The sequence below is a fragment of the Mytilus galloprovincialis genome, chromosome 3 (genome assembly GCF_965363235.1).
Source record: "Mytilus galloprovincialis chromosome 3, xbMytGall1.hap1.1, whole genome shotgun sequence".
NCBI lineage: Eukaryota > Metazoa > Mollusca > Bivalvia > Mytilida > Mytilidae > Mytilus > Mytilus galloprovincialis.
Window position 1 is genome coordinate 46,983,574 of NC_134840.1, and position 144,179 is coordinate 47,127,752.

General features: G+C 31.9%; 1 protein-coding gene and 1 long non-coding RNA gene across 4 annotated transcripts; both read right to left on the reverse strand.

Annotated features, from left to right (window-relative positions):
- Positions 1-1,414: 1,414 nt before the first annotated feature.
- Positions 1,415-83,306, reverse strand: LOC143068144 (poly [ADP-ribose] polymerase tankyrase-like). Of its 3 annotated transcripts, XR_012976119.1 has the most exons (52): positions 83,141-83,306; positions 78,032-78,134; positions 77,433-77,622; positions 76,022-76,354; positions 75,488-75,583; positions 74,763-74,822; positions 74,241-74,370; positions 70,257-70,374; positions 68,331-68,500; positions 65,008-65,095; positions 63,962-64,075; positions 62,884-63,000; positions 62,428-62,508; positions 60,147-60,310; positions 58,027-58,136; positions 57,064-57,176; positions 55,543-55,699; positions 55,037-55,248; positions 54,324-54,423; positions 53,769-53,890; positions 52,998-53,048; positions 52,392-52,523; positions 49,845-49,994; positions 49,118-49,348; positions 48,583-48,748; positions 48,098-48,276; positions 38,913-39,007; positions 38,008-38,117; positions 35,266-35,500; positions 34,517-34,676; positions 34,153-34,229; positions 30,877-31,123; positions 30,091-30,258; positions 29,480-29,600; positions 29,135-29,249; positions 28,182-28,446; positions 27,293-27,494; positions 26,728-26,919; positions 25,729-25,994; positions 22,919-23,091; positions 22,188-22,293; positions 21,697-21,866; positions 20,907-21,045; positions 18,597-18,718; positions 17,678-17,768; positions 13,548-13,725; positions 9,294-9,401; positions 7,026-7,219; positions 6,256-6,348; positions 5,271-5,406; positions 1,748-4,658; positions 1,415-1,677 (listed from the first exon to the last, which is right to left on the reverse strand). XR_012976119.1 is itself a non-coding variant. In XM_076241952.1 (51 exons), exons 2-51 carry the CDS (start codon positions 78,128-78,130, stop codon positions 4,504-4,506), a joined length of 7,377 nt encoding a protein of 2,458 aa, XP_076098067.1. In that variant the 5' UTR covers positions 78,131-78,134; positions 83,141-83,306; the 3' UTR covers positions 1,415-4,503. The 3 variants fall into 3 exon arrangements, 2 of the variants coding, with proteins under 2 accessions (XP_076098067.1, XP_076098065.1); XM_076241952.1 differs by having other exon boundaries at positions 1,415-4,658; positions 75,512-75,583; XM_076241950.1 differs by having other exon boundaries at positions 1,415-4,658.
- A 37,180-nt stretch (positions 83,307-120,486) lies between these two features.
- On the reverse strand, positions 120,487-139,721 carry LOC143068145 (uncharacterized). Its single transcript, XR_012976120.1, has 10 exons — positions 139,220-139,721; positions 138,757-138,824; positions 135,209-135,272; positions 133,440-134,553; positions 132,900-132,967; positions 131,993-132,057; positions 125,451-126,859; positions 124,845-124,914; positions 124,455-124,514; positions 120,487-123,341 (listed from the first exon to the last, which is right to left on the reverse strand). It is a non-coding gene; the product is annotated as an uncharacterized LOC143068145 (long non-coding RNA).
- Positions 139,722-144,179: the final 4,458 nt, after the last annotated feature.

Here is a 144,179-nt window from a genome sequence, read left to right on the forward strand (position 1 = left end):
TAGAAGAAAAAAATCCATAATGAAGAAATATTGTTTGTGTGCCTGTAGTTCAGTGGTTGTCATAATTATTTTCGTAAATTGTTTTGTTAGAAGTTAGGCTGGTAGTTGTCTATTCAATCATTTCATATCTTTTCAAGTCTTTTTATAGCCGACTATACAGTATGGATTTTTCTCATTGTTGGAGTCGGTATACAAGATTTAATTTAATTGTTTACATCTGCTTCATTTGAACTTTGTTAGTTGTCCCATTGGAAATCATACCACATCTCCTTATTTTTATATTGTTCAGGATCCAATGTTGAAGAAGAGTACATACTATATGAACAGCTTCATGCACTTTTCCATAAATACCACAGCTTTTCAAAAATACACATGCTCATAGCTCCATTAATATTTAAGTAAGTTGGCATACATCATCATCTTGGTGTTAATTCAAATTAGATTATCAAGTATTAAGTTTCTTTATGTCTTACCATTTTGATTGATTATTTGGTGTTTAATGTCACTTTCAGCACTATTAGCTATTTGATGGCATACAGTTTTAATTGATAAAGGTAGCCCAAGAGAACCACCAACCTTTGGCAGGAAAAGTGAAAATCCTTGTCAAAAAGGGAGACAACCCACTGCTGCTTTACCAAAACAGAGACAACAATTTTTTCATGCCATCTTCTTCCTATTAACTTGAAATATACTCAAGTTTATTCATAGTGTATGCTTTTGGAATGCAAATCAAATATGAGACGATAGAAACAACTGGTACTTTGGCACATGTCCTGATGACATCTCTGAGCATAAACTTCAAGATAAATCGATGCAACTGCACATAAAAATTGTTGGCCTTAAATTAATCTCTATTACCCCAGGTTATGAGGTGTGATATATGATACCTTTCTTTGAACATGACAAATGCTTGAGAAAAGGGGCTATCTGATATTACCTTCAAGATGAAAAGTTCTTCCTGTCTAAGGAGACACTCTAACATTGAAGACTACCATATAATTCATGACAAAAATCTCCTTTTTGTGGATCTTGTATTGCAGTTTTTTTCCTCTTTAAAAGTACTCTTGATCTTTGTTGTTTTTGCCTAAAGACAAAGTAGGGTATACAAAATTGTCAGTAAAGGGAAATAACTCCTATGATTTTGGCTTATTGTAGATCTTGTCTTGCTGATCATTTTTTATGTGTATAGTTTCTCTCTACATATTAAAATCTTCAAGATAATAGGATTTTTGCTTTAAAATTGGTAAAATTCTGAATTTAAGAGCAATAGTAGTCTCAGAAGATTTTTGTAAAACTTAAAGGGCAATGTCAATAGAGATGAATGAAGAGTGATGAGAAAAGCTCAACAGGGTGGGCTATTTAGGCATATGGGATAAAAGTTACAATTAGGCAAGTCATAAAAAGAGTCAACTCACCTAGTGACATATTTATTTGTACGATATTACAAAATACAATTTTTCTTTACATTAAAATTCATTCTTTATGATTTAATTCTACAATATGTATTATATGGTCATGTGATGGCGAAGTATGACAATAAACAAAACCTCATATTATGCAATGAAATCTGTCATCTGTGATCACCCTATCAGCAACTAGATAGTGACCTGAGACTTTCTTACATGATAGCTAGCCAGATCTCTAATCTGAGATCACCCTATCAGCTACTAGATAGACCTAAGACTATCTTACAAGATAGCTTGCTGAATCTGTCATATCAGATCACCCTATCAGCTACTAGATAGACCTAAGACTATCTTACAAGATAGCTACATGTAGGCTTAAAGACCTGATTTGTTTGTATGAATTATGCCAACTTTTCTTAAAGGTGAACATCTCTAAATATTATGGACATATGACAGATTCAATTGTATGTCTAAAGCTATAAACTATTAAAGAATGATATAAATTAGATATAAAATGTTGTTTGCTGGTAATTATTCTTTTTCACTGGTTATTCTTTGATGAAACTGGAACTTTTCTGAGGGGCTGACCAAGTACCAAAAAAAGCATTTGAAAAGAGTATAACATCTAATAGTAATTAATGTTAATGAAACTTTAAAACCTTAGTGGAATTTATATTAATCAGTTTATCCTAAACAATTTACTATAGAACTCTTTTAAACAACACTTCATTTCAATTTATTCACAAATATGTCTGAAAATAGAGATAACTTATTTAAGACATCATCTCCTATTCTAAAAATATAATTTATATTGATTAAATTAGGCTCTGATTAAAATGTTATTAAAGTACGGGAAAGTATGAAACAAAGAGATTCTACGATTATTCACTACACATAACACAACAAATTATTTATCTTGTCACATCAACGGTCATTTTAGCGTCAACAAATTTACTAAACCCTACACTTCTTCTAAAGCCAGTCAAACTGGATAAGTATCATATAGACTTTATGTGATTTTCTTTGAATATTGGTGTAAATAAAATCGGATATCTGTCATACATAACTTTTGTGTTGTCGTGTAGTATTGGTGTAACAATTGCTCTAGAAGTGTGAATGGTCCATTCAATGGTGATTACTTCTCAAGGTCATGGTACACAATACACAATATTTGTTATATAAGATAGCACTATATTCATTATGAACTATTGAACTTAAAAAATAAGTTTAGTTTCTGGTTTTATTTCATACAGGAGCAAAAGAGATTGGGTAGAGCCAAGTTTTGTCTTAATCCTGATTTTAACATTGATATATAAAAGCAATACAAAACCACAAAGCTTAACAAATTACAAAAAAACACTCAATTTATTTATAAAATAAAAAAACATTTATACCAGATAATGACATCAAGCAAACTTTAAAGATCTTAAAATATGACAACACACCTTGGAGCTATTATTCAGAACTTCTTCAGAAGAAAAGTGACTCAAAAATCTTTCTATAAATCAAGTCATATTATTCTTCTGTCTTACTTCGAAAAAAACAGAGTTTAACACTACTAGATTTAAACAACCTTAAGTAAAAAAATCTTATTAAAAATTAGAATTACAAAAATATATAATACTAGAAAGAGAAATGAAATAAGTACTTTTAAGGAACCTATTTCATATTACATATCAACAATATAAGGATTGCACAAAATATCCCTCAGAATAAAATACAACAAAGATAGCAAAAAGAAAAAACTTTCAAATATTCTAAAATTATAGTCGCTTTTGCAAAATGTATAGAAAAATAAAGTAACAAACGTTCAGTATGAACCTAAAAAATACCAGTTTTTAAGCAAAAAACACTGAACTTATTAATATTTACCAAATCAACCCATCATTATTAAAAATGAACCAAGGAGCTAGACTTGATGAATTGATTTTTTTTTATTGAATGCAGGTATTTCATTACATATCTGATCTATTTGATTTTATAAATTACAAATTTAGATGGTATAAAAATCAACTTGTGAACTTCTCTTTTTCAATATATTAAAATGCATACTATTTTGAATGAAATTTCTATGCAGTATCTGTCTATGATGTAGATCATCAATAATGATTTGCTTTATCAATTGAAACAGGTTTTATGTATCAAACATTGAAGTGATGATTTATGTACAAATTGATGAAATAGCACTAAAAATACAACACTATGATGATATGAACCACGGTAACCAACTTTACCACTCTGAATACCAATAACATTAATATGTATACAAATGTCATATGACAACATAGTATATGGTTTATTGTTGACCATTTCTTTCATCTAGCATATTTAACATCAGGTCTATCAATGTAATAAATGCAAAATAGATTATCAATATTTTGCATGATTTCATAATGAATTTTATTCAAATCTAAATTACATGATCCTAAAAATTGCCTGATGCCAACATTAATAAGCATGTTAATAACCTAATTGAAAGCTTAGTTTGTTTCTTTTAAACATGTCAACTTAATATCATTATATCATTATTTCATAAAGATGTGATAATGACAGGACCATTTTGTGTCAACATATTTTCATGGATGGAAAAAAATGCTTTAAATTTCTAAATACATTTCTCAGAATTTTTTCTTATTTTTGGTTTTATTAATTACTTATCCTAACCTTGTGGACATTGAAATGAAGCTTTATAAATGTTAATCTATTATGCAATTCATACAACAATTTTAATATATGAATAACTATGACCATAAAATCATATCATAATCTAATACTTTATTTACCTCAAAATTCTTTTTTAAAATGAAATTTGTATTTCATCATTAATTTAATATTATTAGAAGGTGAACATAATTTCAGTTTAAAAGATAGTAAATAAGCAAATATCTATGACGTAAATAAACAAAATGATTATGAGGTTATAAAACTAAACCAAATTATATTTTCTGTACAAAATAACAATATCTTAGTAAATATTACGACCATACAATCAACAATGAAAATAGTACTACATCTACTACATCTATCATTCGATGGGCAGACAACTCTTGTCTCAAGAAGGGAGACAACAATGAGTCCAAATGACTTGTGACAATCTCTATTTTCTGGATGTAATTGTGCTGAATTCCACCAGATACCGCAGACAGACCTGAGAGGCATCATTAATAATAAATTCCCTGTAAGGCATTCTAAATGATCTCCAGTTTTCTTTCTTGGGATTATTCTGAAGCTGACCAAGAGGCATGACTGCTCCTGAAAATTTAAAAGTTCATTTATGAATTTATAGATCACTTATTTAGTCTTTAAAACATCATACAAATCCACATATTTAAATGCAAGCAATTCATCTGTTTAGAATAAATTTCAATTGCCCTTATTGACAACTGTATGTATAAAACAAATATTCTTAAAAACAGATTCCTGTTTTAGAGTGACCTTTATAATAATAATAATTCTTTATTCCAAAAGCAAATATGATATATATACATTTTTTGTCAAATTAATTATACATGCACCATATCATATAAACAGACATATAATGAAAGATATGAGAGATTGTAAAAAAAAAATCAGTTAGGGTTTTACTTTTCTCGGAAAAAGTTTGGTTGTTTTTTCAACCAACTATAGAATTAAAACAGGATTTCAAAATACAACATAACTGAATAGTCAACAGGACTTTCTCTCAATATCAAATCAAATAAATATATTTTTAATTTGAAATTAACATTCATCTATGGAACTACAATCTATCCTTAGAGAAAAAGAAAAATATCAACCAGGCTTTTTGAAGTAAGAAGTTTTGAAATCATTCTTTCTGTTATCCTTCTGTGCTCACTTCTAAAGAAAAAACATAGCAATATTTACCATATGGCAAAGTAACATCAAAATCTTTATTGGGAATCTTGCTCCCATCAATACGTTTACATTGATAATCAGAGTCTGTTAAATCTGTTTCCATATCGTCTGCAGTATCCACTTCACATGTCTTACCAAGAGCCACCTGTAATTAGCCAAATGTCTATAGTTCTTACAACCAGAGCAAACAAGATATCAACTAATATATCATATTATTACATTGATTGCAATGCATTATAGTAATTTCTCAGTGAAACAAAAAGTCCAATGACAATGTTATAACAGAATAAATTACTGAAAGAATTTAAATATAAAAAATATTCAACTAATGACTGAACAATCCTGACTATTAACGAGCTTTCCTGAATTAATGTGTTGTTCATGACAATAAATCTGTACAATGTTAAGAAAGGGTGTCATGCAAGAGATGCTTTAACTTGTTTAGATGTTGTTTTTTTGATAGCTAATGAGGGCCCTCATGGGGTTTTTGATTATGTGATTACTTGGCCGTTTTTTTAATGATTATTTGATTATTAAGCCAAATATTTCATGATTATTTGATTACCTAGGACTGTATTTTTAGTTTATGATTATTTGATTACTAAAGATAAGCAAATATTTAATGATTATGTGATTATATTGGCAAAAAAATGGTGATTATGTGATTACTAGGACCCCCCCCATGAGGGGCCTCGCTAATATATCATAATCCTGAAACAAATAACCTGAAGTTCATTCAAAAATTGAAAGCAGCTCGTCTTCATAGTATCAAACAATGTGTAAAAAATATAATAAAAACCAAATAACTCAAATTTAAGTTATCATGAGACCTGTTTAAGACAAAAAACATTGTATCTTTATATCATAAGGGAAACATAAACATTGTATGCATTCTAAATTGAAACTAGCTAACTGCATACTTCAGATCAAATAATATCTAACAAAATCAGAAATATATCTCATGACAAATATCACTGTGGGAAAATAGTCTTACCTGACAGAGTAAAGCCAGTCTGGTATTAGATGATGGGTTGGCATTATATGAATACATCTGACATTTAAAGAAAGCATCTGAGGTGTACAGACCCTGTAGAAAACAAACAAACAGGATTAAATAACATTGTCAAATGTGAATATAATATTTTTATGGAATATTCAAGACTTTATTGATTCGTATGATCAAATAACTGCCATAGACATATAATGTATCTGCCACTTCAGAATGTTTTGGTTTGTCAAAATTTTGTGTGGTTGATTTTTTATTTATTGCATTTAACTTACATGTAACAAAAATATGAAAAGTATGCATTTTGTTTGGTATCAATTTAAATATGTAATACTGATTCTTGAAGAAATTTATAACATAATGTTCCACAAAATATTGTGAAAGTACACAACTACATGAAACTACACGAGTCAAAATATGTGTGAGACACTGTTATTAAAATGGAATTACATTTTAAAACATTCATAAAGGATGAAAATGAAGAAAAGAGACCAAAGTATCCCTAGCAGAGACCACTAATAATCCACTATAGTACTGTAAATTCAGAAATTATTGCAATGTTTTTCTCATTGTGAAAAATGCGACAGGGTTATAATCGCAGTATTTTTAACTATTATTTTGATTTTTTTTTTTATACGAATTAAACAGTATTTTTCTCATTGTCGCAAAAATTAACATCACATTTTAGTATAAAATGACAAAAACACAATGATAAATGCAGGCATTAATTTCTGAATTTAGAGTAAACCATTACTGACCTCTCCAAACAAAGCTCCCGTCATTGGTATTTCAGGTGGTGCTACCAGTAATCCACGGTGTAATATACTGATAAAGTTAGACATACTGCTGCCATGCCACAACAACTTGTGGTTATCCATGTTCAAACTTCTAATTGTGGTATCTTCTCCTGGACGGGACAGTTTATATATTGCATGTACATGATTTTCTTTGCCTGAAAAAAACATCGGTTCTTTATGAGTTAAATAATTGACAAACACTGTACAGTTTCAAAATGGATAATGTCTTATGGAATATTCAAAATGTTTCTTTCAGTATTGGTTTTGTTAGGGATTTCTTTCTGAATTTTGATGTTGAGGTTCATTTGATTATTCATAATTAAAAGTACAGTATCATAATATTTCTTAAAATGTATTTCCTTTCAATAAAGGCAATCATTTTTGGTTTGTAGCAAGTCAGGGAAAACAAGAATGTGTCCATAGTACACAGATGCCCCACTCGCACTATCATTTTCTATGTTTAGTGGACCGTGAAATTGGAGTAAAAACTATAATTTGGCATTCAAATTAGAAAGATCATATCATCGGGAACATGTATACTAAGTTTCAAGTTGATTGGACTTAGACTTCATCAAAAACTACCTTGACCAAAAACTTTAACCTGAAATTTGCACTTTTATTTTCTATGTTCAGTGAACCGTGAAATTGGGGTCAAAACTCTAATTTGGCATTAAAATTAGAAAGATCATATCATAGGGAACATGTGTACTAAGTTTTAAGTTGATTGGACTTCAACTTCATCAAAAACTACATTGACCAAAAACTTAAACCTGAAGCCGGACAGACGGACGAACAGACGAACGGACCCACAGACCAGAAAACATAATGCCAGGGGTGTGGAAATGCTATGCCCGACTCGTACATTTTAACACCCAGACAAGTAATTATTTTTGTGTTGGTTGCCCGTTGACAAGTAAAATAATATACAAGACAAAGTTCAAATTCAGCAAAAATATAGAATTAATTTCAAAACGTATAAAGATGTTTAATTTATGTAAAAGAAACCAATAATCAGCGAGTAAAAACATATATTTAAGTATAAACATCAATGTTCATGACGATAAATATTACATAACTCTAGAAATAGATCGATTACCAAAATGAGTAAAAATAAGTATGCAAACCCGAGTCGCGTAATATTGCATTGGCTTTGTCCATTGACCCGGGATCGTCGATGATGTTTTATCCACTATACACCGGAAGTGTCATTTCTTAAGATTTTGAATCGAGATTCAGATTGATGAATACTTTTAAAATAAAATATCGGGCAAGCAAGACAAAAAGAATGATGAGTCAAGTCGAAAGCATGAAACGCAAATGGAGATGGTCAAGGTGTATATAAAAAAAAATACGGAAGCGAGAATATCAGACATCGTGAATATCAGATTACCCCTTGGAAAGAAATTTAGATAATAAGTTTTGTTTTTGTCTTATTTATAGATCAAAGGCAACCTTATGTGTTGTCTAAGTGGTAAATAGAAGTGTTCAACTACCAAGAAAAAACCAAGTGTGTCAGTTGATAGAAATAATTAGTTAATCTATTATTTAGTTTCCATTTCTTCACTCACTGTCCTCTAAATTTAGTATATGTAGTGTACCTACTGGCTACAATTTTTATTAAAAAAAATGCTGCAAACTTGTCCTTGACATGTCATTTCATTGATTTGCTTTTGAGTTTCTGTCCCATTGATGTAATAAACCCATTTCCAACATTCCTAAATTTTTACACATATAAACCAATTGATTTCACTGATTTGTTTGGGATGCAAAACAGTGCTAAGAATCATATATTAGCTAACAATAAAATACTACAATATTTATTGGGACCATCAGGGCAAGTAACTTTTTTTCCGGACAAGTAAAATTTACAGTTTTACTTGCCCAGGGACAAGTGCTCACAACAAATATTTCCACACCCCTGAATGCCCTTCTACTGTCGTAGGTGGGGCATAAAAAATATATATTAAAAACTGTGCAAATTACATAATATTTTCTTCATGGTGTAATAAAGGCATAATGATGTGAAATGTGATGATTTTAACCCAAGTTAATGTTCCCTTAGATTGATTGATTGACTGTTTGTTGCTTGCATCCAGTGGCAAATATTTCATGCGTGGTGTTCAGGTCGAGTTCCCTAAGTAAAAGTGAGTTTTACAACTTTAGTCTTTATTATGTTAGCATTATTTTATACAACACCACCTTTTGCATATGTTTGTATTGACAACTTACAAGATGCGTGTATGTATTTGAGTATATACTGAGATTCAGCACAATCTTCTGTGAGTAGTTGTATCTTACATCCAACAGCTTGGTAAATATAGTCAAGTGGATTCATACCTGTAATTCAAACATATATACATATCATTGTGAAGAAAAACACAACTATGATACAAAAAAAAAAAATATATATATATATATATATATATATAAAAACACAACTATGATACAAAAAAAAAAATATATAAAGTCTATAAGAATCTACCAACCAGTAAACTTAATAGGTATTGGATCATCAAAATTGACAATACTACACAAACAGGAAAAATTATACGAGTCTAAAAGATTGTGTAACAATACCGATAAATAGATGTTGAATATCATTGCACAAAGATGGAAAAACTGAACAGATGATATAAATTATACAATAATTGCAAATATTTCGGCTCAACAAATGGCCTTCTTCGGTGACAAACGTTTTAACAATAATGATATATAATGTATAAGGTGTAAACATAGATCACTAATAATACAGGTAAGTTTTGGTCAATTGATTTTAATCCAAAATCCTGAATATAATAATATAAACACTAGACTGTAAATTTAATTATTTCTTTCTATTGATTCCATCTGGATGGAGGACACCCAGTGTTTTTATCCAAAACTTCTCCCTATTTTCTCTTTGCCTATTTTGCCATGTACAATCCTGTTCGATCACAAGGATCTTCATGTGATCAAAATCTTTCAGATTGTGATCTGGTAACCTGAAATGTTGGCTGACAGGAATATACGTTTTTTTTTGTGAGGTCACTCCTGTGGCCATTGAGGCGTTTGTGAAATGGCTGCATAGATTCACCAACATATTGGAGACCACATCTAGGACACTCAAGAACATAAATCACGTTTGAGCTTTTGCAGTTGACATTGCAGAAGATCTTGTATGTCTTTTCTGTGGTCTTACTGTGAAATGTTGATGAATGCTGCAATTGGTTGCAACATTTACAGCGCTTATCCCCACAAGGCTGGCAATTACCTACAGTATGGTTAGGTTTGGAAAGGTCAGCACGGACAAGTATATTTCTCAGGCAGTTAGGTTGTTTGAAGGCAATCATGGGAGGCTCAGGAAAGATTTTGGATAACTTCGAATGTTTCTCGATTGCTGTCCAATGATCACGAATGGTCTTGAAACTATTTCTCAGGCATGGATGGTAGGTGAGCACACATGGGATTCTTTTACTTTTCTGTTTATCTTTGTAAGTTAGCAGACTGCTTCTGGGGATGGATTCCGCTTTTCGAAAACTATTTTTGATGTTTTTGTGTTTATATCCCCTTCTTTTCAAATGTCCTTTGAGCTGCCCCAGACATTGTTTTGCAGTGTCTTCAGAGGAGCAGATTCGCCTTATTCTGAGAGCTTGGCTGTATGGAATGCTCTTCGTGCAGTGTGGAGGATGGCAACTTTCAGGCGACAAGTATTGATGAGTATCTGTAGGTTTAGAGTATATATCTGTGTTTATTATACCTACAGAGAGGGTGCTAGATGTATCAAGGAAGTTTATGGTGGAATTAGTAGAGTATATATCTGTGTTTATTATACCTACAGAGAGGGTGCTAGATGTATCAAGGAAGTTTATGGTGGAATTAGATGTTTCATGGGTGAATTTGATGGTAGGGTGTTGATTGTTAGCATTTGTTATAAAAGTTTGTAATTTTTGGTCTCCCTCGTCCCATTTCATGTCAACGTCATCAATAAATCGATACCAGGAAAGCGGTTTTTCGATGGAGCACTCCAGCAGTTGCTTTTCAAATTTACCCATGAATATATTGGCATAAGATGGAGCCATTTTTGTACCCATAGCAGTGCCATTTGTCTGTAAATAGTGTTCTCCTTGGAATGTGAAGTTGTTCTTTTTCAAGACTGGGGCAGCTCAAAGGACATTTGAAAAGAAGGGGATATAAACACAAAAACATCAAAAATAGTTTTCGAAAAGCGGAATCCATCCCCAGAAGCAGTCTGCTAACTTACAAAGATAAACAGAAAAGTAAAAGAATCCCATGTGTGCTCACCTACCATCCATGCCTGAGAAATAGTTTCAAGACCATTCGTGATCATTGGACAGCAATCGAGAAACATTCAAAGTTATCCAAAATCTTTCCTGAGCCTCCCATGATTGCCTTCAAACAACCTAACAGCCTGAGAAATATACTTGTCCGTGCTGACCTTTCCAAACCTAACCATACTGTAGGTAATTGCCAGCCTTGTGGGGATAAGCGCTGCAAATGTTGCAACCAATTGCAGCATTCATCAACATTTCACAGTAAGACCACAGAAAAGACATACAAAATCTTCTGCAATGTCAACTGCAAAAGCTCAAACGTGATTTACGTTCTTGAGTGTCCTAGATGTGGTCTCCAATATGTTGGTGAATGTATGCAGACATTTCACAAACGCCTCAATGGCCACAGGAGTGACCTCACAAAAAAAAACGTATATTCCTGTCAGCCAACATTTCAGGTTACCAGATCACAATCTGAAAGATTTTGATCACATGAAGATCCTTGTGATCGAACAGGATTGTACATGGCAAAATAGGCAAAGAGAAAATCGGGAGAAGTTTTGGATAAAAACACTGGGTGTCCTCCATCCAGATGGAATCAATAGAAAGAAATAATTAAATTTACAGTCTAGTGTTTATATTATTATATTCAGGATTTTGGATTAAAATCAATCGACCAAAACTTACCTGTATTATTAGTGATCTATGTTTACACCTTATACATTATATATCATTATTGTTAAAACGTTTGTCACCGAAGAAGGCCGAAATATTTGCAATTATTGTATAATTTATATCATCTGTTCAGTTTTTCCATCTTTGTGCAATGATATTCAAACACTTTTTAGTGTTTTGTTTTCCATCTATTTATCGGTATTGTTACACAATCTTTTAGACTTTTATATATACATGTATAAATAAAATTAAATTTCAAAATGCTCTTAAAGTCCTTTTATTCTCTACATTTTTCTCCAACCGGTTTCACATCTTTGTGATAAAAGGACTTTAAGAGCATTTTGAAATTTAATTTTATTTATATTTCTACTAGTGTGGACACAGAATTCAATTTTTAGTATATATATATATATATATATATATATATATACATTTTCTATAAAATTAATAATATTATGTTTTAAAAACATGTTCGTGATTTATTATTTAGTCTAGGTATGAATTATGTATGGAATGATCAAGAGAACACTAATGTTACATTTGAATATATAAAATGTGGTATAAATGATCAATACTACCAGAACTGGTTTACTACTTTGAACGGTTGTGAAAAATTGTGTTTATATAGAAAATTGAAAAATGAGTTTTGTTTAGAAGATTACTTAAAGTATGATTTTAATAGTAATATACTGACTAGACTGCGTAGTGGAACATTAAAACTAAATATTGAAGTTGGTCGTTTTGACAATATTGTAAGAGAAAATCGTATATGTATATGCTGTCATATGAATTGTATTGAAAACGAGTACCATTTTGTTCTTGTATGTCCTGCCTTTAGATCATTGAGACTACAGTTTTTACCAAAATATTATTGTTCATGGCCAACTATTAGAAAGCTGTTATTTCTTTTACAGGCTAGCTCAAAGAGTCTAACTAAACAATTGTGTAAATTTCTTAATGCGGCATGGAAGTTAAGATCACAAATAATCATTGCATAGCAGTTGTAATTATTTGCTTATTATGACCATATTGTGTTGTTCTCTGTTTGTTTACTGTCATTATTGTAATTGTATATTATGTTATTTTGCTATAGCATTATGTTTGCTTCTGCAATAAAATATATTCATTCATTCATTCAAAAACTTCAGCATATCAATTAACTTCATGTTGTAGGTGATGATGATCTCAATCAAGCACTAATTATTTTTTTCTATATTTCTCAGATTGAACTAAACACACATGTTATAGCAATCAACTTGTGTGATCTATTGTTCAAATACAGCTTCAAATTATTATCAGCTTGGACTCTAGGGTTTTGTTTAAAAAAAAACTTTTTGACCTATTGTAAATATAATAATTTAATTAAACAAATACTTTTGATTTATATCTTTCATATCTTTCAAAGTAAAATAGTAATTAATCTTGAAGAAACATATATTTGAATAACTGCACATTATGTGAAAAAATAAATAACAAATTATGACAAATATTTTCTTAAAATAGGAGGCATGATGCATATTTCCAACTGTTAACTTACTAGACATCTTTGACTGGGCTCCAATAACAATTTTCTCTGCACATTCAATATCTAACAAATTTGATAGATGCTTCAGTTGTTTTTTGTATGATTCTTTGTCACATATTGGTTGGATTTTATCAAACACATAATCCTGCTGAGGTATACAGTGATAATAGTTATTGGACAATTTGGCAATCTGAAAAGAACAAAACGTTTTATTATTATTTATTTACTATCAATCACTCTAAATAAATACACATATACAATTCACTTCTCACTTAATCTCATGTTTAAAGACGGTAATGGAACCAAAGAAAGAGAGTTCAATGAACAAACTCATGAATGCCAAGCAGATACATCAAAAGATCATATTTGCAGTACAATGTATGCAAGTGCCCTCCCTTGTTTTAGAACAAGATAAGACCCTAAATAAAAACAATCAAAAAAAATAATCCTGCCAAATTAAACAAATGAAATGATTATCACAAATATTCATCAAAATCACTTTTATCAAGTATTTATTTAAAAATATGTTAATGTACTGCCATTCAATAGTTTGTAAAAAAAAATAGTACATCTAAGTGCAATCCTAATACATAATCAACTAGAAACTCATAGTGTTTTCTTCTTCTTTAAGGGAAAAGTAGCAAAATCCTGTATTATTTATTTATTTGGATTCAAACATAAATCATAATAAATTTATACTAAAAAGTCTTCTCACTTTATGTAAGAAATCTTAACTTATGATATCTCTTTTTTGCAATATCTTTGTTATTTCTCAACCAATCATGTGTAATGGGATGTACTTTGTGAGAAGCTACATATAACTATTTACATGTGTTTTAGTACCTTATGGCTGGCAAAAATCTTATATTGTTCATCAATAAATTGTAGAATATGTATTTTTATTCTAAAATCAAATATAGTTATTATACATCTAAAACTATTTTTAAATAATGTTGTTCTTTACACTAAGAATGTTTGATATTCATTTGCAGACATATTATATGGTAAACATTACACATTTTGTCAGAAGTTTGGGCAGGAACGTTAAATCTGATGCCTTATGTAAAGAGAGTGCAACACTCTTTGTATGTTAAGAAACCTTGCAACAACTTTTTGAGGGGTCTGTAGGTGACCTGTTACAAGGCAAAAATTCTGTCCCTAACCAGTTTACCCTCATTTTCCTTTTGGAATCCAAATTTACCCGACTTCATCCCAGATGGCCTCTATACAAGACCTACTTATTGTATTTATTGTTAACTTGTTCTCGTCTTGAACAAGCATAAAATATTTGTAACTGGACGTTAATCAGTGGCAAAATGATAATTGCACCCTGTTAATGCACATTTAGAAAAAATTCTATACTTTCTGTGACAAAAGGACTTTTATGTGATTAATTTGTTCATTTATATGTGATGTATTTTGTTTTGCTGGGTTTTGTCTTTAAATGTCTTTCAATAAAGAATGCATACTTAAGGAAGTTTTAAGTACTTTAATTCATACTATATTTTTATCGCTCATTTAAAAATAAATTTCTGTTAATTTAATGGATGGTAATTTTATCATTTTAAATAATTTGTTCAAGACATCACTTTAATAATGAAATCATGTATATAATGTTGCTTGTTTTCATTTGTATAATTGTTTTTAATAGTATGGTGTTTTATGCTAAGATATAGTGATATATGTTATAGATGTAATATAAATGTATTTTAATCTGTGTTTTTACAGTCTCTCATAACTCTTTTTAGAGTGACTCTAAATAAATAAATTGATCTGTTAGTATTATACTGTGTTTTATATCAAATGTTTTAAAGAGGTGAGACTAATAAATTATTTGTTGATGTATCAAGCCAAGTAAATTCATACAGGAAATTTTCATCAATTTTTATCTATCATTATTAAAGAATTTTATTTGTTAAAATTTAATGGATGGTTCTTTTAACATTTTTAATAAATTCATGGAGATATTCCTTTGATAATAAATACAATGAATCAAGCCAAGCTTAATCTAAAGTTGAGTAATAACAAAGAACCACACATAATGAACCAAAGCTTGTCTATTACAAACTTCTGGTATTCTACACCAAGCTGATAACTTGCTAACAATACATCAAAAGATCAATCACTATTTACTAATTAGTAATCTAAATGTAACTGCAGTTACCCAAGCTGACTCAGAGCTTATTCAATAATTGAACAAAAGATAACCAATCATCTGCCTTGTTAGATTTTAATACTTCTTAACTTTCATTGGTAATATCATATTGGCTAATCATTGACTCTGTTGTCTTAACATTTAGAATCCTTCCAATGATATTTTTGTTTTTCTAAATGTATCCAATCACAAACTAAATTGCTTTTAATCACAAATTTCTACTCTTCCATGGCCAGTTATAAATACAGTGGTTTCTGACCACAGAATCATAGTCATTAAACTTCTCAGAATGTCTTACTACCAGTCAGTACAACCTATTCTACAAGATTATTTGAATTCATTACCAGAGGGGCTGAATGTGAGTCACCAAACTAGAACAGTACCAAGTGGTCACTTCTTCATACTTCACTTAGGTCATGGCATTACTGCCCAACCAAGTAACATTACTGACCAGTCCAGTCATCAGACACAGTCTACTCTCACACATGTGACACAGTCTACTTTTACAAATTCATCAGACTTCATGCTCTCTACAGTTAAGAAGGAGCAAGCTGATCATGTGACTCCATCCAACAGGGAGGTTAAGCCAATAACCAGCTTCAAGGTACAACCACTTGCCACATCAACACCTATAAAGCAGGTACAAACAACATCTAGTCATCAAAATGAAGAACAGCAATCAATTTGTAGCTCAGGAACCAATGACAGTCCATTGCCTGCATTGGGAAGTTACAGAAAGTTTAATCGTGCCAACAGAATCAGACGTAATTTCCGCAAGAAGAATCCTGCATATGACACACAGAAATCCAAGGGAGCAACACAACTTCTGCTTCCTCCTTTGATACAGAGTTCTTCTGTAGACGTCAGACACTGTATTAGTAAACTGATATGTGGTAGTTATCGTAGATAAACTTTTGTGATGCAGTGTGACATTTGTGAATTCAAAACATTAGTGAAGTCAAAATATATTCAAAAAACTGTTATTGTTACTAAACTGTGCTTGTTTTAGTGCTTATCATGTCTGAATGTGTATAATATATTTGAATGTTTGTCATATAATTATAAATAATAAATATTTAATAATCAGAGTTAAGTCTGTTTTTTTTTTTATCAACACCCTAAAAAAATCACAAGGAAATTGACATAAAAAATCCAAACAATAGAAATTGGCATCATTTAATGATCTTAAAAGAAACCAACAACATAACTAAATGTTATCATATGACCTTCAACTAACAGCACAACCTAATCTGTAAAGTAAGCGAGAAAAAGCCAAGAATTGACGAAACACTCAAGATAGAAAACTATCAGCCTAAATTGTATTTCTGTCAATGGCAGAAAAACAACTTTGATATACAGCAACAAACAACAACCAATGAATAAGTTATAAGGACCCATAAACAAGCAAAATTCACTTGTTTCTGGTTTGTTCACACTTAGACATTTATACTGTAAAACCTCACCCAAGGCATACAAATGAACTAGGCCTACTCAATATTTTCTTGGTACATATTTTCATCATGCATTGGTCATAATCAACTTCTTATGCTAAGATTATATACATTAAAATATCTTGCTGCACAACTTATGATTACAAAATCATCTTGAAAATCCATGTGATCAAGTTTTTACCACATATATAATAACTTTGTACTTCATATTATTTCCAATAAAAAGCAAATAAAGGACATTGTTCCAAATTACTTTACCAATACACATATTTAATCTGTTAAAGGACAATTACTCCAAACAAAATGTTTCTGCTTCATTCCATAAACATGAGATTACAGTTAGTCCATCATGAAAATGAGGTCATGATCAATTGACCATTGCCTAACACTTACCATAAATCTATATTCACAGCCAATTATAATGACATTGCTATTCATCCTGGGAAAAGATTACGTAAATATAAAAGTTCCTCCATAAAAGATAGGTGTTACAGTAACATAAATGTCAATGACGGCTTATTCTGACAATACGTTACCTTTTCTCCAAGTTCCTGCATTTGAACATTCTTCTCTGTATGTGTCATAGAGTAGTCATTGTTTATCTTCTCTAGTTTCTTTACATGCCCACTGCAATCACAGAAAGATACAACAATCAATCCTCGATCTTAACCTGATCATTCAATGTTTGGTATTAATAGGATAGATTAAACATATTTCTAAACACTCATACTGCAGTGATTTAGTTTGATAAAACTTAGTATCATGTAGTGCAAGTTTGATATAAATAGATTTGTTAACTATGATGAGAGAAAAACATTAAGAGTTATTATCCTAATGCATGTAGGTATAAAGTTTGGTAGGCCTGCTTGCTTTGTTTGTAAAAACATTTGTTCAAACATCCAATAACATTATACAAGCTGAAACTTTGTGTATCTATTGATGGCAGAGGTCAATCTTAACTACAATGCTTGAGTAAACATTTATACAAACAAAGTAAGCAAGCCAACCAAACCTTAAAACTACATGCATAAGGAAAATAGCTATAAAAAGATCAGAATTTAACGGACTTATCTGTGTTTGACAACATTTATTTACAGAAAACAGTTAATACACTTTTGTTTATGTTTAAAAACTTTTACAATGAAAAATAATGACTGTAAATTTCAAAATTATTACCAAAAATGCGACAGAGTTGTAAACGCAATAATTTAAACTCCCATTTTGAAATATATATGAATTAAACAGGATTTTTCCAAAAATAGTCAAATTTAAAATTGCACTTAAGTCTAAAATAACAAAATCGCAATAATAAATGCACCCAAAAATTTCTGAATTTACAGTACTTAATTTAAAAAAAACCATTAAAATATCTCTTTCAATAATGAATCTAATCTAATATAACTTTAACAAAAATTATCACTTAAATTTTCTTCCACAAAATTATATACAGCTTACCCTATTTCAGCTAATACTTTTCTAGCTTCAATTAATGTTTCTTTTTTCAGCCTCCCAAAAGGCATCAAGTTATAATTAAATCCTTCTTTGTTAATAGCTGCTTCCATCATCTTAATACTGCTCTGTAATCATAAAGGGATATTCATTCAAAATCTCTTAATGCATAAAATATTTCTTACAGAACCACAAATATCATTTTAGGCAGAAAATAAAATAAAATCTCCTAGTTACCTACATACATATACAACTGCCAGCTGTATTATACTGAAAATGTTTGGATAACTGTGCTTGATATGTGACATTGAAAATCAGGGGTCATACACTATTTTGAAATATCTATTCCAAATATCCAATTACATGAAGTAAGAAAAGGGATTAGGTCTGTATTTCTTGATAGTGTTACATTCTCAATCCTTGACTATTGACTCTTAAAATCAATAGGGTTCATCATCTTGAACAATGTGACAAGTGTAACCAAGATTGATCTTGGTGTGTGGTATATATATATACAATAAAACCTACATATACACATCTTCTTTCAACAGAAGTACCTTAACTATATTCTCTTTCTGCAACTTTCAGGCCATAAAGATTAGACAATTTAAAATTGAAAGCTTCTCATGGTAATTCTAATTGGGTGTAAAAGGGCAGAAGCTTTCAATTATAATAATTACATATGTCTGCTTCAACCATGAAATTAAAAGTTATCCCAAATATTATTTTGTTTTCCTATTCATTGTTGTGAAGTTGTCATGAGGTGAGGTCAAATAAAATAATATAGTTATCAAAAGTACCAGGATTATAATTTAGTATGCCAGACGCGCGTTTCGTCTACATAAGACTCATCAGTGACGCTCATATCAAAATAGTTATAAAGCCAAACAATACTAAGTTGAAGAGCATAGAGGATCCAAAATTCCAAAAATATGTGTGTTTCATATTACATCTTTGAAACTAGAGGTTCTAAAGAGCCTGTGTCCCTCACCTTGGTCTATGTAAATATTAAAAAAAGGAAGCAGATGGATTCATGACAAAATAGTGTTTTGTGATTGTGATGTGTTTGTACATCTTACTTTACTAAACAGTCTTGCTGTATATATCTATCTATAATGAATTTGGCCCAGTAGTTTCAGTGGAAAATGTTAATAAAAATTTACAAATATTATGAAAATTGTTAAAAATTGACTATAAAGGACAATAACTCCTTAGGGGTCAATTGACCATTTTGGTCATGTTGACTTATTTGTAAATCTTCCTTTGCTGAACATTATCGCCGTCACTGGACACATTTTTTAAGCTAGATACCCCAAAGATGATTGTGGCCAAGTTTGGATTAATTTGGCCCAGTAGTTTCAGAGGAGAAGATTTTTGTAAAAGATAACTAAGATTTACAAAAAATGGTTAAAAATTGACTATAAAGGGCAATAACTCCTACAGGGGTCAACTGACCATTTCGGTCACGTTGACTTATTTGTAAATCTTACTTTGCTGAACATTATTGCTGTTTACAGTTTATCTCTATCTATAATAATATTCAAGATAATAACCAAAAACAGCAAAAGTTCCTTAAAATTACCAATTCAGGGGCAGCAACCCAACAACAGGTTGTCCGATTCATCTGAAAATTTCAGGACAGATAAATCTTGACCTGATAAACAATTTTACCCCATGTCAGATTTGCTCTAAATGCTTTGGTTTTTGAGTTATAAGCCAAAAACTGCATTTTACCCCTATGTTCTATTTTTAGCCATGGTGGCCATCTTGGTTGGTTGGCCGTGTCACCAGATACATTTTTTAAACTACATACCCCAATGATGATTGTGGCCAAGTTTGGTTTAATTTGGCCCAGTAGTTTCAGAGGAGAAGGTTTTTGTAAAAGTTAACGACGACAGACGACGACAATGACGACGGACACAACGTGATGGGAAAAGCTCACTTGGCCCTTCAGGCCAGGTGAGCTAAAAATGGGGTAGATAGGTAAGTAGGGAATTCTTTTTTTATTCTATATTTTTTGCATTGAGTCTATGGGAGATAAATTCTGACTTTAAGTGCTTATTGAAAAATGACCCCAAAAAACTTTAAGGTAGGCTATTTCTAAGCTTAAAATATAGGGTAGGTAGGGAAATAGAAAACACACATATTTTTTTATTTGGCCTGAGGAGCACATGCCGTGATGAATGCTGATTATTATTGAGAAATACAATCTGATATTGGAATGCCTTGTGATTCGTTTCTAAAGATCAAAAGAACAGATTCTGCTGTCAGAAACATACATGTAAAGTAATTATTGTAAAACCTTTCTAAACTTACCATTTCTTTGACTAAATCCTGCACAAATTTGGGTAATTTGGAAGGAATGTCTGTCTGCAGCTTAAAATCTATTTTAGTTGGTTTGGCATATGATCTGTCTGCTTCCACCAGTCTATATTTCTTTGGTTGCTTTTCAAACCTAAAAGAATTTTAATGAAGCTACCGTCATTACAGAACATTAACTGAATTTAAAGCTACAGTCTTTCAACTTTGACATTTGTAATGTAATTCTAATTATAAAAGAATTCATGATATTTTTAGTTGATGTTAAAGGCATAGAATGCTAGTTTGAGAGTTGACAAGAGATCCTTTCATGCAACATAAGTTGCTAAGAAACAGACCATTTATTGCTAGTTTAATATGACAACTGGGGCATGATAATATACAACTGTACAACCAACAGATTCAATTAAGCACTGTTTTGAAGTACACTTCACAAGAATCACAGTGCACAAAAATGTGGTAAAGGCCACATAACAAATATTCTTGATCCTTTATCTGGAATGATATTACCCTTATCTTAACTTGATCATGAAATTTACTCAAGTGAAATTGACTGATGGCAAAGACTTTTCATTAACTGCATACAAATCTCAGTTAGCCTTAGTTAAAGAGGAGACACATATAGTTATACAAGGTCAGTCCAAAATCTTAAATGCTGTCATTTTCATAACATTGCCATTAAAGCACTGAAGAAACAGTGATTACAGACACAAGGGGTAGTTATATAATTGAGACGATACATTGAAAAATAGTTGGCTTTATTTTTTAATAAAAAAACTTTACTTACAACTTGACATTTGACCAGTAATTTCCTGTTTTTGATCTAAATATTTTTCCAAATTCTGTAATGGCTTCTGACTTCTTCTGGAATGGTGTATGTTGAAATTGTCCACTATCACCAATCCTTCCCCACCGTGTAAATAATATATATAAATCCTGTGCCTTCTGATGCACAACCTGAATACAAATTAAACTTCATAATATAGATATAAGAAGATGTGGTATGAGTGCCAATGAGACAATTCTTCATTCAAGTAACAATTTGTAAAAGTAAACCATTTTTGTTTAAAGTACAGTCTTCAACATGAAGCCTTGGCTAACACTGAACAGCAAGCTAAAAAGGGCCCAAAAAATGATTCATAAGTTTTGTAATTGTAAGCAAGATGATTTCATAGTACTTTTACTTTTATTTTACAGAAGCCTTTTTTATGAATAAAACATAAAATAAATGTATTGTAATAACTTGTAAAAAAAAATTCTATATCAAATTTAACCTACCTGCATTTTATAGAAGTTGTACATTCCCCAAGAACCATGAGAAACATCTACTTTAGACAAGGTAACATCATATGGTATCTTTTGAGAATCATCCATCACAACCTCTCTGAAAATAAATTAGAACTAAAACATTTTTGACTAACCATTTGTCTTTTGTTTCAAATTTTCAGTTATATAATAAGAACAAAGATTAACAGGAACAAAATAAACATCAACCACCACAAACTACTGTAAACATGATAATCGTGCAGGTGCTATCTTTGCTTATAATTATTTAGCAATTAGTAAAATGTGCTAAAACATTAATACTTTGTACTATAAAGCAACTTTACAAACACTTATATTTGATGTACAAATTAAAACCCCAAGGATACCTATGGATTTAAATCGGAAAAAGAATAACTAAAAAAATCCACATTTACAGAATAAGGGACCCTGAATTTTGTCATCTCATCATTTATTTCTCTTATTTCTTAACATTCCTTAATCTATATTTTTCAGTTTCTGTGGATTCATTAATATTTGTTGGATACCATATTCTGTGGGTTTTGTGGTTACAGGTGAAAAATGAATTCAAATGTTCAACGAATTACAAATTTTCTATTTGTTTTGTATGCAGACATTGGCAAAACCAAGAAATTAAATCTCGATGAATTTTTTTTTCTCAATCTACGAAAATTGATTCCCACAAAAATAAATGAATCCACAGTATATTTAAATATTTGACATACCCAACTTTTCTGTATTCACAGTGTCTGTCAACTTCACATTTGGTTTCTTCCTCCACATCCATATCCTTGTCTTGTACGGACTTCAGATATTCTTCTGAGTCAATTTTATAATCTACTGACAATGGCACAGGCAGACTGTCCTTCACTTCTATTGATGGAAATACTGGCTTTTCCTACAATATAGACTGCATATCACCAACAAAGTGTATCATAATATGGAGATCTAGTACATTAATCCAACATAATTATTCTTTATTAGGTCTTTCCACTTTTCGTGGAAACACCTTTTGTTTTTTTTTTTCTTCTGCCGTCTGAGATGCTTTTTTGTCTTACAACATATCGAATGGATTTTTTGGCAAATGATGTTGTACAGTAATGGGGGTTTCAAAACTCACCCTGTGTGACCGAACACTTATTATTATAGGAGTTATCTCCCCGTGTCCCCTTTTTCTTGTTATCGCTATATCTCTAAAACCGTAAAAGATTTAAGCAAACTGTTTTCACCAAATTGTTCGTCTACTCTTGAGAATGATTTGGTTTATTTTGACATGAGTGATCGGAAGACATCTTATGGGAGTTATTTCCCTTTGAAAATTTAAGATAGGCGACTTGTTGGATAAATTCATACATTATAAGTCGTAGAGGCCTACAGTCTTTTGATATAAAGTCCTTGGTCCATTAGAAGGAAATTGAGGTCAAAGGTAAGATCATATTCTAAATTTTGAATTTTGCTTGTTATCGTTATTCCACAGAAACTGTGACAGTAAACGATATGATGTGTTTGCCAAATAACTGTTTACAATAAGGCGCAACTTCAACCTTTTTCAGTCAAAGTGTTTTGTTAACCCTTATAGGAGTTTTCTCCCCTTATGTATTTCAAATCAGTATTTCTCCACAACCATACAAGTGATTGACCTACGGTCTTCCTTTTTGAAATCACTGACCTATGACCTTGAAATTGAGATCAAGGTCGAAGGTCAAGGTCATGTTATAAATTTTTGAATTTTGCTTGTTATCGTTATTCAAAAGAAACTGTTACAGTTAATGATATGATTTGTTTGCCAAATTACTGTTTACAAAAAGGCGCAACTTCAACTTATTTCAGTTGAAGTGTTTTGGTTAACCCTTATAGTTTTCTCCCCTTATGTATTTGAAATCAGTATTTCTCCATAACCATACAAATGATTTACCTGGGGTCTTTTGTTTTGAGATCACTGACCTATGACCTTGAAATTGAGGTCAAGGTCAAAGGTCAATTTGACATTCTAGATTTTGACCTTTGCTAAAAATTATTTTCTGTTCATAATAAAACAATTAAGTCTTCTGCATATACCTATTTATCTTATTTTTTTATCTCAATTTAAAGAACCAAATTACATCAACAAGGAGTGACATTTTCGCAAGATGTCGCTTAGACATATGGTATATGATATCGAACAGTTATTATGCTTTTGAAACTGACACCGCGTCACCAAAATCTTTTCAATGTAAGAGTTATCTCCCCGAACACTGTTTTTTCTTGTTATCGCTTAATATTCGCAACCGTATAAGAAACAGACAAATTTATTTTACCAAATTGCTCGTTATATCCTCAGGATGATTTTTGACTGAAGCTATCCGGAGACTCCATATGAGAGTTATTTCCCCTTTTATATTTGATATAAGTGATATGCATTTTTAACTGGAAAACCATAAGTGTTAGAGGCCTAGGGTCTTTTGATTTGAGGTCCTTGGTCCAAAAAAATGAAAATGAGGTCAAGGTCAAAGGTCAAGGTCATGATTAAAATTTTTTGATTTCGACTTGTTATCTCTTATTTTCAGAAATCATATAAGATATCTACAAAATATTTTCACAAAATTGTTAGTTACAACATTTCGTAACACATAAATCTTAGTCAAAAGGGTACATAGACATTTGGCGCTAGTTTTCCCCCTTTTTATATCTAATATCATACGTATGGCAATATAACTCATTAACAATATAAAGTAGAGGACTAAAGTCTTTTTATTTGAGGTCCTTGGTTTATGACCTTGAAATTGAGCTCAAGGTCATATGCTTATTTAACGCTCTAGATTTTGACCGTTGCTTTTACCTATATGTACACATGATAAAGCCATGGGACTTTTTGCATTAGGTTGTAAGCAATGTGACCTTTAAAAAGACAACCGGAAGTGACATTTTGTCAACCAGAAGTAGCTATTTTTTGTACTAAATCAATGTAAAAGTATATAGAACCATAATTTTTGGAATCAGTGTCAAGTAAACTATCAAACAATACCCGAAGTAAACTTTTTAAACCGGAAGTAAAAGATTATCTCCCTTTTTTATATATTTTTCTATATAGAAACCATATATTTTTGGAATCAGCGTACAATAAGCTGTCATTTGATGCTGAAACTGACATTTAAAATCAAATTTTAATATTTTCATTTTTAAATAGATTCTTACTTGTGGAAAGACCTTCAATTGTTCTCTGAACAATTGGTTTTTAATTTTGTACAGGTATGCTTTTATTAATCAAGCTTTTCAATGGGTAGGAAGGGAATTTCAAAATATCCCTTCAACCAAGAACCATTTATTAGATAATTTTGCATATTGGTAATAGGCACATACTGAAAAAAGACCCATGTTGACCTACATTCAATATCAAATTTCCCTTCCTACACTCCCACATACATTTTAATGAAATAGCCCCAATTTAAATTTTTATGATTTTTTTTTTAACATTTTTAAATATGAAATAAAATAAAGAGAAAACATAAAATAAATGAATACATGATCATGTGATAAAAGTGTAAAATGACAATACCAGTTTGCTATCCTCCACACCAGATAACATCTGTAAACGTCTGGCTAGCTGTGTAGCTCCACGGATTAAAGCATGGTCTAAGGGAGATAATCCTGCATTGTCTTTTGTTTGGATATCTGCCCCAACTTTGGCAAGGACATATAAAATTTCTTCATTATCGAAGGTTCCATAGTCTAGTGGACACACCAAATGATGCACCGCTGTCCATCCCTGAGAATCCATTGCATTCAATTTAACACTACTGGTTTTTTCAACTGTTTCAAATTCTGAAAACAGTTTCTTTTGATTAAATGATTTATAGGATTCAATCTATATTGTGATGAACAATATTCTGAAATAACCAATTTCTATTAAACACAATGGTTGATAATCATATTACTGTCAAGTTATTCACTCTCCATAACAAATATTATGTGTTCAAGCCAATACATAAGTGCAAAAGGTAAAACATGATGATGTTATAATACTATTTTTGGAAATAACTGTAGGAAATATGTTTATATTTTATTCAAAACACCATGTTATTCTATAAATAGAATATGCCAATATAATTTTCTACAACATTACAAGAAATCTCAAAAAATCTTCAGTAACCTTTTTCTTCCCTATTTCACTAAAGACTTGGGTATAGTTATTGCCTTTGAAAGGTTTAACATTTTAAGAAATATATTTAACTTCCCTGTCTGGGTACAATGAATGTGTCAATGAAACAGCTCTGAGACTAAAAAAATGTTTTTGCTTAATTCAAAAGTTTTTTTAGAGGCAATCACATAACACTACCTTTTTAATGCGCAACACATTATACAATTTTTAAACCAATAGTTTTTGAGTTGCCAAGGCTCTGTGTTGAAGATCTTACTTTGACCTATAAATTCTTGTGACTTGGATGGAGAGTTGTCTCATTGGCACGCATACCTAATCTTCTGATATCTATTGAAGGCATTGTGAAGCTTAATAGAGTGGCTGAAATAAACAAAGTTTTTAAAGTATAATGTGTACCTTCATCTGATTTCTTTTCTTCTTGTGACAATGATTTTGATGGTTGACTAGTGAGTGATGGGAAACTCTCAGGAGAGATTTCATTGTCATCCTCATTGTTCTCATCCTCTTCTTCCTCCTCATCTTCATCAACATTATCTGTGTCATGATCATCATCGTCGGCAGCTGTTTCCTCCTCATTGTCTTCATCATCTGATAATAGATAATTATAAATTTGCATTCTACAGATTTCTGAAATTGATCTTGAAAACGATACATTAAAGGGTCTAAACATATCCAAAAGCGATAACCAAAATATAAATAATCGAATTTGATAGATATATCCGTATTTTCAAATATTATTGAATCTAACAAGCATTTTGAGAGAATTGCAAGCCAATACATAAATAAATTCATTGTAACAGAACAACTAACTTGATCATTCACTTCTCATGGTGTTAACAATATAATGATCTTCAAGCATATTTGAACAAGAATATACCAAGGAACTCTACTATTAAGAACAGATTAATAAGTATCATATATTTACAGAAATAAATTTATATGACACCATCAAAATGCCTACCCATGTCTTCTTCATCTTGTTCATCCTGATCCTCCTCCTCCTCCTCCTCATCTTCATCTTCATTGTCTTCATCCTCTTCCTCATCAATGGGTGTGATGGCAAATACATTCCTTGACAATTGTCTGGAAAGTTTGATTTTCTCTGATTTTGTCTCACTTTTGTATGAAGAATTCAGCAATATTTTCACCATAACAAGATCATTCTAAAAACAAAGTTTTAATAATTTATTAATGGAATATAAAAAAATGTTCAATTTTCACTTTATCAAAAAATAAAACATTTTGATATTTATGTCTCGGAAGGGAGACGGCTATTTAAGGTCTTATCATTACTTATGAAATTGAGAGTGGATTCAGTGAAAATGAGGAACTAGTTTGTTTATGATGGTGCCGTCACAACATTATCAAGTCATAGGATAGAGAAATGTGAAAAATAAAGCACATCACAAAAATACTGGTGAGTGATGTGCTAAATTATTCCAAACAGGGGAAAGTTATAATCTTGAAAAACTATGCTAGATGAGGAGGATGATGAAAGAGGATGGCTGTTTATCTTCAAGTGGCAAATAAAATGCATATTCAGGATGAGAATATGATAATGTGATATGAATTAAAACCCTACTTTGATTAGGAATTGAATTTAATATAATGTTGTAGTTCACAAGGTATGCAAATAGACATGTCACCCTACCACAACACATTATTCCTATTCTGTGCTGTTTGGTTTGACCAGGCCATGGTTCTAAACCACAGCTTCCTGTACAGGAAGTGAGCATAATCTCAAAACCTACCTGAGACAGTAAATGAATAAGACAATATATCTTGTGTAGTTCTGATGTAAAAATGACAACAAAATTCACGTTTGACATGCAATTTTCTTTTTGTCTTACCTTTTTTACAGCATGCATGAGTGGGGTTAATCCACGATTGTCTGCAAAATTTGAACTAGCTCCATTTTCCAGAAGAAATCTGAGAATTCCTACTTCACAAAAGTTTATTGCAAAAATCAAGGGAGAAATCCTGTATTCACATGCTGTTGTAAAGTAATTACTGAGAGTGTTCGATAACATATCAAATACAGGCACTTCTGGAAGGGGGAGATCAAACAAAATGTCCAATGAACAACCCTTGGATAAAAATAACTGTAACCATTTTCTGTAAATACAAGGTATTCAGTCAGTAGATTTGACATAAAATTGAGAATACAAATTTTTGAATACATATTAGACTAGTTACATAACACACTAAACATAAAAGTACAGCTCTATCAAGAATATATTATTTTTGAATTCATAGATGTGATAATGAAAATATATGTCAACTCTTTTCAATTCATACTTGTGGAGAGTTGTATTATATGCAATCAAACCATATCTTCTTATTTTTCTACTGACAAATATTTACATTTTTATGCAATAAATCAGAAATCAATGATGCATTTTTTAAATAAATAGATATAAAAAAATAATTCATAAAACCTTTTTTTTGGACAGACATGTACAGAACTACAGTGGGTGTAATAAATATCAGAAAGCAATCTAAAATATGTTGTATCTTCAGCCCTTTTTTCAATCAGCATTTAAATTTATTGCCAAATTTTTGAAATAAACAGGATATGAACTTATCTTTGTTGTTTGTTGCCTGCATGCAAATTGTTGCTGTTTAACTTAAGTTTAGTGTATGTGTGTACTGCTTGTTGTACTCTTCAATTCATGCTTGCACTTCAAAAATAGTTTCTCTTGTTTATGTTACACTCCATATTTTGAAGTGTAAAAGGACATTAAGTTCTAAATAATAGGTTTTCTACAAATATTTGTTTTCTTCTATTCTTCACATAACTTACGTATTGAGTTCTAAATTGGAAAGTTTTGTGACTTTATGATGGTCCCAGAAAAATGCTGCTATAACTGTTCTGTCAAATTTGTCTTTTCTATTCAAATCTAAAGCTGTCTCTTTTTCTGTAAAAAAATAAAGAATTTTCACTATAAGTTCATTAAATTTAAATTATGCAATAGTACATGATACTAAACACAAAATCAGTAAGTTTCATTACAAGGATTTTTTGGATTATCATAACTCCCCTTATGAATATTGTGTATGGTTATTAATAATAATTGGAAAGAAATGGTTGTCTCATCTGACAATAACAACCTCAGAATATTTTTTACATTATTTTGAAATATCTTACCAACAAAAAACTTGGCTAGATCATATTGCTGATGTGTGAGAGCTGCATAATGTAATGGTGTACATCCATTCTCATCAGTCTGATTTAATGAGACACCTTTGTCATACAGCATCTGAGCTACCTAGAAAGAATAAATAATTTTTATTAAAAATTAACCAGTCTTTATCATACCTTTATTTGACAAGAGTAAGAACCTGTGCAGATTTCTGCTATCTTCAGTTATTGCATCACAAGCACAAGTTGAATACAGTTTAGCTGATACAAAATGGAATAATATTAAATTACATTGTCTTTCAAAGTGAGTGTTACCATACCTAGGTTTTCAAGAACAACAAGAATGCAGGCTTTGTTGCACACAAGTTACAACTCATTATATGATCTGCTGACCATAAGTCATTCTGTTGAGTTTCGGAGAAAAAAGTGATGTCACATCTTATGTTCATTTAGGTATAATTTCTGCAAATTATTTTTATTATCTATTAGTTTATTCTGTTCATTTTTGAAATTTATTTCATTATTATCAAAATAAAATGGGGTAAAATTCAAATGAAACTTGTCAGAACACACATATGAAGATCAGTTTTCTGAAACTCCCAAAAAAGACTACCAACCTTTAATTGTAGAGAATCTACTACCCCTGGGGTTCCTGGTTCTGTGTGTAAAGCTAACACATGGAAAAGGTTTTGTTGTTGGTCATTGAGAATCTGTAGTTGAGATCGATCATTGATCTTTCTGAGTAATCGTAATACTACGTTAAACTGGTTCACACGTAGAGCTGCCTATAATAAAGAGCAACAACTATTCAAAATTGGTTTAAACATTATCTACAGAGTTTATGCATTTTTAGATCTGTTTTTTTATTGACAAGATTCCATCTCCATTTCTAAATAAAAGTTATGTGAGCTTTCAAATGAAATATTTTTTTTAAAGGAAGGCTACTCTACAATGCATTTTTTGCTCTTAAATGTACAGATGACTTTCTCTTGTATCATAAGTATTTCTTTATTGACAGGCATTAACACCTTGTTTTCTACTGATAAACAAATCATTAAAAATTCAGTGAAGAAAAATATGTGACAGTTGAGTAAGAAAAATATTCATAGATTACTAAACTTTGAGAGTTTTTAATTGCAGTACAAAGACTAAAACACACTATGGATGACTGAAATCATTTGATTATCATTGACCAGTAACTAGTAAAGTCAATATCAAACAAGACCATCAGCACCAGAAAAGCCTAATGCTATCACATGTCAAGTGTGAGAAAACATTAAAATGCCTAACCAAAAAATGTCACTTTATTTAAGTATATTATTAACATGGTAATATGTGTACTCTTACAGTAATCTGTACATTATTCATAGAAACTAAATTTTTTAACGTTTTTCTGTATGTACCTCTATAACACGACTGTCCAGATTTCCTGAAGCATCAATGACCATATGAGCTACACCCTGTAGTTCTTTTTGTATGGCCTCTTGGAATATGGAGTAGGTTTTCTTTTCTTGAGTTACCTCTGGTAAAACCAGAGGCTTCCATCGCCATAATGGTTTCTTATTTTTGTCAGGTTCTGGCTTGTCTTTGGGAGAAAACACCACATTATTTTTGACATTAGCTCCATTCTGGATCAAGATGATTGCACAACTGAAAATAAGAAGTTTTTTCAAACATAATATGAATCATGTATTAAACTAAAGGCAAAGAACACATACTTGGCTGTATTCCGATTTTAAAGAAATATGTATGCATTTAGTTTTGTTCCAATTGATAATTGTATTTTAAGAGAAGACTTTGGAAAAGTTGATGGGTGATGGTCACTAAGTAATCCCAATACATTTAGCTCAATGGCCAAAAAATATTTTTCTAGGTGTGGTAACCATTCAAAGAATTAAGATTCTTAAAGTGGTACCTAACACTACAGGGAAATAACTCTGTAAAATCAGCTAAACTTTTTAATTACGTTGTGTTTTTATGGTGACTTGAGTAACACCGGTATCACTCAGATTACAATTCTACCTTGACAGGTAAGTTTGTATTTAGCCTATAAAATACTTATTTAGCCTTGAGAATTGAAAGGTCAGTTTATCCCATTCATACAATAGAAGTTTACCTATAAGGGTCAGAATGGGGTTTACAGAATAGAGAATAAATGTAATGGCAACAAAAAATAGAGAATAGAGAAAATGAACAATAAAATAAAGAAAAGAGAATAATGCGGTGCAAAAGTATAAAGAATAAATGTGCAAAATAAAAAGGTAACTTAGGTAACTGTAATGCAATACTGATAATATAATAATCAATGTACATAATTTATAAATAATCTTGTAACAGAAAGGCTATATAGTAAAATCATTTTCATGAGAATTTGCTTTACAGAATGAGAGTTATTTTTAAGGCTATTAAAAGAAAAATGCCCTAAAAATTTAAAGAATACAGATATTAAAAAACCCACGCAGGTCCTCATGTCATTTACATTGTCAAAATATAGGACACATCTAGTCAAACTGGTTTGGTATAACTGACTGTTTCTTGCCCTAGATGTCTATTTCACAGTGACCTTATGTGTTTGTGCTAAGAGTACATTGTACTGTCATATTTATTGATTTTCTGTTGGGACATGACCTACATTGTTAACATGCAAAACAGTGGCTTGAGATTTCAACTGATATTAGTATAATAAATTAAAATTTGGAATTTTATATCCTGGTTGATGATGGTTTTTTGGGATCAAGATGTTTTCTTCATTCTTGTTCACATTATGATTATTTTAACCTTCAACATTGTTCAATGCACATTTAATGATAGAAAAAATTTCAGCTCTCATTTAAAATATTTGCAACTTAATAATAATCTGTCAGATTTGGTGTAAACAAAAAACAAGACAGTGTAATAGATAACCTGCAAGCATAGTCTATTTCTATAACAGTCAAGCAGATAGTTTTTTTTTATATCTGAAAAAAACTACCATGTAAAGAAATATGCAATTAAAAGGCCAAAAATAACCCCTAAAATTCAACATCAACAGATTTTTAACAATTAAATCAAGATGCACAAGTTTTAAGTATTGGTCAGAATATAGGGTTCTTTTGTACTTTAACAATATCACAATAACAATAAAGTGACCTTAATTTTGGACAAGGTAAATGGCATGAAGCCAAATTTATCAACCTCTATTGTATGAATGGGAAACTGACCTTTCAATTCTCAAGGCTAAATAAGTATTTTATAGGCTATAGTGCCTAACAAGATTTTGTGAGGGAATTCGATGTTTGCTATACCACTATTTATTTCAACGCACTTTATGACAATACTTCTGTACCAATCAAAATGAAAATTTTTGCAGTGTTTTGAGAAATTATTTTCCTTTGTAGTAACATATTGTTTTGGAAACATTTTATGTTCTAAAAGGACAAATTTTCTGTATAAAGTCAATAATTATATGGACTTTTGAAGCCCAAACTTTGTATGGCCTTAAATACATAAATGAAAGATCCCAAAATTGTTCCAATACAGAACGACATGTTTATGAAATTATAGCAAAACTTTTGGTTGACAAATTTTTATTCGTTATTGCAAAAAAATAAATTTTAAATATCTTACATTTTCTCCCTACCCAGTTTACCCCTATTACTTATTATAATGTGTACCGGTCATTGTTATTGAATATTCCGCAATTTGATTGGGTTAAGTTACTATTAGTCTACCTTCAAACTGTTTATGCTTTTCATACATGACTATTGATTAAACCAGAAAGTGAATGAATGTGACAGTAGCTAAAATGACCTTCAAACTGGACACTGGATGAGTTCATGTTTTGTTTTATCAATGAAAGTAAAGGTATGAAAGGTAAGAATTGCCAATTCTTCTATTTTCACAAAATTTTCCAAGTACACAGTAGATAGATTATTTTTTAATAGTCAATTGCGGAGAAAAACAGAAAAAGTTTACAAATAAGACGTTTTATTCCAATCAACAACTCATTTTTCGGAGAGAAATGCCGAAATACACTTTACACACGGCACACCAGGTAAAATTATTATTGATCTTACAAAAAAACAACATTTTTCAGTCTCATAGGAACATGCTTATTACAATTAATCCCAAACTAAGGGTCATTAAATAAAGTCAAAATATGTCTGATCTACCTATTTTTGGAGCAAAAAAGTCAATACGATCGTTTTAAGGTCAATTTCGTCTACCTAACAAAATCTTGTTAGGCACTATAAATACAAACTTACCTGTCAAGGTAGAATTGTAATCTGAGTGATACCGGTGTTACTCAAGTCACCATAAGGGAATATTAAGCTTCTCAATGATCAAAGTAAGTGTTTGTCAAACTGCTATATAACCAGTGTAATTTTTCTGATAAAACGGTTGGTCCAAATTTTATGAAAATTAAACGAGCCAAATTAATTTTAGTGAAGGTGTTGGGTACTACCTTAAAGAAATTAATACTGATCAAAGGTACCAGGCTTATAATTTTAATATGCCAAATGCACGTTTTGTCTACATAAGACTCATCAGTGACGCTCAGATTAAAATAGTTAGAAAGTCAAACAAGTACAAAGTTAAGAGCATTGAGGACCCATAATTCCCAAAAGTTGTGCCTGGGATAAGAAAATCCTTAGTATTTCGAAAAGTTCATACTTTTGCAAACAATAAAACTATTATACCTGTCATGCTTATTTGATACTGCAAATGACAATGGTGTATTTCCATCAATATCTTTTTTGTCAACAACTACTTTTCTCTGTAACAAAAGATGTCAAATAATGAAACATATCAACTCACATAGTTTAAAACCTCGATAATGAGGTCTTGCATTATCACTTATTTAATTTTTTGTTACCTTTATTTATTTTCTTTTTTACATCATTCAATTAGAATTGTAAATTTCCATTACTTAATTGTTAAGATAAACCTGAATAAGATATAAAATCGTTTTGCTGTCCTTTTATATGTTACCACATGAATACAAGAACTACATTTATAAAACTAATTATTAACCATCTATTTATGACATGTACCAACATATACCTTTATTAAATGTAGACAACATATGGTTGCCCCTCTATATGCTGCTAGGTGTAGGGGAGTCTGGAGGCTACAGTCTGTGTCATCAATCTGCTGGTCCTTCATGGTCCGAGTTAACAAACTCAGCAAATCAATGGGATCTATAGGGGTCTTTAGTTCAGGTCTATAAAATGTCAAATAATCTTTGTTAATTTAAATTCTAACCTTAAGAACATAGCATTAGCTAAGACTTTTTCTGAAATCACATTATTTAACCTTTCAGTTTTGTCAATTCTTCAAAAATCACAAAAATAAATGAACACAGCAATTTCTGCATTTACAATATATAGAAGTAGAAATACAACTGAACTTTAAAACAAATGTGAACTAAAGTCAGGGAGTTCTAGTCCAGTAGTTTTTGATGATTTCTATTTGCATAAATTATTTTTCTTCAAGTTATAAACTTAAATCGGGATGCATTTCTCTCTTTTTAAATGTTTTTTCCCCCAAGGCCTTTTATAGTATAAGTTTGCTGATGGTTAAAGCCAATAATATTGACCTGTAGGTATTTACATATTTGTATTTGGTACACAGTATACCATACCACATTTCATTATTCTTATATCATATTAATCAATTTCTATAGCACTTATATTGAAGTTGACCACCATTCCTTTGTTATCTAATTACATTGATATCTCATAACCTACAAAGCTTTTCTATCATAATTTAGTCATTTTAACTTAGTTTTTTTAAAGGCTGGGTAAACTTACGACTCAATCTTTTTAAAGACATAATGAATTGGCATTCTATTACTACTACATTTCTGAAAGATATTAGCTCCTTTTTTAATAAGAACTTCTTCATAATCTGTACTGGAATCTGACGATCCAATGTTAGAATTCACAGATAAATGTAGTGCTGAACGCTTTTCTGAATCCACAGCATTAACATCAGCACCAGAATTGAGTAAGCTTGACATTATTTGGACTCCTTTAACTTCATCACCTAAAAAAAGAAAACAATTTATAGGCATAAACATAATCTGCAGACTTTCAAAGTATTCAATTTTGTTATCAATATACCTCAATGACTTCAATTGACAAAATATTCTTACAGTTCTTCATAAATTCATCTAGTAATCTTCTACAGATTGTTATATAAATTTCTCTTTGTAGAACAACTTCTTTAACCTGACTTAGCTATTTTATAAACCAGATGCTCCACAGGGCGCAGCTATATACGACCGCAGAGGTTGAACCCTGAACAGTTGGGGCAAGTATGGACACAACATTTAAGCTGGATTCAGCTCTAAATTTGGATTGTGATTAAATAGTTGACACAGCATAGGTTTCTGACACAGAATGAATGTGGTCTAATGAACTTAAAATATTTTTTTTGCCTTTGAGCAATTCACTATGCTGTTGAATATGAATCCTCTCAAAAAAATGTTTGAAGAAATTTTCTTTTTATTTATGAAATCTGAAATGAGAAAAATTTACCCCCCCCCCCCCCCCCCCCCCATTTTTTTTTCACATCCCCCTTTCCCTTTTTTCCAAAACTGATCTCAATTCAAATTCTTAATGGAGTTTGCAACAATAACTACTCATTTAAATACATCATAAAATATCAAAATGTAAAATAAAGTGCTTGTTATCACTGAATGATAAAGATTGTTTTAATTTATCAGTTGGTAGTAAAAGTGAATATACATTGTATATTGTATAAAACAATGATTTAAGTTGATTCAACTACTATTCTGGACAAAGAAAGTTAACTCCAATTGAAAATTTCTTGCTATTGCACAATATTGTGCAATTAGATATTTCTTGCTATTGCGCAATACTGTGCAATTGAAAATATTTGCTATTGCACAATACTGTGCAATTGAAGATTTCTTGCTATTGCGCAATACTGTGCAATTGAAAATTGCTTGCTATTGCACAATACTGTGCAATTGAAGATTTCTTGCTATTGCTGAATACTGTGCAATTGAAAATTTCATGCTATTGCACAATACTTAATATAATAATTTTGGATCCTGATTTGAACCAACTTGAAAACTGGGCCAATAATCAAAAATCTAAGTATGTGTTTAGATTCAGCAAATCAAAAAAGCCCAAGAATTCAATTTTTGTTAAAATCAAACTTAGTTTAATTTTGGACCCTTTGGACTTTAATGTAGACCAATTTGAAAACGGGACCAAAAATTAAGAATCTACATACACAGTTAGATTTGGCATATCAAAGAACCCCAATTATTCAATTTTTGATGAAATCAAACAAATTTAATTTTGGACCCCGATTTGGACCAACTTGAAAACTGGGCCAATAATCAAAAATCTAAGTACATTTTTAAATTCAGCATATCAAAGAACCCCAAGGATTCAATTTTTGTTAAAATCAAACTAAGTTTAATTTTGGACCCTTTGAACCTTAATCTAGACCAATTTGAAAACAGGACCAAAAATTAAGAATCTACATACACAGTTAGATTTGGCATATCAAAGAACCCCAATTATTCAATTTTTGATGAAATCAAACAAAGTTCAATTTTGGACCCTTTGGGCCCCTTATTCCTAAACTGTTGGGACCAAACCTCCCAAAATCAAACCCAACCTTCCTTTTATGGTCATAAACCTTGTGTTTAAATTTCATAGATTTCTATTTACTAATACTAAAGTTATGGTGCGAAAACCAAGAATAATGCTTATTTGGGCCCCTTTTTGGCCCCTAATTCCTAAACTGTTGGGACCAAAACTCCCAAAATCAATCCCAACCTTCCTTTTGTGTTCATAAACCTTGTGTCAAAATTTCATAGATTTCAATTTACTTAAACTAAAGTTACAGTGCGAAAACCAAGAAAATGCTTATTTGGGCCCCTTTTTGGCCCCTAATTCCTAAAATATTGGGACCAAAACTCCCAAAATCAATCCCAACCTTCCTTTTGTGGTCATAAACCTTGTGTTAAAATTTCATAGATTACTATTCACTTTTACTAAAGTTAGAGTGCGAAAACTAAAAGTATTCGGACGACGATGACGCAAGACGACGACGCCGACGCCGTGATAGCAATATACGACGAAAAATTAAAATTTTTGCGGTCGTATAAAAAGTAAGAAGTCTTATTTTTTTGGAACCCTAGCTGATGTAGATACATTCTCTTTGGTTCGCTATTTCCTCCATCTCAATGTACCCTTGCTGTTAATTCAGATCTAACTCTTTTTAGACACTGGCTGAACATGCTCTCTTTGTACAGCTCCTTTTATAGAAACCTTGTCGTTATACTGTTTTAATCTTCCCTTCATTTCATTATTTCTTCAATCTGATTGCTCTCTGCTGCCAGTACAGACTAATCCCCATTAGACACTGTTTGGGCAGTCATGTTCTCCTTGCTTTATTTTTTTTCTTCCATTTAATTGTGCATCTGTTGCAAACAGAGGCTACCTCTTCTCTGACACTTCTTGTGCACAGATTTTCCTTGTTTTCCTCTATGTTTGTAATATACAACTTACCTCTGTCTGATACAGCCATGTGAAGACATGTTCTCTTTGTTTTACTATTTCTCCCATCTGCTTGTGCTCCTGCGGCCAACAATCTGTCCACTATTTCCGCTGACTTAGATCTACAATGTTTCCAGTACTCATTATTATCAATTGTTGCTGATGTTATGAAATACTCTGTTCATGAGTGGTAAAATATATTTAGTAACATAGGGTTATTGCATAAATATTGGGGATTATTGTCCCCAGTAGAATTTTATATTGCACAAGCTTGCGAGTGAAATATTTGTTCTACGAGGGACAATATTATAAGTTATATGGTTCGCTACTGACCCCTACGGATCCATAGAGGGTTAGTAAAATCTATAAGGCGGATGATGTCATGAATTTTGAAGATTTATTGCACTAGTGCAATATTAGAATTTATTGCACGCTAACTTTTGGTTACTTTCTGTGGGAAATATTATATTGTTATGCAATAAATGACTTTATAATGAGTTAAGGCAATAATATTGGGACAGGGATAGGGTGTCTTCTTATTTTTGACATTGAATTAAAAGCTGCAAACATAAAAACAAGGATTAGATTGAAGCACTAAATTTTGATAGTAGATTTTCCCTTGATGAGGTGTTTTTTTTAACAGATTTTCCCTTGATGAGGTGTTTTTTTAAGAACTAATAATCTAATGTCTATGATCAAGCTTGAATTATAAGTTTTCACTTCTGTAGTATTTTTGAATATAGGAAGGAAATTTGTTTTGAAACTCCAATTTATATTACAGCTTTAATTACAGCATACTTCTCATTAAACTTTTCAGTTAAATGGTTATTTGGAGAAAAAAAACAACAATTGTAACAACATAAAAATTTATGAGAATTCCATGAAGCTTAATTTTTAAGTAAATGATTTGTACTCACTTTGTAGCAGAGTGTAAGACTGGGGCTTCTACTATCTTGTCCTCTGCAACTTTTTCCACAATATACGTCACATTAGGGTTGGCTTTAGCTTGTAACTGTAAAGAGATCATTTTTTTTTAAAACTGAAAGAGCACAATATAAAGATTTCCTTTTTTTAACAAGCTGTTTACATAAAAGAATATTTTGCATGTAGAAGTTGAATGAAATTAAACTTTTAATACACAGATATGTTCTGCAGTAACACATCTATAATATGATAACTTTAAGGTCAAGGATCAGTAAATGAACTAGTCCATAGATTTTTTAGAAATTTAGAACTCAACTAGATATTGAAAATATACATCAGAAAATGTAAAAAAAGTATATGTCACCGACTTCGTTTTCAAGAAAAATCCATTATTAAAATGGTCCGAGAGGGTACTAAATTACATTGAATATATAGGGGAAATCTATATTTTTCTTCTACAATTTTCGGTTTCCGGTATAAATCACATGAACTGCTCCATAGAATTTTTTTTTAAATTAATATTTTCTTCCTTTTTGTCTTACGAATTAGATGATATAAAAAAAAAATATGGTCACCGACTTCGTTTTCCCTGTAGAAGCGACGCAAACCCAACATTTTGGCAAAAAAAAAACCCATCAAAATTCGTGACGGACGTCGTAATTTTTATTACATAACGTCAAGTTATCATGCTAATAATTTCCAACGTTCTTCGTGTCGATTTTGCACGATGATTATGTGTTTCGTATTGATAGATTCTTTTTATCATAACAGTCTGGATAATTATCATTAATTTTTATTAGTATTACCAATATTCTTTATATTTTAGCACCCCATTATACTCTTTTTCTTTTTTTTCTTTTTTGCATTTTATTCTGCAATTTTTGCCCATTATTCTGTATTCCGTAAACCCCAATCAGACCCTCTTTTATGGAACATTTTAAAAAGAAATTATATGTTGTAAAAAATATGATACATGTATGTTCATAATCAATATACATATCTAAAACAATTACTAATGCAGACAAAAATACATTGTAAGTACATGAACGCAAAAATTTAAAAACTTTAAAATAGAAATCATCAGGGTTACTGTCTACAAGTTGACGCAATAAAAGATGTAATTCAAGCTTTACTTTTCTATGCCCCCTCAACTACCCCTGTACGTCTGCCAGCCCGTCATTCCATTTGACCGCCTGTCCTTCCGTCCGTCCGTCCCCCTTTATAGTTATTCTGCAAAGTATCTACAGTTTGAAACCTAGAACGTTTTCACTTTGCTGTCTGTTTGCATGTGGTCAGAGTTTTGATCTTTATTAATATTTGCTCTAATGAGAGATAGTTGAACTTTGTCATTTTTGGGTTACCAATTCATAAATCTCTTAGACTATCCTGTAAGTCATCTGTTTACACTTTTTCTTCGTTCCGATATATGATTTAAAAAAACGGTTTCTTTAGCAGCGGAACATGTAATAGCTCGTGTTTTGGTACTATATCACGACAGAACGTGTTCTGTCCATATACTGCTGCTTAACATGGCATATATAAACAAACATTATATCAATGATCCTACAAATTCTTGAAAGAGTGTCATGTGGTTATTTACACATCTGCAAGTTAACAAGTAAAACACGCAGACAAACTGACATCTTTGTTAATATCTTTTTTGTTTTGTATAAAATTTATTGTATACAAGTCTACAAAAACGTTTTAAAAAGTTTAATAAATGGTTATTGTTCCATAAGTGTACATATGTATGCTCGAAGTATATATAGAATCAGTACATGATACACAACATTCGACAAATAGGGGGGGGGGGGGGGGGGTAGTTATAACAGGAAATTAAATTAAAGTAAGGCTTTGATGGATGTAAACTTCAATAAAACTGGAAGTTACATAAGGGGAACAGGAAAATAAGAATATATTGCATCACTTACAACAACCTTTAAATTGACTAGTGATTTTTTATTCATTACTGACCAGCAACACCGAGATAATCCAACGATTTTTTAAGGGTCCATATTAAGTGTGGACCTAAATGTTCTTTATCTTTAAATATAACGCTTATTCTAAATCAAAGCGCTGTAAGCGCTGAAGGCAGTTAACCAAAAACCAAGGCAACCGTAATTATTAAAACTGTGGCAATGTTGCCTCAACATTAAACATTCATATATAGTACATTCATGTTTATCTAATGATTTATTTATTAAGGCAAATAATTTATATGTTATCAAGGTTTCAAAAGCAATGCATATATCAATGTATATTTTTTATGGTGAGTCTGCAGTGGTACAAGTTCCCAATGATTGCAGTTGTTCTACTTGGTAGTTAACCTTGGTTTTATTTGACTGCTAGAAGTTCAATTTGACTTAGTATGAACATGTAATAGTATGAATGGACTGGTTTCCCTGGAAAGAAAACTGAGTTTGTGTTCTATAGTACAAAAGTTATGAGACACGAATCAGACAAATTTTCACTACAACAGGGATCAAAGGTGAGGTCTGACTGACCTGCCCATAGTGAATGTAAATGATTTGTTATTTTGTCCCATACATATGAATATATATAATTAAGGGGTGGGGATCTCAACCGTTTTCAAGTTCTCAAACAGGTAGGGGTAGGCAGAGGATTTAGGGGGGCAGGGGGCCCGGCCCCCCTTTTTTGGGAAAAAAATTGGTTGCTTATATAGGGAATCACTGAAGCGTGACTGGAGCGGGCCCCTCTTAGGTCAGTCAGTGGGCCACACTTATGAAAATTTCTGGATCCGCCACTGGGGGTAGGGTGATCCTAGGGACTTCCCCTACATTTCATTTTATTTGTTATATTGTCCCATACATGAATATATATGGTTTAGGGTGGGGATCTCATTGGCTTCCAAGTTCTCAAACAGGAGGGGTAGGGTGACCCCAGGGACTCCCCCTATATTTCATTTAATTAGTTATATTGAGCCATACATGAATATATATTGTTTTGGTGTGGGGATCTCGACTGTTTCCAAGTTCTCAAACAAGAGGGTTGGGATGACCACAGGGACTTCCCCTATATTTCATTTGATTTGTTATATTGTCCCATACATGAGTATATATGGTTTAGGGGTAAGGATCTTGACCATTTCCAAGTTCTCAAACAGCAGGGTGAACAGTGACCTATGGGACTCCCCCTATCTTTCATTTGAATTGTTATATTGTCCCGTACATGAATATATATGGTTAAGGGGTGGCGATCTCATTGGGTTTCAAATTCTCAAACAGGAGGGGTGGGGTGACCCAAGGGACTCCCCCTATATTTCATTTTTTATTTGTTATATTGTCCCATACATGAAAATATATGGTTTAGGGGTGGGGATCTCGACCATTTTTAAATTCTAAAACAGGAGGGGTGGGGTGACCCCTAGCGACTCTTCCTATATTTCATTTGATTTTTTATATTGTCAAAAACATGAATATATATGGTTAAGGGGTGTGGATCTCGACCGTTTCCAAGTTCTCAAACAGAAGGGGGTGGGGAAGGGACTCCCCCTATATTTCATTTTTTATTTATTATATTGTCCTATACTTGAAGATATGCAGGGGCGGATTCAGACGGGGGAGGGTTGCGGGCTTGCACCCCCCTTAAATTTGCAAAGCATGGGTTGTTCTCAGCTTAATAAAGAATATTCCGATAATTTTACCTAAATTTTTTTTTAGCCTCGCTCTGCTCGGCGAAAATTTAAGTTTGCGCCCCTACTAACCTAAAATCCTAGATCTGCCCCTCATATGGTTTAGGGGTGGGGAGCTCAACCGTTTCCAAGTTATCAAACAGGAGGGGGTAGAGTGGCCCAAAGAATGCCACCTATATATCATATGATTTACTTACATTAAGGTATATATAATATAGTTGCATTATTTGTGAAAATAAAGAAAGAAACTTTCAGCTACTTTAATTGACCCTTCAAAATTGAGAAAAAACAAATAACCCCTCGAAATTGCAGTAATATGTTTACACTTTAAAAGCATCTCACATGCATTATCATCATTTATCATTTATAAAGAAAATTTAGACTGTGACCATGAACATGTATATTGTTAGATATACTGTTCCCAGCTGTCACGTTGTATTGGATTTTTAAATTAAAATTTGTCAAAAAGTAATTTTGAGTTGCTGAATAAAATATTTTTCTGCTTTTTCTTTATTTTACATATATCTTTTGGTTTACAATACTAGTGTTTATATTCATTTACCATGCATAGATGTATTTTTTCACCTGCTTGGATTTATTTTGTAAATGATCGCCAAACCCGGAATTACCCTTATCCGCTTCCGGAATCAGATCCGATTTTGTAAAATTTTGTCTTCACGGCCGCCATTGTTATGTGTTTACAATGTTGTTTTTGTCAATCAGATACGATTTTACTCGAATTTATACAATATTTGTCGGCGATTTTCTGTATAAAGCTAGCGGTTGAACAAAATTAACATCGCCGTCATGAATAATAATGATAAAAATAAGTTTTTAGCTGGAGACTTTGGTGAACGTGGTGAAAAGGTTTGCAAAGTAATTTCTTATTTTCTTTCAAATGGAAGGTGACTACGTCGGTCGTAGCTAGAAACCAACTATCCTAGTCGAAATTTTTCGCTTGCAAAAGTGGAAGGTCGCGGACCTCGGACCACCGCTAATTTGCACACCTGCCTCCAAATTGAAAAGCGACAAAAATTTCTTTTTCTAATTTGAAATTGCCGCCAACAGCATGAACAGTTGAACTTATTATATAATAGACTACTGACGTAGCTGTAATACGTATTGATGACAAACAATATTCCTACGACTTTTGTCATTTGGGAAATCTAAACTACTTGTCTTTAGAGATTTTCGACGATTAAATATTTCATACAATTGTTCTTTGACATCTTAGCTAAAAGCACAAGTCATAATGAACTACACAAGTATTCTTAATAAGCACTACTTCCTATGTGTAACTTTAAAACTTTTGGATAAATCGACGATCATTTAAGGTTTTTCTGGTCATTTTTTTTGTAATCCAGAATAAAAAGTATTAAAAAAGTGTTCAATTAGTTATATATAATATAGTAGCAAGCTAGATAATAACAATGGCAAGTATTTCAGGATTTATTGGGTAGAACACAAATCTAGGGTGCTCGCATAATGCAGATTAACTGCATAAAAAATCTTCAATTAACGACTTTGTAAAATTCTTCTATCATTACATGATTTCTTAATTCTGTACATGGTCTACACTATTGTATTAAATAATTATTTTATTTTCCGTTGTTATTCTTTATAATTTTGCAAACTTTTTTGTTCAATTTTGACATTCGCCAGTATCCGTTAATCTGCAACTCCCTTTGAGATCTAATTATATGTGACAATAAATTAATGTGCTTCTCTCTCTGAATATTGCTTTCTCTCAAGACATTGCACGGTCTTTGTAGTACAGTGTATTTTCCAGAAAATACATCGTGTAAAAAAATTTCCAAGGAAACCAAACATACGGAGGTTGAGATATGACATAAAAACAGATGTACATACTTATGTTTAATATGCCTACAAAAATACCCCCCCCCCCCCCCCCCCCCCACAAACCGAAAAAAAAAAAACAAGACAAAAACAATCATACACAGGCTGAGAAAATGACTGGAAATATTGAGTTTTGTTATTTACTAGTAGTCCATCTACACAAATGAGGGGGGCCTTTAACGGGACTCCGGGATTGGGTGTTTTTAAGCACGTGATTTCGGGATTGATCCTTTTGGGATCCGGCTATTCTTTTTCGAATTTCGGGATGGCAGGATTTATATTTCAATAAATTCGGGACCTCGGGATTTCATGTTTTAAAGTCCGGGATTTCGGGATCAGGACCCCTTGTAACCCCACCCCCTCCCTTTTTACAAATGTATATCATAAGATGTCTTTTCCTTTTTAATTTTCTTTTGGTCTTGTGTTTTTTTCTGGTTGCTGTCTTATTGAAGTACTAACTACTTACGGGATTTACATTTTACTTTAGGTACTGAAAGTCTGTGACACTGTGCATATTTTTCAGTAGGTATATATAGTAGTAGTATGATATAGAGATGATCGATATAATCTCGTTCTCAACTTTCAAGTTTTATGAGTGAAATAGAGAGAACAGTTCTATTTTATATTTGAGATGCTACTTTCAGCTAGGGTATTTTTTTTTTATTTGGTTAATTTTTACCCATATATATATATATATATAACAATTTCCTTTGAGGAGACAGCCATACGAATCAATACTTTTAGGATACTAAGCCATGTATAAATTTTCAAACCATATACTGTTTATACATGTATCTATTTAAAGATTTGTGTTCTATTTTTAACATCGAAATTGCGGACGTAAAAGAAAACACCATTACAAAAAAAAAACGTTAGAATACAAAATGTAGCGATGGATTAATGATCGTGAAACATCATTTTTGTTTGTTTTTAATTTGTTATAGTCTAAAAACTGTGTATGAATATTAAACTGTTGTTCCAACTGTGAACAAGGTTAATTAATTTAAGTGTATTATAGTTTAGTGCCATCTATGACTGACTGACAGCAGCAGCGAATTTATGACCAGTATTAGTTTATATGTGATTCATTTTCTTTTCTCTTATTTAAAAAAATATTTTTACTTGTTTCGACTGGTGTGATAATTTTTAAAATATGGGATATATAGTCTTACCGTACAATACTAAGTTTTAACTTTAGTATTAATGTCCCAAACTTGCACCCCCTTCTTCTTATTTTCTGCTAGACGATGTCCTTTCCCAGTGAATATAGGGTTTTTGTAAGGACAGTTTTGACATACTACATATAGAATACTTCCGAGACCATACTGTTTTTTTCTCATCACAATTATGTAGAAATAGTAGTGAGCAACAGTTTTCACACTTGTTTTAACTGGTCGGCAGATATACAAACTCTACCACCCTACGTCCCTGACGCCAGTCTAACACCTGATTTTCATGTTGAAGATCGTCTTCATGACTGTTTTCATATTATTTTTCAATTTTTAATTTTAGAAAAACAAGTTCATTCTCCTAGAAGTAACATACTTTTCGTCAAATTAACCGTTGACGTTGTCCCATCGAAAAGTCGCCGGGTGCAATTTTAACATTGCAAAATCTGGTCAAAGGGACGTAATTCGTACAAAACGTCGCAATATTTCGCGGAATCCGCTAGACGGCGTTCATTTACTGTTACTTGACCTTAACATGATTTGCATATCTACAAATACTTGAATGTTATTGATCTGTTTGAATTTGTTTCCTTGGTTTACACTTCAATAGACCATGTTGCCAAAACTATTTTTGTAACATTTCAATCACTTCCTAGATCTTCCTCGATTTCATTGTGATATATTGATGTGCATTATCTAGAGTTCCCAGAAACATGACATTCAAAAGACAAAATACCAAATGTTTGATTGAGAATTAAAATGATTGAACATAAAAACAGTTCTAGAGGTTATAGATGTGTTATCTTAGCAGCTTACTCACAAACTATACATAAAAGTCATGGAATTTTTACTTAGTTTGCGAGTTAATCATTCCAGTTCACATATCAATAACATATTGAAAAAAGTGTTTAATCCTATAATAAACTGCCAGATTAATGCATGTCTATTTGGAGTGAATATCTCTTTCAAGTATTCAGGGATCTCCATGGATGAAATTTGAACAATGGAGGAACTTTCAACATCACAAACCTTGTCTATGCCGTACAGTGTAGCGTGATCAAAAGTATTTCATCCCTCCATGTAAAGAATGGTGAACATACAGATACATTGCTTATTTAAATTATTTCATTAAAGAAGTATCAATACTTTCATTAATTGCCATTTGTAACCATTCAAATACCTAGCCTTCATGGCCCCCCCTTAGTTGAGAATGACCAAAAGCTGTCATGAAGGTTCCCATGTAGTTTTTTGCTATTTTTGGTAATTGTTATGGGGTTAAAAATCATATGGAGCTTATTTTTCACGGACACTGTCAAATTCAGAAGTCATGGATCCATTAGTCATTAATGGTATTGCTGATTTGCAGCAACAACATAGCGATTCGTACAGGTTATGTAAAAGGGTGAAGAGATTTTTAGGGCAAAGGTTGACAAATGAAAAGGTTTTTAATGACTTTATTTAGCAAGTTGATGTTATGCAACATGCATCTTTCGAGTCTGAATGCAAACCAGAAACGCGGATGTATCAATTTGATTGTAAACTACGAAATGAATTCAGAATTACGATACGTTATTTCTTTGGGTGAACAGTAAATAATTTTAAGTTTTTACTTTTTGACTTTTAAAGTTATTCTATATTATCATTACAGCCGTACTTGAATTAATTGGGATGAAATAATGTTAATGTTTTACCTCTTTTGTACTTCTTAAAAAAAAAAGGGGGGGGGGGGGGGTGTGCTGATTGCGTAAGTCTAAATAAAAGCACTTGTTTGACTTTTTTAACTGTTTTCTTTGCAACTGATTATAAATGTATTTATTTAATCTAAATTATCATTAGCATTTGCTGAAACTTGGTTGAATAATTTGATAAATCTATCATCTATCGTCAATCTACCTGTACAACTCAGGTACAAGTGATTAGCGATCTTAATCCGTATATCCCTCAGGTGTTTATAGAAATTTGGATTTTATACAAAAAGCCTAAGTGTTATGCAATTACATGCATTTGATTGTAATTGCTAAAAACAATGGCGTCTGGCGAAATAAATTTGAATGATGGCGCAAGACAATTTAACAATGGCGGAAGATATTTGAACGATGGGGGGGGGGGGGGGGGGGGGGGGGGGGGGGCGGCTGCGCCATCATTAAACAGGTCATGGACATCCCTGGTATTTCCAAAGCAAACCTACAAAACTATCTTATCCTGAAGGGGAACTCACAAGAAAACTTTTAATTCAAAAGATTACCTTCTTGAGTGCTTTGACTTTTGAAATTTGCCAAATTGTTTTTTGTCGATTACCTTAGTATTTTTTGTATTTCATGTGTTGTTGGTTTACTGTTTCACTTACACATGTCTCTTTTGTAAACATTGACTTTAAGAGGAAGTATCTTTAATTATGTAATCATAAAGATTCAAAATGAGTTTCTTCTTGCATGAAAATGTAAAGAACATTGTTTTTAATATATTCAAACTTATGATATAAATGATGAATCTGTCTTACCAGAATTTCTACAGAACAAAGACTGTTGAGTTTAACAGCTAAAGACAAGGGTGTATCTCCTGATAAATTCTTAACTTCTAAGTCTGGTTTGTAACTCATTATCATGTTAATTCCATTACATCCTTCCTCTTTAATGTCAGAACAAGCCTTCACCATGAAGTGGACAGCTGAATATTTGCCTGTGTAATACAATCAGTATTATTAATTTCACACAATATAACCCATTCTTAAGACGTTTCAATGACTTGCATTGAATTTTCTCTTGTGACTGCATTTGTTTTACATTTTCTTTAAGTTACAAAATATAACCCATACTTGGATGTTTTAATAACTTACATTGAATTTCCTTTTGTGACTGCATTTTGTGTTTCAAAAAGCAAAAGAAAAATTTAATAAATAATAGATAATATAAAGTCTCACCGGCTTGAAACAAAACTGTATGAGACCCATTAGGATGTCAAGATATGGTATGTTATTACACTTACCATAAGATGTATATTTCTGTGATTCATTTTCTGGTTCCAGACCTTCAAAATATTTCTTCTGAACAGTCTGTGATGGATTAGCTCCTGAGAGATTTAAAACAGCCTTTATAAAGTCCCTGCCATTCTTCAAAGCTGCTTGAATTTCTTCATTGTCCATTTTATCCCTCTTCAATAAAAAAGCAAAAGAATTACTCCATTGTTTGATATCTTCAAAATGTGAATTTTAATGCAGATCTTTTTCTCAAACATTGCAAAGTACTGTCAATCTACTTATTTTGGAGTTTATAGATCTTTCTAGTCCACTTAGAGGAGATATAATTCCACTCTATCCATGTTAAACATGTCAGCCTTTGAAACAGATATGGAAACATTTTTAGAAGAATCCATTTGACTAATATCTGACATAAAGCTCACTGTTTTTTTCCAGTTAATTTTGCAAAAATTACATGCAATTTTTTTTTCTTGCAATCTACATGTATATCAAATTTTCTTCTAAAACTTAACAAAATGCTAATGGAAAATATTATATAAATACCTTAAATGTAGCATACTGTTCACAAGCAACCAATAATGGAGTAAAACCATTATGGTTTACATCTGACGCCATCAGTTTCATATATTCTGGTCGTGCTTTAGACATTTCTTTCTTTAGAGAAGGTTTTGGAACATTATTTTCTGGTGCTCTCAAGTCTAAAGCTTTATCATTATCACCATCAACCTCCATCTTTTCTGTCAGGCCATTCTCTTTAATTTCTACTGATACATTCTGAAAACAATTTCAGTCAATTAAAAGCAACATTCTCTCTATTATAAAAATAGAACTAAATTAGCCATGTTAAATGTTTTCAAGTCTGACTGATAGTCATTGGTATCAAAGTGCTATATTCCTTCATATTTCAAAAACATTTTCACCATTGAAAGCTGAATAGTAAATAAGTTTTAAAGAATTTTGAAACATTTCATCGTGTTGTATTTGATCTAATTTTTAGAATAATCATAAAATATTAATTTATTTATCTTTATTGAAATTTCTGAACTTAATGTGTTTTTTAAAGTAATCATGGAAAACTATTATCAAATTTCATATATTTTTTGTTTTTAAATAATTCTTTATATTGAAAATATAGTAATATTTTGCTTCACATTCGTCTTAATTTTGACATATTGAAATGCAAGTTCCTATTTAGTGTCCAAATCAAATAATTTCATATTAATATTAAGCTTAGATCTATCATAACTGATCATTTCACTATTTGTCATACCTCTGTATTGAGTGTTTTAACCAATGTAGCCATATCATTTTTCATACACATCTTAGCTAACAGATGAAGTGGGTTATCTCCCTGTTGATTCTTCTCGGCTGATATAGCTCCTCCTTTCTCCACCAAATATGTAATTAATTTCATATTGGCCTGCAAAAGAGTGAATTAATAATAAGTCATGATAATTTATAAAAAAAAAAAATCACCAAATACACGCTTTTCTCCAAAATTAACAAGTTGAAACAACACATCTGTAAGTCTATAACCAGATGCTCCGCATGGTGCAGCTTTATACGACCGCAGAGGTTGAACCCTGAACGGTTGGGGCAAGTATGGACACAACTTTCAAGCTGGATTCAGCTCTAAATTTGGACTGTGATTAAATAGTTGACACAGCATAGGTTTCTGACACAGAATGAATGTGGTCTAATGAACTTTAAAAAATGTTTGTTTTGCCTTTGAGCAATTCACTATGCTGTTGAATATTAATCCTCTCAAAAAAATTGAAGAAATAGCAATAACTACTCATTTAAATACATCATAAAATATTAAAATGTAAAAAAAGTGCTTGTTATCACTGAATGGTAAAGATTGTTTTAATTTATCAGTTGGTAGTAAAAGTAAAAATATACATTGTATATTGTATAAAACAATGATTTAAGTTGATTCAACTACTATTCTGGACAAAGAACGATAACTCCAATCAATTGAAAATTTCTTGCTATTGCACAATATTGTGCAATTAGATATTTCTTGCTATTGCGCAAAACTGTGCAATTGAAAATATTTGCTATTGCACAATACTGTGCAATTGAAGATTTCTTGCTATTGCTCAATACTGTGTAATTGAAAATTTCTTGCTATTGCACAATACTGTGCAATTGAAGATTTCTTGCTATTGCTGAATACTCTGCAATTGAAAATTTCTTGCTATTGCACAATACTTAATATAATAATTTTGGATCCTGATTTGGACCAACTTGAAAACTGGGCCCATAATAAAAAATCTAAGTACATGTTTAGATTCAGCATATCAAAGAAGCCCAAGAATTCAATTTTTGTTAAAATCAAGCTAAGTTTAATTTTGGACCCTTTGGACCTTTATGTTGACCAATTTGAAAACGAGACCAAAAATTAAGAATCTACATACACAGTTAGAATCGGCATATCAAAGAAACCCAATTATTCAATTTTTGATGAAATCAAACAAAGTTTAATTTTGGACCCCGATTTGGACCAACTTGAAAACTGGGCCAATAATCAAAAATCTAAGTACATTTTTAGATTCAGCATATCAAAGAACCCCAAGGATTCAATTTTTGTCAAAATCAAACAAAGTTTAATTTTGGACCCTTTGGACCTTAATGTAGACCAATTTGTAAACGGGACCAAAAATTAAGAATCTACATACACAGTTAGATTCGGCATATCAAAGAACCCCAATTATTAAATTTTTGATGAAATCAAACAAAGTTTAATTTTGGACCCTATGGGCCCCTTATTCCTAAACTGTTCGGACCTCAACTCCCAAAATCAATCCCAACCTTCCTTTTGTGGTTATAAACCTTGTGTCAAAATTTCATAAATTTCCATTTTCTTAAACTAAAGTTATAGTGCGAAAACCAAGAAAATGCTTATTTGGGCCCTTTTTGGCCCCTAATTCCTAAAATGTTGGGATCAAAACTCCCAAAACCAATCCCAACCTTCCTTTTGTGGTCATAAACCTTGCGTTAAAATTTCATAGATTTCTATTTACTTTTACTAAAGTTAGAGTGCGAAAACTAAAAGTATTCGGACGACGACGACAACGACGACGCCAACGTGATAGCAATATACGACGAAAAATTTAAATTTTTGCGGTTGTATAAAAAGTAATCATAAAACTTTATTATGCAGTTGCAAATAAATCTAGAAAATATATACCTACAATGAAGATGTTCTTATCCTTTTAATTCATTAATTTTGATGCAGCACCTTTCATTTGTATAGTGGTGTCAAAGTTATGCTGACAACATTTCTCTAATTCTTACTAAATTTATCCCTTTTCTGACCTGTTGATTATTTTTATTCATCTCAGTTCTTCATTGGTCAAAATCATTTGCTGAATGCTTTGTATACATTTTACTTTTGCTTGATGAAAGTTAAAGCTAGTCAAAATTTACCCAGCGTTTTGTTTTGTTTTGCAAGTACAGAAGTTCTATATAAAAGCTACATTAAGTATATTGTAGGATATTTGTAGTGTCACATCAGCTTGTCATCACACAGAGACAAATATAGGATTTTGGTAACAAGTTAAAAAAAATAAATTAATGGAAACTGAGACATGAAAATACTTTCTAGATCAAACCGGTTAATGAGTCTCAACAGATGGAGAGAATACCAAATAGTTTGAAATACATTATTATACTACACAGATTAGTGACATACAAAAAAACATTGTATTATGTCTTCTTACTTTGAATTCTCAAATACCATATTCTTCAGATAAAATTGAAGCATAATTTGGGATAACATAATATGAGATATTTATCAAAATGTCTACGCTACCTGTACTATGGCTAGAGTAATAGCAGTCTGTCTATTGTCTGTTTTATGGGTAGGTTTACATCCAGCATCAATTAATAGTTGAGCTATTTTAACTGAAAGGTCCATTTTTTCATTCATAATTTTCTGTGCCTCCTGAAAAAACACAGTTCAGTTTAGAAAATAAAAGATGCAAAAAATGTAATCAAAGCCTACTTGAGCTTCTGCATGACATTATAAAAATGTCTTTTATTTTTCAGACAGTCAAAGTCCAATACCTCTGGAATAACATATCAGAATTTTCTTTTAATCAAATATTGGGTTATACTCACCAATTGCAATAATTATGCACAGTTCCAAGCATACTGAAGTTACGGTACAACATGGGGAAAATTTACTTACATCATAAAATTAATTATATAGATTAATGCTAAAAGACTTTTTATAAATCATTTTTTAGACTCCAACCACCTATAATATTAAATTTTCATTTTACTTCTAATTCTAACAAAATTGTAAAGAAAATGCATCCTCCCACAATTTATTAATTTGAGTGTCTTTCATCCCCCTCCTGCATTTAAATATTGAACAGTCCTTAAGGAAATTGAATACAGTCCAGTAGTTACATACCTCTTTAGAACAATATCCAACAGATACTTTATTTGCTGCCAAATGATGCAACTGGAAAAAAATATCTCATTATCAATACAAAATAATACTATATTACCAAGAAGTGTTTTAGCATTAAACCTACCTTATTTACATATATCAAGTGACATTGGTTTATTATTAGATATTTTTTCCAACTTGTTTAAACCTTTTCTTTTAGTTTCCATGTCAGCAAAAGTTAGTCAAAAATATCTAAATTAGATGTATGTGCTTTGAATTAAATTGTTATAAATAAGGCCATGAACAGTGACCTCTCATTGCTTACTTCCGCATTGTTTGAACTCTACTGGATGATTGTTTAATTGGCATTCATACCACATCTCCTTATTCTTATATTAAATGTTTTTATTGACATGTTGCTATTCTTAGGATACATAAAGCATTGCAAATTTTATTCTATTCTGTTAATGTCAATTTAACATGTAGGGTTTTAAACTGTTATGTACATACAGCAGGCAGATATATCTTGTTTGAGATAGATTATACATATGATTAGTGTTTCTATTGCTTGAATTGTAATTCGGCTAAAAATGAAGTAATGATTGTGGCAACAGGAAGACAGATTTCATCATTGATTCTGTGTACAAAACAATCAGTCGCTTACTTGAGGAGTCAATTTGTTTTTTTTCCCCTGCAAGTATGGATATGTCGAACGGACCATCCAGTAAAAGACATCACAAAAGTTCCTCAAAATCTGACAAAATTATGTGTATACATCAATAAAAAACTCACAGCATTAAAGCCATTAACATCAGTGATTGTGGGGTCCCCTCCTTTCTTTAACAGATAAACAACTTGATCCTCTAAACCTTTCTGTAAAGCACTACTACAGGCTATACTCATTAATGTCATTCCTGTAATATTATTATAAATAATAAACAAATCAAATTATATCAATTCTTTCATGCAAGACATTAATAACAAAATTCATAACTCTTCTTCAGACATAGTGAAAAATTTAATACAGAAGCTGTTAAATGCTACATCTAAGAAAACTTTGAATTTGATAAATATATATTTTTTTATGAAAATATTCAGTGAGAAAAAATATATTATTTACTGTTGATGCCCCTAGGTCCTGGTAACTGATAATTCTATTAAATATATATTTTCTTTAACAAGAAATGGCTTATAATAATTTTCGCACAATAAAGGTGATCTATCTATTAAGTTCTTTAAGTCACTGGAAGTAAATAGATAATCACAAATCATTCTTATTATTGCTCTGAGTGTGTTTTATACATTTCATAAAAGAAGAATTATAAAAAGTAATTATAATTTAGTTACCTGTATCATTTTTGAAATTGATATCTACACCTGGCATCTTTAACAGAAAGTCTACCAATCCCATGTGACCTTTCATAAAGGCAACACCCACTGGGGTCAACTATAATTATATAATTACAATAAATCTTTGAAAGTCACTAAAAGTGATATTATTATGAAAGTACATGCAACAGAGTTCAACATTTCAGTTTTAGCAAACAAGACATCTTTTTTTAACCCCAGACTGCTAAGATGAATTAGATATTGTGATTTCATTTTTGTTTTTGTTAAATGCTTTATACATCAGTGTTATATTGACTTGATTTACAACATTAATTAGTCTCTTCAGGAAAGCCATATGTTGATATACTCTCCATAACTTTCTTTCAATTACCATAGTTTTATGTTGTTGGGTTACTGTCTCAGTGACCTATACCAACAGTCACTTATTTACATTGTAAGAATGCTCATATAATGAGGCTAACAGTGTAGTGATATAAATTACGATTATTTAACATGCACTGCAATGCATCCATACTTTTCTGTTCTGTTGTGATGTAAATTTAAATTTGTTGAAAGTCTACGAAGCCATTTATGTTATACAGTGATAATTGTAAAAAATGAATTACGAGGAATTAAAAAACAATTACCATCTAGTATAAAACTACCATTTTTTTCTCTGACATTTCAGTTCTTTCTTTTTACTAATGTAATTTTTTAAGAAAGACCTTTACCTTCCAATCATTTGCTATTTTAGGATCTGCACCACCTTCATTGACCAGTAGCTTTAGAACAAAGTACCATCCATAGGCTGCAGCATAATGTACCAGTGTATTACCAGAACTATCAGCATGGTTAGGGTCAGAACCAAGATATAACAAGTAGGAGGCTACTGTAACACTACCATTCATTACTGCATGGGTTAAAGCTGTTCTCTTGTATTTATCTGATAAAACAAATAGAAGATAATATAAAGTCAGGATGATGTCAAAATAAGCTTATCAATCAGTATGCTTAAAGTGTATTGTTACAGGCATTTAAGTTATGACAGTAAGAGTAAGTTTGAGATTTAAAGAAAGGCTACGATGAAAAGACAACACATGGATCAGACATATGAGCAGGTCATTAAAATCATCCACTACTATTAATTAGATGACACTAGAACTTCTTCAAATTCTATCAGACACTTAAAACTATTAAACTACTATCATGAATTCTAATTTGTATGCAATTTTCTCACCTAATTGTTCAATCACAGCACCATTTTGAACCAATAATCTAACCATTTCTAGATTTCCTTTACTAGCTGCTATCATTAATGGTGATAGTTTGCCTTTACTTGCTGATAAAGATTTGTTTACATCTACACCATGCTTAAGAAGTATTTTCAAGAGGTCCTGAAAAAAAATACAGCGGTCATAAGTAAAAAGAACAGTAATAGCCATCTTAATATTAAGGATACAATATTCTATTCTAAAACATGGATTCTTTGAAAGACCAATCTTATCTGTTTTAATGTTAATATGACCCTGACCATAGCATCATGAAACAATTTTTGAGCACAAATCTTCTTTCTATTCTAAGTAACTTTGACCTTGACCTAGAAACAGTGTAACATTATGTAGCATTAGATTTAGTATCTTGTTACTAATTTTCAGAACAAATTCAGGCTTATTTCTATTAACCAATAACATATGACTTTTGAGGTATTGCTCTCAAAATCAATAGGAATCTGATCTCATTTAATGTGAAAATATATCTATAATAGTGTGTAGTACATTATTTAGCATTAATTTGCACAGGTTTTGGACTAGTTTTGGAAAGTTTAAGCTTGACCTTTAACATGGTGAGTGGTGACCTTAATACCATGAGGAATTCTAATCTCAATGTAATCATATATTCAAGGAAACTTCCAATAGGAAGTAAAAGTGTTTAAGTTAGCATCTGAAAATGAGAATGAGTGGACTGACTGACAGACAGACTGGTAAAAATTGATGTACCACTAGCAGATACTTCTTAAGGTGGGGTATAATAATCCGAGATATAAAATTTAGAATGAGTTATTATCTTCTATTCTGAATGAGTTGTACAGATTATTATCTTCTATTTTAAATGAGTTGTACAGATTATTATCTTCTATTTTGAATGAGTTGTACAGATTATTATCTTCTATTTTGAATGAGTTGTACAGATTATTATCTTCTATTTTGAATGAGTTGTACAGATTATTATCTTCTATTTTGAATGAGTTGTACAGATTATTATCTTCTATTTTGAATGAGTTGTACAGATTATTATCTTCTATTTTGAATGAGTGTACAGATTATTATCTTCTATTTTGAATGAGTTGTACAGATTATTATCTTCTATTTTGAATGAGTTGTACAGATTATTATCTTCTATTTTGGTTTTTATGATTGACTTGCCAATTTTTTTTTTTACATTAGTTGAAGCTATATAATGAAATTTAATGACTCAAAGACTTTCAGTTCTTTCATTTGAAATTAAGATCTTCATTCATATTCCTTGTTTTCTGTGCTCTAGTACTTGTTTTCTGTGCTCTAGTACTTGTTTTCTGTGTTTTCATACTTGTTTCCTGAGTTTTCATACTTGTTTCCTGTGTTTTCATACTTGTTTCCTGACTTTTCATACTTGTTTTCTGTGTTTTCATACTTGTTTCCTGAGTTTTCATACTTGTTTTCTCTGTCTGACTTCTTGTTTTCTGTGTTTTAATCCTTGTTTACTGTTATAATATACTAACTGTATCTCCTCCTTCTGCTGCTACATGTATTGGACAAATGGACTCCCAGTTTGGTCTGTTTATACCACCAACACCAAACTTTTCTGTGAACACATCTCCACCACCTCCCTTGTCTGTAAACCAATAAAAAAGTAGGACAAATCTGATGTCATTCTATGTATTCATTGATTGATGCTCATCAGCACTTCTACCAGTACAATTAGAATTTAAAAAAAGTTTCTTTTACAGATGTGAACATGATATTTGCATTACATAATGAATATATAACTACTATTCACTGACCTGGTAGTGTTTTCAATTAAAAAAAAATCAAAAGGGTTCCGCGGAACTCAGTGTCTCACCTATTTTGCTGTTAATTGCAGGCTCAACAAAAAATGAGGAAAAAAATAAATTAAAATATTCCTCTCGATACTATCTTTTGATTTTGAGAAGCTTCTGTCCAAGTTTGGTAAAAATCAAGAATAGTTTATGAATCTAATAAACATTTTAAAAACTTTAACTGCAGTATTTAATGTTAACTGGAAGAAAAACTAAGTCCATTTATAAGTAAAATACGGATAAACAGGTAAAAAAATTTAACAAAATTTCCTTCTAGATACTAGCTTATGATCATAAACAAGCTTCTGTCCAAGTTTGGTACAAATCCAGGATAGTATAAGAAAGTTATTAAAATTTAAAAAACTTTCTCAGAGTAAACGTATTGTTTCCGGGCAGAAAAACTAAGTCCCTTTATAAGTAAAATACAGAAAAAAGTGGATTTTTTTTTTTTACAAAATTTACTTCTAGTTACTATCTTATGATCACAAACAAGCTTTTGTCCAAGTTTGATACAAATCCAGGATAGTTTAAAAAAGTTATTAAAATTTCAAAAACTTTAACCAGAGTGAATATTTGTGGCCGCCGCCACCGCCGAAGTTGAAAGGCTCACCAAAAACGCTTGTATTAAGAGTGACTGATAGATACCTGTCTTTGCCCTCTTGAGAAGTAAGTCAGCATTTTCAGCCCTTCTGGCAGTACAAGCATAAAACAATGGTGAACACTTTCTCCTGGTTACATCATATGGACTAGCACCTCTACAAAAAACAACATTACAATAGAAACAATTATTACAAAGAATCATTAGAAACAAGTGATAACAACAGTATGCATTTTTAGGATTTATATCACTAATTAAGTGTTTTGTGGAAAATAATTTCTGAGATATATTTGTTTGTAAAAAAGACCAAGTGTTTTGATGTCATATTTTAAAAGCATACACATACAATATATTTATATTTTTTTCATTTTAGAAAGGTCTGAAATGTAAATGAAATTATGAAGTGATAAATCAAATGAATATACACTCCATTTAACTAATTGATTGTAGAATTCAATCAAAAAGCAGATTGCTCTGAGGAATACGATTGCCATTGTTTTCATTGACACATGTATACATATAGCTGGATAATATTATTTTCAAAACTAATTCATCTGCACATGTATAATGTAATTTACGTAAACTGAATAGTAACAAAATAGCAAATCCCAGATACAAGTGTATGAACAATGTACTTATTGTGTTTTATTTTTGTACTATCAATTCCAAGTTTACTTTCCACAGCAGTCACTGAGACTCAGAGTGAGAGAAGGTATTTCACTTTGTATCTAATCACCTATTTTCCTATGTTAATTCAAGGAGGAAACCCATTCCTAACTCTTTAAATATTAAATTTCCTTTGGGTCAGTGGTCATGACTCCTTTCCATACACATTCCTCGGTTTAAATTGCGATTGTTTTTAATATAATACGACGTTTATCGACAGAACGTGTTAATGATTTGATTTGATTCAGAATTTGCGGAAGTTACTTCCGGAAGGGAGACAACTCGAAACAATAATACGGAAGACTCCATTTTGCCTGAAAGGGTGTTGTAGTTACACCTAAAACAAAGTGGACTACATTTATTTCAATTCAAATGATGCATATGATTTAAAATTATGCAACAACAATAACCCTGAATAGCAGACATACATAGAAAGGATCCTATGAGTTATAAATGAATCAATTGAGTGGGGAATCCAGAGCAATCATTCAATCTAATACTCCTTGAAGTCAAGAAAACTATACTCATGAATAATTACCTAAACAAACCCTGGAGCAAGAACATATATCAAATATCAGTTTCATAATTGTGACATATAAGAAAAACTCCACTTCAGTTCTTATAAGACAGAAATAGATTTAACGGAATTCAGAGAACTCGCGCATTTTTATCAAAACTTGGGAATTCCCTCTGACGTGTTTCTAAATTTATATAAACACTAAATATAAATACTGCTTAATTCTGATTTTCCGTGTTGTTAAAAACACGCATATAAGTCCAGGGAAATATCAAACATGAAGATTATGAAAAGAATATTATAGGAAAGTTGTTTAAGTTTAATCCCTTTGTGTATGTTTTTACCTTTTAAGGCAAGACAATCATAAGAATCTGAGATGTTCCTAAATGTTTAGAATAAAATGGTTGACGTGAGGGCATGGCCCTGAGCCAATGGTATAAGTCTACAGATTGCTTGAAAGCAATTGTATCCCAAAAACAACATTTTAATTGGTAATTCTTTTGCCAATACAGTTAACCAATTAAGAACAAGAATGCATGTGTTGTCATGCTTACTATACTCCAACTCATAAATCAAAGTATCAGTATTAAAACAGGAATCAAATGTCTGACAGATTCCTCAAGCAACCACACATTACAACTCATCACTATCAAGCTTCTGATCAAATATGATGTCAATAGAAAAGTTACAGATTTTTTAAAAATTTCTTTACACTGTTGTAAGATAAAAAGCATTAGCAAATAGAAAGTGAGTTGTTGACAGATTGAAACCCTTGCTCACATTGTTTCAACTCATCACTATCAAGCTGCTGTCAAGAGAAGTTATTTCTGTCCACTAGTACTTGAGAAAAATATTTGTTTGACAAAAAGATGAACAAAGTGAATGTAACATGAGTTGAGAGTATTAAAAAAAAAACAAGTAAACAGTTCAATGCCATTTTTTTAAAACATTGTCAAATTTTGTACACTACAAATAAATTTTTACTTTTTAAGTAGGACTTCTAGTGGTCCTGTTCCTTGACAGGTTGCAGCATAGTGAATGGGTTTTCTCCCCTTCTTATCCTCCAAGTTAATGTCTGGTTCTATAGATAACAGCCTCTCTAGGTACTTCTTGTTTGGATTGATACAAGCACAGTGAAGTGGTGTCATCTACAAACAAAATATCATGAGAACTTATATACTTGTGACATAAATAAGTATTCAAACTATTCCAAGATTTTATCAACTAGTGACATCAACTATTAAATACAAAATACACGGAAAACTATAAACTTACTGGTGTCCATACAATAATAATAAAATAATATAAGAACTCATTTATACTTAAAACATCATTTTGAACATTTCAAACCATTTCAGACCGTCAAAGAACAACAGGGTTTTTATCATTTGTTTTTAACTATTTCTACTCTTCTTTTCATTTTTTTTTATTAAGTGTAATACATGAGCTGCGTTGGATAGAAGTCAACCTAATGGAAGTGTGCATTAAGATGTACATGTATAAGACTCAAATTGATTTTTCATATACGAAATACAATGAAATAAAAGATGAAGTTTGGTCCATTTTGTAGCATTTGATTAACTTTGTAGCATTAGATTAACAATTCAACTTGCAAAGTCCCTAACTTTCCATTGAAATGTTTTTTTTAAACAGAAATAAAATAACAGATGTATTGATGTTGATTTCCATAAATCAATTTCTATTCGACCCAGCTCATATATAATATCAAGGCATAGAAAAGGCTTCTTCTGCAATGCAGTTTTATCAATATGCAATCCTTTCTTGACTTCTCTTCAGGTTACACCATCATCAGGTTAATCTTATTTGACGTGCCTTCCCGATATATCCATGTTTGAAAATGTTCTTCAGAATATTATGAACCCTCTCAAATTAATAAATAACAAGAATGTGTCCCCATTACACGGATGCCCCATCTGCACTATTATTTTCTATGTTCAGTAGACCATGCAAATGGGGGAAAATCTCTAATTTGCCATTAAAATTAGAAAGATCATATTATAGGGAACATTTGTACTCAGTTTCAAGCTGATTGGACTTCAACTTCATCAAAAACTACCTCAACCAAAAACTTTAACCTGAAGCGGGACAGACAGACGAATGGAAGGACGGACAAAAGAACAGACCCACAGACCAGAAAACATAATGCCCATAAATGGGACATAAAAAGACAAATAAAAAAAATATACCTAAAAATTACATTGTGTCAGATTGTTTTCTGGTCTTTATTCTTAATTAAGATGTTATTCTATTGATTGTGAATGGTAGGAAACATTGGAAGCAAAACTGTATAGTTTTTATTCTTTAAAGCAAAAAGCAAAATGCAGTAAGTATTTAGGTAAAGGTTTTATCGTTGGTAAGCTCGCTTCCTAGCTGAACCGTGAAGTCATTATAAGGTCAGGTATACTACCCTCCTTTAAGGGCATACGATACAGTTACAGGGGAGGTAATGACGTTGCTCACGTAAAATGTTATTTTCGTGACGTTAAACTTTGACATATCGGGAAACGATGCATTTTTCGACTGATTTTTATCATTCAAACTGATTTCATTTGAAAACGAGTGCATGGGCCCCTATTTTTTAAAACGACATTTTGTTTCATTTTTCAGGGAGATTATGTGGACCAAATTTTATAAAACTGTAAATAGTGCAATTTTTTTAATTTTGATAATATACAGCAAAAAATGAAGTTTATTTCTCAATTTATGACCATTTGATAAATATGAGGTAAAATCTGAATAAAAAATGCATAAATTTTTAGGATACTTATAAAATTAAGAAATTGCAAATTATTTAACAAAAAACAATTTGTGTTTATCTTTTAAATCAAAAAAGTTAGGTATTTCTTTCGAAATGGAAAATATGGCCACAAATCCGAATTTTCAGCAAATATACAAAATTTCGAGCTAATTCAACTCCAAAAGTAGCACATGAAGGTATATTTTTTATTACATATTTGATTTAATCAGGCAAAAAAATAGCCTATATGGAAATTTTCATAAAACTTTAAATACGGGATCAAAACTGTATCGTATGCCCTTAAGAGTAGACTAGTCCGATAGGTAACCAATCTATCTGTCTGTAGGACTAGACTTCTTCAAACAGAGTGTAGTATAGTTAACCTTATTATGTTTTACAGTTCAGCTAACAAGCTAGCTAACCAAAGATAATACCTTTACCTACACACTCAAGGCATTTTGCTGTAATTAACTCCCTAATTTTCTGTTTTAATTCAATAAGACTTACCATAGACTGATCTCCTGGTTTCTTTCTGACAGAGTCTGCTCTTATGGTGGCTGGTAAATCTTCTGTTGTTTTTGTTAACACCTTCAACACAAAACATAATTATCATGGAAACAATTAACACAACAGCTATAAGTACACCTTTGATCAAATACAAATTTAAACACAAGACTTTTTTCTTCAAATGTTGCTTTTACAAGTGGTTTTAATAATGATGCATCTCTAACATGGATAATACTAGTCCTGTCATAAACAATTCCTGTAATGCATATATTATATATACAAGTGTCCCATCAAAGAACAGAAGTCACATCTCAATAAATTAGCATATAATTGATTGATTAATTGCTGTATGCTTTCTGTTCAGTGGCTAATATCTTATGCATGTTCAGACCAAAAGCAAATTAACACTAATTACAGCAGGGCAAAATTTCTATTAATAGCATTACATCTACTTACATCTATATGAAGAAAATTATATCCATATCCGTCTTTGTTCTCTTTAATAATAGCACCTGCCAATTCAAAATGGCCCCTCATAACAGCTAACTCTAAACTGTTTCGTAAGGTATTTTTCTGTCAAATTGAGAAAAAAAAAATGTTTACAGTATTATGATAAAACTATTTAGTAATCAGTTAATTCTTTTAATAGATCATTTTATGATTGAAATTATACAGGGTATGGTATAATATCAAATGCCAATATGATGCAGTGATTGGTTTTTGATAATTGATATTACAGAAAATGTCAACAAAGCTATTTCAATGTATTCAATAAGGCTAAAATAGAAAATGTCAACAAAGCTATTTCAATGTATTCAATAAGGCTAAAATAGAAAATGTCAACAACGCTATTTCAATGTATTCAATAAGGCTAAAATGATCAACAGTTTGGGAATTGAACCAGTTTTAATTGGTTTTTACAACTTCATGACACAGAACTTACTGCTTTAAATTTATACAATAATATGCCTCAAAATTACTTTAATAACCATATTTAGGCACAACTCAAACAAACTAAACATATAAACTATAAAATCCCTCGGCAAATTTACCTAAACCATGGCATAAACCTTAAGCCATATGCTGGTACTAAAGTGAAAAATCCAGATACTTCATACCACTTCTTAAACTGATAATGTATTCCATTCAATAATACATGTTGGAATATTGAAGTTATAATATTTTAGGAGACAGTAAGAAATCAAGAGTGTTTACGAGATTTTAGATTATTTAAAGAATGACTGTAATAATTTTTCTGTCTATGAAGATTTAATCTTGAGAATGAGGTGCACACTGTATAACTGGTGTAACAGGTTATCTAAAAGTTGGCACTACGTCTTTGAGGTTATTTTGAAAAAGATAGTAATTCCTTATAATTTAGTTCTATATCATGTATCTTTAAATTTTTAGGGGTAAATCATGAAAAAATTATTGATGACATCACAGTCACAAGACAAAATCAAGTCTTTGGGCTAATGGACAAAATACTTTCAGCCAATGAGAAGATATGTCACATTCAAAAATAAATTATTACCACATAGCCCTGCATGTTGATTGGCATGGTATTGATATATGCATCAATGGTTTCTTTCTTCACCCCTTTCAACATAGCTTGATTCAAAACCTCAGAATTATTAATATGTTTTTCCTAAAAAAGAGAAAGAATGGATAAGTATCAACAAAAAACTTTAAAATGTACATCAATGTATGATATGTTTCATCACTTTATATTTTGCAAAATGAAAGATAAAAAATAATTTATAATTAAGTCAGAGTTCTTTCTCCCCACACATTTTGTATAGCAAATTATATAGTGTGGATTCATTTATTTTCGTGGGTACCAATTTTCGTGGTTATGATAGCATATTTGTGTATATTTTATTTCGTTGTTTTGGCAAAGTCTGCATACAATCCCTTAGAAAATTTGTAATTCGTTCGAACATTTAAATTCGTGGTTATCCTGTACCACGAAATCCACCAAAAATTGGTATCCAACGAATATTAATGAATCAACAGTATCTTATTTCTAGAGATTATAGCATCACATCAATACCAAGATTTATAAGATAATAATCTAAGATACCATCACATTATCATGATGATAAGCCCAAGAGAGAACACTCTCAGTACCAAGAATTGTTAAACAAAAGGCTCTCAAGAGCCTAAATCGCTCACCGGTAATGTTTATATAAATCTTTCATCAATGATTATTTTTGCTTTACAATATATATTAATGAATGTCTTAAAAATGTCCTTTAAACTTTCTTTGTATCTGTCATATTTCCTTCAAAAGCAAAAAAAATTCTAATCCTCTGTCACTGAATAGAAGTTCCTTCATTATATAAGTTCCTAAAGGAATAAATATTCTGGAATATTATTTCCACAGGAATAAATAGTACAGTATATGTTCCTAACGGAATAAATGGTATAGAATATTTGTTCCAACAGGAATAGATATTCTGACAATGTTTATAACAAAGTTTCCATTGGAACTTCTGTTAGGCGGAACAAATATACGTTGACACCTCTACGGATGAATACAAATTATTCTACAAAATAGATATTGATGTTATAACTTACCTTTGTAAAAGCTGCATTTCCTTCCCTGCTTCCTCTGCTTGCTGTTAACTTTCTGATAAAGGTTACACCAAGAGATACAGGGTTATATCTAAAAATTACAAACATGATATATAATCAGAAACTATATATATATATATATATATAATATATATATAAAATGACTGAATAAATAGTCAACGATTAGTCTTACAGGGCGATGGATCATGTTATATGATTCTGTACACTACAAAATATAATATATAACAAGTCAAAAAGGGTATAACATCACCATTAAATAACTATAAAATGAACAAATATTAGATATTTCGGATAACAGATATCCTTCTTCGGTAATAGCACGATGTAAAATGAATCATGTCAATATATTCAAATTGAGACACTATCAAAATCTTGAACGTTTATACAATTCAAGCGTACACCACAGACGCTGGTACAATTTTAAAATTTCCAAACCCGGCGCAGAGATTACAAAGATCTGTGGTGTCCGCTTAAATTGTATAAACGTTCAAGATTTTGATAGTGTCTCACTTTGAATATATTAACATGATTCATTTTACATCGTGCTATTACCGAAGAAGGATATCTGTTATCTGAAATATCTAATATTTGTTCATTTTATAGTTATTTAATGGTGATGTTGTACCCTTTTTGACTTGTTTTATATATATATATATATATATATATATAGACTCTATAAGAATCTACCAACCCTTTTTGACAACAAGACCGATAAATAGATGGAAAACAAAACACTAAAAAGTGTTGAATATCATCGCACAAAGATGGAAAAACTGAACAGATGATATAAATTATACAATAATTGCAAATATTTCGGCTCAACAAATGGCCTTCTTCGGTGCAAAAGTTTTAACAATACTGATATATAATGTATAAGGTGTAAACATAGATCAGTAATAATACAGGTAAGTTTTGGTAGATTGATTTTAATCCAAAATCCTGAATATAATAATATAAACACTAGACTGTAAATTTAATTATTTCTTTCTATTGATTCCGTCTGGGTGGAGGACACCCAGTGTTTTTATCCAAAACTTCCCCCCGATTCTCTCTTTGCCTATTTTGCCATGTACAATCCTGTTCGATCACAAGGATCTTCATGTGATCAAAATCTTTCAGATTGTGATCTGGTAACCTGAAGTGTTGGCTGACCGGAATATACGTTTTTTTTGTGAGGTCACTCCTGTGGCCATTAAGGCGTTTGTGAAAAGGCTGCATAGATTCACCAACATATTGGAGACCACATCTAGGACACTCAAGAACGTAAATCACGTTTGAGCTTTTGCAGTTGACATTGCAGAAGATCTTGTATGTCTTTTCTGTGGTCTTACTGTGAAGTGCTAGATGTATCAAGGAAGTTTATGGTGGAATTAGATGTTTCATGGGTGAATTTGATGGTAGGGTGTTGATTGTTAGCATTTGTTATAAAAGTTTGTAATTCTTGGTCTCCCTTGTCCCATTTCATGTCAACGTCATCAATGAATCGATACCAGGAAAGCGGTTTTTTGATGGAGCACTCCAGCAGTTGCTTTTCAACTTTACCCATGAATATATTGGCATAAGATGGAGCCATTTTTGTACCCATAGCAGTGCCATTCGTCTGTAAATAGTGTTCTCCTTGGAATGTGAAGTTGTTCTTTTTCAAGACCATAGTAAGCATTTCTACTAAGCAATCAGTAGGTGGAATTTTAAGAGATCGAGAGTCCCAAACTTCTCTACATGCTTCAATACCATCAGCATGGGGAATATTTGTATAGAGGGAGGTGACATCCATTGTGACAAGAGTAGTATTGGCAGGTAGAGGGTTTAAATCCTGCATTTTTAGTAGGTAATCTGTAGAATCTTTTATAAAAGATGGCAAGTTTTCTACATGTGGTCGAAGATAGTAATCAACGAATTCGGATATTTTTTCGATGACGATTGGTCTTCCTGGGTTACCAGGTTTATGAATTTTAGGGAGCAGGTAGAATCGCCCAGGTTTAGAATCTTCAGGTTTTAAATATTTGAGAGTATCTATATCAATGATGTTATTGTCACACATTTCTTTTAAACATTCTGTTATTTCCTCGCTGAATTGGAGGGTGGGGTCCGAAGTAAGTTTTTTGTAAAACCGGTCATCATCTAATTGGCGAATGGCCTCTTGGACATAGTTAGATTTGTCCATGACGACAACTGCACTCCCTTTGTCTGCAGGTTTAATAACAATGTCGTCATTATCTCTCAAATTTGTTAAAATTGTCATAGGTTTGATTGTTTATTTTTACATTTGTAAGTATATCCGTTTTAACATTGTCTATAAATGATTCTAAGGTGGTGTTTTTGCTTGGTTTAGGGACCCAGTTACTTTTCTTCCTAAATCTATATTCGTTGGAGTTCACTTATATATATACATATACCCAATACACAAATTGGTATCTTCCTGATAAAGGATACACCAAGAAATTTAAGGGTTATACCATTAAATTGAGAAACAAGATGTACAGTTGGCAAAAAATAACAAACTTATGTCGCTACACCAATTGTTAACATAGAGCAAACAAAATTGTATGAGGAAAACCATGCTGTAGTTCTATCATTGTTTTATATGGTTGTATAGCACACCTACATACACAGTACTCTGACAGTGCGATATCTTAATAGGGTATGATTTTTAGTAATTGTACATTAAGTTCCTATTATGACTGGCAAGGTGTGACTGGGGCCATCTTCAACAAGATAATGTATTTTGTTAAATGAAAAATCTTCTTCTGAATAGTAACTTGGCATGTAAATATATTATACACCTTAACAGCAAAGTAATGATGGTCTGTTGGTCAAATAAATAATATAAAAAACTTCAGAATAAATTACAGACTTCAAATATTAAAAAGGTATGTCATATAATTATCTGACAAATAAATAGAATTTTACAATTTATATTATTAAACACAAATCCTTATCTTTAACACCATTAAAGCACATGTAATTGAAATGCAATTCAAAAGTAATTGAGCATTACATGCTTTTTTCAATGTCATTAATTAAATTACCATTACTCGTAATTAAAAAAAATGCTCAATTACACATTACATTCAATTACATGGAAAATTGTAATGCATTACACTTAATTACCATTACATTTTCAATTACCCCATTCCTGATGGTTTCACTTCTTTTACTACTGTTTTGACGAAAATCTTTACAGTTCTTGTGTATTAAAAACACAATTATTGTGTATCTAATTTTATATTGGTAGGAGTCATTTTGTTAAATTGGTAGGAGTGTATCAAGTCATCGTTGACGATATTTTAGCTTTAACAACTTACGATCCTGTGCCAAGTGCCTCTAAAAGAACAGGTGGAGGAGACTGTTTCAGTCTTTTATTTCCTTTGTCTGATATATCTTTATTCAATAAAGTCATCATTTCAATATTATTGTTTTCTACAGCCATTTGTAAAGGACTTCTATCATCTGCTATTGACTTCGGAATTTGAACCTGAATAAAAAACAATATACATTTTCTCAAAAAATAAAAAGAATGTATTATCTCCTTTCTGTCTTTCTGAAAGCTGAAAATACATTTCTATACATTTCATGTTTTATGTTTTAGAAGCCAACAAATACAGCTGTTCAAATATTTCAACAGAGTTTGCGAAAAATGGTCAGTCCTGTCGGTCAAAATGAGGCTCTGACCAGTATTTTAAAAGCTAGTGCCGGTCCCAATGAACGATGTAAAAACAACTATTGCAGTGCCTTTTTTTATCGTTAATTAGTTGTACTGCAACTAGTTCCAGTACGTGTTTACATCGGTCATCAGATGTACCTGCTGCTTATTTCCGGTACTGGTTTCCTATTTTAAACAAACAAACCAGAGTGGCGATCTACACGTGGCCTGCTGAATTTTTTCATGTAGCCATCCCAGGCAGACAATCGGCTATTGAACTCTTTGATGGAGATAACAAATACAGAGAAAGTGATTCAGATGATGAAATGGATAGTGAAGATGACTTTGAATAAGAACAATCAGAAAAACAGAACTGGTCCTTTACTGTTAATTTGTCCCTGGCTGTGAATAATAAAACTAATAAATTAATAAAGTTATTTTTCGACAACATATGTTATTATTTTTATTTCAGTATAAAATTGACAGTTTTTTAGGACTGACAAATAATTTTGCTATGTCGGTCCCATTACCGACGGGTCAGAAAACGTTTTCGCAAACTCTGTTTCAATGATTCATAAAGAACTCTTAGATTGACTTAGTAATACATTTGTACATGAAAAGCTTATTTCATACTATTACTGTCGGAAAGTATTTCAAACAAGAGGCTGTCACAACGACAGCAAACCGGATTTATTAATATTTATTTGTGTCCTGGCAATATCACAAGAACCATTACTGATGAATGGTGAAAGTGAAAATCGTAAATATCAAATTTGACCTCCATTTTGTCATCAGTATCAACATATTAAAATTTGAAAAGCTTAGATTGAATGGTTCATGAGTAAATGCAACAACGTGAATGGAAACGCCATTTTACAATCTTTCAAGAACCATAACGCCTGAACGGTAAAAGTCAAAATCGTCATTATTGAACTTGACCTCTATTTTGTCATCAGTAACAACATATAAAAATTTCAAAAGCTTTGGTTGAATGGTTCATGAGAAAATGCACGGACACGACTGGAAACACCATTTTTCAATCTTTCAAGAACCATAACTCCTGAACGGTAAAAGTCAAAACCGTCATTATTTAACTTGACCTCTATTTTGTCATCAGTAACAACATATTAAAATTTGGGAAGCTTTGGTAGAACAGTTCATGCGTAAATGCACGGACACAACTGGAAACTCCATTTTTCAATCTTTCAAGAACCATAACTCCTGAACGGTAAAAGTCAAAATCGTCATTATTGAATTTGACCTCCATTTTGTCATCAGTAACTATTTGGGAAGCTTTGGTAGAACAGTTCATGCGTAAATGCACGGACACGACTGGAAACTCCATTTTTCAATCTTTCAAGAACCATAACTCCTGAACGGTAAAAGTCAAAATCGCCATTATTGAACTTGACCTTCATTTAGTTGTCAGTAACAACATATTAAAATTTTAAAAGCTTTGGTTGAACAGTTCATGAGTTAATGCACGGACAACATTTGATTGCCGCCCACCCGACCGCCCGGCGTACATCCCCAAATCAATAACCGACATTTTTGTCACAAAAATCCGGTTAATAAAAGTAAAACTTACATCATAAATGTGTTGATCATCTTCTAACAACTGTTTCAGTGATTCCATATCATTCTGTAAAACTGCTCTGAATACCAGCTTGGTATGGGACATCTTAGAAATAAATGGAACATGGTCCCTACAAAGATAATTTAAAAAAGAATTAAACATTTTTTGTCACAATGGTGTGCCAACATTCAAAACTTATTTAACTAATTGACATAAAATGTCACAGCATATTATTCTATCTTTTACCTTTGAAGATACTTTACCTTCAGTTCCTTGTTTAGGACTTATAAATGCAATACAAGGATAAGAATAACAGTATGGAGATACACAGTCATTAAATCATGATAAATGAAGGATAGCTGAGCGTTATTTCATCATATATTACTGATTTGATTATTGATTGGTTGGCTTTTAATACCACTTTTAAACACGATTGTGCTATTTCCGACAGGGTTGGCAAAGTATTACCCGCCCGGGAAAACCCAGGCGGGAATTCCCGGGTTTTCCCGGGCTGGGCAATACTCCCAGAAATGGGTAATACTGGGTAATACTGGGCAATAAGACTTTTTAAGCTTATTTTAACACAAAATAGTAAAGTCTTGTTGTAGTTTCATAGTATTATAGCTAAATATATACATTTTATACAGATAACCATTGAGAGTCATGTTTCTAGAAGATTGAAAATTCAATTTCATTCTTTTCTCCACTACTTTTATGTAGGCAGAATACAAAATTTGAATATTTTAGGATTATTACAGCTTTTACATTAATGCTAGCAAGACAAATCTTTGTTTGGCTTGCTTGCTTTGTTTGTATCAATGTTTGCTCAAGCATGGTAATTAAGATAGGCGGGGCTTCAGCTTGTATACATCATACTTAAATTTCGTTGGACGTTATGTTGGAGGTTAAGGACACTAAATTTTAAAACATCACATGGCACATGTTCTCGCATGTTTCCTTACCTGTAAAAATGCAATACAGACAGGATTCTACTTCGTCGAAATTATCTTCCTATTACGCCAGTTCATTTTCACAATCGTAGAAACGGAAGACAATTTTTTTTCAGAGATCCAACTTAAAGACTGTCGTCAAGCACTTTTAGTAAAATAGCTATTCGAACACACCTACTCTGATTTTGTGATCCATTGGATAGGTATTTAACTTGACCCCTATATTTCATCTTTTAGTACTGTGATTTTTTTATGTTATAAAGTCAACCTGTAGCTTTGCTATATAAAATGATAGAGTCTGAAGCGAGATGATGTATCAAATACTCTTGTTTTGTACATGTTTAAGACAAAATATTCATCTCAAACACACCCTAACATAAAAAAGGTGCACTCGATTTTCTCTTTTCGATACAATTGTTTCCCATTTTTTGGAATATTTTCTTGAGTTGCATAATCGAAGGACAGACATGGAAATAACTGACTGAACTAATAGATTGATATGTTATAAAAAACCATATTAGGTCAATTAATGTTGAAGGCCAGTTTCTCAGCCTCATACAAGAAAAAAGTTTATATTTTCTTTCATTGACAAATTATTGTATTTTTACAGATGAGAAAACATGTGAGAATATTTGTCATGTGATGTTTTAAAATTAAGTGTCCTAAACCTCAGACGTAACGTCCAATAAAATCTAAGTATGATGTATACAAGCTGAAGCCCCGCCTATCTTAATTACCATGCTTGAGCAAACACTGATACAAACAAAGCAAGCAAGCCAAACAAAGATTTGTCTTGCTAGCATTAATGTAAAAGCTGTAATACCTTGTTAATTTCCATGTATTGTTTCAACTATCCAAACTTTTAAAAAAAAATGCATTTTATAGCAGTGTTTATGTGAATTATAAATTTAAATGTCTATGCAATCATATTGCTAAATAAACACCCTACAGGGTCAAGTCATTAACCCTTATAGAAATGAAAAGGCTGAATATTGTTATATAAACATATCAATGTCCTAATCTGAATAATTACTTATTAATTAGTGATGTACATATAAATTATGCAAAGTAATTTTTCTTACATTTTCTTGTTAATTCTTAATGTAAGATATATACATTTGAAAAATGAATTCTTTGAATTTATGTTAACAGTTTGACCAATCTAGACGAGAGGGCGATTTAATAGACTTTCAGAAGAGAATTATTGATAAAGGCCTTTTCCATTAATGTTTGTGTAATGTGTGCCTACATGTTTACTTTTCTCATAGTTGCAAGAATAGTACTATCTCAAATGTATATAACTAATTTATAAATCAAAATGTATTTATAAATATCTTAAATGTATTGCAATTGAGTTTGATCACTGAATCCTCTTTAATATTCAGGCCAGTATTTTATATTACCCAGTATTGCCCAGTATTACCCATTAAAACCCAGTAAAACCCGGGTTTTCCCAGTATTTCCCACTGGGCTGGGCAATACTCATAAAACCCGGGTTTTTGCCAACCCTGATTTCCGAGTGGTCAGTTTTTATCGGTGGAGAAAGCCAGAGTGCACAGAGAGAACCACAACCTTCAGTAGGATACTGATTTGAAGATTAAAATGGAACAAGACTCACAACCAAGGCTTCCAAAACGGTCATATATTCCGGACAATTGTATAATGTCCGGTAAAGGTCCGGCTGGGCAAAGCATGAAACGGTCATCTACTTTTTCATTTTCAAGGCTTTTTCGGTCATTTTAACATAATTCACGATCTTTTTGACCCAGCCTTTTGCCTTAAACAGCCACACATTTCCGGTCATAAAAGTGACATGATGATTAATTACTATCAAAACAACCCTTACTTCAATACTTTCTAATTCTAATCAAGGCTAATTAGTTGTTGGACAGCTGAAATCTACCCGTTCAGGTGACAGGTAAACTATTTTCAGTACCGGACATCGTATAAATTAATCAGTCTATTCACAATTATTTTCGTACATTTCAGCGGTTTGTATCTAATTTTTTTAGTCCAAAAGATTAAAATGATAATAAAAACATTTATAAACATGATTTGATGAAACATTTAAAAAGGTTTTAAATGAAAAATCGTCAGAACTACGTTGAACAAGAACATGTGTGCGCATGTGCACAGTTGGGAAATTTAATTATGCATCCTACATTTCTTAAAAAATGCTAAAACTATCATTGATACCTGTATCTAACGTTCATTTAAGGTATTTTGTTGAAGAAATAACGTGGAAAGAGCTTCTTCACTCAGTCGTGCTTAGTAAACGTATTCGGACTTTACGTATACGTGTATGGTTCATGTTTTACCATTGTCAAGTCAACATCCGGTTTTGAAAAATGTGACTTTAAAAACGATAATAAAGTTTTTGACAACGTCATTTTGCAAAAATAAAGATTCTAAGGTAGATATGTGCACGCTGATGTGCACACTTTGAATGATGCACTGCCAATTTTAACAATTTACGTCAGAACATCAAATTCATATCAAAGAACAGTTTAATATCGTTTTTTTTTTAAACCTATGTCAATCATTGGGATGGCCATCTGATTAGCATAATTGCCTTTTGTGACTTAGTCTTAGGGATTAAAATCGGGATCAGATATAAAATGTCCGGCTGGCTCAAAATAATTTTGGAAGCCCTGCTCAAAACCCACACCACCTTTCAGTAATTATGATTAAACATGTTGAATATCCAATGACATGGTCAGCTAGATTAGTGAGAATACACAATAAATCATGGTAGAAGACTAGACGTCCAATAATGTGTTAATTGTCATACTAGATCTCATATATATAGCAAGCTGACATGAACTAGAAGTCTCTACCAAAAGTTCTGACGGTTCAGTATTTCAGTAGGTTACTTACAACTAGATAGACTGCTCCATTGTAAAAACAGACAATTAATCACAAGCACCAAATGTTGTCTTGATCAAGATCATGGTGACCGAGTTGAATGCTACTTTTACTATCTACAGAGGTTTCCTTTCAAAAAAATGACTGTTTTGTAAAGGCAGATATCTGTATATATACTTACTTTGTTTCAAATAATGGATCTTTTTCTATAACTTTAATCTTTAGGTTAGGCTTCAAGTTTTTGTCTGGTCCTCTTTTCTTATCAGATTTGCCTTCCTTTTTACCGTCCTTCTTTGGTGTCTTTTTAGTATCTGCAATAGTTTCAAATTCAGTTTTACTTGCAGCCACTTTGATTCAAATACATATGTTTTTATCAGGAGTTGACTCTTAATTAATTTGTTAAATGGCTGCATACCTATTCTTTTTCCTTTTTAAAATTTTGTAGGAGTATGTTTTTATTCAGATTATATGTAATGTTGTTTCCACGTAAGTAAATGTATCTTGTTGCAAATTACGATCATCAGATTTTTTTAGCATTATTTTCATCAAACATATGCAAAATTTCTTTCACTTCTACACTTCCTATAGACAATGTATGGACATTGCTATAAAAAGTCTACTTTGGGAAAGGATATACTCAAGTAAGATTCAAAGTGAGAATAAATCTATTACAAGTGTTAACTATAGTTGAAGTTTATCCTACCTTTCTTTTCTTTTTTGTCAGATTTGGTTTTTGGTGTTGATTTTTTACTTGATGACTTTCCTGAAAATAAAAACACCTCATTAAGCAACTAACAAATAACATATAAACTATGTACAGTGTCTTATATAGATACAGACTGATGCCAGGAATTCTAGTGTAAATAGTAGCAACATTTATCATTAACAGAAGACAAAAGACAGAAGACAACAGACAATGGATTAACTTTACAACCTTACAAAGAAACAGTATAACCATGTTTTAATAGACTTCTTTTAAAGATCCAAGTACACATATAAGATTATAATTTAACTTTGAAATAGTAGATATGCATACTTTGAATTTACATCTAGATTATGACAGACAATGATTTAAAAGGCAGCATGCAAGATTCTGATATTCTTTTAAAAGGTATCTGATTGAGTTACTGCAAACTATTCATTTGAGAGAGCAGCTAACTTTTTCTTATTGAAGACTATACTTGTCTCCAATTCATTTGTGCTTATAAATTTAAAATGGAAAGGGGGAATGTGTCAAAGAGATAACAACCCAACCATAGAGCAGAAAACAGCCAAAGGCCATCAATGGGTCTTCAATGCAGCGAGAAACTCCTGCACCCGGAGGAGTCTTTCAGCTGACCTCTAAACAAATATGTTACTATTTGACAATATCTGAAATTTTGAAAACTATACAGCTTGTTCTGGCACTAAACACTACTTCACTATTACCAGATTTTAAGAACACCCTCACACCTTTTTTAGATGGTGGTGTTGTTTTAGACTTTGACAGCTTCTGTTTCTTTGAAGTTGGTTCATCTTCCCAATCTGAAATAAAAACAAACAGAAATATAAATATCTGTGGTTATAGCTAAATATAGTCAATATAAAGTATGATTTTCATTATATTTGTTAAAGCATAAGGTTGGTGAATTTTTTTTTTGTCATGCAGTTCTGTAATTAATTTTATGTAACTAAATACCAACTGTTCTCTTTTTTATACAAAGAACTTAATTATGCAAGCACACTCAAGAATATCAGCTTGGAGTCATAACAAAAAGTACACAAACACAAAAATAAAACGATAGAAAACAAATTCAAAATATCTGCTAGAAAAAAACATTATCTGATCTTAGAACTATGAACTACACCATATCAACCAAGTCAATAGCTGCAGACATAATGTAATCTATCCATTGAATGCTAATAAAACTATACACCTTGCACATTGATGCGGTTATTATAAAAATTAACTCTGGTTCTTACCCTCATCATCTTCAGTCTCATCTTCATGTTCTTCCAACTCATCAACCTCATTTTCAGGAAGGATATCTATATCGTCAATAGGCATGCCTTTCTCCTTACGTATAGCCTTTGTCAATATCATCTCAATCCTTGTTTTCTCACTATCTGGAAGTGTATAGGTTTCCCTGGCTACACGATCCATCTTGATATTGGTAAGGACACATTCAATATCTGTCGAGTCAAGGAAATCAAATTTGTAATGCTTCGTTTTCTCATCCATGTCAAGCCACTGAATCTTGAACTTTTTAGTGTTGTTGAAGACATTCTGTTGTGTTCTACACAAGTAGAAGGTTTCTGAAATAAAAAAATAATTAATAAGTACTTTTATGTTTTTTCTTGCGTTTTTAATTATTTTAAAAGAACAAACACATGATTTATATTGACTGGAATATTAAGAACAGTTTACCAACAGTTTACCAATGACAAATACGATTGATTAGTTGGTTTACTCAGGGGTTGAAATGTTCGGGAAAATTCAATAGCTCAGGAATTTTCAGGGCTTGTATTCTATTATTCTAATATTGTATTATTTCCATAAAGTTTGAAAGTAAGAGTTGTCTTTCTTTAATAATCACCAATTTAAGTAGTACAAAATAATCACGAGAAGAAGTGATTTAATTTTACTGTAGCTTTAAATATAGAATACTAATAGTCCAGGGACTAATTATGTTTCTAAACTTATCAGAACCAACATCTGTGTTGTCTAGGATGACCAGGTCATTTCAGGTGATGACCTTGTACTGAATCTAGAATAATGACACAAAAATCATTTGTTGAAGTACAATGTATCATACCTCAATTTCCTTCCCAAAAATAACTTCTTCAAGTATCATTATTTTAATAACCCCCACTAATTTCAACACCCCCGAACAGTGAAATTTTTAACACGAACAGTAGAATTTTATTACATAATCTGAAAGATGAAACCTTGAACTTTACAGGAAAAATACTCCCACTCCTGGGAAAATCTGTGAAGAAAGTATCAGTTCATTGTGTAAAGCCATTATTGTAGCATTTTTTCAACTAAAATAGAATTTGCAGCTAAATGATAGCATCAAAGGCATAAACCTTGATACTTAAAAGAAGCAAAAAATTTAAAAATCACTTATTTCAGTAAGTCCCCTGACTGTGTACTGCATGAAACTATTTGTAGTGACAGAGAAAAATAATATATGTGTTTCCCCTAACCCTACCTACCCTAACAGTACAGTTTTATGCCATTTTGGAACAAGCACTGTTAAAGTCAGACTGATTCCCTAGTAGTAACCAGGTAAAAAATGTTTGTAGAATAAAATGATATCGGTACCTACCTACCCTTTTTCAACAATACATGTTAGCGGAAACACATTATTATTTTTTTGCCTAATATTACCTTCATCTCCTCGAACAGCCAGAAAGATTCCCTTTTTATAAACAACCTCCACATCATCATGGTGAGGTGTTTTAGGTTTAGGTGTTTGTAATTCCTCTGCAGGAGACTGGAATCTTTCTACAGGTGCCCTCTGCCTCTTCAATGGTGTGCGGGGCTCAATAGGAGTTACTACAGTCTTCTGTCTTTTTGACTGGAAGATGAGAAATCATAATTTTCAAAATCAAGCATGCAACATAGGTGTCCAAAATCAATTTCACATTAAAAAATCTTTTCCTATACATTTGTAGACCCTTTAACACTAATTGACAATATTAGTGACAATAGATCCAAAGACTATTTAAAATTTAGTGTTTAACATTGGAAACTTTATTTTCCTTTTATTACAATTAACTCTGTAGGAAACTCAAGGTACCATTCATAAACAATTTCTTCAATTTTCAGTAAGTGACCTTGACCTTTGACCTATTTAACCCAATCTTAATAGGGTTTTGTCCCTTCCTTATATCATTATAATCAAGCAACTGATGCTCTATACTATTAAAAAAAATCTAGCCAAGCAATTACTACATGCTTTCAAAAAATGTTTTCATTAAACTTACCTTCTTTGAGGATCCAGTTTGTTTATCAGAAGTTCCAGGAGATGGTTCTTTCTTTTTCTCTACTGTTTTTTCTGCATCTGGTTCCTTTGATTTGTCCATGACACTAAAACACAACAATTTAATTATACCCAATGGCCATGTTATGATACTGAAAATAAGATAAACTAAGTAGGTACATGTATTAACATTCTATTTCAACTTATTTTTAGATTACACTAGAGTCTGATAGATCAAAATATTATCTGATTAGTAGCTACTATTATATTCCAGAGATCATTGGGAAATGGTCTCCCTCTTTTTCTTTTAATAAACTAGAGGCTCTTAAGAGCCTGTATCGCTCACCTGACTCTACTTGGGCTTTTGAAATCATATAAAAACAGATAAAATTTGGCTACAAAGTAACAACACTTGGCCAGCACCTCAGAAGGAAAGGACTATTCATGCTATGTTTGATTTCATTCAATACCGTGCATGGGTCTCTAGAAGAAGACTTTTGTATGCATTTCCCATAGGGTCCTATGTTAAACTAAGCCCCTGCTGGCAGCCATCTTGGATGATGGATCAGAGACAAAGTAATAACACTTGGTCAGCATCTCATAAGGAACATTCATGCTATGTTTGGTTTCATTCTATTCAGTGGTTCTCTATAAAAGATGTCATTTGTATGCATTTCCCATAGTGTCCTATGTTAAACTAAGTCAAAATCAATAGTCTACACAAATATTTACAAAGGTCAGTCGCTATAAATTATGAAATCACGCGCTGCACGAAATAAGTTCTAAACGGTCTCTGATGAGGTCGTCTGCTTTACATTAAATTATCATGAATTTATTATAATTGTCCTAATCCTTTTATCTATTGTAATTAATGAGTTTTAAATCTAACGATTCATTTAATCTCGGCTTGGGTCATTTAAATTTTGTTTTTATCTCAGGTGAAAAATGTTCAACACACTAACATTCCGCTTGAACGATCAACAAAGGTGCTAATTAGCGGCCACCATAAAAATGTAATTTTAACTGTTATACAAACAAGCATGTTTACTCAGCTTTAATCTCTTTTGAAAATGATTAGTTGACATAAGAAATACAAATGTACATTCGACCTAATTTTTTATCATGATCATTAGGTCTGCATCTTTTGAAAATTCTTACTTTCGAAGTTCAAAACATCAGGATCAATTTACATTAATTTTACTTCGACGGGACTATAAAATTTACTCGACTTAACCGAGTATTCGAATCAACCAAGTTTGACTCATCAGAGGTAATTATGCATTGATCAAACGAGGTTGGACTGTACCAAAATCCAAAAGGAGTGTTGTTCTAATCTATTCTTATTTCTGGGAGTGGTAGGGGTTAAAAAAAATGCTGTCCCTTGGGGAACATAGTATTTTCTGGAACAGCCCTAGAGATTGCGTTGTAAATTATTTATTATATTTTATCATAAAAATCCGGAAAACATAGAGATTGTTTTCATAAAACTATGTTCCATTTTTACTGACAGTTGACTAATACAATAAACTACAAAATTTAATTATTTCATTTAATTTTTTTTTTTAAATTAGTGGTCTTCATGTGGACCTTTAAATAATGGGCTAGAATTGCTGGGTTTACACTTCAAAAATTTCCTCAGTACAGATAAATCTGTGCACCTGGAATAATTATCATGGTTATACGGCATATAAACATGACTTGATAAATAATATTCAAATCATCAAATGCATTTAGGCCAAAAATAAAATATTGTTTGTTTCCCCTCCCACTACCGACCCTGTGAAATTGTTGTGACCCGAAAATTTTATTGGCCGTTCGTGTTCAATATTTTTTTTAATTTGGTTTTTGGTGATACCTTTCCGATGCTGTAGTCCACATGCGTTTTAAATTTTAATACAGGACATTTTTGTATTGAAGGGCCTAAATGATACGTAAACAAGAAAATAGTAAACATAGCTGGTCACACTATTTGTGTATCTGCTAGGGTTATCAATGACAATAATTTTGTCAAGAATAAACTCATCATAGATACCAGGACTAAATTTTATATATACATGTACGCCAGACGCGCGTTTTTTAAAACTTGTTTTCATTAAACATTGTTGTCACATGAAGAATGTGTGCTAATGTAGATTCCATACCATAAAATGAATAGGAAAAAGGAAGTCCCTGTATACTGTTTTTAACATTAGAAAACTGGGGTGTACACTGAATACAGGGAATACCCCAATTTTCTTTACTTATCTCAAGAGTTCGCGAAAATGGTCGGTCCTGTCAGTCCCATCAGTCAAAATGAGGCTCGGACCAGTATATTGAAAGCTAGTATCAGTCCCGATGACCGATGTAAAAACGGCAGTTGCAGCGCCTTTTATCGGTAATTAGTTGTATCGCAACTAATTCCAATATGTGTTTACATCGGTCTTCAGATGTACCTGCTGCTAATTTCCGGTACTGGTTTCCTGTTATATACAAACTGAAACCTATGGAAACCAAAGTGCCGATCTACACGTGGCCTGCTAAATTTGTTCATGGCAAACAATCGGTGATTGAAATCTTAGATGGAGATAACAAATACCGAGAAAATGATTCAGATGATGATATGGATAGAGAAAATGACTTTAATTAAGAACAATCAGAAGATCAGAACTGGTCCTTCATTATTAATTTGTCCGTGGCTGTGAAAAATAAAACTAATAATAAAGTTACTTTTGGATAAAATATGTTATTATTTTTATTTTAGGATCAAATTGACAGATTTTTTCAGGACTGGCTAAAATTTTGTAGGACTGACAAATAATCTTGCTTTGTCGGTCCCATGACCAACGGGTCAAACAAAGTTTTCATGAACTCTGGGTTACTCTGCTTATCTTACCTGTCGAATTTTGTAAAAATTCAATATAGAAAAATTATATCAAAAAATAAAATAAAATAATTTCCCTACCCACACCCTGCTAACCTCAGTCGGGGAGGGGAAACAAAGATATTTTTAATGTTGGCCTTACAATTTTAGAAAATTTACAAAAAAAAAAAAATAATTGGATATAACTGTGAACTTTTTTCATTCAAACAGAAAGCGCAATCATAAACAAACTTTGGAAAAAGGTTTCAGAACTTCCCCATTGGTAATAAATAGATTAGTATTCACTGACAGCAACAATAGACAATAGGCTTATGTCAAGCAATGGGTGGTTTAAATTGTGCAACTGAGTGGACTTGAGATTGAAACTTGTGTGTTTGTAACCTTTATCATCTTCTGCAGGATTGTAAAAAAGTGCACAGCATATTCTAGTGCATTTGAATTATATTTCATCTAGAATAAAGTTATGCTATAACTTAAAACTACACTTTTGTCTGCCATAATGTAGCCAAAACAGAAAAATGCTTTTACACTGTTTTAACAAGAATTTGTCCATAGTACACAGTGCCCCAACTGGCACTATCATTTTCTATGTTCAGTAGACTGTGAAATTGGGGTCAAAACTCTAAGTGACATAAAATTAGAAAGATCATATCACAGGGAACATGTGTACTAAAGTTCAAGTTGATTTGACTTTAACTTCATCAAAAACTACCTTGACCAAAAACTTTAGCTTAAGTGGGACAGTCGGACATACAGCCAGACGAAAGAACGCAGACTGAAAAAACCTAATGTCCCCAAGTGAGGCCAGGGATCTCCATGGATGAAAATTGAATGATGGAGGAACTTTCACCCTCACAAACCATGTCTACATCGTACAGTGTGGTTTATTTAAATTATTTCATTATAGAAGTATAACTATTTTCATTAACTGCCATTTGTAACCATTTGCCAAGCCTTTATGGTCCCCCCCTTAGTCAAGAATGACCCATCATGAAGGTTACCATGTAGTTTCCTTCCTATTTTTGGTAATTGTAATAGGGGTTAAAAATCATGTGGAGCTTATTTTTCATGGTCACTGTCAAATTCAGAAGTCCTTACCTGTATTGATGATTAGTAGCAACAACAATACAACTTGTTTGGGTTATTTAAAAGGTTGAAGAGTTTTTAAGGGCCAATGTTGACAAATGAAAAGGGTTTTAATGACTTTATCTAGCAAGTTGATGCTATGCAACATGCATCTTATCAATTTGATAGTAAACTACAAAATGAATTCGGAATTACAATACGTTATTTCTTTGGGTGAACAGTAAATATGTTTAAAAGTATTTACTTTTAAGCTTTTATAGTAATTTCTATATTATCATTACAGCAGTACTCAAGTTATTTATTTGTGATGTAATAATGATAGTTTTACGTTTTTTTATGTAATTAAAAAAGGAGGATGCTGATTGCTTAAGTCAATATAAAAGCATGTGTTCAACCTATTTCTTTATTACATGTACTTGATTATCAATTTATATTTATTAAGTCTAAATTATCATTAGCATTTGCTGAAACTTAGTTGATAAATTCGTAAAATCAATCGTCTATCGTCAGAAAGTGTTCACCTGTCAGTTTGTCAATCTACCTGTACATGCTCAAGTACAAGTGATTAGCAATCTTAATTTTGTTATCATTAAACAGGTCATGAAGATCCCTGGAGGCATTAAAATTGCTAAAACAATAATAAAAAAAGTCTAAACAAAGCAAATTGATACTGGTTTTGATTGCCAAGTCTTGCAAGAAAAGTGTTTTGAATACAGTGAAATCCTCTATTTTCCAAAAAAGCCTGTAGAAAAGAGACTGCAGACAATTAACCAATCCCATCTTGCATAACTCTAAGCGTCAACCAAGTACAACACAGTGTTAACTTGATTAATATGAAAATTCTATAAATGCATGCAACATCAGTATCTGAATATTAAACACAAATGAAATTGATATGTTCCTAGATCAAAATGATAAAAGTTGCCTCCCTTGAATATATAAAACATTGTTTGACGTAAAAGATGCTTTATGTGATATACCGCTGTTCATCCAAATATGCATGCAAAAAATAAAGCTTTATCTTACACAACGGTAATGATAGCCCTTAACACATCGTCATCAAAATCAGACCATGTTTGTTGTCATTATTTGTGCTTTTTTAAGAAAAGAAAAATACCCACGCTTCGTATTTTTTCAAATGTTGTATGTTATATTGTCATGCAATACCTGTTTCTACAAATGCAAACGCTTTATAAATTAACAGCGATGCGTGTGTTTGTTCTTAATATAGTCGATTCGTTGAAATTTAAATTATATGCCGGTGCATTGCCGGTTTCAAACACACATGGTCGCCATTTTCAGGCTATTCCATTAACCTCCCGATTTTAAAATAAAATATAAGACGGTGAAATGTGAATTTTTAACTGTTTATTACAACGACTTATATGTGTTGCTATAATAATTAAAAAAATATATACAAGGAGATAACGAACTGTAAGCATTCAAAAAATCATTTATGAAAAAGAAATACGTTTTACATAATTTTGCAAAACAATCACCTACGTAAACCCCTAATTAGATAACATTTAGGTCATGATCGAGTAGTCCTTTGTTATAAATGATAACATAAGGCAGCAAACATTTGATTTGGGGGGGGTAGGCTATGGATTTTTTGTCTGGACAAACTTTCTTTGAAAAACAATCTATTTTTTGGTGACAAGTTGAAAACTATTTTTTCTATCAATTCTAGAAAACTTTCAAGATTATTATGTCGATAGTCGATATGACCAGCTGAACATTATGATAAACTGGTTCTTTCAGTTGTGCTAAACATTTTAAGATTTCCAAAGAAATCATTCTCTGTCTGTCATAGGTACTTGGGAACAGGACAATTTTTTCCCTCCCCCTTTTTTCCAAATTCAGTCAATTTTTCGTTTTCTATTAATTTCGCGTTTTAATGTGAACATAATTATACGATAGTCCTATAATATACTTCGGAGGTTAATAACATTAACAAATGATCACAAATACAAATAAAAACAAATATTTTATTGGAACAAACACTGAATTACATTAATAGGCAAAGACCCATATTTCAGTACATTATAACAATGAATACAGCAAATTAAATATGACAAATATATCATAGTAAGAAGCAAAAATTTCATTTGAATATACCAGACATTTATGCATATAAGAACAGATTGGATTTATGGAAAAAAAACCTAACTTGATGTAGCCCTCAAGTTTAACGTTTTAATTGAATATTTAGCTCGAGGGTATCACCAGCCCAGTAGTCAACACTTCGGTGTTGACATGAATATTAATAATGTGGTCATTTTATTAAATTTCCTGTTTACAAAACTGAAATTTTCAAAAAGCTAAGGATTTTCTTATCCCAGGTATAGATTACCTTAGCCGTATTTGGCACCACTTTTTGGAATTTTGGATACTCAATGCTCTTCAACTTTGTACTTGTTTGGCTTTATAAATATTTTGATATGAGCGTCACTGATGAGTCTTATGAAGACGAAACGCGCGTCTGGCGTACTAAATTATAATCCTGGTACCTTTGATAACTATTTTTATACTATCAATGTTGTTAGAGGCCAGCTGAGAACCTCCTTTGGTGGTGGATTTTTTTCGCTGCAATGGAGACCCATTGGTAGTGTTCGGTTGTTATCTGCTCTTTGGTCGGGTTGTTGCCTCTTTGACATATTCCCCATTTCAATTCTCAACTTCATAAGTGTCCTTTTGTTGTTTGGATGTACAAGTACCTGGCCACGTCCACCTTGGTTTTTATTAAGATGTACTAGTATTTAAATTTGAACTTGCAGGTCTGTTAATAGAAACATCTCAAAAGTTTAATGTCACTTTTTTGGCAATTTCTCGTGGGACGATTGATTTTCATGCGGCAGGAGTTTTACTAAGGAGCTAAGAAACACATCACAAACGGCAAACACCAGAAAAAAAACAGCTACTGATTTCATGAAGAAAACGGCAACACCGAAAGCCGCACCTGAACAAATAGACCACTTTCGAGTTTGTCCGTCACCGGAGAAAACACGCACGCCTTTATGACGTCATTTACCAGATAGATGGGATCGCCTGTATCCCTGCACTATCAACGTTCATCAAACGTCTTAGTAATCGTCATTGTGAAGGAAAAACTACTAATACTGTTTGTTCTGTAGGTACTTAAATTACAATTCCCTCACGACAGCAGTGCTGATTATCAATTATGAGAATTAAATTTGCCGAATGATTCGTTCAATATAGCATCATAGTTTTTAGTTTTCTAACCACTCGCTCAACATTGGAACGAAAGTCACGATGCCCCTAAACGCACGAATGATGTTCACTAAAACCAAAGTTTTTGACGGAAATGCATCGAACACGAAAGTTGTCTATCACCAAATAGGTTCTACCAGTAGAAGCCCGTACCAAGCATGAAATGATACTAACATTTAGGGTCGTAGCAGCACCACCAAAATACACAGCCTCAACTCCGATTAACATACATTACAAGAGACACCAGATGTCAACCATTGATGTACTCAAAGAAGACTTACACCTCAGCGATTCGGAAGATTTAGATGAGAATGTAAGATCATGTAATATATGTTAAAACTATATGACCACCAACATATAGCACAAACAGCTAAGGATATTTAGTTTGAAATACACACTTACCCGACTACAAACAGCTATAAAATATACAAGGGACCAGTTCAAAGTTCAAGCCAGCAAACAGTATGCAGAGATGAACGCCCAGATTACAAGTGGACGACACAAGTAACAGTCCGAGGAATATATAACTTTTTCACCAGTGACAAATGGTAGACAATAACATTTTAATTTTTAAATTATTTTATTTTATTTCAAAAAAAACTGTATAACTTTATAAACATATTTTATTCTCTTTTACTAAATACATTCAAAACCCATAACTCTAGATGACAATAGATAGAACATTATGACGCAAAAACTTGATGCCGTTTCAGTTTTTTACTTTGTCCTGATGACGTCGATCTAATCGGCGAAGCATGTCGACTTAGTAAATTTGCAGATTACTTTGTTGTTGTTGTCAATCTGGTGGCATTTAGATTTGTACATATTTTTTTTTTTTTTTTTTTTTTTTGACAAACCTGCATACCTTCGTTATACACTTAATGAATATATCTACCTACACTTAAGCAGTCCTTTATTTCCTTGCACAACAGTATACGATACACGTGTCTCTTCATGAAAGCATTTACCACAGCACATCATCCCCCGACTTGCAATATTTGATCAGTTGAATTAGAAATCGGGATTTTAGAAAACAGTTAAATCACAAAAATAGTTAACTCCGAGGAAAATTCATTCGGAAAGTCCCTAATTACATGGCAAAATCAAATGTCAAAACACATCAAACGAATAGACAACAACTTTCATATTCCTGACTTGGTACATGCATTTTCAAATGTAGAAAATGGTGGATTTGAACCTGGTTTTATAGCGCTAAACCTCTCACTTTGACGACATTCTCATCAAATTCTGTTATATTTACAACGATGCGTGAACAAAACAGACATAATAAATAAAATAGTCAAAATGTACATGTCTTGAGAAGCGGTGACATAGACTCCACTCAAGCATAGCCGGAAAATCCTCTCACGATTTTCATTTGCAAAACCAATTGTTCTGCTTGTGTAGATAACCAGATGTGTATGTGCGAACTAAATAACCAGACATAAAAGGTCGAAATGTGAGAAATGGGGGTACATCGGTTAACATGGTGTTATACTCTTAGATGAAACAAAGAAAAACAGAAAGGTGTATATAGACAAACCACATTAGCAAAAAAAAAGAAGACAAATATACAAAATTGTACGATTATAGTACAATATGTAACACATTGACGGGATGTATAAGTACCGAGCCACGTCAAATGGATATTACCAAAAGTAGACTAAACAGTAAAATTAAAAATTTAAAAAGACAAATCCTGATTGCACTTTTGTGCTAATTCCCAATTCACATATAATCCTGCTGGCCACGTTATTACCGGTGACCTCAACATTGTTAATAACACTTCTCTACGAAATGTGTTATCGAAAGGTCCGAAATATCGTGAGCCTAAATCCATCAATTGGAAATACAACTTTAAAATTTTGATGGATTCAGTTGAGGATTATGCCAGGCAATTGGCTAAGCCCGAGAAGGAAGACGTAGACACTCTTTCCGAATGGATTAAGGCAGTGAGGTCGTTGATACAAATCAGAATTAAGAAACTGAATGGGTCTATCAATGCCCATGCTACGTCAATCTTTAAAGACCCAAATGTTGCAAAACACATATCCTACCTCCATGACAAATATGTCGTCCCCGCAGATAAAGCTCCAAACAACATCGTTTTTGTGTGTAAAACTCATTACATTAACTGCTTGATAAACGAATTAGGTATTGACAATTCACTTGGAAACTCAACATATACCCTCACGACACTTACCAAAGAAGAAATCCTGGATAATCATAGGTCTGTTCTGTGTTCCTTTAGAATTTCAACCAAAGATAAAGAACTGGATCTGCCATCACTGTATTGGATACCTAAACTACATAAGTGTCCTTACAAACAACGGTATATTGCTGGGTCTTCCAAGTGCTCCACGAAACCTCTTTCTAAATTATTAACATCTACTTTATCAGCAATCAAAGACGGGCTTCAAAGTTATTGTGAAACTGCCTATTCTAGAGGGGGCGTGAATCAGATGTGGATACTTAAAATTCCAAAGATCTTTTAGAGTACATACAGTCTAACTCTCTTTCATCTTGTAACAGTATTTAAACATTTGACTTTTCTACTCTTTACACTAGTATTCCACATTCCAAACTAAAAGACAAATTGAAAGAGTTGGTATTGCTTTGCTTCGTAAAATAGATGGCCAACGTAGATAAAAGTATCTTGTCTTAGGGAGGGATAAATCCTACTTTCTAAAGGATCACCCTGATTCGAACAAAAAATTCTCTGAAACTGATATTATCAAGATGCTTGATTTCTTGATTGGCAACATATTTGTTACGTTCGGAGGACGTGTTTTTCAACAGACTGTCGGCATTCCAATGTGAACAAACTGTGCCCCTCTACTTACCGACTTGTTTCTTTATTAATATGAGGCTGACTTCATGCAGGAACTTCTTAGGAAGAAAGATAAGAAATTAGCAATATCCTTTAGCTCTACTTTTCTCTATATAGATGATGTTCTTTCACTAAATAATTCAAAATTTGGTGACTATGTTGAACGCATCTATCCAATCGAGCTAGAGATAAAGGATACTACAGATAGTTAAGTCGGCCTCATATCTTGACTTACATCTAGAAATTAACAATGAGGGTCGGTTAAAAACAAAACTTTACGACAAAAGAGATGATTTCAGCTTTCCAATTGTGAACTTTCCATTTCTAAGTAGCAACATTCCAGCAGCACCTGCACACGGGGTATATATCTCCCAATTGATACGATATTCCCGTGCTTGCATTTCCTATCATGATTTTCTTGATAGAGGGTTGCTGCTCACAAGGAAGCTATTAAACCAAGAGTTCCAATTGGTGAAGTTGAAATCATCCCTTCGTAAATTTTACGATCACGAGTTGGTTGACCGTTATGGAATAACCTTTTACAAATGATATCGGAGATGTTCCTTACGTCGTAACTACAATCCCCTTCCCTTTCATGAATGTGACCTACCGAATTAGACTATTTAACGGATTTTTTATCACATAAGCAACACTACGGGTGCCACATGTGGAGCAGGATCTTCTTACCCTTCCGGAGCACCTGAGATCACCCTTAGTTTTTTGGTGGGGTTCGTGTTGTTTATTCTTTAGTTTTCTATGTTGTGTCGTGTGTGCTGTTGTTTTATGAGTTTGACTGTCCCTTTGGTATCTTTCGTCCCTCTTTTAAGAGCATTGAGGACCCAAAGTTCCAAAAAAAATGTGCCAAATACTGCAAAGGTAATCAAATCTATGACTGGGATAAGACAATCCTTAGTTTTTCGAAAAAAAATCATACTTTTGTAGACCGGAAAGTTATAAACTGACATTATTATTGAGTAGCAGCTGCAAGCTCTTGAATGCGGAATGAGTTTGGAAATATCTATACCATATGCAGGTCAGGTAGTTATAATGCCATTAAGGTAAGGGAAATGATCATTTTATAATTAAAACCGTCTTGTTTTGTCATGGTTTCTTGTAATGAGATGACCGCTTATGTCAAACTCGAGGTATAAGAAGAGGAAGCAGTGTCTATGATGCTCTTTTTCCCGTTAACAATCCAAACTTTTCAGTATAATAACCAAGAAGTAAAGCAGTTTGAAACCCACTATTTCGGCCAAGAAAATTTCCTTATCAGTCAGTAAGAAAGCAGGAAAACCATCCGTCAAATCATATCCAAGCATCACACCATCATCCTCACCAGTGACATTTGTACCATCAAGTCCAAAGGCCTCTTCACCTAAACCATCAACACCACATACAACGCCGGCCGTTACCACAAGTTCCTTAGCTCTTTCTCCAATTTTAACCGGATCATTCTCACCAGCCATGCCACCTGTACCGCCCCAGCAAAGAAGCCTTAGATTTCAACACTACCATACACCCCTGAAAAAACAACTTAACATGGACCGACTTATATCCCTACACCATAACAGTTTTCCATAGCAGATAAGATTGAAAAATGATGAATCAATCTAATATCAAGAAATTTCTTTTTTAAAATCAATGTTTTCTGTTGCTAACTGCATTTTGAAATGCATACTCCAAACTTCCGTCCGACAGATGTCGTATGTTCAGTTTACAAAAACACGTGTTCTGATTAATGTAAAAAATTATAAAAATGCAATTTAGACTTGTCTTTACTGAGTTTGGTCATAAACTGTGATTCATAACAGTACAAAAACAAGTCTGCTATTAAAGGGGCGCAATTAGTGCCCATAGGAATACATAAAACCTGTCGACCAACTTTGTTGTCGAAACGTACATTAATATTATCCAGATATTATCAAGGAGAAAATTAACAGCTTCAATCATCTCATCACACCTCCAGTAAGAATATCTAGCATATTTACCTTTTTCATTAGAGAACAAGGATTTAAATGAGTTGCAGCAAATATGTAATATATAATTTTATTACAATAGTTTATGACAAACTCTTTGATAGTAATTAAGGAACTTGTTGAAAGCACCGGAAGATTAGGTGTAGACCACTTACTAGAGGCCGAGATAAAACGACAATTTACTGTTTTTAGTGTAGTTTAGGTAACCAATACATAGTAGGGACTTTCAAATGTTTATGTCAATTTGTCATTACGTCGTCTAATCTTTTAATTACCGAACGTGACTTATTCCCGATTGGTACTGTTTTGCCGAATGTGAATTCGCATTACTATAAGACGTGTAACGGTATTTATCTATCCCAAATTCATGTATTTAGTTTGATGTTATATTTGTTATTTTCATCGGAGTTTGTCAAATTGGATGACGTCTTTTCTATTATATTCATGGTAAAGAAAATTAATCACCACCTTCATTTATTAGTTTTGATTTTGTTCAACGTAATCTGTACGCTATTTTCTGATTGAAGTTAGATTCAAAACAAACCGGACATACATATATAATATAGTTAATTGCTATTGATTAGTATTGCAATGTGCATTGTGTTTAAATATAATATCAGTATTTAGTTCTATTATAATTTTAAATCAATCCTATTTCTTATTTTTGAGATATAGTTTTTCAAATGTGACGTCATTTTCGTGCTGTTTCAGAAATTCAAATGCCTGCGTGACGTAATTGTTGTGCCTTTTTACTACTTCGTATGTGACGTCATTTTATGACTTTTTGCGTTCAGGCCTGGACCAAGTCGGGTGTGTCTATTTTCTGTGTTGGTCTTCAACGTATTATGTATTCGGGTTTTGTTTTCTGTCATTAGTTAAGACGTCAGTTTTATCATGTAAATCTTTTATATTCATTTGATAAACTTTACTGTTTGCAATAGCATAAATTGTTCTAAATAATAAGGATGTTATTATCACAAGCAGAAAACCCTAGCCGTATTTGGCACAACCTTTTTCAACTTTTGATCCTCAGAGCTGTACAACTTTGTACCATTTTTTGACTTTCGAACTTTTATATCTGGGCGTCACTGGTAAGTCTTGTGTGGACAAGGCGCGGTTTAGACGTATTGAATTTTAAACCTGATGCTTTTTGTGAGGCAATAGTAGTATACCGCTGTTCAAAACTCGTAAATCAATGGACAAAAAACAAAATCGGGGAAACAAACCAAAACTGAGGGAAACGCATTAAATATTAGAGGAGAACAACGACACAACATTAAAATGTAACACACACAGAAACGGACCAAGCATCAGACAAAATCCGATGAAGATAACAAATATAACATCAAAACCAAATACATGAATTTGGGATAGAAAAGTACCGTGACACGTCTTATAGTGATGTGAATTCACACTAAAATATAAGAGAAAACAAACGACACAACGGAAACACAACGTTAAAGTGTTACACACACACAGAAACGAACTATGATATAACAATGGCCATTTTCCTGACTTGGTACAGGACATTTTTAAAGAAAAAAATGGTGGTTGAACCTGGTTTTGTGGCATGCCAAACCTCGCACTTTAACGTATAATTAAAAATTAAACTTCTGCGGGTTTTTGTTTGTATGTGTTTGAAATAATAGGTGGTTCTGTGTTATCAAGATAGGGAGGTATAAAATTTTGAACGGTAGAGTCATTAAATATTTACTAGATAAGTTGAATGTATCGGCGATAAAGTGTATCGACAAGTAGAAGATTTGTTCTTGTATTGCTATGAATCTCAGTTTATGACCAAAGTCCGTAAAGACACGTCATTGTTACATTTGGTTGAAACATTCAACAATACCTCTCGTTATCTGGATGATATTTTTCGTTAAATAATCCAGAGTTCTTTAAATATACTGCCGAAATTTACTCAAAAGAACTAACTTTAACTAAATCTACCTTTTTTTTTGTATAGATTATACCGTTAGTTTTCCCGTTTGAATGGTTTTACACTTGTTATTTTGGGGCCTATATAGCTTGTTGTTCGGTGTGAACCAAGGCTCCGTGTTGAAGGCTGTACCTTGACCTATAATTGTTTACTTCAATAGGTTGTTATTTGGATGGAGAGTTGTGTCATTGGCACTCATACCACATCTTCCTATACCAAACATAAAGAGCAGTAGTTGTCTTTCTCTAGATTAAGACATTCCAACTTCTAAAGGTCAACTCCATACTCAAAATTTAGTACAAAAGAGATGATTTTTCAAACCCTATTGTTAATTTGGCTTTTTTTAGACGGCAATGTTCCTTTGGCGCCATCACACGGAATATATATATGTCCCTACTCGTTCGCTATGCCCGTGCATGAAGGGATGTCATAAATACCACCGAACGTAATCAATGCATCACTGGTAAATGATTTAATCAGGGATTTCGTTACCATAAGTTACTTTTAAACATAGTTTACCAAAATACAAAGTAAATTTGTTTGGCTGTACCTGTAGAAAACTAATTAAAAGCGGTATTTCACATTCTAAATTTTATGGTAATATTGTACCAAATGCGCAGAAATCACTTTGAGATCCGTGTAAACCCATCGAACCTTTAAACAAACTTATTAGTTAAAGTTATCCTACCAATGTTGTAATTAGATCTTTGAATATAGTTAACATCACCTAATTAAAACTTTTTGTATTATTTTAAAATTAAACGGATGTATAAAGACACATTCACGTTTAATTTATAACGATCTATAAAGAGGTTAACTGCTAACTGTCCTACTGCCTGTCGATACATTTATTTTCGGCATTGCACAAGTCTTGTCTTCTTTGGCTGTCCTTTGCGATAAATTTACTAAATCCTTGGGATTTTTTTTATTTGATTTTAGTCTGATGCATGATTTTTATTATAATTGTTTTATTGGTTTAGTTAGTTAGTTGTCAGTAACTGTGAGTACTCTCAAATCGCACTTTCTTGTTAAAAGAGGGACGAAAGATACCAAAGGGACAGTCAAACTCATAAATCGTGTTGTTTATTCTTTAGTTTTCTATGTTGTGTCGTGTGTGCTGTTGTTTAATGAGTTTGACTGTCCCTTTGGTATCTTTCGTCCCTCTTTTAAGAGCATTGAGAACCCAAAGTTCCAAAAAGTTGTGCCAAATACTGCAAAGGTAATCAAATCTATGACTGGGATAAGACAATCCTTAGTTTTTCGAAAAAAAATCATACTTTTGTAGACCGGAAAGTTATAAACTGACATTATTATTGAGTAGCAGCTGCAAGCTCTTGAATGCGGAATGAGTTTAGAAATATCTATACCATATGCAGGTCAGGTAGTTATAATGCCATTAAGGTGAGGAAAAGGATCATTTTAAAATTAAAACCGTCTTGTTTTGTCATGGTTTCTTGTAATGAGATGACTGCTTATGTCAAACTCGAGGTATAAGAAGAGGAAGCCGTGTCTATGATGCTCTTTTCCCGTTAACAATCCAAACTTTTCAATAACAGACAACAGATTCCACAAAACAGCCAAGTAGGACACGAGACCAGCCATACTTTCAGAAGGAAATGCCAACAACCTTGCTGTGCATCCGGCATGTTACAGGAAGGTAGTTAGACCAACAGGCTTTTATTCCCCATCAGCAAGAGACCTAAAGAAAGCCATGCAGGCATGGTTGAAGAAGTCCAAAGATACCTACAGGACGCATAAAGAGTGGTAACAGAGACGGAAGGAAAGAACTAAATTTGATGGGCCACCATGTGAGGAACTCTTCAAACAAGTTTATTCCGGGGATGAGACACGAGCGGCCTCATCCTCTTCCATGGAGATGGACATAACTAAACCTGATGCTTGGCGCATAACATAAAAGAGGGACGGAAGATACCAAAGGGACAGTCAAACTCATAAATCTAAAACAAACTGACAACGCCATGGCTAAAAATGAAAAAGACAAACAGAAAAACAATAGTACACATGACACAACATAGAAAACTAAAGAATAAACAACACGAACCTTACCAAAAACTAGGAGTGATCTCAGGTGCTCCGGAAGGGTAAGCAGATCCTGCTCCACATGTGGCACCCGTCGTGTTGCTTATGTGATTACAAATCCGGTAAATAGTCTAATTCGGTAGGTCACATTCATGAAAGGTGGCACTGGTGCCACAGAGTATCATGGTAGAAGCCGTCTTTGGAAGAGAAACATACCGATTTGCCGTTGCAGATACATTGCTGACAGATGTCAAATATGTATCTGCATTGACAAGGAGAATGCTGGCCATACCGCATGGAGGTAAACAGTCTGCTGGACGAAAACACCAGTTGCTTGGGAAAATATATAGTGACAGAGTAACGCTGGCCGTGAAGTTATTAGGACTTCCAGAAAAATACATCACCAATATTCACCGTTTGGAGAGTGATTTTTATACCTTACCACCAACAGAAATGTTTGCTCCTCCAACTTAAAATTCAGTATAATAACCAAAAAGTAAAGCAGTTTGAAACCCACTATTTCTGCCAAGAAAATTTCCTTATCAGTCAGTAAGAAAGCAGGAAAACCATCCGTCAAATCATATCCAAGCATCACACCATCCTCCTCACCAGTGACATTTGTACCATCAAGTCCAAAGGCCTCTTCACCTAAACCATCAACACCACATACAACGCCGGCCGTTACCACAAGTTCCTTAGCTCTTTCTCCAATTTTAACCGTATCATTCTCACCAGCCATGCCACCTGTACCGCCCCAGCAGAGAAGCCTTAGATTTCAACACTACCATACACCCCTGAAAAAACAACTTAACATGGACCGACTTATATCCCTACACCATAACAGTTGCTGACGACGATAACATCAAAAGATATTTCTATAGTATAGAGCTCCGTACGCCTGCTGAGCAGGTAACATCTCTGCTACGTCTTGGTGGAATGCAATTGTTCCCTCCAGCACGAAAGGACAGGACTGTGGAGGTTCAGATGAAAATTCCTGGAGATATTCCCACCAAGGGCTGGCCTCCTCAGGGCTGAAAGGAAATGACCCAAGACACCAGGAATCTAAATTTGGAATTTATAGCCTTCCAAGATGAGCAGGTCTCCAATCGTACAACTGTACCAAGTCGAGCAGGACTCCTAGACAAATATGATATGTTTGCCTTACCAGGAACTTCCACCACATAATAAAATAAAAGATCTCAACAGGACTATCATGAAAAACCGCTATTATATGTACGAGAATTTAAAATTAATTGCCACAGAAGGGATTACAACGGATCTTTCAACTTCTTTCATGCTGGACATGCTGGAGAAAGCAAGCAGTAGTCGCGATAAAACAACAGACCATATTTGCCATGCTTTGGATAAGGCTGGCATTCCTTTGCGATTAGATGTTTAAATTTGATTCCTAAAATATTGCTGGACTTTATATGAGAACATTTTATCAATTATTTTGGACTTTAAACAAAAACAAATACCGTCCGTTACTGCAGACACAAAAGTAAATTGAACTATAGCTGTAATTGACAAACTAGTTTACGACAAAGATCAGCCATAATTCGAACAAAAAATGGTGTGACAGCTAGTCCAATCAGCAAACTTTTTCCGTTAGAACTGAATTCTTTGGAAGTCGAAACTAGAGCAGCTCAGTGTGAGGCAAAGAAGAAAATAAAAAAAGGACTAACGCGTGTTAAATATCGATTGTGAAAAGTAAAGTAAATGTGTGATTAGCATATGGACATTTAAGTGAATGGACTGTTAAATATTATTACAAAGAAACTTAAAAGTTTTGATTTATTTTCTCAGAATTTTAATCTTTTTTTGTGATCTCTTTATTTCTTGTAAAGTAATTCAGTTGCGGCCCCCAGTATGTTGGAAGTAACGCATAAACGTAACGTTATCACTGCCGCTATACATTGTAACGTCACCTTGTTGTAACGTACTGACTTGAGCGCTTGAATAGAGATACATACATGCTATAAGCCTTTGTTCTTGTTGTTAGCCTTGTAGTTGCTTGACTTACCCACTTCACGATATGTGGCGGGGTTATACATGTTAGTGGGATCCCAACCCTCCACCTTACCTGTGACAGTGGTGTATCAGTACAACATAAGAACGAGCTATACAAATCAGTTGAAAAAGGCTTAACCCATCAGATGGATCAAAATACAAATACTACAAATACAAGTGGACTTGGTCGGGTACTTGTACATCCCAACAACAAAAAGACACTTAGTACAGATCTGAGAGTACTTGCAGTTACTGACAGCAAGTTCAAAGCCACTAACAACTAATAAAAAATCATGCATCTAAGACTAATTATATAAATAATCAATCTGTACACATCCAACATCCAATGGATTTTGTGTAACGACGTCATAAACAGTCAGAGAAAAACATGACCTTGTGCAATGCCAAGATAAAGGTATCGACAGATTGGTGATCCATGAATGTATATATATATATATATATATATATATGTAACAATAATATTTAGTTTGCTTTTAATTTACTGATAACAAAATCAATATTATTACCAATAAAAACAATATTCAGTGATCTAATTACAGTGTGGTAAACTTTTAGTATAAGTTAACTTAAAGGATCAATAAGTTTACCAGGATCGTTTCTAAATTTTCGGGCAGGGTAAACAACATTTCCGTACAAATGAGGATGTGCTATCCTGTTTGAAATAAGTTTCTGCACGTACAACCAAACTTCAAAACCAAATGTTAATTTCTATGGAAGAATTTAGTAAATGTTTTAATGATTTGTGGTAACGAAATCCCTTATGGCTTAATGATTTGCCAGTAACACATAGATTACGTTCGTTAAAATCAAAAACGTCAAAACAGACACGGACATAGCGAACAAGTTGTGAAATATAAACAACGTAAGATGATGCCAAAGGAACATCACCGAAACATCACCATCCAAAAAGGGTCGTCCCTTTTGTCGTATATTTTAGTGTGAAATTTCACATTGCTATTACAGCGGGATGTTTGGCATGCCACAAAACCAGGTTGAACCCACCATTTTTTTTCTTTAAAAAATGTCCTGTACCAAGTCAGGAATATGGCCATTGTTATATTATAGTTCGTTTCTGTGTGTGCTACATTTTAACGTTGTGTCGTTTGTTTCTCTGATATTTGAGTGTGAATTCACATTACTATAAGACGTGTCACGGTACTTTTCTATCCCAAATTCATGTATTTGGTTTTGATGTTATATTTGTTATTCTCATCGGATTTTGTCTAATGTCCGTTTCTGTGTGTGTTACACTTTAATGTTGTGTCGTTGTTCTCTTATATTTAATGCATTTCCCTCAGTTTTAGTTTGTTACCCCGATTTACGAGTTTTGAACAGCGGTATACTACTGTTGCCTTTATTTCCCGTATAAAACCGAAATATCTTAATCTAGAAAAGGACAGTTATTACTGGTTAAATTTGATTTATTTTAAGGAAGTTTCTTTGGGTAAATTTACGCAGTATATTGAGAAAAATTCTTGATCATTTAAAGAAAAAAATATGTTCAAGAATATTGGACATTACCAAGCGAGATAACCCAAGTTTTTTTAGATTTTTCTTTATAAAAACTCTGATGGTTTAAAATTGCTTACCGAGATATAATGTATTATGACACATATCTCTTTTGTGTATTTTAATTAATATAGAAAAGAAGATGTGGTATGATTGCCAATGAGACAACTATCCACAAAAGACCAAAATGACACAGACATTAGCAACTATAGGTCACCATACGGCCTTCAACAATGAGCAAAGCCCATACCGCATAGTCAGCTATAAAATGCCCAGAAAGACAATGTAAAACAATTCAAACGAGAAAACTAACGGCCTTATTTATGTAAAAAAAAAATGAACGAAAAACAAATCTTCATCATTTTAGTAAATTGACATAACCCATGGTTTTGAATGTATCTGTGTTCTTCTATTGTTTATTTTTTTTTATATAGAAGTATGTCATGGCCATGCACAGTATATCAAATTCATAAACAAAATAAAATACGTTATTTGGTAATTTTTCTATATCAAATCTCTCTTAAAATTCGATACACATTTCAATATCAATTACAACTTTTATATGTCATTAATAAATCGTATAAATAATTATAATTGATTTAACCGGGAAACACTTATACCTTGTTATAATTTGTAATATATCTTTTTTACCTTAAATGTGATAAACAAAAATTCCATAGCAAGTGAATTTTTAGAAGGATTCCTAAATATAATTCTTTAAAAAAAAAAAATTTTAAGTCAGCGTTTACTGTTGTCAATGGCCATTTGAAAATAGCATTCATATTTGTTTCTTTTCCCTCTATGTTTATATTGTGGTTAGTGTACCTTTGACTTAAAAAAATCTTAACAATTCCATTTTTCGTCGCAGTTAATTTTTCCATAGCAGATAAGATTGAAAAATGATGAATCAATCTAATATCAAGAAATTTCTTTTTTAAATCAATGTTTTCTGTTGCCAACTGCATTTTCAAATGCATACTCCAAACTTCCGTCCGACAGATGTCGTATGTACAGTTTACAAAAATACGTGTTCTGATTAATGTAAAAAATTATAAAAATGCAATTTAGACTTGTCTTTACTGAGTTTGGTCATAAACTGTGATTCATAACAGTACAAAAACAAGTCTGCTATTAAAGGGGCGCAATTAGTGCCCATAGGAATACATAAAACCTGTCGACCAACTTTGTTGTCGAAACGTACATTAATATTATCCAGATATTATCAAGGAGAAAATTAACAGCTTCAATCATCTCATCACACCTCCAGTAAGAATATCTAGCATATTTACCTTTTTCATTAGAGAACAAGGATTTAAATGAGTTGCAGCAAATATGTAATATATAATTTTATTACAATAGTTTATGACAAACTCTTTGATAGTAATTAAGGAACTTGTTGAAAGCACCGAAAGATTAGGTGTAGACCACTTACTAGAGGCCGAGATAAAACGATAATTTACTGTTTTTAGTGTAGTTTAGGTAATCAATACATAGTAGGGACTTTCAAATGTTTATGTCAATTTGTCATTACGTCGTCTAATCTTTTAATTACCGAACGTGGCTTATTTCCGATTGGTACTGTTTTGCCGAATGTGAATTCGCATTACTATAACACGTGTACCGGTATTTATCTATCCCAAATTCATGTATTTAGTTTGATGTTATATTTGTTATTTTCATCGGAGTTTGTCAAATTGGTTGACGTCTTTTTTATTATATTCATGATAAAGAAAATTAATCACCACCTTCATTTATTAGTTTTGATTTTGTTCAACGTAATCTGTACGATATTTTCTGATTGAAGTTAGATTCAAAACAAACCGGACATACATATATAATATAGTTAATTGCTATTGATTAGTATTGCAATGTGCATTGTGTTTAAATATAATATCAGTATTTAGTTCTATTATAATTTTAAATCAATCCTATTCCTATCTTATTTTTGAGATATAGTTTTTCAAATGTGACGTCATTTTCGTGCTGTTTCAGAAATTCAAATGCCTGCGTGACGTAATTGTTGTGCCTTTTTACTACTTCGTATGTGACGTCATTTTATGACTTTTTGCGTTCAGGCCTGGACCAAGTCGGGTGTGTCTATTTTCTGTGTTGGTCTTCAAAGTATTATGTATTCGGGTTTTGTTTTCTGTAATTAGTTAAGACGTCAGTTTTATCATGTAAATCTTTTATATTCATTTGATAAAATTTCCTGTTAGCAATAGCATAAATTGTTCTAAATAATAAGGATGTTATGACGTATTGAATTTTAAATCTGATGCCTTTTGTGAGGCAACAGTAGTATACCGCTGTTCAAAACTCGTAAATCAATGGACAAAAAACAAAATCGGGGAAACAAACCAAAACTGAGGGAAACGCATTAAATATTAGAGGAGAACAACGACACAACATTAAAATGTAACACACACAGAAACGGACTAAACATTAGACAACATCCGATGAAGATAACAAATATAACATCAAAACCAAATACATGGATTTGGGATAGAAAAGTACCGTGACACGTCTTATAGTGATGTGAATTCACACTAAAATATAAGAGAAAACAAACGACACAACGGAAACACAACGTTAAAGTGTTACACACACACACAGAAATGAACTATGATATAACAATGGCCATTTTCCTGACTTGGTACAGGACATTTTTAAAGAAAAATATGGTGGGTTGAACCTAGTTTTGTGGCATGCCAAACCTCGCACTTTAACGTATAATTAAAAATTAAACTTCTGCGGGTTTTTGTTTGTATGTGTTTGAAATAATAGGTGGTTCTGTGTTATCAAGATAGGGAGGTATAAAATTTTGAACGGTAGAGTCATTAAATATTTACTAGATAATTTGAATGTATCGGCGATAAAGTGTATCGACAAGTAGAAGATTTGTTCTTGTATTGCTATGAATCTCAGTTTATAACCAAAGTCCGTAAAGACACGTCATTGTTACATTTGGTTGAAACATTCAACAATACCTCTCGTTATCTGGATGATATTTTTCGTTAAATAATCCAGAGTTCTTTAAATATACTGCCTTTTTTTTTGTATAGCTTGGTTAAAAGTAGGTTAACTGTTGTAGGATGAATTTTCGTAAAAGATTTTATGTCTGGAGAAGTTCTGAAAAGGTATCAAACAGAGTCATAGGCACGTGGAGACCAGACAATTATTTTAAGGCCTATCTCTTTGACCTGAGCATCACTGATGAGTCTTATGTAGATGAAACGCGCGTTAAATTATAATCCTGGTATCTTCGATAACTTTTTGCAAAGTCCGTTTTTTTTTTTGGCTTTCTGTTAAATTAAAATTCCATGATTTTCGCGTTTCTGTATACTATGAATGTATATGTTAGCGGCAATAAGTGAAATTAGGCATTAAGCTTAAATCCTAGGCAATAAGCTAACGCCTAGGCATTAAGTTATTGCCTGAAATTTTCAGGCATTAAGCTTATTACCTAAAATCTTATTGCCGAACATAATTTTAGGCAATAAGTGAAATCTGGAATTAATGCATATTTGGTGTAATTTATTTCTAATATAACATGTGTAATATACATTCATTTGACAGATCTTCAAATTTAGTAAGTTTATTTAGTAATTTTAGCAGTTAAAAAACAGAATTTACACATACTTTTTTCATGTTTTTGTGATATTACAAATATTAAAAAGATTTTAAAAAGTGAGTGTTATAATCCAATTATACTGTGCACAAAACATAACAGGTCACGATATTCTTGATCCGAGTTTACACAAGAGTCAGATGACAGACAGTGTTATTACTATGTACTAGTAGTACAAATTAGTAGGTACTTATTTCATGATGTAGGTGTTAAAAGGTCACTGTAAGCTAGTTCCACTTTGCTTTGTTTCAAACACTGACAGGAGTACCGAGGCTGTTTTTGAAAAGTTTAAAAGAGGCTTGGATGTAAAATGATGTATGCCAATATAGAATGTCTTAGTGACCCATTTTGTATTTTGCTTGTAATTGGTATAATAAAGCATATGCTTACAGACTTGATTTGACTGTTGGAAATTAACCATGAAATATTAGATATATACATACACCCGACACACTATTACTGCCTTCTAAGACTGATAAAAACCACATATAATGAGAATGAACTACAAACTTAACAGCAAAGATACAGAAGAAACATTAGACCAAGAAATTTATAAAAGACTGGAAAGCAAATTTTCTCAGAATGAAAGAAACATTAATCAGGTGTTAAGTGTGTTGATCACTGCATCTATAACTGTAAGATAATGCTGCTAAAATTGATGAAAAGCTGCAACCCTATCTAGTCACTGAGAAGTGCTACACTGTTAATTTATAAGCAGCACATAATCAGTAACAAGAAAGGCTGTTAACTTGTTAATTTTTGACAGCAGTACTTTAAGAAGTTAAAATGTTTACTCATGATTTTTTAAGAAAATAAGAACTACACAAGAGAAAAAAGAAAACTGCACTTCCATTAGACCAGTACATCAAGCCCTTATAAAGAAATAAACATTCTGTCCCCAACTACTTTACATACAACTCTCAATATTACCCTCATCTACTCAATTTTCCTTTTTCTCCCTATAGAACATATATCCATACATACCACTCTCATTATTTACCCTCACCCTTCCTCCATTTCTCTCATATCCATACCAACCTTAACCACCTATGTTAGCCTACTCTGTGTGTTAAATATCCCCTTGAAAATGTGTTAGTTGATGAAAAGATTTTAATCATGAAATACCAGGCATGGAAGAATGAACAAAATCAATACTGAAAAGAAGATCTAAACTTTTCAACATATACATTATTTTTTTTAATATTGAGCCAATTTGGAGTTGTAGTTTTTATTTCAATATTAAATGGTTATCATTATTTTGAAAATAAAGGTAACAGCCAAAGTTACAATAAGCCAAAATGTGTGATGTAAATTTTAATTAAAGAAATTATCCTTGGATAACCATTTTGAAGCCAAAATATATCTATTTAATCAAAAGGTGTAAAAAATATTTTAAAATAAAAAGGAAATAGTCTAAATTAAAAATTGCCAAAAGTTAAAAAAATGCCAAATGGCACAAAAGTACCTGTCTGCTAATGTACTAGCCAGCTGGCCTGAGGGTTATCTGGACTTTAAGGTGCTAGTTCACCGAAACAAATGGCCGCAATGACCACCAGTCTCTTCCTTTTAGAGTACCAATTTTAGAGTCTCTGATTTGACTAAAGCATGACTTATACAGCCAATATAAAAAACCCTGACCCAGTTAACAAATTAAAAAGCCAATCCCCAATTAAAATTTAGATAAAAAGTTAAATGCATCCCCAATTATCTTTTAAAAACATCCCCAAAAGATAAACACTGCCGCAATTAAATTTGGAAAACAGTTAAAAACATCCCCATTTAAAATATGGATAAAAATTTAAAACATCCCCGATTAAAATTTGGATAAAAATTAGAAACATCCCCAAAAGATAAAAACTTCCGCAATTAAATTTGGATAAAAGTTAAAAACATCCCCAAGTAAACTATGGATAAAGATTTAAAACATTCCCAATTAAAATTTGGATAAAAATTAAAAACATCCCCAATTAAAATATGGATAAAAATTTAAAACATCCCCAATTAAAATTTGGATAAAATTAAAAACATCCCCAATTAAAATATGGATAAAAATTTAAAACATTCCCGATTAAAATTTGGATAAAAAGTTAAAAACATCCCCAATTAAAATATGGATAAAAATTTAAAACATTCCCGATTAAAATTTGGATAAAAAGTTAAAAACATCCCCAATTAAAATATGGATAAAAATTTAAAACATCCCCGATTAAAATTTGGATAAAAATTAAAAACATCCCCAAGTAAAATGGAACTGAGTGATCGAGCTCACTCAGTCCATGCATGGTACAAAGGAAAGGATTAGACCACGACTCAGTCGCTGTCTGACCCTTGGTCTGACCAAGTCAACAGACTTGGTCATGTTGACTTGGTCACGGTCCAACTGAGTGATCTATCTCACTCAGTTCATATCAGTATTAGCAGATACTTGATATGTATGGTGGGGACGTTCCTATACCTAAATGGAAGGTATAGTATCTGTGAACCCGCAACACAGATGGCGACTTAACTTCCCATACATGTATCAAGTATCCAATGCTATTACTGATATGTTATGTTTATAAAATAACTACTGAAAAACCTACCACAATAATTAAAATAAAAACATTGCATCCAAGTTTCCTGTGGTAAGAAGTGAAATATTTTTTTTATTAAAGTACAAATGTACTCAGTAGTCCAGTTTTAGTTGGTTGCCTTGAAGGTTTTCAAAAGGATCCAAGAATATGTCACCGTTTGGGTAAATACAATGCGACAGTAACTCAACAATAGAGTAAAACCAAAAGAAAGCTATGAAAATGTCAAAGTACAGTCTTTCCCAATAAACGATTATGGTATCTAATGCAATATGGTTCTTCTTTTTGCCTTGTAAGTCTTTGCATGAAAAATGACACATTTATGTCATACAAATACTGGTCAGATTACCTCCACATAGCTTTGAAATAACTATCAAATGTTGATTATTGTCTAATGATAATGTACCTTCATTTTAAAGGTATACTGTGCACAAAACATAACAGGTCACGATATTCTTGATCCGAGGTTACACAAGAGTCAGATGACAGACAGTGTTATTACTATGTACTAGTAGTACAAATTAGTAGGTACTTATTTCATGATGTAGGTGTTTAAAGGTCACTGTAAGCTAGTTCCACTTAGCTTTCTTTCAAACACTGACAGGAGTACCGAGGCTGTTTTTGAAAAGTTTAAAAGAGGCTTGGATGTAAAATGATGTATGCCAGTGTAGAATGTCTTAGTGACCCATTTTGTATGTTGCTTGTAATTGGCATAATAAAGCATATATGCTTACAGGCTTGATTTGACTGTTGGAAATTAACCATGAAATGTTAGATACATACACCCTACACACTATTACTGCCTTCTAAGACTGATAAAAACCACATATGATGAGAATGAACTACAAACTTAACAGCAAAGATACAGAAGAAACATTAAACCAAGAAATTTATAAAAGACTGGAAAGCAAATTATCTCAGAATGAAAAAAAACATTAATCAGGTGTTAAGTGTGTTGATCACTGCATCTATAACTGTAAAATAATGCTGCTAAAATTAATGAAAAGCTGCAACCCTATCTAGTCACTGAGAAGTGCTACACTGTTAATTTATAAGCAGCACATAATCAGTAACAAGAAAGGCTGTTAACTTGTTAATTTTTGACAGCAGTACTTTAAGAAGTTAAAATGTTTACTCCAGATTTTTTAAGAAAATAAGAACTACACAAGAGAAAAAAGAAAACTGCACTTCCATTAGACCAGTACATCAAGCCCTTATAAAGAAATTAACATTCTGTCCCCAACGACTTTACATACAACTCTCATTATTACCCTCACCTACTCAATTTTCCTCATTCTCCCTATAGAACATATATCCATACATACCACTCTCATTATTTACCCTCACTCTTCCTCCATTTCTCTCATATCCATACCAACCTTAACCACCTATGTTAGCCTACTCTGTGTGTTAAATATCCCCATGAAAATGTGTTAGTTGATGAAAAGGTTTTAATCATGAAGTACCAGGCATGGAAGAATGAAAAAAATCAATACTGAAAAGAAGATCTAAACTTTTCAACATATACGTTAATTTTTTTTTAATATTGAGCCAATTTGGAGTTGTAGTTTTTATTTCAATATTAAATGGTTATCATTATTTTGAAAATTAAGGTAACAGCTGTTGTGCCGGCCAGAAATTGGTTCCTTATTATGTCCTTTTTATGATCCATAAATAAGTTAAAATGGTCTTAAATGTTATATTGTTATTATTTATTGTTGTTAAGGTTTATGTACCCTTCTGTAGCCATTTTTGTACGAACTTTTCAAACTTCAATTGTATCAAAACTACTGATATAATAAAATAATAGAGATAGGTCATTTTGTACATATTCCAAGGGGAAACTTGATGCAAAGTATTATATTTTACTGTTCCATTGCATTTAATAGAAAAAGAGGACTTTGTGGCAAATAAATCAAGATTTTTATAGAATCTATCGCGATCCTGTCAATAATAAAACATTTCAAAACTGTTTCATATCGGTCAGGACATTAGTAGTTTCAAAGTCAAGTTGGTCAGGTCAAGTTTTCTAACATTTATAAATACTTTTTTATTTTTTTTAAATTTTATTTATTAAATATAAGTTCTCATCTTGCTTGATTCCAAATTTCAAGTAAATCCTTCCAATAATAAAAAAGTATTAAGCATTTTCGTTTCTGTTAGGACACTGTCAGGACATTGTCAGGACATTGTCAGGACATTAGTGTAACCCACAAATACTCAAGTTCCTTCAGTAAATGAAACCCCAAAATATAATATCAATAAAGCAGACCTAATCGCATGGAAAACTGCCACTGAAGAATCATTTCAGAATTTAGAATTTTTTAACAATCAATCTATGGAAGAAATTTAGCAAATTTTTGAAGACAAAATGATGCTGTGCATGGAAAACATAATCCCTAAAACAACAAGAAATATTAGAAAACATCATAAACCATGGTGGTGGAATAAAACAGCAGAGGAAAAGAAACACCTGCTCAACAAATGCAAGAGAGAATTTAAATTAAAAAACACACCAACAAATTTAATCAAACTAATGGAAGCAGAATCTTCGTTTACAGATGCAAAAGATGAGGCAGTGGATGAATGGTCAGCATTACTGTGTACTCAATTAACTGGAAGTAAAAACCGCAAGGAAAAATGGTCAAATTTTAAAAAATTAACTAAAAAGAATGAACATAATTTAGTTCTACCTTTTTTAGATTCAAATGGAAATATACTCTTTGAAGAAGAAGATAAAGAAAAAATTTTGGAAGACACCTTTTTTAAAGGCAATCATTTAAATGCTAACAATTTTGATAATGATTTTTACACTGAAATAATGGAAAAATATATCAACATCACTCCATCTGAAGAAGTAGAAGAAGAAGGGTATATGAATGAAGAAATAAGTCGAGATGAATTAGAGGGATCCATTGCCAAATTAAAGAAAAACTCTGCACCAGGACCAGACAATATTTTTACAGAATTGATTATTAATGCAGGAGATTCACTCATATCAACCTTATTATACATTTTCAACAAATCAATAGAAGAAGGAAGAATACCAATTCAATGGAAAAGGGCAAATGTAAAATTTAAAAAAAAAGCAGGTAAATCTAATTATAATCATCCATCTTCATACAGACCAATTAGCTTAACCAGCGTTTTGGGAAAAGCCATGGAACGAATAATCACTACCAGAGTTGAATGTTATGTGGAATCTGAAAATATTTTAGACATAGAACAGGAAGGTTTCAGACATTTTAGATCTACAACTAATGCACTATTAAATTTAACACAATCTATACTGGATGGATTTAATTTAGATAATTTTACGTTAGCAGTTCTCATTGATTTCGAAAAGGCTTATGACAGTGTTTGGAGAGAAGGATTATTGGTAAAATTACACCAATATGGAATTAAAGGGAAAATATGGAAATGGATACAGGCATTTCTAAATGAAAGGTACTCCAGATGTATAGTAAATAAACATGAAGGACAATGGTGTAGGACTGAAACTGGTCTACCACAAGGGTCAGTTATTTCACCAATACTTTTCAATATCTCTGTAATTGACCTTTTTGAAAAAGTAAAGGCTGGAAAATGCAAATTTGCTGATGACAGTACCTTTTGGAATACTGGTAACGATTTAGAGGAAATAAGATTAAAAACTCAAGATGAATTAAATACAATCATGAATTGGAGCAAAAAATGGAGAATAAATATTAATACAAATTAAAAACCAATTGTTCAAAGAACAATTGAAGGTCTTTCCACCAATAAGGATCTATTTTGATATGAAAATATTAAAATTCAGTTGAAAATGTCAGTTCCTATGGCTAAATGATATATAAATATGAATTTCAAGCAAAGGTCAAAATCTAGAACGTCCAATTAACCTATGACCTTGACCTCAATTTCAAGGTCATAAACCAAGGATCCCAAATTAAAAGACCCTAGGTCTGTATTATGTATGGTTCATGAGTAATATAACTTTACGCATAATTCTAAATATAACAGGGGCAAAAATCCCATTTATTCTCTTCGCACCCTTCCAATCAAAATTTATAAGTTACGACATGTCGCAACTAACAATTTAGTAAAAATAATTTGTTGAAATCTTATAAGGTTAATGAAAAAGAGTGAAAATAAGCAAAAATCAAAATTTAGAATTTGACCTTGACCTTTGACCTTGACCTAATTTTCATTTTTTTGGACCAAGGATCTTAAATCAAAAGACCCTAAGCCTTTACTTTATAATGATAATGAGTTATATTACCATACAACTAATATAAGATATAAAAGGGGGAAAAGTTGCATCAAATGTTTACGTACCCTTTTAACTAAAATTTACGTGTTACGCCATGTCGTAACACACATTTTGTGAAAATATTTTGTCGATATCTTATAGGATTTCTGAAAATAAGAGATAACAAGCCAAAATCATATTTTTGAACATGACCTTGACCTTTGACCTTGACCTCATTTTCATTTTTTTGGACCAAGGACCTCAAATCAAAAGACCCTAGGCCTCTATCACTAATGGTTTTCCAGTAACAAATTTATTTCATTTATTTCATTACAAAAGGGGAAATAACTCTCATATTGAGTCTTCGTAAAGCTTCGGTGAAAATAAAACGTAACATCCTGAGGATATAACGAGCAATTTGGAAAAATAAATTTGTCGCTTTCTTTTACGGTTGCGGAGGAGATCTGATAACAAGAAAAACAGTGTTTGGGGAGATAACTCTTACAAAGAAAAGTGTTCGGTTAAACAGGGTCAGTTTCAAAAGCGTATAGACTGAATGATATCATATACAAAAAAACTAAGCGACATCTCTTGAAACATTTTTACACCGCAAGAAAAAAATTAGGCGGAAGAAAAAAAAAAAATAATCAGAACAAATACAATAGGTCTTTCCACAAGAAAGGTGGAAAGACCTAATAAAACAGAATACTGTATTTTTTCAAGAAATAAAAAGCATCCAGGAACAGTACACCTTGTGTTAGGAAACCAACCAGTTAAATACAATCCTAATCCCAAATTATTAGGAGTTACATTAGATGAAAAACTTACCTTCAGTGAACATATCAACATCATAGAAAAAAAAGCTGAAAAATCACTCGGAATATTAAGAGAAATAAAAGGAATAGGTAACATAAAAACAAAATTTCTTATTCAAGTCTACAATAGTATTATAGGTTCAATTTTTCTTTACGCAAGCTGTATTTGGCAAACAGGGAAAGAAGAACACTTAAAAAAAATAAATGCCATCCAAAGAAAGGGTTTATCTATTTGTCTAGGAGTTTCTGCAACAGCCAGTTTAGAAGTATTACAAGTTATGGCAGGAGTTTTGCCATTAGATCTTAGAAGAGAAGAAAATGGCTAGTAGAGATATTGCAAGACTAAATTCATATTCAACCAAAATCCCTATCAGAAACAAAATAGATGAATGGAAAAACAAAGAAACAGTGTACAAGTTCATATCACCTTTAGGCTTAATGTTACAGCAAGCAAAAAACATGAAAGAAGAAACAGATATCAGTGTTGATGACATAGAGCCAGAATATCGATTTCAAGGTCTACAAGCATCAAAATCTCCACCAGAATATTGGCGTACTCTTGGTTCCTCAAAAAACAGAACTAAAGAACAAGAAATCACAGGAAAAAGTTTAATATTAAACAAACTTAACACAGTATCTCCATCAACAGTTGTTGCTTTTACAGACGGTTCTTGCCAATCCAACCCAGGACCTTGTGGAGCAGGTGCAATTGTAATCTTCAACAATAAAGAAATTGAACTTAAACAACCAGTTTCAAAAAGGGGTTCAATTCTTTTGGCAGAGCTTGTTGCAATAAAATTAGTATTAGATTATGTAAGCAGAATTGAAAATAAAACATTAATTGAAGAAGTAAAAATATTTTCGGACAGTCAAACAGCAATTGGAATTTTAACATTAAACTGGAAAATTGAAAATAACAGATCCACTTCACATGAAATTATTTCCCTTATTAAATCTATCCAAAAACACCATGGAATAAGAATTAATTTTGATTGGACCCCGGGACATGCAGATGTTAGAGGAAATGAAATAGCTGATAAACTAGCTAAAGAGGCAGCTAAAGATGCAAATCAAATTCAGAAAGAAGCTCATATTACAGTAACTAAACAAGATATTAAAACAGCAGCAAGAATTTTAGTAAATAAAAAGTGGCAACATAGATGGGATAATAGTGATGCAGGAAGATTTTATTATAACTTTCATCAGACTGTCAGCAAAAAATCGACATTTGATTATCCAGATCACAAAACAGCAAAAATTATTAGGAATTTAAGATCCGGATACTACCTAAAAAATTACCAAAACAAAATCAATGAAAATATAGACCCCAAGTGTGAATGCGGTCAATTAGAAACTGTGGAACATTATTTATTATTTTGTGAAAATTATGAAGAGGCAAGACAGAAACTTATACATATATATAAAAAAAAAAACCTGACCCAGTTAACAAATTAAAAAGCCCATCCCCAATTAAAATTTAGATAAAAAGTTAAATACATCCCCAATTATCTTTTAAAAACATCCCCAAAAGATAAACACTTCCGCAATTAGATTTGGATAAAAGTTAAAAACATCCCCAATTAAAATATGGATAAAAATTTTAAACATTCCCAATTAAAATTTGGATAAAAATTGAAAACATCCCCAATTAAAATATGGATAAAAATTTAAAACATCCCCGATTAAAATTTGGATAAAAATTCAAAGCATCCCAAAGTAAAATCGAACTGAGTGATCGAGCTCAGTTAGTTCGTGCATGGTACAAAGAAAAGGATTAGACCACGACTCGGTCGCTGTCTGAACCTTGGTCTGTCAACAGACTTGGTCACGGTCCAACTGAGTGATCTATCTCACTCAGTTCATATCAGTATTAGCAGATACTTGATATGTATGGTGGGGACGTTACTATACCTAAATGGAAGGTATAGTATCTGTGAACCCGCAACACAGATGGCGACTTAACTTCCCATACATGTAATCAAGTATCCAATGCTATTACTGATATGTTATGTTTATAAAATAACTACTGAAAAACCTACCACAACAATTAAAATAAAAACATTGCATCCAAGTTTCCTGTGGTAAGAAGTGAAATATTTTTTTTTTATTAAAGTACAAATGTACTCAGTAGTCCAGTTTTAGTTGGTTTCCTTGAAGGTTTGCAAAAGGATCCAAGAATATGTCACCGTTTGGGTAAATACAATGCGACAGTAACTCAACAATAGAGTAAAACCAAAAGAAAGCTATGAAAATGTCAAAGTACAGTCTTTCCCAATAAACGATTATGGTATCTAATGCAATATGGTTCTTCTTTTTGCCTTGCAAGTCTTTGCATGAAAAATGACACATTTATGTTTTACAAATGCTAGTCAGATTACCTCCACATAGCTTTGATTTAACTATCAAATGTTGATTATTGTCTAATGATAATGTACCCTCATTTTAAAGGTATACTGTGCACAAAACATAACAGGTCACGATATTCTTGATCCGAGGTTACACAAGAGTCAGATGACAGACAGTGTTATTACTATGTACTACTAGTACAAATTAGTAGGTACTTATTTCATGATGTAGGTGTTTAAAGGTCACTGTAAGCTAGTTCCACTTTGCTTTGTTTCAAACACTGACAGGAGTACCGAGGCTGTTTTTGAATAGTTTAAAAGAGGCTTGGATGTAAAATGATGTATGCCAATGTAGAATGACTTAGTGACCCATTTTGTATTTTGCTTGTAATTGGTATAATAAAGCATATGCTTACAGACTTGATTTGACTGTTGGAAATTAACCATGAAATGTTAGATACATACACCCTACACACTATTACTGCCTTCTAAGACTGATAAAAATCACATATGATGAGAATGAACTACAAACTTAACAGCAAAGATACAGAAGAAACATTAGACCAAGAAATTTATAAAAGACTGGAAAGCAAATTTTCTCAGAATGAAAGAAACATTAATCAGGTGTTAAGTGTGTTGATCACTGCATCTAATACATGTATATTTGTTTTTATGGTCCCGCAACGAAGTTGTCGGTTCCATATAGTTTTACCCTTGTCTGTCATTCCAAAATTCCGTCATTCCGCAACAAACCATTATATGGATTTTTTTTCTAAACCCCTTCAGATATTGGGCTGATTTTTGGTATGTGTGTTAACCATGATGAGTTACAGATCAAGTTAAAGTTTTGTTCCGCTCCACTAATTTTTGCCGAAGTTACGGGCTTGGACTTAGAAATTGTTGAAAATCACAGTTATATTGACATTTTTATGGCCCCGCAACGAAGTTGTCGGTGCCATATAGTTTTACCCTTGTCTGAAATTCCGTAATTCCGTCATTCCGTCATTTCACAACAAACCATTATACAGAGTTTTTTTTCTAAACGCCTTCAGATATTGGGCTGATTTTTGGTATGTGAGTGTACCATGATGAGTTACAGATCAAGTTTTAGTTTTGTTCCGCCCCGCTAATTTTTTATTGAAAATTACAGGCTATGGACTTTGATAAATTGGTGAAAATCACAGTTATACAGACTTTTTTTCAAAACGCTTTCAGATATTGGGCTGATTTTTGGTATGTGAGTTACTCATGATGAGTTACAGATCAAGTTTAAGTTTTTTCCGCTCCCCTAGAAAAATGCCAAAATTAAGGGTTTACAGCTTTAAAAATTGTTGAAAATCACAGATTACAGACTTTTTTCTATACATATCCAGATTTTGAGCTGATTTTTGATATGTTAGACTACCATCATGCTTGTGTCCAAAAGTGTTATTGAAATTGATGAGTTACAGATCAAGTTTATGTTTTGTTCTGCTCCGCTAATTTATGCCGAAATTAAGGGTTTACAACTTTGAAAATTGTTGAAAATCAGTCATACAGACATTTTTCTAAACGCTTTCAGATATTTGGCTGATTTTTGGTATGTGAGTTACTCATGATGAGTTACAGATAAAGTTTAAGTTTTGTTCCGCTCCGCTAATTTTTGCCAAAATTAAGGGTTTTCACTTTGAAAATTGTTTAAAATCACAGATTACAGACTTTTTTTCTTTACGCATCCAGATTTTGAACTGATTTTTTATATGTTTAGACTACCATCATGCTTGTGTCCACATGTGTCATTTAAATTGCAGATTTTTCAACTTTTTGAGATGGGGCCATTCGTGTCGCTTTGACACATCTAGTTTCTAATTGCTTTCAGATATTGGGATTTTTGGTATGTGAGTTAACCATGATGAGTTACAGATCAAGTTTAAGTATTGTTCCGCTCCACTAATTTTTGCCGAAAATTATGGGCAATGGACTTGTTGAAAATCACTGTTTTACAGAGTTTTTTTCTAAACGCTTTCAGATATTGGGCTCATTCTTTACATGTGAGTTACTCATGATGAGTTACCTTTTAAAATCAGTTATACGGACCTTTTTTCTATATGCTTTCAGATATTGGGCTGAATTTTGGTATGTGAGCTAACCATGATCAGTTACAGATCAAGTTTAATTTTCATTCCGCTCCACTTATTTTTTCCAAAATTAATGGTTTACAATTTTGAAAATTGTTGAAAATCAGTTATACAGACTTTTTTTCTATATGCCTCCAGATTTTGAGCTGATTTTTTATATGTGAGACTACCATCATACTTGTGTCCACATGTGTTATTGAAATTGCACATTTTTCAACATTTTGAGACAGGGTCATTCGTGTCGCTTTGACACATCTAGTTTTTAAATGGTTTTGTTATAAATTATGCTGTTAGTTTGCTCTTTCCAATTGTTTCCTTTTTTCATGTCAGCGAGTTTATAGCTGACTATATAGTATGGGTTTTTGTCATTATTGAAGATCGTACAGTTGCCTATTATTGCTTACATCAACTTCATTTGATAATATATAGATTTGACATCATAATTCTAATCACCTTGTTCTTGTAAAGCAAGGTGTCAAATATTGTACATTTATACATGGTAAACCAAATTTATTCAATGTTACAGGTGGAAAGCAATCTCAGTACAGAAGTTGTAATAAACCTGCCACTGCAAATGGCGGCACCGACTGTGTTTTAGGTGGTGTGAATTCTGTCAGTTGTAATGATCATCCTTGTCGTAAGTATATTGAAATATAAAAATGTGTCATACCACTTTAGAAAATATGTTCATAGATGGAAATAAAAGTTTTGTTCTTTTAGACTTCTTTTTTAAAGACGGTTTTTTTATCACTTGAAAGAAATTGCTAATTTTGCCAAACATTTAAAAATAATGTTTAAATAAACCATGAGCAAAAGATACAGGAACCTGATATTGTGTATTATATTTTTTAGGCAGCAACCATTTGATTTTCTGGGGGGGGGGGGGGGGGGGGGGGGGGGGGGGGGGGCTATGTTTTTTTTTTGGAAAAAAAAGTTTGTTTCCAGTTTTTGGAGTAAAAAATAATTTGTTTTGAATTCTGAAAAAACAATTTGTTTGTTACACCCTCAGCTGCCACTATATGTAATGCTAAAATTGAAAGGAAAAATTGTTTTCGACTTGTCGCAAAAAAAAGTTTGTACAGAAAAAAAAAAAAACATAGCCCCCCCCCCCCAGAAAATCAAATGGTTGCTGCCTTACATACAACACAAATTAATAATTGCTTTTTTCTTGACAGCTGTCAATGGAAAAATTCAGTGATTGGGGACAATGGTCATCATGTATTGTCAATTCTGGTTTTCAAGGTTACAGAGAAAGGGAAAGGTCATGCAATACTCCAGCTCCTCAACATGGGGGAATACACTGCGCTGGTTCAGTAGAGAAACAAGAAGCTTGCAACAATTGCACCTGACCAGCAAAAAATGACAAAGGACTATTATAATCCTTTTTAGAATTTAGTTTAATGACATTGATTTTAAAAGTTGAATGAATAAAAAAACTTTAAATGTCAACCTTGTGTCAGTTCTAATTTTTTTAAGAAAATGTCAAAACGATCTAGCATTTCCAGTGACATAGCTACAACTTCTAACTGCAACAAATTATGGAAGTCTGATATATAACATTAAGAAGATGTGGTACGATTGTCAATGAGACAACTCTACATCAGAGTCACTAAATGACACAAATTAACAACTATAGGTCACTGAATGGCCTTTAACAATGAGCAAAGCCCATACCCCATAGTCAGCCCGGAAATGACAAATGTAAAACTATTTAAACGAGAAAACTTGCCGCCTAATTTTAATATGTACAAAATAATGAATGAAAAACAAATATGCTACACAACAACATACGTCAACCACTGAATTACGCTCTTGACTTGGGACAGGCACATACAGAATGTGGCAGGTCCGTGTAACACTTATCAATTCAAAGTTTTAAAAAGTTTTAAAATTTTAGATTTTTGGAATTTTGATCAAAGTTTCAAAATATCAAAATTCCAAATTGTGTAAAAGTTTTGAAATTTTGAAATTTTAACCAAAAAAATTAAATATTAAAATTCTAAACATCGTTTGTAAATTTGATAGTTTAGAAATTTGATCAAACTTTTAAAATACTAAACCTAATGTGCAATTTTGATTATTTCACTTTTTGAAAGTTTGATTGTTTACATTTTTGATTAAAATATCAAAAAGAGAAAAGGGGCGAAAAGAGGGGTACCTTGAACACGACCCTGGTTCAGTGGTGGTGCAGTGATGGTTCAGTGATAATAAACGTCATACTAACTTAACTACGAAATATAACAATAAACTAAAATTAAAATCATACAAAACTTATAAGACCAAAGGCTCCTGAATTGGGACAGGCGCACAAACGCGGCGGGGTAACCATGTTTCGTGCGATAACAACCCTTCCCCTATACATCTAGTAAATGAAGAAAAAACAAACCCACAGCAAGACACACAGTTAAACGCACTTTAAAATAAATCCGAAGTCCCATGTCAGAAAAGGAAACAAAAGAAACTAATCAAAATGACAATGATAATAAATTAACAAAGTACTACTATATCTAAAGCTAGCAGTTACTGACAAATGCCAGCTTGTGTTTATCTTTTAAATCAAAAAAGTTGTGTATTTCTGTCGGGAGGAATAATATGTCCACAAATCAGAATTTCGAGCAAAGATCCAGTGAAATTTCGACCTTGTTTTATTCAAAAAGTAGCACATGAAGGTATACTTTTTATTAACAGTAGCTTATATATCTTAAAGGGAAGAAATTCTCACCGTCAGAAAAAAACTGTTTGGTTATATCTATGTTCATGGATATGCTCTTAAAAATGCACAAGTAACAAATACGGAACAATGATATCCCTTCATACAAAAAAAAATCCATTTCCTTTTATTTTCTATTTGAAAACAGTGGTTGGTCCTTTAGGGCCCCTAATGGATATATTATGGTAAATGCGTATACTTTGTACAAGCATCAGTCCAAACGTTGTCTAACCATTTAACTTAAAAATTGGGAATATGGTTGTTTTGTCGAAGTGAAGAAAAAAAAAAACGCGCTGAGCGCAAACAATTTTATTTAGTTTTTCATCGCTATTAATCAAATTATTTGGTTCAGAAGTTAATACTATAAGGCATGGGGGAAGTCTGGATTCAGAATATTTTTTTTTTGTCCTCTGCTTGCACAGATTTTGTTTTCTCCAGCAAATTGGAGATCAGAATATTTTTATGTACCTGTATTAAAGCCCCTCGTGGAAGTATCCAAGTAAAATAAAGTGTCACTTTAGTGACTATATATATATATCGGATTCCCCAAAAAATAACTATTTATCACTATATGATATAAACTTTTTAAAATGATTTTCAATTTCCAAACGCCGACACATATAAATTGATAGATGGGCGATTAATGTACAGCGGCAACTATTACATAAATATGAAGGTTGAAAATAATGTTTATGTTGTACGTTTATGATATGAATGTATACAGCGTTTGCAAAACCAAAACAATTAGTTGGATGTTAACGACTTTATTTGGCCATTTTAACTTATTTTGATTCGAGCGTCACTGATAAGTGTTTTGTAGACGAAACGCGCGTCTGGCGCAACTTCATATTTTACATTCTAGTATCTATCTATGGTGACTTTATGTAGATACCTTATAGCAGTATCCTGACTCCAAGCTACTAATATTGGTCTTATTCTGAATTTCAGCGTAAAAAAATATCAAAAACCTCCCAAATTCCAGACAAACACAACGTTCATTGCGACACCATGAATTCAGTATTCCTGCTGTACCAATACTTAGATCTAAAATCGTTGATACAAGCCACAAGGCAATATATGATCGTCATGCATTCGATAAAAAATAATGAATACAAAACGTTAGAATTTACGACCGAAACGCTTTTCTGGATCTACCTTCTTCAGGAACACTCAAAACTGAATATTTAAGGCCAACAATTTATAAAGAACAGAAATAGTTGGTCATTTTTTACTGTTACTATTAAAATATGGGTGCTGGAAAAACTAGAAAGTAAAATGGTCAGTATCAGAGCCGTGCGTTTAAAATGAATTCTCTTCTTTTGAGAAATATTTATTTTTGTCATCCAATTTTTCACCTGTTACAACTGCCTGTCTGTGGTTTTATGTTTTACATTAACTTTTAAGTACATGTATCAGTATGTCTTCATTTTATTTTGTTTCGTTTCGTTCCGCTTTTATTTCGTTTTGCAGTTTACAAGTACCCCTCTTTTCGCCCCTTTTTCGTTTTGATATTTTAATCAAAAATCTAAAAATTCAAACTTTCAAAAAGTGAAATAATCAAAATTGCACATTAGGTTTAGTATTTTAAAAGTTTGATCAAATTTCTAAACTATCAAATTTATAAACGATATTTAGAATTTTAATATTTTAATTTTTTGGATAAAAATTTCAAAATTTCAAAACTTTTACACAATTTGGAATTTTGATATTTTGAAACTTTGATCAAAATTCCAAAAATCTAAAATTTCAAAACTTTTTACATTGTAAAACTTTGAATTGATAAGTGTTACACGGACCGTGGCAGGGTTAAAAGTTAATCAGAAAGTACGAGTAAGGCAAAAGGTTGTACATGAATGAGGCAGCAAATAAAAGTTTAAAATAAAACAATGTAGAGGTCAACATGTAGTCTAAAAGGGAAAATAATATTCATCTCTAAATCACTCCAAAGACTTAACAAGCTATAAATGATTAGACCATAGTAATTATTTTAAAAAGGTCGGGCCCATCTGTCCACCCTTGGTTCCATGGATATTTTGTGTCCCATCTTTCTCAGGAACTACATTACAATGATTTCTGAAATTTGGGTTCAAGATTTTATGAGTCAGCTATACCCTTTGATACGTTTTCAGATTCATCAATCAACAACTTCCTGTTTACCAAACAATTACATCTTTTTATACTATTGATATAATGCAGTCACAGTAGGGTTATCATCAGACTGAGTGAGCAGTGGCTCATAGTTTTACTTGTTTATTCTTTGCCATCAATATCAAAATTATAAGTGAACAAAAACCAAAGAAATAGCAAAACTAGAATGTGTCCATAGTACACGGATGCCCCACTTGCACTATCGGGGTAATAAGTTTCAGGTTGATTGGACTTCAACTTCATCAAACATTACCTTGACCAAAAACTTAAACCTAAAGTGGGACAGACTGGCGGATGAACGAACTAACAGACGCACAGTCCGGAAATCATAAAAACCAGAATTTCTTTAAAAAGGAAAATGATCAGGATAAGATCTACAAATATGTCAACATGACTGAAATTGCAGTTAACTCATAAATACAAATATGGCACTGGCTACGGTTACATGGAAATGTAACAATAATAAAAATATTATTGTTACATTGGAGACTAAAAGCCGGAATGCATGGTTGGATAAGGCAGCAACCATTTGATTTTCTGGGGGGGGGGGGGGGGGGGGCTATGGTTATTTTTTCTGGACAAATTTTTTTTTTCGCCTACGGCGAAAAACAATCTATTTTTTTCGCGACCTATTGCTTATAGTTTAAGAAAAACACACCAAAACACAAAAAACTAAACACTGAGCAACGAACCGTGAAAATTAGGTCAAGGTAAAAAAAAACCTATGTGACTGACATATAGATCATAAAATGTTTCCATACACCAAATATAGTCGACCTATTGCATATAGTATTAGAAACACCAAAACACAAAAACTTAACTTTGACCACTGAACCATGAAAATGAGGTCAAGGTCAGATGACCCCTGCACGCTAGACATGTACACCTTACAATCATTCCATACAACAAATATAGTAGACCTATTGCATACAATATAAGTAAAACAGACCAAAACACAAACACTTAACTATAACCACTGAACCATGAAAATGAGGTCAAGGTCAGATGACACCTGCCAGTTGGACATGTACACCTTATAGTCCTTCAATATACCGAATATACAAGACCTATTGCTTATAGTATCTAAGATATGGACTTGACCACCAAAACTTAACCTTGTTCACTGATCCATGAAATGAGGTCGAGGTCAAGGGAAAACTGTCTGACGGGCATGAGGACCTTGCAAGGTACGCACATACCAAATATAGTTATCCTATTACTAATAATAAGAGAGAATTTAACATTACAAAAAATCTTTACTTTTTTTTCAAGTAGTCACTGAACCATGAAAATGAGGTCAAGGACATTGGACATGTGACTGACGGAAACTTTGTAACATGAGGCATCTATATACAAAGTATGAAGCATCCAGGTCTTCAACCTTCTAAAATATAAAGCTTTTAAGAAGTTAGCTAACACTGCTGCGGCCACCAGATCACTATCCCTATGTCAAGCTTTCTGTGACAAAAGTTTCAGGCTCGAAAAAAAAAAATTATGGACTACAATATCCATGAAAATAAGGTCAAGGTCAGATGAACCTTGTTAGACAGACGTGTGAACCCTACAATTATTCTATTCATTGAATAAACAAAATGAATTACTTAGTTTCAGAGAAACAAATACCTAATCCAAAAACTGAACATTAATCACTGAACCATGACTTTGTAAGGCTAGGCGATCTCTCATGATGGTAATGATGGACAGCTGTTAAAAGTCCTTTGGCAATTAAATGAATATTCAGGACAGGTACATGAATATTAACCCTGCTTTGTGCAATCCACAAGAAGAGCAGCAGCAAATACCAATTGTTGAGTCGTTTAGGTTTTAACATGCCAGAGTTCCAACAGGTGAACACACTAATACAAGACCACTGATGTTATTGTATAAAAGACTCCTTAGTTGTAAATGTCATTTGGCCTCTTCACAAGAGTTGTCCCATTAGGAATGGCACCACTTCTTTTTTTTATATGTATACCTAAGCAATGAATCCATATGCATTTGTACCAAATATAGTTGTCCATATTACACATAAAAAATGGGGTAACTAGTCAAATAAAATGACCATTTGGCATCTTGATACAAATATGAAGCTATCCAGCACCTTTAAAGTTTGGACAATAAAGTTTTAAAAAAGACAACCCTGTTAAGTATCCCTAAGTTCTGCTGATGATACACTGCCAAGCCAATGATGATGATAGATGCCAAGTGATGGAAATATAATTAAATATAAATAAATATAATCAAATATAAATAAATATAACTAAATATAATTAAATATAAATAAATATAACTAAATATAATTAAATATAATTAAAGCATCTGCATGTGTCACACCCTCGACCACAGAAACCTCTTCCCCCTTTACTTGTCATCCTGATACAATTAAGATAAGATGATTTTCCAAATAAATTTTAATTACCAATTATTATGATCCTACATGATACAAAATAACCAAATGAAACCAAACACAATCTGCTTCTTTTAAGATGTGTGTAAATATCAAACAAACAGTTACTTTTGATCATGGTTGTAAATTATCTTTAAATAAAAAGGAGGAAAAGGATCTGCATCATGGGTTTGGTATCAGTAGCAAAATATTACAATAACGCAAAATAAATGACAGTACTGAGGATACTATCTATTTTCCTGGTTGTTTTTATTATTGGGGGAAATAATCCTAATGTAATTTCTTATAATATAAAAAAGAAGATGTGGTATGATTGCCAATGAGACAACTATCCACAAAAGACCAAAATGACACAGACATTAACAACTATAGGTCACCGTACGGCCTTCAACAATGAGCAAAGCCCATACCGCATAGTCAGCTATAATAGGCCCTGATAAGACAATGTAAAACAATTTAAACGAGAAAAAAACGGCCTTAATTATGTAAAAAACAAAAAACAAATATGTAACACATAAACAAACGACAACCACTGAATTACAGGCTCCTGAAGTCTATATAATTACGTATAAAAGTTTATAAATTAAAATAAAATCATGTAAATTTTTTGATACATGTAATAAATTTTGTAATCATTTAGTGACTATTCTTTGTTTAATATATAAACTTAAGGCTTTCTAGTCCTTACGTAACTTATAAATAAATAATAGAATTCCATATAAAAAAGAATCCTCAGTTTGTCTCAACTTTTAAAAATGACATCCAAAAACAATACAATTCTTATACAATGTAAAACTGTGGTAAAAGCTATAATATAAAAATATTAAAACATGCATGTACAAATTATTTTTTGAGAATTACTCAACTTATTTACTGGGTAATTAAAACAAACTAAATATCTTGATCGGTGCAAAAATGATTAGATTACCATTGAAATAGCAGAGGTGGGAAAAATTTGGTTGATTATTTAGGAAATCACTGAAGTACCACTGGAGGAGGCCCCTCTAACAACCGGTGAGCACCCCCCTTTTTCCCCCTTTATGAAAATTTCTGGATCCTCCAGTGAACAGATTACATTTCATTCATTCACATTTTAACCTCAAGCTGTTTTAAACTATATAGTTTCTTTACTCCTTCCAAATTTCTAAGCTATTTGTTTTTAAAATTATGTAGTATATTTCTATATTTATTTATGGAACCCATGAAGGCAGATAACTAGTGTTCAGTTATTATTTTATAGTCTGATTTATGCATTAGGCCAAAATGTGGTATAGTGATTCAGTGTATGATATGTTTGCTCATCTATCTTCAACTTTAACCCACAATTATCAAGATTAAATGGGACTTTCCCGATACTTTCAAATAATCTTCAGTCTCTGCCGACATTGTGTACTACTTTTTATAACTTCTAAAGGTTCTCTAATCAAAGAATGGATTTTTTCTTTTCTTATATCTTATTACTCATATAGAAGGATAGGTTAGTTCAGCTGATATCAACATAGATTTAGTTTGAGCAGATTCTCAACTTGCATCCACAAATCTAACAATTTGATCAATCTTCTAAGGACTGCATCAATAGTTGAAGGGTGAAATAGAATGTTTATGTAACATAGAGTTAAAAGCATAAAAATGTCAGATCTCATTATGAAAATAAATATCTGCATGTAAAAGTAAATTTTTTTAGTTTCCGAACAAACCCAATCATATTAAGGCTTGGTATAACAAGATTTTACAATAAAAACAAATAAAATCAGATAAAAACCACTAAAATCAGATAAAATCATATAAAACACAAATGTTGTTATAGCAAACCTTATATATACTTCAAAGCTACAGTGGTAATATACTATTGTCTTGAAGTACAATATATTGCAAATTTGTATTAATGTCATGACAATTTTGTCATAATGAGATCCAACTTGTTAAGACAAGATTAAAAGCAGGATAAAAACATAATAAAAAAATTTCAAACTGACCTATCCTTCATATGATTAACTCATTATAGGAGATGCTTCCAAAAGTTAAAACAAAGTATTTAAAAGGTCCATTCTTTCAATTGGGAACCCCAAAATGTCATTATAATAAAATAAAATACACACTGCCATTAGTTACAGAAGATAATCTGAAAGTTTCAATGAAAATCTACCAATAGTTTATAAGCCGTGGATGAGAGATGATGATGGACAAACAGACAGAAAACACAAATCTTCCCATTGCAGAGGCGGTTTAGAGGGTCCCCCCCCCCCCCCCTTTTGTGGGAAAAAAATTGTTGATTATAAAGGGAATCACTTGGGCGGGCCTGGTCCCCTCTTAGGCAGTCAGTGGAGTAAAACCCAACCCAAAACCCAAACATTTTTATTTGGGGTCAAAAACTTAGTAGTTAAAATATTTAACAGGGGACCAGTTTCATATTCTCTTTTCATAGTGTTTGGCCATCAAAATCCTACTATTTTGGATTGTAACCGACAAAATTCATTTCACAAAGCACTTGTAAGGCTTACATGTACATAACTTAAAAATATATGTTAACCTATGTACGTCGTGTGGATACTTTGAGAAACCATATGGCATACCTTTGGGACCCCTCAAATAACAATAATTTCAGTTTAATTTTTCATCAACCACAAAACAATAATTGAATGCAAGTAATATAAATAAAAAAAAATCTATAATTTGAAATTCAATATAGCAATAAAAATACAATTTGTTAAAAACTCATTCTGCTTACAAGACTACTGTCTACAGATTGTTCCAATAGAGATAGTAACAGTTCATCCGATTGTTTGCAGGATTATTGTCGGAGGATTTTACCACACAAGGCAGCAACTGTTACACTTTCAACTGAAAAGAAATAAAGTTAAGTTTCAATTATTTAATCAAAATAATCTTAAGGGTATATAATAAAATTCAATTTAAAAAAAAAACATATCAATGAATGTGAAAACTCTTCTTATTTTTGCTACTTCATTTTACTGAAATCTGTCAATACACAAAAATAAATTTTCCAAACTTTACAATTATGAGACTTGACATCATATACCTGAGCAATTATTGGAAATATTTAACACAGTGAATGCAGAAGCTGCTGGTAAGTTCACTTAATAAAAAGTAAAATTTAATGAATATTTTGTTATTTGTTGTTTTATTGACCCTTACTGGGATCTAAAACAAAATTTTCTCCATGATAAAAAGTAGGAATAAATTCTTTTGAAATTTGTAATGAAAATATGAATGACTGAATGTAAAGCAGCTATCATACATGATCATCTTTTTTATGATAGCTAGGTTTTACTTGATATCAGATTATCTCCCCTTCACATCTGGCCCAAGACCACAATTAATGACCCCACTTTTCGTTGTCCATGAATATAGTTCCCTTTAATTATAGTGTATTTTTTCTTTATTTCTTTTCTTTCCCTTTCTCATATATTTCTTAGTTTTTCTGGGGTGGAAATGAAAGAAGAGAGCTCAGAAATAAACTTTTGGATGTTTTATTTTAACTGATTTTGATAATGAAAGAGTGATTCGGGCAGGTGCAAAAAGGTAGTATTTACACTTTTCTGAACATCTCTTCACTTGCCTATAGGGGTATGGATGTGTATTGGCCAAATTTGTATGATGTAAACATGCAATTTTTCTGAAAATTGCATATATTTTTGGACTTGAACTGTACATTGCACACAACAAAAATTAGACAAAAAGAATAGGCAAATCTTTTTTAATGCGACAAAACGTTATAAAGAACTGATAGAAGAATTAATTGTAGTCTCGGGCCTAATTTTGTTCAGGGCAAGGGAGACAAATCAAGAAATATAGATACACTTCTAAAGTAAAGGTACAACATTTTACATTGACATATATTTAGGATAGAAATATAGATATCTAGGGGCATTCAAAATTAGATACATGTATAATAAATAAATTTAATTTTTTTGTTGATTAATAAATTCTCACCTTAAAACAGCTCTAATAACTCCCCAAGCAAGTAACCCCAAGAAAACTTGTGATGCTAACCTGTAAAACAAAGTTCAAGGTCAGTTATTCTCAAACTTTCAAAAAATATATGTACATCATAATAATTGTTTAAAAGTTCTCAGATAACAAACAAAATTCTGCAAGAAAATAATTGGTATTCAAAATCAAACTACTGGTTATGTTTTTTGCCCTTTGTAAGGTTGTTTTTTTTATCTCTCCAACACATTCCCGATTTACATTTTCATTTTTATTAAGTTAGCAAAAAATAAACTTGTATTTCATCATATTGTATAGTATTTCAAACCTTCAAAAAATTAATTGATGTCAAATACTATTAAAATTATTAAAAATAAAAGCTTTAATACCTACCAACATGTTAACAATATCAGATATCCATGTCTTACTCCCAACACCAGGGAAACATTGTAATTTCAACAACCTGAAATAAAAAAAAATGTTTAAAAGATAAAATTAAGGTGGTACCTAACACTTTAACTAAAATCAATTTGGCTTTTTTAATTTTCTTAAAATTTTGACAAAGTATTTACTTTGACCCTTTGACAAAAATATAAAAATTTCAAAAAATTTGAACCTACCATTTAATCAGAAAAATTACACTGGTTATATAGCAGTTTGACAAACACTTATTTTGATCATTGAAAAGCTTAATATTCCCATATGAACACAACTTCATTAAAATGTTCTGCTGATTTTACAGAGTTAGTGTTAGGTACCACCTTAAGAAGAGAAACATAATTATGCCTTGTATCATTTCTTATGAATTTGTTATATAATATCTTCAAAATATTGACTTGATACATAAGGTAGAAAACATTTTCCTTAAATACAAGTTATAAAAAAATGTTATGAAATGATGCAGATATCTTCAATATCACACAAAAACCCTTAATAAATAAAAAGTTTTAAAAGTCTATAATAATATTATTATAAATTTTGTGGAACATTTCAACTCACCACAGATTTTTCCTGGTATAGCCTCAGACTTGGTTGAAGATATAATTGACCATCTTCCTTAGAGCTGCTATCATAACTGCCAAGGAGGTCCATGTCCTCATTATCTTATTGTCCATTTGCTTTCAGAAATAACATTATACATGTATAAAAAAAAAAATATCAGATGCACTTTACAGTTTTAACAAAATCAGTTTTTTTGAAAATTTCCCCTCATCAATTTTAGTTACCCACTATTTCTCAAACCCTCCAAATCTATTATCTATATATAGAGCTCTGCTTACATATTTTGTTTTATTTACAGAGCTCTAAATAATAGTCATTTTAGCTAGTATACATCTGATATTTAAAGAAAATGTGTACAAAGTAAATATTTAAATAAAAAAAAATTATATTCCCTATAAACACTTAGGAAATTTAAAGTATGAGGAATATAACAAGGAAATTACCTCCCCTTGCCTTGAAAATAAGACCCTGTTGAGACTCCACATTCTTCCTATATTTAACAACAATACAAAATATAGTATAATTAAAATGAAAAAATAATACAGTATGTAAAAACTACAACACATTTCAAAAACTAATTTAGTACCTTAACTTTTACCTAAGGGCCTTAGTGGCAGTGGTCTAAGAAGTATTATTGTATCTCTAGCATGTCAAAATGAGGTTGAGAATTCAAACCCAACCAAGCTTAATTGACTAGGATTGACAGTTCCCTGGGGGAAAAGTTGGTGGGTATCTAGTTACTTTTAACTTTTTCAACCCATAAAAAATGGCCATCAAGATATTAAAAATTGGGCTAAAAGTGGCATTATACACCAAAATTCTATCAATCAATCAATCTTTTTTCACCAATATGTTCTACTCTGCTTCTAGTGAAATATTTTTAATTTTTTAGCTAAAAGCACTGCAAAAAAATAACAAAAAGTTGGAAAAATATGTAACAATTCAGGAAACACAAAAACACAATATATTCTTTTTCAATTTTTTTTTTTTTTTTTTTTTTTTTTTAGATTCTCCATTCTTAACCGACTGAAAGCCTTTGGACTAGACAGACCATTATTAAGTTTACAAGTAAATTGTTTCTGTTTCATTTCATTTTCAAAGTAAAAATGAAACAGAGTTACAGGGGGTTGGGGGAATAACGAATAAGATCTAAATTATGAAACATATAACGTTCAGTTTCTATAAGTACGACAAGAAAAGTAAGAGTAATTTTGAAATTTTAAATACAAGCTTCCAATCTAGTTGAAAGTGGTGAATCTTTACACATTCTTTTTTTTTTGTTTTTTTGTTGTTGTAAAAAATTACATTTTCTAAAACATATAAAACATATACAAAAGTTTTCTGACTAACTTTCTTCACTGTTATATCAAATAATCATTCTATGTGGCAGCCACAGTCAAAGTTTCCTGAAAAAGAAATAAATATTCTTAAACATATCTGTCAAAACATATGATCAAGCCTTTATCAAAATTTAAACTATATTATCATACAATTATTAGCTAATAGGGCCAAAATAAAAAGATTGTATGTTTGCCCAAACGCGACCGACCCAAAATAAACCCGCCGACTCAAATTCTTTTTTTGACGTTTTTTGGAAGAATTTTTTTTTCCAGATTTATTTTGGGTCCGCTCCGTCATCGTACAAAACTTAATGTTTGTCGTCTTTGGTAGCAATACACAGTTAGGAGTTTAGTTTCGCATTTTGGCCCCTGTGGATTTTTCAAATAGGAAAGTTATTGTGTAATAAAATTCATTTTTAGACAGCTGAGTGCTAATTTAGCCTTCAAAGATGGTTTATAAGAGCATCAAGATTATTTTTTACATGTTTTATGGGCTGTTTTCTGTTTGACAATCCGTATTTTCATAGCTAGACCGGCCATCGGTCCAGAAATTAATGTAATGTTTACAAACACTTTTTTTCTACACGAAGTTTTTGACGCAATTTTACAAAAAAATGAGATGAAAGACATATGGTTTTCATTGGATTTGCTGAATGATATATGTACACAGTTTCAGAAAAGGTATTACTTCAAGCGATTGAAATTCTACTTTTAGCCAAATTTTGGGGAAATATGTGACATCTTTTCCCCCCTTTTTGCAATATTTTATAACAAATAAATGCAGATTGTTGCCATGGATACACCCAAAAGAAATTATATTTTACCATTTTATATACTGGATATCAAATCTATGGAAGATTCTGATTACATACATATGCCCATATATGACACAAACAGTAAGCTTGATATTGCCAGAAAGCAATGAAAAGGGGATGGTAAAATTTATAAGGGCAAATTTTAATATTTTTTCCTAACTGTTTATTGCTACCTTTGCGTTTGAAAGTAATTGTGAATAAGATTAAAAGAAAGTGTATAAGAGACGCAGTTAATCAATATTCGATGTTCTCTGTTTTTATCTTCTGATTTAACGAACGTAAAGAAGTAAAACAAGTGAAGTGGCACAGTTTTTTTACGCTGTAGTTGTTTGTACTACCAAACCCTTACCTATATGCTCAATGTTAATTTCATCGTGTTATCGAATATCTGATAAGAATATTCAGGTAGATTTGTTCAAAACCATGTGCAATCGAATATTTTCAATGTTATTCTGACAGGAAATGGATCCAGAAGTTGCGAATTTAAAATCTTGCAAGAAGATTTTGTTTTTACTGAATAAAAAGGAATTATTTCTTGATAAATTGTTGTCTTTAAATATAATCTTTCTTTATCATGTAAATTAGATGCCCTTTTATTCAAACTAGAACACACCCGCGAAATCGCGGGCATTCAGAGCGGAGTTAAAAGTATGTAAAGTGTTGTTAGAAGTTTTATACCTCCTCCCTCATTTCCAAAATTCCCAATTTTTGGTTTTCTATCAATTTCAATATGAACATACATTTAGTATGTTATGAACATTTAAGTAAGGAGCCTGTAGTTCAGTGGTTGTCTAGGCTGCTAGTTTTCTCGTTTGAATTTTTTTACATCGTCATTTCGGGGCCTTTTAAAGCTGAGTATGCAGTATGGGCTTTGCTCGTTGTTGAAGGCCGTACGGTGACCTATAGTCGTAAATTTCTGTGTCATTTTGGTCTCTTGTGGAGAGTTGTCTCAACATGGCAATCATAACACATCTTTTTTTTTGTAATCAATGAATTTTGTAAAATATTTAATGAATGGAGAATTTCAGAAAAGGTATCAAAAGTTCACATGAATAATTTTAGCGCTTATCTGTATATTACTATATAAATAAGGGAGCTACCATTTGATTTTTATGGGGGGGGGGGGGCTAGGATGAAATTTGAAAAAAATAGGCAGGACAGGAGTTTTGAGTAAAAAAAAAGGCAGGATGAGACACTTGCAAAAAAAAAAAGTCAGGACGACAATTTAGGTAAAAAAAAGTCAGGATAAACTAAAAAAAAAAAAGGCAGGACCAAACAGGGTGAAAAATAAAAAGGCAGGACAGAGATTACAGCTAAAAAAAAATGCAGGACAAAATTTTTCATCCTAGCCCCCCCCCCCCCCCATAAAATCAAATGGTAGCTCCCTAAAGTGTATTTACTTTCAATTCTTAGTTTAGTAATCGATCCATGGTGGTCAATTGACATAGTATACAGACCCTCTACATTTAATAAACTCTGAACAGAATTAAAATACACTTTATTCATACTATTTGTTTGTTTAAAGTACACAACAGTCCGGGTGGATTTTGCTTTTTCCACCGGCCCACCGTGGGCAGCCCACTCGTGCCCACCCTAGCTATAATCTCTTTTTTTGTAAAAATAGTGATGACAAATGCTTATCTGCTTTTTTCAATTGACTGTACTTGCCAGTCTTTTGATTAAACAAAAGAAATTGCATGCCCACTCCTATGAGTGGGCAGAGTGGACAAGCTAGAAATTTTGCCCACCCGGTGCCCACTCCCACCATGGACGGGTGGACAAAGCAAAATCCACCTGAGCTGTAGTGTATACAGAAAAACGCAAACCGGAAGTATAATCTGACTTAAAATTTCGTCCAAAGACGGGACAATATCCGGATGCCTTTTTTCTCGTTTTTCTCCCAAAATAACTCAATCTGAATAATCATATGAATGGATGACAAATGCGACTATGCACTGTATATATAGGACACAGAGTCGTGTTGATTAATTTATTGTGGAAAGAAGAGAAGCGACACCAAAAATGAGGTCTTCTCGTTTAATAGTATAGATAGTTCAAATTTACAAGTCTCATTAGACAGTCAGTACGTTGCTGTTTGGGAGAATTTGATAAAACTATAATTGCTCACAGAATCAGAAATATAATCTTAACTGAATGTAACTCCTTCTGAATAATTTATTGCAATATAAATATAAATCACTTTTGACAAGAGAAATCTGACTTTTGTCAGAAATATTTTTTCACATGTGCAAAAGTAAAAACATGTTATGGACGCCATATATATATTGGATTTTTATACAATTTGTGAGGAAGCCCCTAGAACCATGACCTAACAAGAATGTGTCCACAGTACACGGATGCCCCACTCGCACTATCATTTTCTATGTTTAGTGGACTGTGAAATTGGAATAAATTCTCTAATTTGGCATTAAAATTAGAATAATCTTATCAAAGGGAACATGTATACTAAGTTTCAAGTTGATTGGACTTCTACTTTATCAAAAACTACCTTGACCAAAAACTTTAACCTGAAATTTGCACTATCATTTTCTATGTTCAGTGAACCGTAAAATTGGGGTCAAAACTATAATTTGGCATTTAAATTAGAAAGATCATATAATAGGGCACATGTATACTAAGTTTCAAGTTGATTGGACTTCTACTTTATCAAAAACTACCTTGACCAAAAACTTGAACCTGAAATTTGCACTATCATTTTGTATGTTCAGTGAACCGTAAAATTGGGGTCAAAACTATAATTTGGCATTTAAATTAGAAAGATCATATAATAGGGCACATGTATACTAAGTTTCAAGTTGATTGGACTTCAACTTCATCAAAAACTACCTTGACCAAAAACTTTAACCTGAAATTTGCACTATCATTTTCTATGTTCAGTGAACCGTAAAATTGGGGTCAAAACTATAATTTGCATTTAAATTAGAAAGATCATATCATAGGGCACATGTATACTAAGTTTCAAGTTGATTGGACTTCAACTTCATCAAAAACTACCTTGACCAAAAACTTTAACCTTGAAGCGGGACAGACGGACGAACGAACGAACAGACGGACGGACGAACGGACGCACAGACCAGAAAACATAATGCCCCTCTACTATCGTAGGTGGGGCATAAAAATAAAGTCTTCAGAAAACGTTAACTTTATGCAATTACATTTTATCAATAATGATTATTTTCAAAAATTTAAACTTGATTATTTAAAGAAATAAAATTATAACAAATACGTTTTTAGTTTGGAGATTCTACAGAACATGCTTTAATCTATTTATAGCCAAATTGGTTTACCTGTGTGATAATGTAAAATATAAATTTGTTTTCAAAACATAAAAAAGACACAAACTAAGGATGGTAGATAATAATTCATATAAAAATTTTAGGACATTTAATCTATTTTAATAGAAATAGGATTTAAAAACTGCAAACAAATTTAATCATTACATAATCAGCTGATATTTTTTTTACACAAACTTCGTGTTGATGGAACTGTTGAAAATCACTTCACAAATCCACCAGCCCTTTCACACAGTAAGCAATTGTCAGGGTTATAAACATCTCAGGATACAAATAGTAGACTAATTTATTTATAGAGGTTTTAAATTCATGGCTTTTGGTTGTCTCTACAAAGGTTTGACAGAGAGAAAAAAGATATACTGTTTTAAGATCTTTTAATATTTTCATGCAAATTCGGATAAAAAAAAAAAAAAAGAATTTGCCTACCTACCTACTCACACCCAGTCATCATGGGTCGGGTTTGGGCAAACTGAAATATTTTTAATTGTGGCCTAAGGATGAAAAACTAACCAATGGTTGGTGTGTGTCATGTTTATTTTTTTCGATTATTCTTTTTCATGAATCAGTGTGTTGGTTTTCTTGTTTAAAATTGTTTGACATTTTGTCATATTCAGTACCTCTTATAGCTTACTTTAGAACTGGTACTGTAAATTCACAAATTATTGCATCTATTCTTGATTTTTTAATAAATGGATAAATATGCAATATTAATAATCCCGATTTCAGAAAAATCTGCCTTCAAAGTTATGCATCAGAGATTAAAATTATGAATACACTGAGTTCCTACTGTGATATTCAACCAGTTGCATTATTTACATTCATATAGATACTTGTTCATTGCTGAACGTTCTACGGTGACTGTAATTTGCTTCCTTTATTGATAGTTGTGTAGTTGGCAATCACATAACATCTCTTTATTCTTATATACCCCTATCCAGATTACTGGTATAAATAAACTTTTAAATTAGATCTTTTTTTTTTTAATGTTAGATCTACATGTGTACATAAAAAAGTCCATGGTGCATTTACTAATCTTAGATGAATAGTTCAATCTTTTTTTTAGTTCTTACCATAAAATTCAGCTCCAATGGCCCTTTCCCAGCTTCAATCCCTACAGACAAGCTGTGGTGCTAACCTAAAATATAAAATGCTTAGTCAATCAAAATTGTCTTAAAGGATCACTTCTGGAATACCATATCTACTTTATATAAAATGGGTTATATACATGTGACAGGTTTTGAGAACATTGATAAGACATCAATCCAACAACCCAATTCAATCCTTAAAAGCGGTAGGTTTAAAAGGGCTAAAGTTGGCCATAAGATTTTAATCTTTTTTAATTCAGGTCCAAATGCTACATATAAATTGTTGTGGTATCATTTTTGATACAAAATAACCACTTCTTTTTTTGGCATGTAACAATATAAACTACAAAGTTATGACCTCTTGATTATGCAATTCTGGTGTTTTCGCAAAAGTGCCAATTAAGGTACAATTTTTCCCAATTTATAACATTTTTCAGCATAATTCATTTTCCTTGATCCAGTAAGTGTATGTCTTGTAATTTAAATATTACCCTTGGCACCTGTAGGTTATGTAACATTTTGATTCAAAGGTATTCTTTAAGCTTTTAGGTAAGAACATCGCATTTTGATAATATCTCCCAATTTAGCTAATGATGGAGTCTACAGTGTATTATAAAGAAGCTTTTTCTTTTATGTCGCCATTAGTCTCTTGATATATCCATTTAAGAACCAAATTGGGGCCTTTTTGGAATTCTATAATGAAAGTTGAAATTTAAAATCTATAATAAAGCCATATTTTGCCAAGTGAACATTGTCATATGGTACTGAGAAAATAGAGAGTATACTGTTGACCAAACTTTTATAAACCTTTAACCCTAGTCAGTATTTATTTCCAAATAATATTATTTATAGAATTATTTTTTTTAAACAGGATTAACATACTGGTACCTACCTTCATATTAGCTGTATTTGACCACCAAGTCTTATTCCAACACCATGAAAACATGCCACAGAAAGTACCTAAAAAGAAATTAACACATTTATTAATTTTACAAACCAATTTCTATGTCAACCTGAAGATTACTTTACAAATTGTTCTGATTTCTTACTTCATGTACCAATAGTATAACATCCACATATTCTGTAAAATTTATAAAGATTGAAAAACAAAACAAAATTGTCAAAGTTTTATGATTTGAATTTCAACTGAACTCAACTAATTTGAATAATTGAAAATGAGTTGTCTCCCATTGAATGAACAAATCTTGCTGTTAATAAAACTAGTCTCCCCTTGAGATATAATTCCTAACTCAGGATTTACTCCAGTAATTGTGATAGAAATTCTTGTTAATGTAACTGGTATCTCAAAATATTAAACTGGTAAATACATTCTTCAAAGATGTTTTTCACGCAGAAAAGAAAGATAAATATGCACTTTTTATCAAATATTTCTAGAAAATGTATAAAAATTGTTTGACTTCAAAAAACTTGCCTTCTCAATTTCATGGTAAAGCCTCAGACTTGGTTGAAGATTTTATTGACCATCTTCCTTAGAGCTGCTCTCCTGGCTGCCAGGGTGGCTGTCATCATTATCTGATTGTCAATCTGTCATTTTTTGGTCCATTATTTATAGAAATGAATAAAGATATCAGATGCACTTTCAATTAATCTCCTATCATGAAAATTTCACCAAATCAATTCTACAAGAAGTAACTCATGATTTCTCCCACCCTCAAATCTATTATCTAGAGCTCTGTTTACATTTTTTTATTTACAGAACTCTGAATAGTAGTCCTTATTAGCTAGTATACATCTGATATTAAACCCAAAACTTGTACAAATGTGAAATTAAAGTAAATAGTTATATATTCCCTACCATGAGGAAATTTCAAGAATAAGGAGTTAAACAGGGGAATAATAAATTACCTCCCTTTGCCAAAAATTTCACCTGTTTGGACTCCACATCATTGCTATATCTAACAAAAATACAAAATGGTAGAGCTATAATTAAAAATAAATAATTTGATATAAAATATTCAAACATTTACAAAAAATATTTAGCACCTTCAAGTTGGTGGTCTCTCCCATTACTCTGACTTTCTCAACCAATAAAAAAATGGTCACCAAGATATAATCAAAGTGGTGAGTAACACTAAAAATTAATCAATCTTTTTTCACCAGGATGTTTCTTTACTATGATTATTTTGAAATAATTTGTTTGAGCTAAAAACAATGCTACAAATAACAAAACATTGGAAAAAATATTTATATCATACAAATAAGAAAAATAAAAAAATACATTTCTTTTTTTTTTTCTTTTTTAAGATTCTCCATTCTTAACCTACTGGAAATGTTTTGAATACACATGGACCATTATTAAGATAGTCTCAAGTAGGTCTACAAGTTATATCGTGAAATTAAGGAAGTATCAATTTAGCATACGATTTCCAGTCTTGCTGAAAATGGAGAATCTTTACATTTTGTTTTTTTATTTGTGATAAAAATTATAACATTTTTTCAATCATACACAAAAATAGTCTGAATTACATTCTTTTTTGTTTCAGTTGTATTGCACAATAATTTCCTGCAGCCACAGTTGAAGTCACCTGAAAAAGAAATATGCATTTTAATATCTGTCAGAACAATATTCAATGGAAAGGGATCAGTAACTGGTTATTGCATTGATGATGCATAGAAAATTGATTTACTTTGTTTTAAAGTGATGTGTTGACATGAATTTACAAACAACCAGTCTTCTTTAGCAAACAAGGGATGACAAGTAGTTGGTTGTTGTTCAACATATTTGTTATTATTTCATTGTTTCATCATAAATCTAGCTGTTGGTTTTCTTGTTTGAATTGCTTCACATTTTTTCATGTCGCCTACTTTCTGTTTCATAGTTAATTGTAAAGTATATGTTTTGCTCATTCTTGAAGGCCATACAGTGACCATAAGTTTCTTACATCCATGTCATTTGGTCTCTGAGAGAGTTATTTCATTGACAATGATCTTCTTTACTTTATATATGGGAACAATTTTAGAAAACAGATTTTCTAAGTAACAGTATAATTTTTTATTTCCTTTATTTATCTTCATACCTCCTAATGTCCTCCTTCCAGATTATATATACGATTATAGTTTTAAGAAAAATTAAAGTATACTACTTCTCTGCATAATTAAAGTATAATACTTCTTAGCATAATGAAGAACTAGGTTTGTACATACTCTTTGCTGAATAATTTATTAAATACTGGTTCTTACCATAAAAGCCAGCTCCAATGCCCATTCCCAACTTCAATCCTTACAGACAAGCTGTGAAGCTAATCTGAAATATAAAATGTTGTCATATTATTAATAAAATCGTTTAAAAGGATCACTTGTTACTGTATTAAAATTAAAAAGAAATGGGTTATATTCATGTACTTAAGAACATATTGACTAGACAGCAATCCAACAACATAACAAACCAAATAATCATGTTAGATCCTTCCATTTACACTATACATTGTATTTGTACTGATATCAAAAGAGAGGGTAGAAATAAATAACAGAAATTTAGTGTGATTATTTCAAGACAAGGAAAGTAAAAAATGGATCTTATTCCGAAGAGAAAACGAAAACGGGATCCCAATGAAATCCCGGTGAAATTGTCGGGATAAGCCGGGATAAGCATCTGGAGTCGGGATCCCATTCAGGATAAATATCTGAAACTGGGATCCCATTCGGGATAACTGTCTGAAGCCGGGATTCCAGTCTAGATGAAACAGGATAAATATTGGACACTGAGATCCCAATCGGGGTAACTGTCTGAAGCTGGGATCCAAATCGGAACTGTCTAAAGCTGGGATCCCAATCGGGATAACTGTCTGAAGCTGGGATCCCAGTCTAGTTGAAACGGGAAAATGTATGAACCATAATTCATGTTGATGAAAATATGTAAGTGTTTGGTTTGTGTACATATATGTCTCTGATAACAGATTACAGGTTATTGGTGTTAATTAACAATGTGTATGACACCAAAGCTGTCAGGTGAAGCCAATCACTTAATGATATAAAAGTCAGAAAAATGCCGAGATTTTCGCGAATAAAATGGCAGGGCATCCAAGAAATGTCAACGGGTGTTTTGCCAGACAAGCTTGGGTGTTTCTGATGTTCCCCAAGTTCACATAAGTGCGTTTCTATTCGTTGTCGTTTGGCATCAATGATAGATAATGATCGACATCGTAAAACGTTGGTTTCTCAACGTATGTAAAATGTAAAAAAAAATCATGACCGCATGCTTTTTTTTCAATTGTACTGAAGAGTTCGACCCTAGAAAATACTGTCCTAAATAATGCCGCCACTGACTTATCCGCATGCACCCTGTGCCGATTAATAAAGTATTTTTTTCTTATATTTAGTCAAAACTGGCCAGCAACTAATATTTTTATGCGATACCCTTAATTTATTTATAATACCGTTACAGAGACAGATCAACTTCTGGCCGATATAGTATGGGGTGATATCGTCACTTCGACGTTAGTGTACTGGTAAAAAAGTCATCAAAATCTGAATACGCTGATTAATGGAGGACCAAGATGTTTTCAGATAAGTGCATTAATAATTTAATCTAACATGTGTATATGTGTATATAATGATTATAAATATAATTTATTGAGGAACTATGATTTTTATGGTTTTTATTTGAGCAAATCAACATCAGAAAGTCTGAAAGCATAAACTGAAAATATATTTATTTTTAACATATACAATGAAATGAATAAGCTTGTTGTCACATAACAGGCATAACTGGTAGGTATGTAAAAATTTAATTCAGTTGTGTGAATGTTTATTTGGTGAAAATAATAAGTCACAAGTTATTTATTTTCAGGGGATAAACTAGAGGCTCTAAAGAGCCTGTGTCGCTCACCTATATGACTATAAAGGACAATAACTCCTTAGGGGGTCAATTGACCATTTTGGTCATGTTGACTTATTTTTAGGTCTTACTTTGCTGTACATTATTGCTGTTTACAGTTTATCTCAATCTATAATAATATTCAAGATAATAACCAAAAACAGCAAAATTTCCTTAAAATTACCAATTTAGGGGCAGCAACCCAACAACCGGTTGTCAGATCCATCTGAAAATTTCAGGGCAGATAGATCTTGACATGATAAACAATTTAACTACCAGATTTGCTCTAAATGCTTTGATTTTTTAGTTATAAGCAAAAAACTGCATTTTTCCCCTATGTTCTATATTTAGCCGTGGCGGCCATCTTGGTAGGATGGCCGGGTCACCGGACACATTTTTTAAACTACATAACCCAAAGATGATTGTGGCAAAGTTTGGATTAATTTGGCCCCCTAGTTTCAGAGGAGAAGATTTTTGTAAAAGATTACTAAGATTTACGAAAAATGGTTAAAAATTGACTATAAAGGGCAATAACTCCTTAAGGGGTCAATTGACCATTTCGGCCATGTTGACTTATTTGTAAATCTTACTTTGCTGTACATTATTGATGTTTACAGTTTATCTCTATCTATAATAATATTCAAGATAATAACCAAAAACAGCAAAATTTCCATAAAATTACCAATTCAGGGGCAGCAACCCAACAACAGGTTGTTCGATTCATCTGAAAATTTCAGGGCAGATAGATGTTGACCTGATAAACAATTTTACCCCGTCAGATTTGCTCTAAATGCTTTGATTTTTGAGTTATAAGCCAAAAACTGTATTTTACCCCTATGTTCTATTTTTAGCCATGGTGGCCATCTTGGTTGGTTGGCCGGGTCACGCCACTCATTTTTTAAACTAGATACCCAATGATGATTGTGGCCAAGTTTGGTTAAATTTGGCCCAGCAGTTTCAGAGGAGAAGATTTTTGTAAAAGTTAACGACGATGACACACGCTGACGGACGCCGACGGACGCCGGACGCCAAGGGTCAGGTGAGCTAAAAAGGGGGAGGGTAACTAATTTGCAAAAAAAATTAAAATAGCCTTCCAAGACGTCGTAATTATTTGGACTAGCTTCCAATCTACTGTATAAACTTGCAATAATATTTCTATTGAATTTGTTGCTTCAAAATGTATTGAACAAATGAGTCTTTGGGGATTTTTTTTTTAATACTTTTAGGGGATTTTATGATATTTTTAAATGGAGTTGCCAACAGATTGCATGCAGATATTCCAGTTACCTTAATTTACTCGGCAAAACTAGTTGGAAGTACAGAGACAGCAAATTAATTTACAGAAAGGAGAACTTGACATGTATCCTTTTGCATAAATAACCTAGGAATCCCAGTGGCAGTGCAAATTGAATTGGTGCATGCATATCCTACTGGGATTTATTTTATGGATCCAGCGTTTTTTCCCCACGGGAATCCCAGTATATTTCCACAGGGATTTACATCAGGATCCCACTTCTTTTACGGGAATTCCGTAATTTTATCCCCGGGAATCCCAGTATATTTCCACAGGAATCCCGTAATTTTATCCCAGTACATTTACATTGGGATCCCGCTTCTTTTACGGGAATCCCGAAATTTTATCCCAGTGGGATCCCAATTGAAATCCCACAATATCCCAGTGGGATCCCAGTATATTTCCACCCGTATTTACATCGGGATTCCGGCTTTTTTTGCGGGATTCCCAAAATTTTATCCCGGTGGAATAAGGTGGGATCCCAATTGTAATCACCTCAAAATTCCAGCAGGGATTCCAGTGGAATTCCAGATTTATTTACTCTTGGGTTATTTTTATACATGTACTACATTTATCTTTTTTTTCTTTCTTCTTTCGAAACTGTATACTGGTACCTACCTATATATTAGCTGTATTAGACCACCAAGTCTTATTCCCACACCATGAAAACATCTCACAGAAAGAACCTAAAATATAAAAATTGACAATTTATATACTTTACTTATTTCCATTTCCCCTACATTTACCAATATTGATCGGATTTCTGACTACGTGTACACAAAAGTATAACATCAATAACTGTAAAATCAATGTAAAAGATGAAAAAAAAATAAAGTTTTATAAATTTACTTATTGAATTTCAACTCCACAAAAATAATGGTTTAAACATATTTTATTGTTCATAAAGGTAAATCATCTGCACATTTTACAATGAGTTATCTCCCATTGAAAGGCAAAAAATAACATTTTACATTAGCAACATCACTTTTTCCACTGTAACTGCGTTGTATGCTCTAAATATACACTTTTCATCAAATAATGTATAGAATGTATAGAACTTGTTTGACTTAATTACACTTGCCTGCTTATATTCTTGGTAAAGCCTCAGACTTGGTTGAAGATTTATTTAACCATCTTCCTTTGAGCTGCTACCATGGTTACTTTTTCATGCTTTTCAACATAATTCTTTGTGCTGGTCAGTTCACTGAATCCAATTTATGCACTTAACGAAATGTCCTTTCCATTGTATTTAATCAAGTGTACAAATGTCCCAAGAATGTTCCAAAGCATCTCACAATATTTTCTTTTTCCATTCATGGCAGTTGAAGTAATTCTCAATGTAATATACAAATAATATTTTTAATTCATACATAAAATACAGTAAAAATACCAGGTGTGCTTCTAAATTGGTAACCTGTATTTTCTTTTATTTAGAGAGCTCTAAATAATAGCTCTTATATTAGTTTGGAGACATCTGATATGTAAAGACCTAAAAAAAGAGGTAATAAAAAAAGAACAGAATAGTAATTGGCTAACACCTATAAATCACAAACATTTTCTAATATTTTGGAGCATAAAAAATTGATCATAGCCTGAAGAAGCTCAGTTGTGCAAATTCATATTTTCCTTTAACAATGGAGAATGGTCTTTTAAATACTGAAATTTAAATACGGTATATGGAATTTTAAAAGGTCAACCTTCTTAAAAAGATTTTAGATAAAAAGCTCCCAATTCAAAAAAAGTTAGAAAAATTATTAACATTTCAAACTGCAGTTAAGTCATAATTACACAAAACTGGTACCGTCTGTAAATTTTAATAAAAGTGGGGAAAATTCCTCAAACAATTTCATACTAGGAGTTACACAACTTTAACATGAGTGCAATCTTTCATTGAAGTTTTGATGGTACAAGAAACACTGAAAATATAAAATACAAATTTTTTATTAAATACAAAATAGTGGTATGAAGTAGAAAATCTTTTTAGGACCAAATTTAGAAAGAAAAATTGTGAACTAAAGAAATGGCAAAAAATGCTGATTCTTTAGAATAAAAAAACAATTGTCCAAATTCAAATTGCATGTGATAAAAATCATTAAATTTTAAACTTTAATAACTGAAGAAAAAAGTTCCAAAATTTACAATTCAAAAGAGACATTTTTGATCCCAAATCAAGTTTGATACATGTATCATATTAATTGCAGGTGATGTCAAAATTTTGTTTTTCATAAGACTGCTTCCAAAAACCTCTGTTTGAAAAGAAGAGAAATCACTGATATCTTGACATTAATAGAGATGGACTAGCACAAGGTAACTCTTGGAATGACTGGTTCCTTAAATGGAAGATAATAGTCAGAACTAGCTCCAGTCAATACACAGACAGGAAACAGCTCTTTTTGGCCAATTGTAAAGGAAACAAATCCCATGTAATAACGTAAATAGTTTTTTTCCATCTTCAAATGATAAACAAGCAATTATTTAAACCCCCAGGGGTGGTTTAAGCCATTTCTAAAGAGAGTGGGCTCCCACCCAGAATAAAAGGCAGAGTTCAAACTAGTTTATGTTCTGATTCAATTGCATTGATCATCAAAAAAATTGTAAGAGTTCCCCAGAACCCAGTGTCTGAGATTCACTGTAGCAATCCCTAGTCTTTTTCTTATCTTTTGATTGTTACAGATGCTTCTGTCCAAGTTTGGTAAAAATCCAGGATAGTTTATGAATCTAATAAATGTTTTAAAACTTTAACTTCAGATTGTATTTAAGGTTAACTAAGTCCATTTATAAGTAAAATACGGAAAAACAGGAACAAAGTTTTAAATAATTTTCCTTCTAGATACTAGCTTTTGATCGTAAACAAGCTTCTGTCCCAGTTTTTTTACAAATCCAGAATATTTTAAGAAGTTATTAAAATTTTAAAAACTTTTAACCACAGAGTGAATGTATTGTATCCTGGCATTTATAAGTAAAATATGGAAAAATTAATTTGTTTTATTTACAAAATTTACTTCTGGATACTATCTTATAATCATAAACAAGCTTCTGTCGAAGTTTGGTAGAAATCCAGAATAGTTTTAGAAAGGAGTGAATATTTGTGATCGGCAACGACGCCGCCGCTGACAGAATGTAGGATGACTAGGTCTCATTTTTTTCAACTAAAATTGAAGGCTGGACAAAAAGTATTAATGGTATTTTACATTTACAGTTACATTAAGTTAAATTCCCAGTAAAATATATAATCAGCAAAATGCATAGTATTTTTTTTATTTGTATTGTCTATAAAAGATTCACTTATGATAATTCTTATAACAATACTTCCTGGTTTGTTGGAGTAATTAAACTATATTGGCATGTTTTAATTTCTAGAATAAAAACTAAAGAGTACAAAATGGTGAAGTGATAATTTGCACTTCACAATGTCAACAGGAGGAAAAATAATAAATAAAAAATAAAAGAAGGTAATAATGGGAGTCAAGTTTAAAAAGAATGTTAAATAAAATTTGTTGAATAGTGTTTAATCAAATTTTGCAGAGGTACATGCTTCCAATTGGCTTCGCTCAGAGTTACTACCTCTAATTGGGACCACTCTGCCGGGGGTACTGCTTCTAATTAGCTTTAGCAGACAGAGGTATATATGTACTGCTTCCAATTGGCTTCGCAACAAGACAGAGGGTATGTGCTCCCAATTAGCTTCACTAAGAGGTACATGCTTCCAATTGGCTTCGCTCAGACAAATGTACTATTTCCAGTGTTGAAATGGTACCGTAAGCAAGTCTGTACTACATCCAGCATAGTAAATGGTACATAATTGCAAGTCAAATGTCGTCCAAATTTACAAAAACATATTTTATTTTTACATTCTTGATCCAGTTAAAGATAATTCACATCTACCTTCACTCCCTATTTATAATTTATCCTGATGGTGTCATTGTGAAATGCAAATTATCATTACAAAATTCTGTACTTTCCTGTAATTGCAATCCTGATGATGTGCCATAGGAACCATAATATGTATATCTTATTAAATCACTGTAGCAGTCCCTAAAGTCTTTTTTTTATCTTTTAATTGAAAGAAGCTTTTGTCCAAGTTCTGTTCAAGTTTGGTAAAAATCCAGAATAGTTTATGAATCTAATAAATGTTTTAACAAGAGGCTGTCACAATGACAGCAAACCGGATTTATTAACATTTATTTGTGTCCTGTTAATATCACAAGAACCATAACTGATGAACGGTGAAAGTGAAAATCGTCAATATCAAATTTGACATCCATTTTGTCATCAGTATCAACATATTAAAATTTGAAAAGCTTAGGTTGAATGGTTCATGAGTAAATGCAACAACATGAATGGAAACGCCATTTTTCTATTTTTCAAGAACCATAACTGATGAACGGTTAAAGTCAAAATCGACATTATTGTACTTGACCTCCATTTTGTCATCAGTAACAACATATTAAAATTTGAAAAGCTTTGGTCGAACAGTTCATGAGTAAATGCATGGACACGACTGGAAAAGCCATTTTTCAATCTTTCAAGAACCATAACTCCTGAACGGTAAAAGTCAAAATCGTAATTATAAACCAAATATTTACTAAATATTTTTAAATCGAATAAAAATTACAATGATTTTAGAAAAATATGATGTTGAATGGACAAAGAAGACATAAACAAATAGCCTGTTCCCAGAAATTATTTTTAGAATTTTCATTATAAAATTAAAATTTGAAACAAGTTATCTCCCTTGCTTAAAAGTAATGGATGTTGCTTATATACAACATTTGAGGCTTAATGATAAAACTTGATTACAAATTTTTTCAAGCAAAAAGTGAATACTGTGGATTCACTATCATTGACAGTTTTTTTATTATTATTCATGAGAACCACAAATTTTAGTTTTTCATAAGATTATTTTTTTGGGGATTTGTATGGAGAATTTGTAAAATGTCTGAATGAAAGCATATTATTGGGGATTAGAGTTGAAAAATTAACCCAAGAATGAGATATCTGAAGCAAAATAGATTTTACTACCATTTAACGCTAGGGATAATTATTTAAATTTCTCTGGGAAATGATGATAGTTTTAAGATAACTCAGAATGAAATTTTTTTTTAGGGGGTGTGTCAAATGATTTAATTAATTGCTTTCCCATTTGGTTAAAGATTTAAGTGATTTTTATAGATAAGAGATACATCCAATTAGATTATAATTTTGAAATGTTACTTTTACCTTACCATTACCTTGTTAGCAATAAGTGCTTTAAAGAAACAGATACCCTGAATATTTGAATTCAATTTGAGATACAAATATACATTTAATTTTTTCGTTTCCAATACATCATAATATGTCAAATACAATTTAGAATTTGATTTAAGACATTTGCTTTTGATATTGTATCAAAAATTATAAAAAATTCAAAGTAGCTTTAAGCTCCAAATTGGTTTTTGTTTAATATTTTTAAAAATGACCGTACAAATATCAAATACTTTCATTTCAGAATTACATATGAAGATTCCTTTGAAAGCAGAACACTTGAAAACCATAACACCATCCAAAGAACAAATGAAAAAAACAGAAGAAAAAACCAGACCCTAACTACTGAAAGCTACACCAAAAAGAAACTATGTTATATGTTAGTAAGAGACGCAGCGCTCAAAGCTCAATGTATTTCTGAAATGATAATTTGATATTTGTTTAATCTTCAAAAACAACTTTCAAGATGAACAATAATGTTCAGCTATGAAACTTTAAATGCAAATGACTGTGACCTAAATTTAGTTTCAAGTACAAATGTACTATGTTATTCTCCAATTTGACAATCAAGATGTATTGAAAACAGTAAAAAAATTGGGGAAATTGTTTAATTACAAATCTGAAATTTCAGTTTGTATCCTTTTAAACTGGTGTACCACCAAAAATTGCATGAATTAATTGCTATGCAAACCAAATTTCAACCACCCAAAAGCACTGGCAATGCAAACAAGACAATGTTTAAAAATGTTTTTTTAATATCAGTTGATCATTGGACCCAACGACCTAAAATGTTTTAC

Coding starts and splice junctions, on each gene's coding strand:
- LOC143068144 (XM_076241950.1), bottom strand. CDS start 78,130: ATGGACAAATCAAAGGAACCAGATGCAGAAAAAACAGTAGAGAAAAAG. Junction 65,096..68,330: donor GAGGCACTTGGCACAGGATC/GTAAGTTGTTAA, acceptor TGTAATTTTTAG/ATATAACCCTGTATCTCTTG. Junction 55,249..55,542: donor TGCTGTGATTGAACAATTAG/GTGAGAAAATTG, acceptor TTGTTTTATCAG/ATAAATACAAGAGAACAGCT.